The sequence below is a fragment of the Zootoca vivipara genome, chromosome Z2 (assembly GCF_965207765.1).
Source record: "Zootoca vivipara chromosome Z2, rZooViv2.hap1.1, whole genome shotgun sequence".
Lineage (NCBI taxonomy): Eukaryota > Metazoa > Chordata > Lepidosauria > Squamata > Lacertidae > Zootoca > Zootoca vivipara.
Genome location: NC_142585.1, coordinates 35,169,015 through 35,299,128, shown reverse-complemented (window position 1 = coordinate 35,299,128; position 130,114 = coordinate 35,169,015). Strand labels below are relative to the sequence as shown.

Genomic DNA, 130,114 nt, shown 5'->3' with positions numbered 1-130,114 from the left:
TTTTGCTATATCACCAAGTTTATAAACTTCTATCATGTCAATTCTCACTCACCTTTTTCTCTAAACTAAAAAGTTCCAAACGCTGCAAGGCCTTTCTTCAAAGGGGAGATTCTCCATCCCCATGATCATTTTGCTCGCCCTTTTCTGAAGCTTTCCCAACCCTGCGATATTCTTTTTGAGGCCGTTCCCTGCCCTACCTAGAGATTCTGAGGACTTAACCTGGGAGTTTCTGCCCGCAAAGCAGATCCTCTGCAGCTGAGCACCAGCTTTTCTCATAGAGATCAGCAAATTGCCAGCTGTGTCCAACAGATCTGGATAGTGACAGAAGCTATGGACTAGGCCAAGACCCAGCCTGACATTCCTCCTGTCTCAAGTTCAAGACCCACAGAAGACTGAAGTCCCGAGAACACCTGTCTTTTTGCTGCTCTGGAAATGGTTGGCTGAATCACACCTGCTGCTTCTTCAGCCAGGTTGCAAAGGAAGATGACCAGAGGCTGGGTGCAGGGGATGCCTCACAAACCCTGCTTTTAATCTCATCCCACGGGAGAGCTCTGTTTCAGAAAACATCCCCATTGTTTGGTTTGATTGAACACCAAAGCTGCTGGGAGCTTTTAATTGATGTTGCCATGGAGACAGCCCTCTTACTTTATAACCCACCCCGCAACACTCTTTAAGCACTCAGATCCTTAATAAATATCCAGCCTGTCAATTTTCCAACCAGCTGCAATGAAAGAGTTTCCAAACTGCACCGGGCCCAGGGAACGTCATGCTAACTGGTGGGCTCCAGATTTCATCTTCTGGTTATTCTTCTGCGGTGAAGCATTGCTCAGTTGGGGCTCTGCAAGACTTGGGGTGGGGGTGGGGGTTCTGTTCCCTCCTTTAAACCAGAGGGAGGCACAAGCAAATATTTGTTGTTGTTGTTGTTTAGTCGTTTAGTCGTGTCCGACTCTTCGTGACCCCATGGACCATAGCACGCCAGGCACTCCTGTCTTGCACTGCCTCCCGCAGTTTGGTCAAACTCATGTTCATAGCTTCGAGAACACTGTCCAACCATCTCATCCTCTGTCGTCCCCTTCTCCTAGTGCCCCCAATCTTTCCCAACATCAGGTTTTTTCCCCCAAGGATTCTTCTCTTCTCATGTGGCCAAATATTTATTTCAGTCATTTCAGCCTGCAATCTGTAACTGGCACACAGATTTTGATTATGCCATTTCCACACCTTGATTACCAAGTATCTGTGATTCCTGCATCGCAGGGGGTGGGACTAGATGACCCTTTGGGGAACCAAGCTCTATGGTTCTATGATTTCCAAGTCTCCTGAGATTCAAGGAGGAGGTGGAGCCTGATTGAGAAAGGGGCAGAGGCAGCAGTGCTTCTGTATACCAGTTGCTGGAAAGCACAGGAGAGTGCTTTTGTGTTAGGTCTTGCTCGCGGGCTTCCAGATACCCAATATGGGAAGCCCACAAGTAGCACCCAAGCACAATAGCACTCTCCTCCCTCTGTGGCGTCCAGAAACTGGTATTCAGATATTTTACTGTCTTTGTTGCAGCAGAGTGCTACCATTTTGGCCAGTAGCCGTTGATAGCCTTGCCCTCCATAAACATGTCTGATCCCCTTTTAAAACTGTCCTGCATTTAGGGTTGCCAGACTCAATAGAGGACAGGACTTCTGTGCCTTCAATTGCCCTGCTCTCTTTTGAGTCTGGGAACCTTAAAGAGAAACCAGCAGACCCTTTGCTTGGAAATTAAACAAAGGGTCTGCTGGTTTCTCTCTAAGGTTTCCAGACTCAAAAGAGAGCAGGGCAATTAATGGCACAGAAGTCCTGTCCTCTATTGAGTCTGGCATTCCCTATCTGCATTCCCTGCTGCATCACGCTGAGTGAGGCCCATCCAGTCTGTCTGTCCTTCTCTTCTCTCAGTGGCTAACAAGATGCCCATTATGGGAATCTCCCAAGCAGGACCACAAGAGCAACTCTCCCCAGTTGTGGTTCCCAGCCATTGGCATTCATAGGTATATTGCCTCTGACGGTGGAAGGAGGACATAGCTATCATGACTGGTAACTAGGGAATGGGCAAGAAATTCAGCTCAGTTTTCACTTAAAGGCAGACCTACATAATACCGTATGCACTTTCAGAAACAATGCAGGAAATTATCCAAATTTTGTGACGCAGTCCTTGCCAATCATTGCCCTTTTCTGGAGTAACGTGAATAAACATGCACACACCCACAAAAACAGTGTACAAATATGTGTTGTTTTAGGGGAAACTGTTTTGTAAAACAATGCCTGTTAGTGAAAAAATATTTCAAACATGTATCGATTAGGAGAATCTGCATAAAAATGCTAATGGATTTTCATGAGGACTTAAAGGATCTGGACATGGTCTAAACCACAGAGCCTAGGGCTTGCCGATCAGAAGGTTGGCGGTTCGAATCCCCGTGACGGGGTGAGCTCCCGTTGCTCGGTCCCAGCTCCTGCCAACCTAGCAGTTCAAAAGCACGCCAAAGTGCAAGTAAATAAATAGGTACCACTACAGCGGGAAGGTAAATGGCATTTCCGTGTGCTGCTCTGGTTCACCAGAAGCGGCTTCATCATGCTGGCCACATGACCTAGAACCTGTACGCTGGCTCCCTTGGCCAATAACACGAGATGAGCGCTGCAACCCCAGAGTCGGTCACAACTGGACCTAATGGTCAGGGGTCCCTTTACCTTTTACAGGCTGTGGAAATGTGGAGAGCTGGTGGGAGAAATTAAAAATGGAGAAAAACTTCAATTCACAGTTCTACCCATCTCCAGCAAAGGATGATCTCTCTCCCCAAACACAGAAAGCAGGCCCCCTCCACCTCACTCTCCCACAAGGATACTGAGTCAGAAATAAAAGAGTGGTCATGGCCCTTCAGGGCTCCCTGTCTGGCCCTCAGAACCAGGGCCGTCTTCAGCATACCTGGCGCCCTGGTGCGACGGATCCCTCCGGCGCCCCCCCCATTTCCCAGCGTGGCAGGCGCCGCATGCAGCGCGGCTGCCGCCTTGAGATCCGCCGCACTGCACCACCCAGCCTGGCTGTAGGGCCGGCCCTGGGCCAGGGGGCGCTGCCCGCCCCCTGTTGCGACGCCCCTGCGTGCAGTGGAGGCAGCCCCAGGCCCGCGCGCCTCGGGAGAGTGGCCTGAAGCCGCTGAACAGCTGAGAGGCGCGCCTGGGGCCGCCTCCACCGCGCCTCTACGCAGGCGCTGCGGCGCCCCTGGTGGCCTGGCGCCCCGCGCCCCGCGCCACCGGACCCGGGCCTAAAGACGGCCCTGCTCAGAACTCTATGAAGGCCACACCAACTCCACACCTACTGTTACCAGGCCACACCCCTAACTGTGTTCCCCCCCCCTATTTTGCATGACTAGAATATGCATCCTTCCTTGCTCTGGCTGCAATATAAAGGGGTGTGTGTGTGTGTGTGTGTGTGTGTGTGTGTGTGTGTTGTAAACTAAGCTACGGTACATAGGTGAATTTTTCATTTGTTTCTCCACCCACATTTGCTTTGGGCCCCACCCACCATTGGCCCATGACTCCCAGAAGGGAATGTGGCCCTTGAGCTGAAAACCGTTCCCCGCTCTTTCTCTCAAGCATCTGCTCAGTTCTTAAAAGCACCAGGCAGGTCTTCTTGAGTTTCAAAGGTGTCCTCCATGCATGAAGACTGTGAGGCATTGCAGGCATTGCAGGGGGGGAAATTGTAGCTTCTTTTTTTGGGGGGGGGACCATCCTTGCAAGGGAATCTCTTCTGCCCTGTTCTCCCTTCCTGCAAAACACACACAGAAGTGGCCTTGAGACTGAGCTGCCCAATCAGAACAGCCAAAGTCAGTGGAAAGGAGTGTTTTAACTATGATGAAGTTAAGGTTCCAGTCCTCACGGTATAGGAAGCTACATAATACTTAACTGGTTGCTGGAAACCACAGACAAGCAGAGTGCTATTGCACTCAGGTCCTGCTTGTGGGTTTCGCATTGGGCCCCTGTGAGAACTGGATGCTGGAATAGATGAGCTATTGATCCAATCCAGCAGGCTCTGCTTGTGTTCGTATGTACTGCTGAATCAGAGCATTGGTCAAAGCAGGTGCTCTATTGCTGAGTTACGGTGCTGCTACACTGTTGAAATGGATAGGATGATTCAAGAAAGTAACCCTTGGGATAATGGGGTTGATTGCAAAGTCTGTGAGATAAACTTAGTGTGCTGCCAATATTTTGGTTTTCTGTAAAAGCAGATAAGTGTGTTAGGAGTCCGATGACAAAAAAAGCATGAATCAGAATATCAATATATTTAACTTTGGGGCACAGAAACTGGCAAGAGCATCTACCATCACAGAATTGTAGAGTTGTAGGGGACCCCCCAAGGTCATGTAGCCCAACCTTCTGCAATACAGGGAACACTGCTAAAGAATCCTGTTATCCAATAATTCTCAAAGATTATGGACAGCGACTCTGAGCTTACATCTGCAAGCTCCTTTAGTTTCCTTGGACGCAGCTCATCAGGCTCTGTAGATTTGAATTCATTTAAATTAGTTAGGTGTTCCCTGACCACCTCGTTTCTTATATTGGGCTGCAACTTCCTCCTGGCATCCTTTATTCTGTTATCAGCAGGTTGGGCACTGCTTTCCTTTTGGGTGAAGACAAAGGCAAAATAAGTGTTGAACAGTTCTGTCTTCTCTCTGTCACCCAATAGCATTTCTGTCTTCTCCATGCACGAGACCTACTACTTGTTTGTTCTTCCTCTTGGTTTGAACATAGCTGAAGAAACGTTTTCAAAGTTATTTTAGCCTCTCTTGCAAGCCTGACCTTCTTCCTGCAGCTGCTGGCTGCTTGTATATACTCTTTGTGGTTTCCCTTTTCTTCCATTTCTTCTACATGCCCTTAAATCTCAGCTCATCTGTAAGCTCCTTATGCAGCTACACCAGTTTTCTTTAGATGCCCAGAACTGGACAGTACTCCCAAGTGGGGTCTGTCCAAGGCAGAATACACTGTTACTATCATTTCTTTTGATCTTGATGCTATAGTTCTGTTGATGCAGCCTAGACTTTCAGTCTAGTCCTGAATACCCAGAAATGGCAGAAACGGCTTTAGGAAAATATGCTGGGCCACCAAAGATCCAAGGGACAGAGAGTCAAGTTCCCCACCACCACTCGCTGAGACCTGCACCCTTTTAGTCTAGACGTGTAGTCTAGAGGTACAAGCAGAAGTGTAGGGATATGAGGCTGCGTTGGGGAGGGGGCAAAGACCCTTTACTAATTTTTCTGCATCAGGGTCCCTGCCTCAAGCATCCTAGAACTACCCAATCAGCATGAATGGGGAGCTTTTTTAGCCAGTGGTACCCATCAGAATGAAAGGAGAAGAGTCAGCCACAGAGGATGGGCTCCTAGAGTCACTATGGAAAGGAAACTAAAATCACAAAGGGACTCTGCAATTCAGAATTTGCCACTTCACTGCAGACTGTGGGACAATATAAAGATTATGGATGGTGGGGAGAAAGTGGATATAATAATGTCCCCCCCATCCTCTTGGGGAAAGGGCTAAGTTTTCAGTAGGAACAAAGGAAGTGATCTTATGATATAGGCACAGGATTTTCTGTTAAATCTCTATCTTGAGCTTATCCGCATGGATTTTTTTTCCTAACTCCTGTTTTGCTCCTTGATCTCAGCGCGGAGTTGTTTGTTACCAGCTCTGCTAAAAGTGCAAACAATTATCATATATTATGTGTGTTATTATACGCCTCTCCACTTGAGGCTTCCTAAAGGAACCAGCGCATAAAATGTATATACACACAACAATGCAAATAACTTATGTGTTTGTGTTCTTATAAAACTGTGTGGCAGAAATATAGTACTGGATGAGGCTGGACTCTTTTAGATGGATTATAAATATAATAGACATACTTTAGCATCCCATTTGGCAAATAATCAGTCAGGCAATGCGCGAATGGCTTAGACGTAAGCCGACACTCAATGAAAAAGGCAGTCCAATGGGGGCGAAGCCAAAGTCTGTGCCTGGATCCATTTAAAGGACATACATAGTTAAACTAGATGGAACTTGCTCCTGCAGGAGGCATTGACAGCAAACAACTTGGATGGATGGCTTTAAAAGAAGATCTATTGATGGCTACTACAGGTAGCCCCAACGGCTAGGCCAGGCTTCCACAATTCAAGGTGGTAAATGCTTCTGAATTGTGGCTGGGAAACCCTGGAGGGGACTGCACTGTTGTGCTCAGGTCCTGCTTGTGGCCTTCCCTTTGGAACATCTGGTTGGCCACTTTGAGAAGAGGATGCTGGACTAGATGGGCCATTAGCCTGATTCAGCAGCCAGGCTCTCCTTCTGTTTTCCCTCCACCGTGGGAGGCAATATGCCTCTGAATACTAGTTGCTGGGATCCACAAGCGGGGAGAGTGTTGCTGTTGCTCTGAGGTCCCGTTTACAGGCTTTCCACAGGGGCATCTTGTCAGCTACTATGAGAACAGGATGCTTTACCAGATGGGGCACTGGCCTGATAGCAACTGCTTTCTACACGTTGCAACCCTGTCCAAATGACCACAGGTTTCAGCCGCACCTCCAAATATATTAACTGGGGTAGGAGAGCTTCTTCGGCCCGAGGTTCATGTTCCCTTCTAGGCAACCTTCTGAGAGTCGTGTGTCAGGGGTGGATGGGGCCAGCGGCAAAAGTGGGCAGGTTATAAAATGTTTGCTTACACAAACCCTTTTCTATACTCCATCCAGGCAAGCAAGGTGCATGATCAGGGTTAAACGACACAATGCATCCAGGCAAAAACGCTCTAGAAGGGTGCAGAGCAGGATCAATTAGAGGTATGGCTTGGGAAGAACGGACATGGTTGTGGAGTGAGTCCCAAAGGCCTGGCAGAGAGGCCTGGAGGGTCACATTAGTCATTGGACCTCAGATTTCTCCTCACCTGTTTTTTAAAGACAAGGTTGGAAGCTTCAGAGAACCCAGCTTCAGATTCTCTTCACGGAGACAGCCCCACAAATTTAAACAGTCTCCTTGCCACTTTTGGTCTAATATCAGATTATCATAATATGAAGGGGACACCACCCGTCACTTCCAAGGTAGGCCAGCAAAGCAGGAATTAAGTCGGTTCGAATCCCTGTGACGGGGTGAGCTCCCGTTGCTCGGTCCCAGCTCCTGCCAACCTAGCAGTTCGAAAGCACGTCAAAATGCAAGTAGATAAATAGGAACCGCTACAGCGGGAAGGTAAACGGCGTTTCCATGTGCTGCTCTGGTTTGCCAGAAGCGACTTTGTCATGCTGGCCACATGACCTGGAAGCTGTACGCCGGCTCCCTCGGCCAATGATGCGAGATGAGCGCGCAACCCCAGAGTCGGTCACGACTGGACCTAATGGTCAGGGGTCCCTTTACCTTTACTTTAAAGCTGAGCAAAAGGAGGGTGGGGAGCTAAAAAAAAAACAAAAAATCTGCAGAAGTATCATACGGGGGGGGGCTATAGAAAGGACAGTGAAAAATAAAAATAAACCGCCCTTCTTCTTGCATGGATCCAAGAGCCAAACTTAGCTTCAAGGAGAGAGGGTTCTCACGCAGGTGGAAGAAGATCTGCCAAGGGAATAGAAACCAGGGAGGGAAATTCTGCTGGCTCAGTTACTTTTGTCAATTTCAGATGATATTTTCTGGGTAGGAAAAAAGCAACACACCACCAACAACAACCCTTCTCTCTCTGCCATCCCCCCCCCACCTTTGACTCCCCCCCCCCCAGTGATGAAAGAAGTTTGCCAAGAAGAAAAGCGAGGGCACAGGGACTCGGCTGACCCAACAGATGTAAAGCTGTGCTCCCACAAAGAACATACAGCTATGAAAACATTAAAAGCCCTGCTGGATCAGGCCAGTGGCCTGCCTAATACAGCAGCCAGCTCTCCCAGTGGCCAATCAGATGCCCCAATGGGAAACCTGCAAGCAAGATCTAAGCACTCTCCAGTACTTGTACCCCACCATCTGGTATTCAGAGGTAGTTTCCCTGGGTGTGGAGGTTCTATTGCAGTAAAACTCCATATGGAGAGTCCTGCTGGACCCATCTAGTCAAGCATCCAGTTTTCATGGTGGCCAACCAGATGCCTGAGGAAAACTCTCAAGCAGGAGCTGAACACAAGACCACTCTCCCCTCCTGCAGTTTCCAGTATCTGGTATTCAGCAGTGTTTCTGCCTCCAACCATGGAGGCAGAGCATAACTGTCATGGCTAGTAGATATTGATCCTTGCCTCCACCTGCATGAATTCCAGTCCTCTTTTAAAGCATTCAATGCCTCCTGTAGGTGAGTTTAACTATGCACTGTGTCAACTTCTGAAAATGTCAGCTGGCTGACACTGGTTGGTGTAGGCAGTGGGGAAATACAGAATGTTGTGATGTCACAACATGGTCAAACTCCAATTAGGTGATACAAGGGAATGGGGATCTGCCTGTTCAAGCATCCCATTAAATATGGGCCCTTTAGGTCTGATCCTATGACTTTTGTAAGTACCAACACACACAAGTTCATTTGTAAGGATCTATGAATCCCTATAACTAACTAGAGCTTGGTTGGAAATAGCTTAGTGGTAGAGCATCTGCTTTGCATGCAGAAGGTCCCAGGTTGTCCCCAGGGCATCCTCAGGCAGCACTGGAAAATATCCCTTGCCTGGAACCCTAGAGAACTGCTACCGGTACCAGTCAGTATAGACAACATTGAACTAGATGGACCAGTGGCCCAACTCAGAGTAAGAAAGCTTCATGCATTACAACTTGATTCAGCTCTCAATTCAGGACCGTGAGGAACAGAACTTTTATTTTTAGGGGAAGGCCACAGCTCAGTGGCAGAGCACCTGGACTTTGCATGCAGAAGGTCCCAGGTTCAATCTCTGGCATCTCCAGATAGGGGTAGTAAAGACCCCACAATGAAACCCTATAGCGAGCCACTGCCAGTCAGTGCAGATAATACTGGGCTAAATGGGCCAATTGTCTGACTCAGTAGAAGTAAGTTTTCTATGTTTCTGTTTAAATGAACCCTTTATCCGGATCCATGAGGACTAGAATCTTACTTTTTTACGGGGAAGTGCTGAAACAGTGTTTGAGCCCTTGCTTTGCATGCAGAAGCTCCAACATTCAATCCTGGCATCTCCAGGTGGATCTGGGAATGTCCCGTCTGAAACTCTAGAGAGCTGCTGCCAGTCAATGCAGACAGTACTGAGTTAGATAGGCTGGCTCAGTTTAAAGCAGAGTCCTGGCTTCCTTTCCACATCTCGGTGATATGCTGAAGAAGGCTACTACACACTGTGCAACCTTTTACCATCTATGTAACAACAGCAATAAAAATCCTGCCCTCCCCCCCAATAAACCCAGAGTGTTTCCGCCCCCCTCTCTCGTTGTTAAGTTTTCCAGCTAGTTGTTATTTTCCCTGCCAAGCTGCCTCTGAAAATGGGAGGCCAAGCATTCAAGGCTGGCCCTGACAGCAAACATTACCATTTCAACTACGTACTACACAAAGCAAGCAAGCTAGCTGCTATCCTCTGCACTCCCACCCCCCCAGCCAGGGCGCTCTCTCGCTCTTGCTCAGGCTCAATAACCCTGAAAATTGGAGCTATCAAACTGTTAAATGCATCGATCTGTTAAATCAACTCCCACCGTATTAGGCTAAGTTTAGGCTTCAACCCAATTGCCACCACTTTCGTCCAACCCACCACTCCCAGCTTAATGTGCTTAGCTCCTTCGGGGAACCCTCCCCCCTCCCAGATGCAGCAGGATAAAACACATGGCAGAAGCTCAAATGCCTTCCCTGAAATGCCAAAGATCACCTGAAAAGGTCACACTAGGAAGCAGCTGAACCCCCTTCTCCCTGCTGGCCTTATATGCCAGAGATGCAAAAATGAAAATCATGCTCAGCTTCCCATCTCTTGAAGGGACACAGGCATAAGAACCTATGGAGAGCCCAATAGCCCATCTTAGACCAGCAAGCACCCTGTTCTCTCAGTGGCCAAACAAGACGCCCCAAGGGGAAGTCTACAAGCAGGATTCAAGCACAAGAACACTCACCCCTCTTGCAGTTTTCCAGCAGCCAATATTCAGAAACAACGCTGCCTCTGACTATGGAGGTGGAGCATACCCATCATGGCTAACAGCCATGGATAGCCTTCTCCTCCTCCATGAATTATATTTTAAAGCCATCCAAGTTGGAGGCCATCACTGCCTCTTGTGGGAGTGAGTTCTATAGTAACTATGCATTGAGCTGTGTGAAAAAGTCCTGCATCTTCCAACACCCAGTTTCACTGGATGCCCCCGTTCTAGTGTTAGGTCAGTTTTCAAATGGTTTTCCAAATCATAACCAGTTTACGATCAGCTGCAGGGTGGGCCCTGAAAACACACACCCCGGATGTCAAAGGCCAGGGTAAAGAGGTGCATTTTCAGCATTTGCCAAAAGCTGTATAGCGAAGGTGGCAGACATACCATCGTGGGGAGCAGGTTGCACAGCTTAGGGGCTGCCACAAAGAAGACCCTCTCCCTGGATGCCACCACCCCAAATCTATGAAGGTGGTGAAACTACCAAGAGGGCCCCACTCTGAAGATTTTCAAGCCAGGGAAGGGACTGTAGAGAAGGAGGCAGTCTTTCAAATATTTAGGACCTAAGCTATTTAGGGCTTTAAACAATAGTGTGTATCTGGAATTGGGCCTGGCTGGCAACCAATACAGCTGAGATCTGAAGGAACCCCAGACAGCAATGTGGGTGCTGCATTTTGGAATAGTTGGCATTTCTTTCTTCAAGGGTGGCCCCACAGAGAACGCACCGCAACCATCCAGTCCGGAAGTTACCAGAGCATGGAGTACCATGGCCAAGTTATCCCTGTCCAATATAGCCTATTGTTCAAAGGCAGAGTTGCATTTGTTGCCATCCCTTCACACACTTTCACCTCTGGCCCTCCTCATCCCTGGAATGCTGCTCATGAGGGAATGTGGTCCATGGCCTGAGGGGGGTTCCCAACTCCTGAGAGATGCTTATGCTTGCCCCAGAATTAGATATAAGGTTACCAAAGCTCTAGCATTGCCCTTCTTGCTTATGCATTAGTTTTCTATGTGTGAGAATTTCTTTCTGGGGAGGAGCTTCACCACATATTGAGACCTGTTTTGTCTATCCAAAAAAGATCAATTTTGTGTGTGTGTGTGTGGACTTTTGAGCAGGTAGAAGGCTCCCTTCCCCAGAAATCCAGAGAGATAAAAGTGCTGCTTCCATGCTGAATCTCGCAATGAGGCTGTGCAGCGTACCGTCAGGTGTTAAAGGGTGTCAACCTTCCTATCCATCTGAAACTGGACAGAGTTTGACTCCATTTGACAGGGAAGAAAATGCTCCTCCTTTCTTTGACATCAATTTATTTAAAAAAAATGCTAAGGAAGAAAAATCTGGAATTATTTTAAAAAAACAAACATAAAGCCAAAGATAGAGAGAGAAAGCCATTTACAGGGGGGAGGGAAGGTATCCTCCAGCCCCCAGCCCCGCATTCTGAACTGGACAATCATCAGCTGAGGGAGGAAAACTACAAAGTCCTGCAAGTATTATTGCGTGGGTGGGTGGGGGTGCAAAGAGAGACACAGCTATTCACATGTTGTAAAACAAAACAGACAGAAAAACCTACGAAACTGTGTGTAATACTGAGTTACAAACATATATCTATAGTGGCAACAAGAGATTATCCACAAAAACGAAACTGGTACCCTCTGGAAACAGTAGAGTCCAACAGGAAAAGAGAGATATCTTTTTCTGGGTGTGTATGTGAGTGTTTAGGGGTGCAAGTCTTTTTTTGGTCTACTGTTTGCTTTTTGTCATGCACGTCTGGGTCCACAAAGGCAGCCGGCAGTGGTGCATTTACATCCCCATATTTTTTGTCATGTACAAAAAAAAATATGTTATGACTATTTTGCAAAGCGGTGTGCAAGTGGGTTTTGTGGGTGGAGTGGAGAGGAAAGAGTCTCAGAAATGTCACAGCGACATAAACAGCGTATAAAAAAGGAAATCGTAGCATCATAGAATTGGTAGGGTCATCTAGTCCAACCCCCTGCAATGCAGGAATCACAGCTAAAGAAACCCTCAAAGAGGAAGGCAGCAATGTAATTTAAAAGTGGTTAGTGCTGAAGACACATAGAGAAGATAAGGACAGTGCGAGGCCAAAGAAGAGAAGGAAGAGGTGAATGATAATCGGTTTTGGTTTCCTTGAGCCTCACTTTTTAAAAAACCAAGTGGCGGTAAATTGCAGTTAATAGGGTGAAGTAGCATTGAGCTGATCCAAAAAACAAATTGCCAAGGGGACAGTAGGTGGGATTGAAACCTCCTGGGCAGTGAATGTGACAGTAGACCGAGCAGGTGATGGGACAAGGTTTTGGGAAGCCAGCAAGACAGGGGAGCTGATTGCTTTGCAAAAGGGCAGGGGACTAGTTATGATCTTGGAATAGGAGATTCTGTCAACAAATGTCTCATTGGATAAAACTGCTCCTGGCTCTTGGAACCCTCTGGGCAGATGGGATCAAATGCTCCCCTGTGCGTGTCTGTTTATCTAAGAACATAAGAGCCTGCTGGATCAGGCCAATGGCCCATCTCGCTCAAAATCCTGTTCTCACAGTGGCCAACCAGATGCCTGCAGGAAACAGGCAAACAGAACATGATTTCAATAGCACTCTCCCCTCTCAAGAGTTCCAGCAACTGGAAATCAGAAGCATTACTGCCTCAGACTATGGAAGCAGAGCATAGCCACGGTGGCAAGTAGCCATCAATAGCCTTCTCCTCCCTGAATTTGTCCACTCCTCTTTTAAAGCCATCCAAGTCTATCTTATCTATATATCTATCTATCTATTTAATTGAGGATGAGGGATCCTACAGAGACAAAGACAGCATGTGACATGCCTTCTTCCTGCACACTTCTTCCTGACATGCCTAGTTTGGCATCTGCAGGGAATTACCTTTTGCATTTAATCATCTAATCCCCTCTTGGCACTTGTTAGGAGTGGTGCTACTGTAAGATGAGCCTTTGTCAAGAGGGGTTTATGAACACAAAGGATTGCAGTTCGTTTTCATTAAATCAAGAGACAGGGGTTGTGTGCCCTTAGAGATGTTATTGGACTACAACTTCCATAATCCCTGACAAGGGGCTAGGCATCCAACAAGAACTAGTTGCCTGCCCCCTCATTGTTGGGCTCACAGCTCCCATCCCCACGGGACTGTTGGCCATGCTGGCTGCTGGGGATTGGGAGTTTCAACAGCATCCAGAAGGCCACAGGTTTCCTATCCATGCTCTGAACAAAGTGCTTTGTAGTCCAAATATGAAAGCACAAAGTCAATCTACAGTGGAATGACTGCAGCTTGTTTCAGGAAGGAAATTAGTGTGGGAGGATAGTGTGTGCCTCTGGTTAAATACTGATAAGTAAGCCCCACCTCTATGAAAATCAACAAATTTTTTGAAAACCCACCAAAAGTGTTTCTTTGCAGGACAGTGCTACATAATTTTTTTTGGGGGGGGGGGAGTTTTACAGCTCCCATTTTAATTTATAGTCAAATGCTAGCAATTCACCCCTGGTTGAATCATGCCATTTTTGAAATAATTTGGCTTGGCTGTTTACTGGAGAGGTGGGAATGCAGTGGTGGTGGTGGTTTTTCACCACTAGAACAGGTCTAAGGTAAGGTAAGGTAAGGTAAGGACCCCTGGACGGTAGATACAGGTAGTGGTGGGAACATAATAAAGGGACATAATAATTGCTCAGGTCCTACTGGCAAGACAGAGCTTTTGCATCATTGCCAGTATCTCCTCCTCCCTCTGTCCCCTTCGCTAGCCAGTTCTAAACTGGAAAAAACAGAGATGTGGTGCAGAAGACAGGGAAGTGGAGAAGGGCAGGTGTGGAATAAAACACCATACCGGGGAGAAGAGGAGGGAGGAACTTGAAGAGACCTCCTCCATACACCTTTTGGCCAGGAAAGCTGGTCCAGGCAGCAGGGTCCATCAAGCACAGCCTCCAACATACAGGTTAGCCCAAAAGGAATGAAACATTAAACAGGAATAAAAGAAAATGATGCCAGCCTCAACACTGTTCAGTCATTTTCCCTCAAGGCAAGAACTCCACAGATAAGAGGATTTCGAGGCAGCAGGGAATCTGGGTTAGAAAAGGGAGAGGGAGAGAGAGGTGCGGATGGGTGGACCATCTCTCAATGAGTCTGGTTCAGGGGCTAGACTTGCAATGAACAGGCAGCTTTGTGCCCACACCTGATAGGATGGCGTGGTTCAAGGTGAAGCAGAGGGTTTTGAGAGCCCTTAAGGGTAACACAGAGGGAGGGAGGTAGAAACCCTCAGAGGATCCTGTGTAACCCCTGGTTAAAATTGAGGAGAGCTGTTCTTGCATACTTTCTGTGTCTGTTTGTGTATTGACTTCTTTCCATCACAGGACCCCAGGTGGTGCACCTTTGTATCTCCTGGGAAGCCTCCTGTTCCAGCAGTGACCAGATCCAGACTTGCTTCACTTCAGTGAGCTTCACAGTCTCACACACCCCTTGAATTGTATTTCCTGGGACCCACTGGTTTCAGCTGGGTCAAGCGCAGAAGACATCACCCTGTGTTAGTTAATATGTGTGATGATTTTGGGGCTGTTTTTTTCTGCCTCAGGCCACAAAATGTCTTGGGCCAGTCCCAACTGATGCCCTCCACCCCCACCCGTGCCACCCCACCCCCAAGTCCTGCATCTGCACTCAATTGTGCAGCAACCCATCATCTTCCCCAGTTACAGGCATCCAGTGGCTTCTGCTACCTCTGGACAATGTCACTAATTTCTTTCACAGAACTGAGCAGCTTGCTAAAGTCCTGGGTGGCAGAGGGGCCCCCGGTGACTGCGGTAGGGCAGATCTGGAGTTCCCGGAGGCTGTTCTCCAGCTTGTTGATGGCTTCCCGGAATGTGAACTTCCGCATCTGCTGGATGGAGTCCACGTAGCTGACGCAGAAAGTGTAGAGATTCTTGCCTGCCTCCAGGACGGCACTGTGGCTCACCATCTGCTCAGAGTTCTTGCTGATGGCCGTCCGCAGAGCCTCAGAGCTCTCCAAGACCATTCCCTTGGTGACGGCACCACTGGCAATCTTCTCAGGGGGCTGGCGGGTCTTTCGCAGGGAGACACGAGTGGAGATGAGGGGGATGAAGGCCGTAGAGGGAGGCTGGTCAACACTTGGGGCAGATGAGGGAGAAGTAGTGGAGGGGGAGGCTGCCATCAGCACCAGTTTTGTGGAGGATGAGGGCTTTGGTACAGAGGAGATCACAGGCTTTTTCATCCCCTCCGCTAACAGACTGGACTTGGGGGCCTCGACGCTCGAAGAGTCTGTGGCCTGAGCTGGCTGCTTGCCCTTTGGCATGGGTGTCTCCTCGTGTCCTGGGCTAAGACCCCCCTTGCTGCTTTTCCCTATGGAAAAAGAGGAGGAGGAGAGTGGAGGGGGCGGGGCTGGTTTCAACTTGGAGAGCTTCCCCTTGTCTTTCTCTGAAGGCTGTTTTGCCTTCCTGAGCCGGGGCTCTTCAGCAGGGGCTTTGCTGAGGAAGATGCCAGCTTTGGCTGAGGGGCTCTGCTCTGCTCCCAAACCACCTCCTAAGGCACTGGATTTCATGCCATCCTCTTTGTGAGGAAGGCTGGCAGAAGGAGGCACAAGCTGCTGCCTCCGGATAAGTTTCGGTGTCAGTGTGGGCGGGCTGGAACCCGGGCTGGACTCGGCATCTCTGAAGACGTCTTCAGGCGCCTCATCACTCTTCTTGAGCAGCCGAGGAGGTGGGGTCACTGTCCCCCGGGTGACGACGTCTGCCTTTGCCTCATTGGCCCTCTTCCGAGGCAGGGCAGGCTTCTCACTCTTGTGCCCCCCAAAGGTGGACGAGTTGAACTGACGCCCTGTGGATTGCAGGTTCCGGGGCAGGGTGACCGACTTCCACTCTGTGTCCTTGGTCCCATGGGGCACGCAGGAGGCCGAGCACGATCGCAGGAAGCGCTTGCTGGCAGCATTCAAGCTGTTCTCTTCCTCACTGGCCCCTGGCCGGCTATTAGTGGCAGGGCCAGATTTTTTCCAGGGGTTAGGCGACAGCAACCCTGAGCTCCCAGACACAGTCCCATTGGTGACTCCAGCCTCACTGATGGCACCTTGGAACCTGGAGCGGTCCTCGGCGTCTGCCAGTGCAGCCCCGTTGCTGCCCTCCTTGCCCTCTTCTTCACCCCCTCCTTTGCGGTCCAAGTGGGTGTCCGCCTCCCGGAAGGAGCTGCTCCGCTTGGGTGGGGTGGGGGCCATCTTCTTCTTCTTCTTGATGAGGGCGCTGAAGAGGTTGGTCTTCTTGTCCTTCGGGAGCAAGCGGTCATCCTCATTCAAGCCCCCGTCTGCAGGGCCCCTCTCCTTCCGCAGCAGCAAGGGGGACACGGCTGGTTCGTGGTCCGTGGGATCTGCAGAGCAGGAAAAAGAGAGAGTCAAGAATTAGACAGCACTTGCTTAACCGGCAAACCAATCTCCTCGCCTTATGGGCCTGTCTGGAGGTTGATTTGAAATGTGGCAGGCATAAGTTACACTGCTATTATAATAAGACCTGGTATTTATTCTAAGCTCTCAAAGTGCTTCACATGAATTATGTCAGTAACTCTTATAAGGTACAGCAGCATGATTATCCCGCGCCATGCTGCAGATTTGTTTGGTGGGGGGCGGGCAGAGAGCAGCTTATCTAAGGACACCAAATGACTTCCCAGCTCGTTCCGTTAAGCAGCTACTTTTAAAGATTTACTACTGTGAGATGCAGTGACGACCACTGAGTTTAAGAGCGGATCAGGAATGGGAAGGTTTATTTATCAGCAGCTGTTAGCCATGTTAGGTGCAGCCTCTCTGTTCGGAGGCAGTTTATCTGAGAGCTGCTGGGAAGCATCATGCCAGTGCCCTTGGTAGCACATGGTCTGGTTATCTGATGCTGGAATAGAGGATGGTGGACAAGTTTGGAGTTTGAAGAACCAGCATGGCCCTTCTTAAGTTCTCACTCCAGTAACTTGCAACAGAAATCTCTGGGCTGTAGGCCAATTTGAATAGCCTTTCTGGAGCTGGGTGGCCATTTGTGTGTTGCTGCCTCTTAATCTCAAGTGTCAAACTGCAAACTTAGCTCAGCAATACAGCACCTGCTATGTATGTGGAGAGTCTGAGGTTCAATCCCTGGCAGTGTCTCCAGGTAGGGCTAGGAAAGACCCGCTGCCTGAAACCCTGGAGAGCCACTGCCAGTCACTGTGGCATGATGGAATAATGCTCTTCCTATGCCTCTATTTAATTCAGAGCCATGAGGGATGGAATCTTTCTTTAACATTAAGACATGGAACCACAGATCAGTGGCAGGGCACCTGCTTCGCATGCAGGAGGTCCCAGGTTCAATTCCCAGTTAGGACTGGGAAATACAATTGTGATCAACCAGATGCCCTATGGGAAGCCCACAAGCAAGATCTCAGCATACCCGCATCACCAGGGACACTTGGAATTCTAAGCAACTGGCACTAGGGGGCATAGTGTCCCCAAGAGCGGAGGCAGACCATCCTTGCTGGATCAGACCAGCAGCCCATCCAAACCCAGAAGCAGGGCTGGAAGGCCCATGCCATTGCCTCACCAGCAAGTGGCACTTCCAGGTAGATTTCTCTTAGACATGGAGGATCTTTCCCAAATACCACAGCTAGTAAGAACACAAAGAGCCTGGCTGGTGGATCAGGGTAAAGGGGGCCCAATTTAGTGCAGCAGCCGGAGACCGTAAGTGACCCTCCTCCACAGCAGCCGGATTTCACTGGCAGAGGGAGGCCTGGCCAGACTGCTTGAGAGCACACCTGGGCTCAATCTACCAGGGTGGTAGGAGCTACATCAAGGCCTGGTTCAATGGGGGCAGGGGCGCCCCCAGCAGCAGCAGCTGCTGCTTCAGAGAGAAGCAAGGGCAAGGGCTACCCCCTTAACACCACCTCTCTGGAGATGGCTTGCCCTCATTGTTTAACATGTTTTAAATTAACTGATTTTGAACTTGGGTGTGTTTTTAATTTGAGTGTCACCCACCCTTTGGAATAATTTTTTTTTAACTCCTGTTTTTAACTTTGCCTGTTGTCAATAATTTTAATGTTTGCTTAATGTTATTTGTCCAAAGTGCTTAGGAGTTCCATGTACAATTAAGTGGCATATAAATTTTGTTAATTTGTTTAACTTTTTTTTTTAAAAAAAGTTAAAATCCAGACTGTGCCCTGGTATGAGCATACTTCTCAAAAAATCCTTTTAATGCTATATAAAACAACCACATTAATCTTATATCTCTTTCTCATAAACACACACACATCAAATCTAGGAAGGAGCAACCCCAATGGTGCATTGGAGTCCTGACCCTGCTGCTTTGTGCGCTGCAGGCTGCCTCAAGCCTCTTCAAGGTGCCTCAAGTCTCCTGGAGCCACCTTGAGTCACCTTGCTACCAGAGCTAGGACATACCGCATTCCCCTGGCCCTTTGGTGGGTCCTGCCTCCAAGCTCTCATTGGCTTCTTTGCATTCAGCTCCTCTTCTGGATGTCCTTGTCTTTGTTGGCAGTTCTGGAGCTTGTAGTAAGGTGCTCACTACGCTTCTCATTCCTTTCTTTCCCAACTCTTTCTCCACCTCTGGAAAATACGAGGGGGGGGGGCGAGAGAGAGCAAAGAGTCAAGAGGCACTAAACAGAGTTAGAAAATGACATAAATTAAGCCTTTACTGCACTGCAGGCCATTCTATTAGGACAAGTGAGGCACCACCCCACCAATCCCAGCCTTCCTTGCAACCAGCTCAGGTGGCGGCCCTGCCCATCAGCTTCCTTATCAAGTCTTGCTGCTGCCCCTTGTAAAACTCAGTAGGGAGAAGGAGGATGGGGACAAAAATATAAGTTGGGACTCAGCTAGACTGGTAAAGGAAAAGCGATTTATATGCGTTGTATATGCGATATAACATTGTGCCACCAGGTGGCGATGTGGAGTCCTGTTTTTCTCTGCCTGTTTTCCTTGTTTAAATTTACAACACTTTAAACTGAAACGCTTCTTTGGTGTGTCTCGATCCAGCCTTGGTTGGCTCTGCTTACTAGGTGCATGGGGTGGGGAGGGGAAGCTCTAGGGGGTTAATGGGGGGAATGGCAAGGGGTTGGATTGCAGAGAGGGTTGGGGACACAGTCCCTAGCATCTCTGTGTGCGTGTTTGTGTAGGCTACTACTGTAGTCCATTTTGGGTGCTAGTCTTGAGTTTCTTTTTAAATTGTTTTTTATTAAAGATTTTCTTGGGTTACAAAAGCATCTACATTGTCTCTATTTTCAGTTGGGGGGGTAAAGTTAGATTCTTTTACTCAGTGTATATGTGAGGTTTTTATGTCAGCATCACTTGGGTAGGTTCTTTCTATTCATTTATTAGTTTTCATTGGTGCTGAGGGCATGGTTGGTTGCCTTCGGTTGACTGCAGTGAGTTTTGTTTGCCTGAGTTTCTGGACCCAGAAATGTTGGTGGCCCCCTACCCTGACTTATCAAAAGAAGATTTCCACTACATCTCCAAAAATAAAATAAGATGCGTGGGGTTATGCAGATGAAGCAATGAAGCAGAAAACAAAGCACTTATCTCGCCTCCCACAGAGCGAGAATTATCTGTGATGGCACCTACCATCAGAAATGCTGGATTCCTGGAACATAGTTTCAAACGCTTGGTGGATTTCTGCAAAGGAAGGCCTATCGGATGGGCTCCACTGCCAGCCTGAAAAGTAGGAAAGGAAGGGGGGAATGTTAGCATTTTTGTGAAATACCTTCAACACACATGTGCAAACCCCATGCAGTTTCTACCATGCAGTTTCTTCCCATTCTCAAAAGTTAAGAGTTCTTTGGGAGGAGTAGCCAAACTCTCTGGCAGAACTGATAGGTGAGAAGGTGCACTTCATTGAGTTCTCCCTCCTAGCCATGAGGGTGAAGCGATAGGAGCTATCAGTCTAACCTACCTCACAGGGTCAGTGTGAGAATTAAATGAGGACCTGGGAGACTGGGGTTCAAATCCCACACTTGGCCATAGAGCTCAATGGGTGACCTTGGGCCAGGCATCGTCTCTCAGCCTAACCTACGCCAGATTACATTCTGCAGATTAAATGAGGAGTGGGGGGCAGACCATGTACACCACCTCGAGCTCCTTGGGGGAAAAAGGTGGGATGTAAATGCTATAAATAAAATAAACAAGAACATAATGAGTGTAACTAAAGCCAGGTGAAACAATGCAATGCTTTCATCTTCAGTTGGAATAACAATTAACTCACATTTCTCAAGGGGACATCTGGGCCTGTCATCTATCAAGGGTCAGTAAGGGCAGAAGACCAGGTGAAGAACAGCTCCCTGCTTCTCCGTAACTGGAGCCGACCCCAGCAACCCACTGAGATGTAGAAGTAAGTAAAACCTTACATGCTCTCATGAGCTCATAGACTTTCTCCGGACAGCCCTCAGGTCGTTCCATTCGGTAGTCCTTCTCCAGGAGCTCATAGACCTGAGAGAGGTCGATCCCAGGGTAGGGAGACATCCCATACGTTGCGATTTCCCAAAGCAAGACACCAAAGGCTACAGGGGAAGAGGAAGTCAGTAAGACATTTTCAATGAACTGGTGCTCTAAATAGGAGCTTATGGCAAAGGTGGGGGAACATGTATAAACAACAACAACAACAGATTGTATCTACCTTCTGTTCAGAGTAGCCCCACTGAAATTAATGGACACATACAGGTGTAGCCAACTAAATTCTACTTCAAGCAGACCCACTGAAATGCCCAACAATTTCAATGGGTCTACTCTGAGTTAGGGCTAACATGGCGTACTGCACATAATTTTAACATGCAATTATATTGTGTTGAACTATTGTTTTTATTCATTCATTCATTAAATTTCTTTGCCAAGGGAAAAAAAAAGCATTGCCTCAATAAATACAGGGACTGGAGCTATTGTGTGTGTGCTTCACACTTAGCTTGTCTGTTAATCATGCAGTGCACATACCCAAACCAGGTTCGTGCACGGCAAGCAAAAGTCTAGGAGAAGTAACCACCAGGGCTAGTTAAACCAAAACAAATCTCTCCAAAATGACTGCTGAGGTAATGAGGCCATCTAAACTATCCCTGATTTGGAGTTAATAAGCAAAAGTAAGGGGCAACCAAAGCATATTCAAACGTGTAAAATTGCTGGTTTTGTCTATATTTTGATGCGTTTTAAGTCAATATGATTTACGATGTTTGATTTTATTGATGCTTTTAATGAATAGTTCACATATAACTGTATGTAGATTGCTCAGAGGGTTGCTGTCGTTGTCAATAGATTGATATATAAACCTCAATTGAGATACTTTGCTCGCAGAGCATCCCTGCCCAAATCTTTGGCACCCTCCAGGTAAAGGGTCCTCTGGGGAAAGGTGAAGATTATCAGCTGGTGGTAACACAAAGGCAGGCTGCTTCACTGGCAGCCACAGTCTCATGGCATGCCACAGAGGCCCCATCTGTGTTGACGTTCTGCTGTCTCCTGAAGACACACCATTTTAGGTGAACCGAACTTATAATTTTATTGTTTTAACTTATTTTTAAAAAAACCCGAAAAACCTGTCATGCTTTGTAATTCCATGTTTTGCTGAATACTTTAATTAAGGGTATTTTAATGCCACTGTGGATCTCTTAAAGGTAAAGGGAGCCCTGACTGTTAGGTCCAGTCGCGGATGACTCTGGGGTTGCGTGCTCATCTCGCTCTATAGGCCAAGGGAGCAGGCGTTTGTCCACAGACAGCTTCTGGGTCATGTGGCCAGCATGACTAAGCCGCTTCTGGCAAACCAGAGCAGCACACGGAAACGCTGTTTACCCTCCCGCTGGAGCGGTACCTATTTATCTACTTACACTTATTTATCTACTTACACTTTGGATCTCTTAGTGTATATTTTAACTATGTACTGATTTTATAGTTGTAAACTGCTTTAGAAGTCATTTCGCCATACAAGTGAGATATAAATTAATTTAATGAATAATAATAATAATAATAATAATAATAATAATAATAATAATTCTTTTGAGGAGGGGCAATCACTTAGCAGCAACCCCTTTGCATGCAGACTCTCACCATCTCCGATCAAAGAGAGGATAGGTCACCTGGGGGGGGGAGTCTTTTCTCTTATTACAACCCTGGAGCACCACTGACATCACAGGAGTCATAGGGACAGATTAGTATGAGCTGGTATTTATTTTTATTTATTTTCTCAATTTTTGTCCCATCCCCCCTCCCTGTTTCCTTCCTGTGAGTAAAAGAAATAGACCACTGAAATAATGAAAGCCTATGGAAGCTGCCTCTGAAACAGAGGAGGTTGCCTGGTGCATCTCTGTGTGATTTGCTGCCCTGACACAGTCTCTGCAATTGGTGGGTCCCTCTGTCACACCTCTGCCCCTGCTGTGATTGGAGTGTTCTCCATATCCTGGGGCAAAAATGCTGCATAACTATTCACACTTGGGTGAAGCTGCCCAATGCTACTATGCAGGAGTCCCCACTCCAGGCTTGCCTACTCCCAACTGATTTTAATGCAACTTGTAAAGTTGTTCCCCAGAGGTGGGAGAGCCACGAGCAAAACATGCTCTGGCAGTTCCCCGCTCTGGGCTGCTCACGTTCCATGCCAAACGGCTGCGGAGACGTTAAGGAAGAGTAACAAGCCTCTTCATCAATCCAGACAAGTCTCATGAGATAAGACAGGGCAGAATTAGCCTAATTTTCAATTTACTAGCTTGTCTCCAGTGCGAACGCTTCAAGTTCCTTCAAGTCCTGTTAAAGGCACAATTAAGAGACGTCGGGGCGGATTAATTGAAACCTCCTTTCCTATTGAGATGCTTCTTCTTCTCTGGGAATCAAATAGCTCTCCTTCACCTTCTCTAACTCACTCCAAAAAAGCCCTCTGACCTCCTTTCTCGCCTCTATCATAAGAACATAAGAAGAGCCTGGCTGCTGGATCAGGCCAAAAGGGGCCCATCTAGTCCTGTGTTCTGTTCTCACAGCAGCCAAACAGATGCCCCCAAGGGAAGTCTGCAAGCAGCGCAACAGTGCTCTTCCCACCTGTGATTCCCAGTATTCAGAGGCATACTTCCTCCAAGAATACACAAGTAAAGTGAATCAGACCACTGGTCCACCTAGTGCAATCTTGTCTACACTGACAGGTAGCTACTATCCAGGGGTATCGGAGAGTGTACATTTCCAGCCCTATCCAGAGATGCTGAGAATTGAAGCTGGGAGCTTCTGCATGCAAAGCAAATGTTCACTGAGCTACAGCCCTTCTCCTAGAAACAAAGCAAGATTCCAGTCCTCATAGTTCTAAATAAAAGGCCAATTTAAGTAGGAACATAGGATGCTTCATTCTACTGATCGTTGGTTCATCTAGCTGTTCTATCTACAATGTCAGGCGGTGGCTCTCCAGGGTTTCAGGCAGGGGGTATTCCCAGCTTCACTTGGAGATACCATTGGGGATTGAACCTGTGAACTTCTGCATGCAAGACAGATGCTCTGTCACTGAGCTATGGCTTTTCCCCAAAGGAAGGATAATGTGATACATGTATCAGTAATCAGGTTGGTTTGCTTAAAGATGGGAGAACGAAATCCTCAAGCATTGCAAGAACCAGGAGAAAGAGGAGACTTCTTAGAACTCACCTAGGAAATGAAAGCTGTGTACACACCATAGTTTTGAAGCACATTTTCCTCCTCAAAGAATTATGGGAACTGAAGTTTACCCAGCATCCTCAACAAACTACACTTCCCAGGATTCTTTGGTGCCTATGGGGATTCTTTGGGGATATGCTCCAAATGTGTTTGAAAGGTACTTGAGATTCCCCTAGGCAAGGCAGAGCCTCTTGTCATCAGCTCAGCGACCTGTATGTAATTACTTCAGCCACCCCTCTCTCTTAACATGAAGGGAAGGCCACTACCATCTTGTGTATTGAGAGGTGTCACATCACATTACATGGGAAACAACCAAGGACTGTTCTAGTCCAGCCATTTCCAGAAATTTATTTTGTTAACAGCTTGAACCTCCAGCACTTGGGGAATTGAGGAGAAAATGAGGTGTTTTTTTTAAAAAAAACACAACCCACAGCCTCCACAGATGCAGGCATATTATCCATCTTGGAAAACTGGATTTTTCTACAGCTATGATAGGAGTCCAGACAGTTTTGAAATCAGTGGCTGATATCACTGCAGTTTTGAAAGGTTCAGCCTGCCATCTTGATTCCAAATGGTTTCTGGTAGTGTCTGAGCACAAACGAAGACCTGTTCCCTTGATCTCAGAAACCATCATGCAAAAATTGGTTACAATCAACGTAGTTACCCCATCCGCATCCAGTCATTCTCTCCATATCCAACTCCCAAGTCCAAGTGCCCTGAACTGTCTGTCAGAACCAGAGTCCTCCACCCTTTGGGGGGGGGTGTCCCACAGATGTTGCTAGACTACATCTCCCATCATCCCTGACCGTTGGCTAAGCCTGCTGAGGATGATGGGCATTGTAGTCCAACATCATTTAGATCCCAAACTGTCTCCCACCAATATTCAAACGCTTATTCATGAGAACAGGATGTTGAGCCAGAGGGGCCATTGGCCTAATCCAGCAGGGCTCTTCTTCTGTTCTTCCTGTTCACTCTCACTATTCCAAGCACACTTTCTCCTGCCTCCCAACCTAATGCTTCCCTCAATTTACCTAATATACTTACCTATGCATGTACCACATATCACTTTATTAATCTAGACTTATTACATATATACAAACACAAAATTATTTACATGTAGAACAGAACACCACAGGCACGCTACAAAGCTCTTACCCCAGACGTCAGATTTGATGGAGAACTTGTTGTAGGCGAGGCTTTCCGGCGCAGTCCACTTGATGGGGAACTTGGCGCCAGCATGAGCTGTGTAGGTGTCACCTGTCATCAGACGGCTCAAACCAAAATCGGCCACCTTCACCAGGTGGTTCTCCCCAACGAGGCAGTTCCGGGCAGCCAGGTCCCTATGGCAGCAGTGATGGAAGATGGGCTATGAAATCTTTCTCCAGCTATGTGGAAGTGGGCACCGCAGATACAACTTCTGTTCCATTACGAGCTCACTGCTTTTCATTAAGAGTCAGTTCACGCAACCAGAGGCTGCTCCATCAAATTTACACAAGCACGTTTCAAATGTTGATGCTGACAGAGTTGGAAGGGACCACAAGGGTCATCTAGTCCAGCAACCAGCAATGCAGGAATTTTTTTTTGCCAAACGTGGGGCTCAAAACCACAACCCTGAGATGAATTGTCTCATGCTCTACCAACTGAATGTGTGAGTGGGATGGCAGTGATAGCTGTGGCTTCTTTGCTGCCATCTACAATTTGGTGGCGGTGGCTGTTTGCTGCAGGGAGTTTCAAATATTCCCACTGTACCCCACTGGCAAAATCAGGGATATGCCTCAGGGATGGAGAAATGGCCTGCCAGGGAGCCCAGTTTGGCCCACGAGGCCATTTCTCCGCAAAAGCACACCCAACTGTCCATCAGCTGATGTCACTGGGTGACACCAAAAATGGGTGGGAGGGGCTCAATCCTGCTGTGTGCATCTTCCCTGGCAAAGCAGACCCCCGCAGCCAGCAGGATTGAACTCTCTGCTCACCACTTGCTGATTTGCCTCCTCCCAACCAACGGCTCTGGTGCTAGCAGAGAACTGAGACTTTTTAAAGCTTCCTTTTGAAGGAACACCAGACTAAGCAACCTCGAGGAAAGTATTTCCCCCAGCAGAGGTCAAGAATGAAAGGAGATGTAGAACAGTCATTTTCAAACAGCATTCTGCAACTCCTGTACTTCCTCTGAAGCTCATTAGGACTCCCTCAGTGAGAGGGAAGGGGGGGGGGAATCAATAATGGCAGACGATTTATTTATTTGGATTTATACTCTGCCCTTACAATGTATCATCTGGGTGACTTATAAACTACAGAGCCTGAGGAAATTTTAAAAGGTCTTTGCAGAATATCTGATTCTGGGCCCAGTTTGAAGTGTTGGTTTTACACTTTACACCCTTTTAGAATGTGGATTGGGGGGGGGCATTATATAAAGACATTCTTCATGCAGCATGTATTTAACTGTGGAACTCAGTGCCACAGGAGGGAATTATATCCACCAACCTAGATGGCTTTAAAGCAGACAAATTCATGGAGGAGGATGCTATCAGCAGTTACTAGCCATAATAACTATGCTCTGTCTTCAAAGTCAGAGGCAGCAATGGTTCTGAATACCAGTTGCTGGAAACCACAGGAGGGGAGAGCTGCTCTTGTGCTTGGGTCCTACTTGAAGGTCTACCACTAGGGAATCTGGGTGGCTACTGTGAAAACAGGATGCTGGATTAGATGGGCCATTGGCCTGGTCCAGCATGGTCCTTCTTATGTTCGATGAGGCTGAATAAATTGTTTCTACCCAACGCCACGCTAAATTGGAAATCAATCCAACTGCGGAACTCCCTTCCTATGTGAAAGATACATGAACCACTTTCCCAGTGACTCATGAACTTTGCAAAGTCACTGGCAGAGCTAGAGAAGAGCTCCTTGTTCAATGAGAGAGCGCCATACTGAAAGGGCACATTAATTTGTCACACACCGTTGCTGACATGTCCTGTTCTCGTCAGCGAGAATGCCGTCAACACAGCACATAAAGGGGAGAAAAGACCTTGTCATTAGCGACCGTCATTTCCTGCCGACTCCAGTCATTCAGTGAGGTCACCAACGTGCATCTGAAATCCATTGAGGAGGACAGTGACAGCACCCCCCCTGAAGGGACTGGGAGTCTACAGGGGTGAGCCGTTTGCAAAGAGAAGATGGAGACAGACAGATGGATGAACGGGAAGCAAGACACTTTCCCCATCTGCTCCTGCGACCTGGGGTCACTAACAGTGCAGAACAGAGTGCAGAAGGAAAGAGACAGAGAGTGATACTTGAATTTTTTTTCTTCCCCTAAAAAAAAAAAAGAAAAGTTCCCTTTGCAGGAGGGGTTGGACTGGAGACGAGGATCCCAGCATGGAGCAAATTGAACCAGTTGAGACAGTAAGCCTTAGGTTGGGAGGGGGAGAGTCTGTGTTTGGAGTGGGAAGCGATTGGATGAGGTTGGTGAGAGACACTTTGATCTCTAAATGTTGTTGGACTACAACTCCCATAATCTTCAGCCAGATTCTTTGTCTGTGATTCCTGCACTGAGGAAGGATTGGACTTTTGAGTCGCTTACAATTCTACAATTCTATGAGACACTGGTGGTGCCATTATCAGAGATGAAGTTGCCTGAATGAGCCTTTAGATGCAGCAGAAGAAAAGCTTGTGTCTTAGGGATAAACCGTCAGCATTTCAGTGTGGGATCATCAGGCTTGCTACAGGGGAAGCAGGTGGGCAACTTTTGGTGGGCATGCTAATTATGTAGGAAAGTTAACCACTCTGTGAAACGCTGGTGACCTCAACATGTGTGTGTGTGTGTGTGAGAGAGAGAGAGAGAGAGAGAGAGAGAGAGAGAGAGCAGAGTGTAGGGTGCACTTCCTCAAGTTCTCTCTCTTAACCAACAGAAAGGTGAGGAAAAAGGGCTCCTGATCCAGGCACAACCTGGAAAGTTGTGCAAAACAGACATAAAGGGCAAGTGAGGTGTAGTGGTTTTTGTGCTGGACTAGGACCTGAGAGACCAAAGTTCAAATCCCCACTCACCCATGAAGCTCACTGGGTGACCTTGGGCCAGCCACTCACTCTCACAGTGTTGTTGTGATTAAATGAGGAGAGGGGGAACCATGTGGGCCCCCTTGAGCTCCTGGAAAAAAGGTGGTATGTAAATGCAATCAATCAATCAATCAATCAATCAATAATGTGTCTGAGATGGTCAGGGGTGGGGAGCAGTAGTGCCATGATGGTAACCATTAAGTCCAGGATCCACTTACTACAATAAACAGCATACATGCACGAACACACCCAAAATAGCAAGGCTGGCTCATCACACATTGAAATAAGTGGAATAATGTGCATTGACATCTAAAAAATTAAAAGGGGAAAGGAACAGAGCATCTGCTTTGCATGCAGAAGGTCCCAGCTTCAACCCAGAGAAACGTGCTAAGAGGAAGGCACGCATGGCAAATCCACACCGTGATCAACTCCCGCCTGGAAACCAATATCCCCACAGTGGAAGGACGTGTGGATCCAGAATTGGCCTCCACAGTCACTTACGGACCCATTGTTAAAACCGTGTTTATGGAAGACAATCTTACTCGGCTATGAGTGATCGCCAAAGAAGAAGAAGGTTTCTCCTAGTAGGGCTGGGAAAGAATCCCTGCCTGAAACTGCCTGGAACTCTGGAGAGTTGCTGCCAGTCAGTATAGGCAATAAAGGAAAGCTGTCTGTGGACAAACGCCTGCTCTCTCGCCCTGAAAAGAAAGATGAGCGCTACACCCCATAGTCTCCTTTGACTAGGCTTAACCATCCAGGGGTCCTTTAACTTTACCTTATAGGTAATATTGAGCTAGCCGGGGGTCTCTCCCACCTGAAGATGTCATTGGGGATTGAACCTGGAGCCTTCTGAATGCACAGCAGATGCACTACCTCTTCCCCAAATGGAAGGGCCTCACATGCATTATTTGCTATAAATACTACCCTTTATGCCTGTTGTCTTTGTCCATGGCGTTTTCTTGGCAGGGATACTGGAGTGGCTTGCCAGTTCCTTCTCCAGGTGGATCACGTTTAGTCAAAACTCTCCACTATGACCTGTCCATCTTGGATGGCCCTGCATGACATAGCTCATAGCTTCTCTGAGTTATTCAAGCCCCTTCGCCACGACAAGGCATTGATCCATGAAGGGGTGCTGGAGGAGACTCTTGAGAGTCCCATGGACTGCAAGAAAATCAAACCTATCCATTCTGAAGGAAATCAGCCCTGAGTGCTCACTGGAAGGACAGATCGTGAAGCTGAGGCTCCAATACTTTGGCCACCTCATGAGAAGAGAAGACTCCTTGGAAAAGACCCTGATGTTGGGAAAGATTGAGGGCACTAGGAGAAGGGGACGACAGAGGACGAGATGGTTGGACAGTGTTCTCGAAGCTACGAACATGAGTTTGACCAAACTACGGGAGGCAGTGCAAGACAGGAGTGCCTGGCGTGCTATGGTCCATGGGATCACGAAGAGTCGGACAGGACTAAACAACAACAACAACAACAACAACAACCCTTTATTGTGAGATGAATTTAATGACTATGCACTGCAAATGATCCAAATTGAAGCTTTCTGAGTGGTTTGGAAGTACCATAATCATTTTCAAATGTACTCTGGTGGGTGTGGGTGTGCGTGTTTCCCTGTGGGGTGGGGAGAGAGATGTATAAATGTCCCATTTGCAGATTGCCCCCTTGCCCAGTGACTGGGGTTGTTTCCAACACTTAATCATTCCTAAGTCACAGAGGAAGCATCCCGGAAAGGAAATAGATATCTCCCACACGGCACCAAGCTCAGCCCAAGTTCCTTTCAAGACAGACACTGACAATGCCCCCCAAAAAGTTGATCAAGTCACCCACCAGCTATTAGATTGCTCAGAGGCCATTTCCCCAGACAAAGAATGTAAAGTGCTAGCAATAATTGCAGCACACTGAAAGGTCAAAATCCTTCAGACAGCAAGAATGGCAAAGATGCTTAATGGAGAGAAGCGGGAGAGGAACACAATCCAGACAATAGCGGGAGGAGAAAGGAATCACTAAAAAGCACAAGATGACAAGGAGAGAGGAGGGTGGAAGGTGTGTTGAAAAGGTGGGGGCGGGGGGGGGGGAGAGAGAGAGAGAAAGAGACTTCCTGAGAACTCCAGTAACTGCAAAGCGGAGAATGATGGTTCGGTGTGGGGAGAGAAAAGGGGTGTCATTATGGGCAATTTGCTGGCTATGGGGAAGGAAGGAAAGAAGGAAGGAAGGAGGGGAAGAGCTCGTTTTGTACAAAGAGCTGTGGTGATTAGGAAGGAATCTTTCATCATGAGGTTTTATTGTAAAATCACAGAGGAGGTAGAAACACTGGTGCACCACATCAGGACTGAGACAGACTGAAAGGCAGGAGTGATGGAAGGGACAAGGGCATCCTGGGGGTTATGACCATACAGGGGCAAGGAGGTGAGCATTTTCATTGGCGCCAGCCACAATGTGTATGCTCTGCCACCACAGTTGGAGGCAGCAATGTTTCTGAATGCCAGCTGCTGGAAACCACAGGGTGCGGGAGAGCATTTGCGCTCAGGTCCTGTTCATGGGTTTCCCATAATGGGCTTGAGGGTTTCCCAAATGGCCACTGTGAGAACAGGAGGCTGGACTAGATGGGCCACTGGCCTGATCCCATGTTTTTGTGACAGCATTGGGTTATTTAGCCCTCTCTCAAGTTTCTTATTAAGATATGGGATAGGAGATGCAACAAAAGCAGCAGAAGTAAGCTTCCCTTTATGCCAAGGGCAGCCCTTGGGGATCAGAAAGAGGTGGCCCAGGCACTGTGTCACCAATTAAAGGCAGGGACTGCATGCAGTTTAAGCCAGGACCCTCACACACCATCTCAGAATCTATTTGGTCCAGTAATGTAATGCCATTATACTAAAAAGATAGGAACCTGTCTCATGCTGAATCAGACCGTGGGTTTATCTAGCAGAGTATTGTCCACAATAACTGCCCGCTGTTCTCCACCGTTTCAGCCAGGGGTCTCTCTCCAAGTCCCATCTGGAGATAACAGAAATTGAACCTGGGACCTTCTGCTTGCAAGGCAAGAAATTCCACCACTGAACTATAGTCCTTCCCCTGAGAATAAAGCAAGATTCCAGGGCTCATGGTTGTGAAGAAAGGGCTGGCTTATATAGGAACACATGAAATTTCCTTATACCGAGTCAAACTGTTGCTCCATCTAGCTCAGTATCATTTACTGTGGCAGTGGCTTCCTAGGGTTTCAGGCAAATGTGGATCTGCAACACTCCTGGGGGTGGGGAGAAGAGCTGTGAGAGGATTTTTTAGGGTGGAGGGAAACAGCTGGTAAGGGAAGGGTTGAAATCTCTCCCTCTTTCCCTGCTGCAAAGTGAACTCTTGCTCAGGTTCACATTATACACAGTTGCAGGGTTGAGTGGGCAGCATCACCACCCCCAAAATAGCTGAACGTCAGAGTTTGCCAGCTGCTAAGCTGTGCAGGGATGCAACATACCCTTGGCAGGAAAAATAATCCAGAAGCAAGACGTGATTCCCCAAGGAGTGCCTGTGTGTTCCAAGACGCAGCACACAACATAAATGGGCTAATGTAAAGCTGCATCGCTCTGTCTGTGAAATATTGTATTAACAGTCTCTGTAGCAGGCTAGTGGTAGAAGGGGAGGTGGTTCCATTTTCTTCTGTAAGAACAGAAGCAGAGTCCTGCTGGATCAGGCCAAAGGCTCACCTAGTACAACCCCTGTCTTCACAGTCGCCAACCCCAGTGGGAAGCTAACAAGCACAGCCTGAGTGCTACCAAACTCTGCCTACTTGTACTTCCCAGCAAACAAGAGCCTTTTACAGTGGAGCTGTTTGATAGCCTTATTTATCCATCATAAATCTGTCAAATCACTCTCTTAAAAGGCATCCAAGTTAGTGGCTGTCACTGCCACCATATTTTAAAGTATGTTTTAACTGCTCTATAATGTTTTTCTTTTTAAATTGTGGATCCATTTGCAGCTCTGGGCTCTTTCAACAGGAAACAAACAAGCAAGCAAATCATAGCATTATTCTGTATAGCAGCACGAAGTTTTCCTACCTGTGGATGAAATTCTTCTTCTCTAGGTACTCCATAGCAGAGGAGATCTGGGTGGCCATGTAGAGGAGCACAACAGCATTCACCTCCTGCCTGTTGCAGTCCCGCAGGTAATCCAAGAGGTTTCCATATGTCATGAACTCAGTGATGATGTAAAACGGAGGCTCCCGTGTGCATACACCTATGAAACATTTAAAAATGAACAAATTAGATTTTAAAAATGAATCCCGCTGAAGAAAGAAATAATTTATGATTTGCAGTATTAATTCTGGGTTGTATCCATTGTTAGGCCACCTTCACACCATGCATTTAAAGCACTATGATACCACTGCAAACCTCTCCCACAAAGAATTATAGCTTGTTAAGGGTGCTGAGACCCCTATTGCCCCCCCAAGCTACAATTCTCAGTGTGGTTTAACGATCATTCCCTTTTTCTAGGGAACCCTTAATTTTCTTAAAGGAGCTCAAGGTGGTGTTTATGATTCTTCCCCCGTCCCCTTTCATTTAATGCCCACAACAAACCTGTGGCGTAGATTATGTTGAGAAGCAGTGACTAGCCCTAGTTACCCAGTGAGCTTCATGGTTGAGTGGCAATATGAATACTGGTCTCCTGGTCCTAGACTAACACTAACTACCACACCACACCGGCTAGGAGAGACCCACTGTCTGAAACCCCGATGAGCTACTGCCAGCCAATGTAGACAATACTTAACTAGATGGACCAAAGGTCTGACTCTGTGTAAGGCAGCTTCCTATGACTAGGATGAATGATTTTTAAGCTAGAGGTGCTGCACTCCTATGAGGAAGGGGTCACAGCTCAGTAGTAAAGCATGCAAAAGGTCCCAGGGTTCAATTCCCAGCATCTCCAGGTAGGACTGGGAGAGCCTCCCTACCTGAAATCCTGGAGAGCTGCTGCCAGTCAGTGTGGACAATACTGAGTTAGATGGTTCAAAGTTCTGACTTGAAATAAAACAACTTTCTATGGTAAGAGAAGACAAACTTTCCTCCAGAAGCTGGTTAAAGATGTCTAAGCTTTCTGGCCTTTTATATATTAAATACAAGTATGAAGATTTAAACACACACAGATGCACAAACCTCTGTTCAACTTTTTTAAAAAATTAATTGCCAACTCCTGCCAGTGAACCGAAATGTCTCTCTGTGAAGCCTTGGTGTGACTTCACAGTGGTTTATCTTCTCCTTAATGTCCTATTTTGCTGTACAAGGCTTTGGTTTGAGTCGCCCTGTTTGGTATTTCTGACACTTACCCAGTAATTGCACCAAGTTTGGATGCTTGATCTCCTTCATTACCGCTGCTTCTTTCAAGAATTCTTCTACCTCCATAGTGTCCTCCTGCAGGAAAAGAGGGAAGGGAGGACAGGGAGAGAGAGAATGATTTCATCACATGATCTAGATAATGGAATCGCTGGAAATTAGTTGCAAGAACAATAATAACCTCTGGTCTCAGGCTGTGGAATATCGATAACCTCTAGCCTCAGGTTGCAGAAAATCGATAAGCTCTGGCCTCAGGCTGTGGAGCATTGATAACCTCTGGCCTTACGTTGCATAATATTGATAACCTCTGGCCTCAGGCTGCAGAACATCAAAAACCTCTGGCCTCAGGCCTGCCCCTCAGTGCACCAATGGGCTGTATCCAATCCTTGTCTATGCATGGATTTACTTTTGCACAACTCTATGACATGGTCTGGTTGGACAGAGAGGAATGGTGGGAGGAACCAGCTGGGGAACACTCAAGGGAAGAAGGCTCAGAGCCGAGGGAATGGTTATGGGAGGACAATGAGTGGCCAGAGGGAGAAGACTGGCAAGAGGAAGTGTCATAATCTGAAGAGGTAACTGGGCTTAGTGAGCTGGGAGTGTTTGTGGCAGAGAGATGTTAAGAATCAGAATTTGAAGCTGGCGAGTGGGAGGTCAATATGCAGAGATGAGGTCAGGCTGGCGAAAAGTCATGGTGTCTCCCCCTCCTGCTGTGACATGCTCGCCCTCCCCCACCCCCGGTCTTCCAGAACAAGGAGAGGTATGAAAAGAGTGGAGGAGAGATTGGCTGTATGCAGGCGCAGTATCTGATTGCTTGGAAAAAGCCATGGAGAGGAGGAGACATAGCTGTGGGGAGGTGGGGACCTTCAGTCTCAGCAACTGATTCCATGGAATAAGACTCACCAGAAATGAGTCACTGCGCTCATTAGGCTTGACACTCCGCAATGTCTGTGGAAATCATGTTTTTGCTAATAAAGAGTTAACTCCAACTTTGGACTGTACAATTACTGACCAGCATGCACTGGGACACTGTACATTCAATCTCTCTCTTCCTCACAACTGCCCCTTCAATCTGGGGGTTCCTCCAATCCTCAGGAGCAGTTTGGGGAGGGTGCAGGTCATGCACGGGGTGGACGGGTTCCATTGCGTGGGTGTAAATCTTTGCTAATGGAACAAGTGCATTGGATACCACCCTATATTTTGCTTGAAGCTCTTTTATTTTATATTTTGCTGGTGTTGGGTTACTGCAGTTCCAGGAGACAATTTTCCTTCCCTATATCCAGATTGAACTCTCCCTTTATTTGTTTCGAAAAGGTCACTCAGGTACCATCCGGAGAATGGCTGAGCAATGTGGAAATCGATGCAACTTCAGAAACCGTCACCTTCCTCTGAAATATCACAGGGGTTCATTTACATGCTGAGCCAGGGGTGGTGGTGGCTGGGTTAACTGGAATTTGGAGTAAGTCAAGAATCAATCTGTGGGCTCCTGGCTGATCCCCTGTGGGAAACCGCAAGTCTAGAGGCCAAATATGGCCCCCAGGCCTTTCTATCGGGCCCTCAGGACTTGCTTCAGGCCACACATGAATCTGTTAACCTATTAAGCTGCCAACAGACCTCCCCAATGAATTTGTTTAGTGAGTGTTCAAGGCCATCAAAACAAGTTTGCATCAGCACATCTTGATGAGTTAATGAAGTATTATATAAAAAGACACTCTTTCGCCTGTCCAGATCTACTGACAAACAACTTCCCCAGGTGACCCCAAGTTTTCATATCTTGGAGGAAAAAGGATCCCCTTCCTTGTTCTCTTTCCATGGAATTATGCATAACACAGATAAATTCCATAAACTGCTGCTATGTCCCCACATTAATAATCTTTTCCCTCCTTGCTTCCTGCATCTTGTGTGAGATATGACACAATCTGACATTCAAGGCTTGATTAGGTAGTCAAGATTCGCAGAGGGGAGATATATTAGTAGCTTAAAAAGTTCAGAGGCATATACCAAGGTGGAGAAATCTCTGGTCCTCTAGATTCCAGCTCCCATCATCCCTCCAGATGTCATTGGACTCCTGTTCCAACCATCCTTCCAGACATCAGTGGCCTTCAACTCCCATCATCCCCAACCATGATGGTTATTGAACCTCATGGGAGTTGAGAGGATGACATGGGGGGGGGGTGTCAACAGGTTCATTGTCCCTGTCACATATAATCTCCAAATACAAAATGAGGAAAACCCAGTGTGGTGTAGGGGTTAGAGTGTCAGACTAGGACTTGGGAAACCAAGGTTTCAATCTCCCAGTTGGCCATGAAGTTCTCTGGATGACCCATTGACAGTCATCATCTCCCAACCACAGGGTTGTTGTGGAGATTAAGTGTGGAGAACTACATACGCTGCCTTCCTGATCTGGAGATGCTTTAAAAAGTATTAAGAAGTATTAAGGGGGGGGGCTCATTGACTTCAACCAAAATTCCATCTAGTCCAGCATCCACTTTGCTCCCCAATTGCTTGTTTCCAGCCACTAAAACTTAGTGGCACATTGCCTCTCTGGAAACTGTGGCTAAACAGCTGTGATTCCTGCATTGAAGGGGTTGGACCAGATGACCCTTGGGGTCCGATTCCAACTATACAAGTCTAGAAGAGCTTCTGCCACAGAATTCCCTCAGAGTTTGCAATGGAACCCAAACCATGGAGAGAAAGTTTTGCATTTAAAAAGCCACTGCCTCTCTCTCCCCCCCCCCCCGCAGTCTCTTCCACCGCCACAGTTAAAATTGCATTATGATGTTATTAGCAGAAAGCCATCTCGGCTTGGCCTCACTCTGGAGTGAGGAAGGTACGGTTCCTGCTCAGCGGGGCGTAGAGTCCAAGATAAACAGAAGCTTGGGTGGCCAGAAGGTCATTTACAAAGCACGGCTGGGAGGAGGCTGTGCATTTACAGACAATGCTGTTTTCTGTCCCTGGGCTTCTTTCTAGGGAGGGAAAACAAAACATTGATGGGGGATAAGGCAGAAAATGGCAGAAGGGGATACTGGGAGGTGGGATGGACCGGAAAACAACACAGAGGCAGCACCACTGTGAAACGGAGAAGAAACCTTGGGGTTTCAGATGCTAGGAAAAGGGGAGATACAGCCCAATGCCACCCACCTGCTGGAAATTTCTCCTGCACGGGGCTAGTAAAATGAATGAGAACTACACTAGATTGTGGCCTCCACTTTTTCCAATGGGACTTGCACGGATTAATTTTTTGGTACATCCCTGCATTTATACCTCGCCTTCTTTCCCAAAAAGCTCAGGGTGGTGTACATAGTCCCTCTTCCCTCCTCATTTAATCCCCACAACTACCTGAGGAAAGTTACACCTAGTGTGCTTCATGGCCAAGTGGGTGATTTGAACCCTGGTCTCCCAAGTCCTAGTCTGGTACTCTAATCACCACACTGTACCGACTCTCCAATTTGGTGTGAGTGTTTTTCTGCTAGAGGTACTTGAATGACAAGTGGGGAGAGTGCTACCGTTGCACTCAGGCCCCAGTTACAGGCTTCTGTTTGAGGTATCTGGTTGACCACTGTGAGGACAGTATGCTGTACTAGATGAGCCTTTGGAACGATTCAGCTGCCAGGCCCATCTTATGTTCTTAAAATCTGGCTCAGTGCTCATTTTGCTGTTCGGCATTTTCACCCCATCCATGTATTTGCTTCCAATTAGTTTGACTGGTAGCTGGCTGGTGACTTCCTTTCCCTAGCCAACAGAAACCGGGCTAATAAAAAATAAGCAAGGATGATGTCTGAACGGTAAGCCAAAGGGTAAAAAAACCAAGGCTGGCTATAAATCACACAGCCGAGAAACCTAGTGGTTAGTGCTGGCTGTGAAGAATCTTAGCTTCTAAACAAGTTTCTTGTCCTCAAGAATCTTCTTCAGAATTCTGGAGACATGTTGGCTAGGCATGCTAAATACAGTGGTACCTCGAGTTAAGAACTTAATTCGTTCTGGAGGTCTATTCTTAACCTGAAATTGTTCTTAACCTGAGGTACCACTTTAGCTAATGGGGCCTCCCGCTGCCGCCATGGCGCAATTTCTGTTCTCATCCTGAAGCAAAGTTCTTAACCCGAGGTACTATTTCTGGGTTAGCAGAGTCTGTAACCTGAAGTGTCTGTAATCTGAAGCGTCTGTAACCCAAGGTACCACTGTAAAGGTTCACAATCCAGGTTGGCCCTTGAGCCTGGGGGTGGTGGTCAAGAGACAGAGTTACCCCATGCTCTGATTTCCTGTCCTTCTACATTCTATTTACTTAATAAGCCAATTATTTTCTTATAGAGAGAGAGTGTGAAAGGATCACGGAGCCTAGGGCTTGCTGATCAGAAGGTTGGCAGCTTGAATCCCAGCGACAGGAAGAGCTCCCGTTGTTCGGTCCTCGCTCCTGCCAACCTAGCAGTTCGAAAGCACGCAAGATAAATCCAGCGGGAAGGTAAATGGTGTTTCCGTGCGCTGCTCTGGTTCACCAGAAGCGGCTTAGTCATGCCGGCCACATGACCCGGAAGCTGTCTGCAGACAAACACCGGCTCCCTCAGCCTATAGAGTGAGATGAGCGCCCCAACCCCAGAGTCGTCCGCGATTGGACCTAACGGTCAGGGGTACCTTTACCTTTATCTCACCAACTGAGAACCCATAGAACAGAGTCCAGCTCTCATGAGCCTTGCAATGCAGCTTCCCTTCTAGAACTGGGCAAATATATCAAATTTGGTTTCTCCTGGATTCACTCGCCTCACCCCTTAGTTTTAAGTTCAGCTCTCCACATTTCCATGGCATCTTAGAGTCAAATATTAGCATTTTGCAAGCATTCCCCCACCCCCCCTATTACCATCCTCGTTGTCATTACCAGCTGGTCTCACAGTGGGTTGCAACAGCTTACAAGGAATGGGGAACTTCAGGAATGTGGCCATCCAGCCTTCTCTATCTGGCCCTTATGACTCTTCCCAGGCCACATCCCTCCCAGTCCTTCCCCAAGTGCTTCTGCTTGTTCATAATATGCTCTTGAATTGCAATGATACCTAGAGACAATGCCCCTGTAACTCTGGACAAATACAAACAACAGAGCATGTGCTTCTCCAGTGTCTTTACTACAGAGACATTTGTACTAGCCTCATCTTACCATTACTACATAGGTACCCAGGGCGCACAGGACAATTCTATACTTCCCTGCTGCTTTCAGATACCAACCCTGCTACGTTGCCAGATTCTGCACAGCAGTGCTCAAAATTTGTCGGATGATGACCTGTGCCACAAACTAGATATAATGAGTACTCGTATTAGAGTGCTCTGTAGACTGATAGCTATAGTCTTATATATATTAACCTTTTATGCTCTTCCACTCGTCTAATGTTCTTAATCCTTCTTTTAGACTCTCTTAGCTTTTTTTAGAACTTTATAGACTATTATATAGGGACCCAAGTGGCGCTGTGGTTAAACCACTGAGCCTAGGGCTTGCTGATCAGAAGGTCGGCGGTTCGAATCCTTGTGACGGGGTGAGCTCCCGTTGCTTGGTCCCAGCTCCTGCCAACCTAGCAGTTCGAAAGCACGTCAAAATGCAAGTAGATAAATAGGAACCGCTACAGCGGGAAGGTAAACAGCGTTTCCATGTGCTGCTCTGGTTTGCCAGAAGCAGCTTTGTCATGCTGGCCACATGACCTGGAAGCTATACGCTGGCTCCCTCAGCCAATAATGCGAGATGAGCGCGCAACCCCAGAGTCGGTCACGACTGGACCTAATGGTCAGCGGTCCCTTTACCTTTACTAGACTTTTATATATACTTTCTGTCTTAACTCCTTTTAGTTTTTTAAACTTTTTTTTAGATTTTAAATGATTGCCGTATTTTTCCATCTATAAGACACCCCCACGTATAAGACGTGCCCTGTTTTGGGGGACTCTGATTTAAGAAAATGGAGGGAGATACTATCTGTGTATAAGACGAACCCAGATTGTGAACATTATTTTAAAATAAAAAACAACATAGTCTTATACACGGAAAAGTACGGTATATCCCTCCCTCCTTATGCTGGTCTACGACTGTAATAAAGATTTGTTGTTGTTGTTGCAATGATGCCTTTTGCTTGCCTTGATGGAAGATGGAGAGACGGGTGGGGTTTTTTTCATGGCTGGATTATTATATTTATGTATTATTATTATTATTATTATTATTATTACCTGTGCCTCACTAGCAGGTCCCAACAATTTATAATTCAGAACACTTAAAACAGATTACAACCACAGGAATGGGATGGGTCCTGAAAACACACATCTCAGGTGTCAAAATGTCAGGGTAAATAGGTGCTTCGGAAAGCTGTATAATGGAGGTGCTAGATGCAGCACTATGGGGAGGAAATTCCACAACTTAGGGGCTATTACAAGGGAATGTCCTCCCCAGGGCTGCCACCCTCCCCCAAATTTCTGAGGGAGATGAAACTACAAAGAGCTCCCCCCCCCCCGGCTGATCTTAACACTCATGAGGATCTGTAAGAAAGGAGGCAATCTCTCGGATATTTGGGACCAGAGTCATATAATAAGTTTAAAATGCTATTTTCACTAATGCATACATTGTTAGGCACACTTCACCCAAATATACACATTTTTGTAAACATTACCTTTCTGGAGAACCACACTGAAAATTTCAGAGAAGTGCAAATTCCGGAAAAACCTTACACTTGGTTTTGTTCATGGTTCCAGAAAGTGCAAATTAGATAGATACATTAAAATGCAAACTGAATTGAGTTTCTCCTTCATCCTTATTCCCTTTCACCCTTTGCTGTGGAATTTTGACTTCCTGGTTGGTTGGTTGGTTGGTTGGTTGGTTTCATTTATGCTGGTGAACATGTTTCTCCCCCTTCTTGCTTAATTCCCGCCAACAACCCTGTGAGGAGGGCTAGGGTGAGAGGAAGTGACTGGCCCAGGGTCACTCAGTGAGTTTCATGGCCAAGTGGGGATTTGAACCCTGGTCTCTCCCAGGTCCTAGTCAAAGATGCTAACCACTGCACCACACTGCCTCTGACTCTGTGATGCAATGAAAAACCTCTTCCAGAATCTCTGTCTTAGCTCCTTGAAGTACACCTCATTTTCCTCCTCTTCCAGGAAGACCACAGCATGCATGAAATATCAGGGGAAGCCTGACAGTAGCAATAATTTGTTTGTAAACCTATTGGGCATGAAAAGATTCCAGGCTGACTGATCTTCAGCCTCCCACAAGGCTGGGGCTGGAAAGAGGCCGTGGCCAACGTCAGTTGCAGTATGGATGTCTCAAACGTGACCCTCAGAGGCACTCAGGTGGGTCAGGCTGCTGGATTCAATCACATCACATCACCAGAGGAAATGGAGCAAGCGTTTGGCCAGATCTGTAGGACCGCAGAAAGCCTGGGTGTGTGTGCTAAAACAATGTAGAGGCCTGGGATGATTTCCTTGTCTTGATGCAGGCAACAAAAGCTCTGCAAAAGGGGAATGGTTGTGGGGCAGAATATTCTGCAACCTGAGGCCAGAGGTTTTTGATGTTCCACCGCCTGAGGCCAGAGGTTTTCAATGTTTTCAGGTTGCAGAATATCAATAACCTCTGGCCTCGGACTGCAGTACATTGTAAACCTTTGGCCTCAAATCCTTGATCATCTTGGCTGCCCTTCTCTGCACATGTTCTAGCTTGTCAATATCCTTCTGAAATTGTGGCGCCCAGAACTGGACACATTACTCCAGGTAGGGTCTGACCAAAGCAGAATGAAATTATTCTATTACTTCCCTTGATCTGGATACTTCTCTTGATGCAGCCTAAAATAACATTAGCTTTTTATGCTGCTGGATCACACCATTGACTCATGTTAAGCTTGTGATCCACTAAGACCCCTAGGTCCTTTTTACATGTACTACTAGTACCTTATTTCTTGCTCCCTAAGGCACACTTTTTCCTCCTAAAAAGTAAGGGGACATGTCTGTGCGTCTTATGGAGCGAGTGCGTGGTGCCTGGAGCCGAATTGCCCAGGGGCAAAAAGCAGATCGTGCTGGGTTTTTTTGTTTTTTTTTTGCTTTTGTTTTTTTGCTTTTTTTTTTAAAGAAAGAGCTAAAGGCTAACAAGCGGGGAAGGGGTGTTGAAAAGAAGCCACTCAGCAGCTGATTTCAAGAGATCGAGGAGGGAGATAAGGGAAGCTAGCTCCCTTCTCGCCCTGTCCCCTTGCCCATGCCTCCATTGTTGAATGTTCTGCAGAGGGAGGCTGTTTGTTTCCGCAGCAGCATGTGACTGGCTGATTGGATTATCTGGCTAATTAGATTATCAGATGCTGCAGAACTGTGAGTTGTACAGGATTTGAACTGATCCTTTTAAAAATGGGGCTTTTCCTCTTTGCAAAAGAAGCTGCACAACTGTGAGCTGACACCCCCCCCAAAAAAAACGGGGCTTTCCCCCTTCCCTCCTCTGAAAACGAAGTGTGTCTTATGGTCAGGTGCATCTTAGTCTTATGGAGTGAAAAATACAGTAAGTCAGGTGCCCTTGTCTTAAATTGGTGGATCTTCCTGCCAGCCCAGAAGCTGACATTTGTCCCTACTGAAATTAATTTCTCTAGTTTGGGGCCACTTCTCCAATCAGTTAAGGTAATCTTGAATCCCAATTCTGTCTTCAGTTGTATTGCCTACCTCTCCCAACTTGGTGTCATCTGCAAATTAGATGAACATCCCCTCAATTCCTTACTCCAAATCATTTATAAAGAGGTTGAACAACAATGGGCCCAGGACAGAACCCTGTGACACCCCACTTGCCACTTGCCACCATGAGTGAGTACTCTTTGGGTTTAGTCAGTCAACCAGCTAAAAATCCACCTAACATTTATCTCATCCAGTCCACATTTTATCAGCTTCTTCACAGGAATATCATGGAGGACTTTGTCAAAAACCTTACTGAAATCAAGATACACTACGACTTGCATGCAGAAGATCCCAGGTTTAATCTCTGGCATCCCCCCCTTAAATTCTTTTTATTAATAACCATGAGAACTGGAATCTTACTTTACTTTGAAGAGAAGAGGCATATCAAAAGCTTAAAGCTCAGGTCCCAGCAACCAGTGTCTGAGCACAAAAGCACTCTCCTCTTCTGAGGTTGACATGACCATGAGGCCACAGAGATGAAGAAGTCTAAAAGCTGCCGTATCAATTTGAAAACAACCCAAGCCAAATCTCTGGGTGTAGGCTGGCGGTTTCAATCCATCGTAGCCAAGTCCTAAAGGCTGAAATACAATCTCAGAAGTTGGGGTCTAAACTTCAGAGAAGTTAGGTTCTAAATTGAGGATTGCCAAAAGGAGGTTCCCTTCCATTATGCTCTGGGCAAATCAGGTTATCAAATATCCTTGATCTCGATCTCTCTCTTTCTCTCTTGCCAAATGCAATGTGCTAATTGAAGTCTTACTTAATGGCCCTATGGAGTTCAACATTACCGAAGCACTGGACGGGGTCCCCCCCAGCCCTCGTTTTCCCTCTCTGTAGGAACTACTTTGCCAAGACGCACTGAGTTGCTTCCAGCCACTTTGCAGCAGGATAATAAATAGGCTGCAGCAGGAATAATTCATCATGAGCGACGTCCGTTGAAACTACCAAGGCAGCCTCCTTCCCGTTATTATTTTAAGGTGTCGATCTTCTTTGCTGCGGGGGCAGGCAAGGCGAGGGACAGAGGGAAGGGATGCCCAAAGTGCTTTGGAAACTCTTTTCTAGAAGACAAATTATACCTCTCAAGAGTTCTCCCTGCAAAGAGACCACAAAGGGCCTGTCTCCCCCTGCTGGTGTCTAAAGACAGATATGAGGTGTTTTTTTAAAACAAAAAATAAAACACCATCCCGCATTCTCCACACCTTTGAAGAAGGAGCCCTAATCCTGCAGTCTAAGACTAGATTGATGGATTTAAGGAAGGTGGATTAGGAGCCCGCCTTTCAAGTGTGTTTTTAGCCATGCATAATTTCAGGCTCCGCACCTTTTTGGGGAGAGTTTCTCTGAGTGCTCTGATAGCTCTCCCTGCACAGAGAGGGAGAGGGAGAGAAAGAAAAAGCCGCTTTATATTATTTTAGTCCCAGCTTCCAGTCATCCTTCATTAAGTATTTATCTGGCGTTTAGGAATTGGCGGCGGAGCATGGCAAAGTACCCGCTTTCGACTCAGAAAAACAGGGAGATTTTACGATAGAATGCATAACTGAAACATCTAAGAGAAATCGGCTTCCCAGAGCGGGGAGAGGTAGTCTGCGGGAGGAGGGAGGTTGCCCGTGGAAATGGAAAGCCTGCCCTCACCATCCAAAAAGCATGACTGGGATAGTGGTGGAGGCATATTTCTCACATGATTAAATTCTACAATCCAGAACTGTGTCAAGGGCTGAAATACAGTGGGCATTTGGCATTGTAGACTAACAGGTCTAAAGGACTTATGGGTGTTCAGATTCCTTTGCTTCATCTGAACTGAAGATGCCAGACCTGGGGAATCTGCTGCAACCTCCTCCTTTGCATAGTTTTTGTGAAGTTGTTAGGAAACCCTCTATTCACTTCACATATGTTAAATGTTCCTAAAAATGTATATATCAGTGAAAATAACATATAAAGTGTGTTATACAGCTCCTGCCCCAAATATCTGAGAGACTACCTTCCTTACAGACTCTCCTCAGTGTTAAGTTCTGCAGTTCCAACTCCCCATAAAAGCTCAGGGTGGTAGTGGTGGTGGCTTCATGACTAAGGGGTCTGATACTGCTTAAGATGTATAGCACAGACTGAGCCAAAGACTAACCATTTTCATTACACCATGAGAAGCACTTTGCAGAACAGATCCCACTCCATCAGACGCAGAGAACATATGAAGAGCTTATGCTGAATCAGGCCAATGGCCCATCTAGTCCAACACCCAATTTTCAGCAGCCAACCAGATATTCAGGCAGAGCTTTGAAAACTAAGGAGCAGACAACACTGACCACTGGGCAAACTAGATTCCAATTGCTGGCTCTCAATACATTCTGGTGTATTATAATTGTTAGTTATTGTTTTATTGTGTTAATATTGTATTATTGTACTGTATTATTACTCGTTATTGTTTTTAACTAATTTTTTTTTGTTTCAGCTTGGCCTTGGAATTCAAAATGAAGCTGGGCAAAGGCTAATAGAGTTCTGTCAAGAGAACAAGATAGGGAAAGATACAGGAAACTGAATGCAGATTTCCAAAAAACAGCAAGGAGAGACAAGAGGGTCTTCTTAAATGAGCAACGCAAAGAAATAGAGGAAAACAATAGAATGGGGAAAACCAGAGATCTGTTCAAGAAAATTGGAGATATGAAAGGAACATTTCGTATAAAGATTACCATAATAAAGGACAAAAGTGGTAAGGACCTATGCCAGCAAGTTTGGAAAACTCAGCAATGGCCAGAGGATTGGAGAAGATCAGTCTACATCCCAATTCTAAAGAAGGGCAGTGCCAAAGAATGCTCCAACTACCACACAATTGCGCTCATTTCACACGCTAGCAAGGTTATGCTTAACATTCTACAATGCAGGCTTAGGCAGTATGTGGACCGAGAACTCCCAGAAGTGCTAGCTGGATTTCGAAGGGGCAGAGGAACCAGAGACCAAATAGCAAACATGCGCTGGATTATGGAGAAAGCTAGAGAGTTCCAGAAAAACGTCTACTTCTGCTTCATTGACTATGCAAAAGCCTTTGACTGTGTCGACCACAGCAAACTATGGCAAGTTCTTAAAGAAATGGGAGTGCCTGATCACCTCATCTGTCTCCTGAGAAATCTCTATGTGGGACAAGAAGCTACAGTTAGAACTGGATATGGAACAACTGATTGGTTCAAAATTGGGAAAGGAGTACGACAAGGTTGTATATTGTCTCCCTGCTTATTTAACTTATATGCAGAATTCATCATGCGAAAGGCTGGACTAGATGAATCCCAAGCCGGAATTAAGATTGCCGGAAGAAATATCAACAACCTCAGATATGCAGATGACACAACCTTGATGGCAGAAAGTGAGGAGGAATTAAAGAACCTTTTAATGAGGGTGAAAGAGGAGAGCGCAAAATATGGTCTGAAGCTCAGCATCAAAAAAAAACCAAGATCATGGCCACTGGTCCCATCACCTCCTGGCAAATAGAAGGGGAAGAAATGGAGGCAGTGAGAGATTTTACTTTCTTGGGCTCCTTGATTACTACAGATGGTGACAGCAGTCACGAAATTAAAAGACGCCTGCTTCTTGGGAGAAAAGCTGGACCATAAAGAAGGCTGATCACCGAAGAATTGATGCTTTTGAATTATGGTGCTGGAGGAGACTCTTGAGAGTCCCATGGACTGCGAGAAGATCAAACCTATCCATTTTGAAGGAAATCAGCCCTGAGTGCTCACTGGAAGGACAGATCATGAAGCTGAGGCTCCAATACTTTGGCCACCTCATGAGAAGAGAAGACTCCTTGGAAAAGACCCTGATGTTGGGAAAGATTTAGGGCACTAGGAGAAGGGGGACGACAGAGGATGAGATGGTTGAACAGTGTTCTCGAAGCTACGAACATGAGTTTGACCAAACTGCGGGAGGCAGTGCAAGACAGGAGTGCCTGGCGTGCTCTGGTCCATGGGGTCACGAAGAGTCGGACACGACTAAATGACTAAACAACAACAAAACTCCTTTGAATCCCAATTTGAGAGAAAGTCAGGATACAAATACATTAAATACTGCTGTTGCCACTGCCACTAGTAGATTGTGGAAGGTGTTCCCCATGAGGTGCACATTGTCATTAACTTTTTTGAGAGGAATTTGAAAACATTCCTGTTTAGCTAGTTGCATTTGATGACTGAAGAATACTGTTCCTGGTAACGCTGAAATTTCTGAATGAAAGTGTGTGTGTGTGTGTGTGTGTGTGTGTGTGTGTGTGTGTGTGTGTAAGTAAGTAAGTAAAACACCTGCCCTTCTGTGCTGAAGCCCAGGGAGCGCACTGTATCTGTTAACGGAGGCCATATCTGCAGCAATGAGACACGGAACATTTCTCTCCCCCCCCCCCGACCCCAAAGTCTTATAATCTGCATGGTTAGAACACTAGGTGTCACTGTCTGCATATGCTTTTAAAAAAGAACCCACAAAGCCGGCTTGAGGAATTTGCTTCTCTAGGGGTACAAATCAGAGGTGGGAAAACAACTCAGCAGTTCAAATGCAAATCCTAAGAGGGCTCAACTAGCCCAGCATCTTCTCACACTGGGTAACCATATGCCTGTGGGAAACTTGCAGGAATGATCTGAACACAAGAGTACCAAAATAAAATCTTAGTTGGTCTTTAAGGTGCTACTGAATGATTTTTTTTCTATTTTACTCTCCCCTCCTGTTATTTCCAGAAACTGGTATCCAGAAACACTGCTGCCTCTGATAGTGGAGGTAGAGTGTAGGAACTATTTTACATCCTCAAAAGCAATTAAAATAAACATGAAGATAAAATTCACAGGTCAACATTCTACATATCAGGGCTTTGCCTAAACAAAAAATGTTTCTTCCATGCGCCAAAGAGAGTCCAGTGAAGGTGCAACATAGTAATCAGGGTGATCAGCCACTGATAGCCCTCTCCTCCACCAATTTGTCTAATCTTCTTTTAAATCCATCCAGGTTGGTGGCCTTCACTGTTTCCTGTGGGAGCGAGTTCCATAGTTTAACTGTGTGAAGAAGTCCTTTCTTTTATTTGTCCTGAATCTTCCAACATTCAGCTGCATTGCATTCCCACAGGTTCTAGTATCACAAGAGAAGGAGAAAAACTACTCCCTAACCATTTTCTCCATGCCGTGCATAGTTTCATAAACTTCGGTCATTTCACCTCTTTCTCACCTTTTCTCTAAACTAATCCTAAGTCCCAAATGCTAAATGCTGCAACCTTTCTTCATTAGGGAAGTCTGTACCTTTTGGGGCTTTCTAAGAGTGGTGAAGTTTTCCTCTTTAAAAGGGCAGTGGCCACCAAACAGAAGAGTGGTAGAAAGAGAGAAGAGAAGAAAAGGTTTCAGTACCTACCTTTAAAGTCTTCACCGCCACTGTGAGGTTATACTTCTTCCAGACGCCTTCGTATACCTCGCCATACTGGCCCCCTCCAAGTTTGTGCTTCATGGTTATGTCTGTCCGTTCAATCTCCCACTTGTCGTAGTTGGGGGACACACCATAGATTGTGGGCTTGTTGCGCTTGGGGGCCGGGTAGTGTAGAGTGGTGATCAGCCCATCTGCCACGGTCGAGTGGTGGTGGACCAGCTCGGCCAAAGTGTTGAAGCGGCTCTCCGAAGATACGTAGAGCTGGGAGCAAAGGCAGAGAGGGAGAGAGAGTCACCACAACTCCATGTTGTTATTATGCTGCTGATTTGCACACAAAAAATGCATGTTTATTCATTTACATGGTATGTATTTATACAGTTACTAGTTTATTATTGCTGTTTCAACCGCCGTGGTCATATCAACCACAGATAAAATATACACACTAATACAATATTAAAAATAACTTAAACCAAAATATATATTTGCATCAAAATATAATAGTAATAGTAATAATAAAACATCATCAAAAGGTTAAAAAAGATTACAATATGAAAGGTAAAAGGAACCAATACATTAAAATCATCAAATTAAAATCTCTAAATTAAATCATCCAATTAAAACTTATCATTATTTATTAATCACCTTCCAAACCACCATATCAAGGCGGTTTACTTTAAGATAAGAAAAAAGTTAACAACTCACAAATGATGAACACTTTTTTAAAAAAAGACTAAAACCCTAAGAAGTGGGCATGCATGGTAAAAGACCCCTTTGTCCAGCTGTCAGAACAAAAATGTTTCCGGGAAGTGCAGATAGTGGGCTCCTGTCGTTCTGTCTGCAGAAATGCAGAACAGGAGCAGCCACACTAAAGGCCATGCTCAGAGTTACTGCAGACACATCTTCCAAGAGCTTTGGAACTTGCAGACCACAATAATATATGAGGTGCATAAGGGATAAGCAGTCTCTCAAGTTATTCCTAAAAGCTTTCCTACATATTTGTATTTTTATCATACAGACAATTAATATACTGACTTAGCAGTATATAAATATATTTATCAGTAAATAAAATAAATAAATATTCTTTTGTAAAAAAAAAATTGCATGCTGCAATTTAATAAAAGCAACAGCAACATCAGGGAGGTTTCTAGCAACTGAAATATAATAAAAATCTAACCACAAATTAAAACAGATTGCCAGCTAACTATTAAAGGAAAATGTTTTCCTGTAATTATCTGCATAAGGAAAGTTTTCAGTGAACGTTTGAAGGTTAATATAGAAGGCGCCTGCTTGAATCTCTCTGTTGGAAGAGCATTCCACAGGAGTGAGCCAATAATACCGAAGGCTCTGTTTCATATTGATGTCAGATGTGCTGCTCTGCAAATTCACTGGAAACTACCTTATGCTGAGTTGGATCATTGGATCAATCCAGCTCAGGTTTGTCTACACTGACTGGCAGCAGCTCTTCTGGCATTTCAGTCAGAGAATATTCCCAGCTCTACCTGGAGATGCTGGGGACTGAACCTGGAGCCTTCTGCATGCAAAGAAGATGCTCGACCAGTGAGCTAAAGTCCTTTCCTCTTAGAAGTATGTAAGGTTCCAGTTATCATAATTTTGAAAAAATAGGAAGCTGCCTTTTTCCAAGTCAGAGCATAGGTTCATCTAGCTCAATACTATCCACACTTGCCAGGGTTTCAGGGAGGGAACAATCCCAACCCTATGTGAAGACACCAGGGATTGAACCTGGGACCTTTCACAGATGCAAACAGATGCTCCACCCCTGAGCTACAGCCCTTCTAAGGCCCAGGTTTGTTGTTGTTGTTTAGTCGTGTCCAACTCTTTGTGACCCCATGAACCAGAGCACGCCAGACACTCCTGTCTTGCACTGCCTCCCGCAGTGTGGTCAAACTCATGTTCGTAGCTTCGAGAACACTGTCCAACCATCTCATCCTCTGTCGTCCCCTTCTCCTTGTGCCCTCCATCTTTCCCAACATCAGGGTCTTTTCCAGGGAGTCTTCTCATCTCATAAGGTAGCCAAAGTATTGGAGCCTCAGCTTCACGATCTGTCCTTCCAGTGAGCACTCAGGGCCGATTACCAGGTTCATTACCATAAGCAATATATGTTGTTTAGTCGTTTAGTCGTGTCCGACTCTTCGTGACCCCATGGACCATAGCACGCCAGGCACTCCTGTCTTGCACTGCCTCCCGCAGTTTGGTCAAACTCATGTTCGTAGCCTCGAGAACACTGTCCAACCATCTTGTCCTCTGAGCAATATATGAGCCTGGCATATATATCAGAGTTTGCAAACTGGGCAGGCCACAAAGGAGACTGCCCCCAAAAAGTTGTGCCAAGATTTTGAGCCAAGCAGACGACACTGGAGTGCATTTTTTCCATGACCTCCCCCCACGCCACGAGGCTTTTGCAAAAAGTAAATGTAAAAGTTTAGCGAAATGAAGTGTCTCTCCCGTCTAGACCCCCATCAGATCTCACTTCTCAACTGATCACACTTTTTGTCTTGACCCCCATGAGACCTAACAGTGCTGCCCCAATCCTGGACAAGCTGCATCAGAAAAAGCTTTTGAATTTGTAAGAAATCAATCTTTCAGCATGGCAGCACCACAACTTCGGAACACCAGGCAGGTGTCTTCGCTATACTCTTTTCAATGCCTCTTACAAAACATTTTGGTTTAGACAATCCTACCTAGATATGTAGAATGCTGACATGTGTTTTAATCTGATTTTTAGCTTGTAGTTGATTTTCACTATTTTTTTAATATCTCTTTTACCAATAATTTTATTCTTTTATTCTTTTGTAAACTGCTTTGTGGTGGGTTTTTGTTGTTTTTCTTTTTACAATACCAAATTTTGCGAAATGAATAAAAAGAAATAAAAGAAAGCTGCCTTTGAACCAGTCTGGATATTTGACCATCTATCTATCTATCTTTCATGCTACAATGCTCTATGATCCTTTAACTGGAGAGTTCAAGGACACAGCCCAGCCAGGCAAAAACACTGGGGTAAAAGGTAAAAGGTAATGGACCCCTGGGCAGTTAAGTCCAGTCGAAGGCAACTATGGGGTGTGGCGCTCATCTCATGTCAGGCTGAGGGAGCTGGTATTTGTCCAGAGACAGCTTTCCAGGTCATGTGGCCAGCATGACTAAACTGCTACTGGCACATGGAAGACCCTGACAAGTGCCAGAACACTTGGAAATGCTATTTACCTTCCTGCTGCAGCGGTACCTATTTATCTACTTGTACTGGTGTGCTTTTGAACTGTTAGGTTGGCAGAAGCTGCGGCAGAGCAACAGGAGCTCATCTCGTTGCGCAGATTCAAACTGCCAACCTTCCAAACGACAAGCCCAAGAGGCTCAGTGGTTCAGACAATAGCACCACCCGCATCATCACTTGGGGTATAAAACAAGACCAGTGTGGCCTGGGGAGAGTTCTGAGCACTGGACAGAAAGGTCTAGGGGGCTAAAAATATACTGATACAGTTGTAAGAACATAAGAAAAGCCTGCTGGATCAGGCCAATGGATCATCTAGTCCAGCACCCGGATCTCCATGAAGCCAACTAGATGCCCCAACAGGAACCTACAAGCAGGACCTGAGTGCAGCAGCAACTCTACCCACTTGTGATTCCCAGAAACTGATATTCAGAAGAAGTACGGTATTCATACTGCCTCCAACCGGGGGGGGGGGGGCTAGAAGAGCCCTACAGCAGGATCAGACCAATGGTCCATCAAGTCCAACATCCTGCTCTCACAGTGGCCAACCAAGATGGCCATAGGAAACTCACAAGCAGAATCCAAGCACAAGAGCACTCTCCCCTCCAGTGGTTTCCAGCAACTGGCAATGAGAAGCATTTGTGCCTCCAACCATGGAGGCAGAGAATAACTACAGTGGCTAATAGTCATGCATTGCCCTCTCCTCCGTGAATTTGTCACATCCTCTTTTAGAGCCATCACAGTTGATGGCCATCACTGCCTCCTGTGGGAGTAAGTGCTGCAGTTATTAACCTTGCACTGTGTGAATAAGTACTTTCATTTATCTTTCCTGAATCCTCCAACATTCAGTTTCACTGGATGTCCACGAGTGCCATAGCTGCCAAGTTTTCCCTTTTCTCGCGAGGAAGCCTATTCAGCATAATGGAAAATCCCTTAAAAAAAGGGATAACTTGGCAGCTATGACAAGTGCTAATGTTATAAGAGATGGATACAGTGGCACAGTGTGGTTCTTTCTACACAGACACATACAGAGACACAACACCAAAGCTGTTGATCTAACTGGAAGAGCTTGTGAGATATTAAATTCTGCCAGCAAGCTGAGTAATGAGACAGCAGTCTTGGGAAGCCACAAAAGCCCAGACAGCAGGCGGGAAGGATTGCACTGTCTGTTCTCCCCACTACAACCTCCAACCACCAGGGGACATATGATATATATTTTTTATCAAATGGCTGAAATTGATTGTTTAAGAACTAGGCCTGCCGAGACTCTTGGTGTCTTCTTCTCTTCCCTTCACAATAAAATTAGGATGAAAATTCATAGATTCCTGGTGGTAAGCCAGTGGGTGCTCGCTTTAATGAAATCATCCTGCTGGTATCCATTCCCAACAATTCCAATTAAAACAGTTCCAGGGAAAGAAAAACTATTAACCTGCTTTGCGCAAATCTAAACTGATTATCATAGCGAGTACTGATCATTCATTGGCACTGACAGTGCTGCCAGACTAAACAGAGTGCCTTGTCGCAATGCTGGGACAGGCTACAAGTGGGAGAACGCCTTGTCACAAATGCTGCACTGCCTTACGTCAGCAGGAAGATCTAAATCTCTCCCCACAGAGATGTACTGGGCACCTTCACTGCTTAGTTTGTGTCCTGTGCTGAAGACATACATCTTTACCCTGGTTCTTGTGACTGTAGTTTGTCTTAAAATGTTTTCAGTACAGTGGTACTTTGGTTTACAACCACAATCTGTTATGGAGGTGCGTTTGTAAACCAAAACAGACTGTAACCCAAGGCGCGCTTTCGCCAATGGGGCCTCCCCCCCAAAAATTGTTTGTAATCCCCAAAAAATGGGTTGTGATCGGGGGAAAAGGTTGCAAACCGGGACATGCACTTCCGGGTTTGGCATGTTTGTAATCCAAAACATATGAAAACCAAGGTACCACTGTATTGTATTTTTAAATTGCTATAACCTGCCCTTGAACCTTATTGTGAAGGGCAGGTAAAAAAATAAATTTTAATTATTACAATTAATAAAAATAATAAAAACAACAATAAAACAACAAGTGCTCGTTTCTTATTCTGACATCCTCAGAGGGTTTCAACTGAATAATAATAGTAATAATAATAATAATAATAGTAATAATAATAATAATAATAATAATAATAATAATAATAAATGCTATATATTATTACAACATATTCAAAAAGTAGTAGTAGTAGTAGTAGTTGTATCCCACTTTTTCCTTTGATGGGACTCAAGGTAGCTTATAGTTAAAAGCAAGAACTGTAAAAACATAGAACAATAATAAAAACCAAACATTGATAAGGAAATGAAAACCCAAAGGTCATCTCGTCCAACCCCCTGCAATGCAGAAATCACAACTAGGCTCCCTGACAGATAGCCAACCTCTGTTTAAAAACCTCAAGCGAAGGAGAATCCACCCCCTTCCAAGGGAATCCACTCCATTGTTTAACACTTTTTACTGTCATAAAGGTCTTCCTAAAGTTTAGTCGGAATCTACTTTCTTGTCATTTGAATCCATTGGTTCGGGTCCTGCTGCCTGGGGCAGCAAAAAACAAGCTTGCTCCATCTTCCATGGGACAGCCTTTCATATTTTTGAATGTGGCTCTCGTATCACCTCTCAGTCTTCTCCTCTACAGGCTAAACATACCCAATGTTTAGTCAGAATCTCCTTTCTTGTCATTTGTTGTTGCTGTTATTCAAATTTTTTGGGGTCATCTTCACAGGTTTTCAATCTTCCACTGATCCATCTGGAAACCAGCAGTACTTGGCTCTGCTACCCTCACCCAACAAAGCCATACCAAACACATGGACACACAATTTTTTGGGGGGGGGGGGTTGGTAAGTGATGGAGAAACAAACCGGTGAATGAATGATGAACGGAAAGTCATGTGAACAAGCTGCAAGCAAACCAGGATGAATGCTTGCTCTCATATAACCCCGTCCCATAGATGAATCAGAACAAATGCTCAAGAAAGACCAGTAGTGGGCTAAACACCATGCATGCTTATAGCTACAAAAAATAAAATAAAAAATTGATGTAAAATAAATAAATAAGATATGCCTGGAAGGCCAACCAGGGTCTGCTCTCACCTTCCCGTCAGATGCAGTGTTGATCCGGTAGTGGTAAACCCTTCCCTCGTATCTCAGTGATATGGACCGCTGGCCTGGACTGCTCTCACTCTCCCGCACCAGGAAGCTACCGTTGATCCCACTGCTCAACAGGTACTCTGCCGCATTCCGCGACACTGGCCCATGGTACCACGAGTGCTTCTCTAAGCTGTTCACAGGGGTGATGTAGTTGCTGGGGACCCAGCCTTGCCCGTTCTTTGTCTGGGCCTCACACCACTCCCCATTGTGGTTATAGCCCAAGACGCGGAGCTTTTCACCTTTCCATTAAAACAATTAAAACAAAAAGAACGAATATTGGTCATTGACCAAGAGATGGATCAATGGATTAAATAAAAACAGCACATACAGTGTTTCTTTTTACATGGACGGGGAACCATCTGAGGCAGCATGTGGTAATAAAACCCAACAGGCAAATATGCAACATATAAAGCATCAGAGGGGGAAATAATCTGAAGCTGCTTAATTTTTGATCTGGAAACAATTTTTACGAAGCCAGAAGTCACAATTGCAGAAAGCTTTATCACATGGTTGCTAACATAGGTCATCAGGTAGATCAGGGGTAGGGAACCTCTAGTCCACATCTTGCAGGAGGCCTTTGAATTTGGTCTACAAGGGCATTTGGGGCAAAACATGCCCACTTGTCAGTCACCCTACATCATACAATACCAGCTGTAGAGATCTGTTATCTCCGATCTAAGTACCAAGATCCAAGAGGCAGATTGCTCTTTGATGGTAAAAAGCAGCAGCAAAGATTTAGCACTGTGATCCCAAAATGCTAAGATTGGAGATAAGCCTCTGCCTGTTGACTCTTAAAGAGCAAGCAAAAGTTCATCTCTGATTTTAGCGCTGTGTGACTACAGCACTGAGATCAGAGGCAAGCCTCTGTCTGCTCCTGCAACTTGAACTTTGAACCACCTGGAGTCATCTTAAACCAGGCGATTACCGGATAGGTGTCCTCATCCACCTGCCAAAAATGGCCCGTGGAGGGTGGGCCAGTCTTCAGGCTGAAAAATCTTTCCTAACCCTGGTGCGGAACCAGCATGGACATGGTCAACTTCACTGTTCCAGGTGTGCCCACTGGAAGAATCCCAATGAAAAAAAGGCACTCACAATTTGCAGAGAGGGTTCCCACATTGCCAACTGTGTGAAACTGATCTGATATGGGGAATGGGGCCTGGAAATTGGTTTTAAAACTTTTGCATGAAGAAAAGTGATGAGGAGGCACTATGGTGCCATTCCCAAGGCAGCTTCAAACACCACACATCTTCATCACAGAGCAAGGAGACCAAACTTGATCTCAAGGCCCATACTGAGAGAAGATGTTCCTTCAAAGACACCAGATACGCTTTGTCGAGTTTAGCACTAGCACCAAGAACCTGGACTTCAGCTCAGCATCAAATTGGAAGTTCATATAGATGGAATGAACAAAGGAGGGAGTTAGAGTTGCCAGACTCAATAGAGGACAGGACTTCTGTGCCTTTAATTGCCCTGCTCTCTTTTGAGTCTGGAAACCTTAATTTCCAAGCAAAGGGTCTGCTGGTTTCTCTTTAAGGATTCCAGACTCAAGAGAGAGCAGGGCAATTAAAGGCACAGAAGTCCCGTCCTCTATTGAGTCTGGCAATCCTAGAGGGAGTCCTTCAGCCGGCTGCTGCAGAGATAGAAGGCAGGCTGAAATACCAATCTCATTGAGCTCCTCTTTTCTTTGAACTATCTGTATTTTGCATGATTATGTATTATAAAAGCTACTGTTTAACTTTGGGATTTGGTGCCTGAGTTTGCTTGTTCCCTATGCCCTCCCCATAGTTTGTCCCTTCAGGCCATGCACTGTTTTCGGACGAGCACTGTTCTGAATGAAAATAATGACACTCTGGACGCAAGTTTGGTCTCATACAAACTTTGTAGTCTGATCCTGACATACATCTCTTACCTTTAGTTATGCTGAGAGTGTTGTCCCCACTTGCTACAAAATCATACAGGGCCACGAAAAGGTTGGGGTCATTTTCTCCGGGACCTGAAAGCAGATTCTCCTTGGAGTTCCAGCGGACAGCTTCACTTAGGCCCTGGGGCTCAAATTCAGAGGCTACTGGCCTCTGAAGCGCTTCTGGAAAAGTGAATGAAAAGGGGAGGGGAAGAAAAAGGTCAATTTTCAGATCAGAATCTGGTCGTCCCCCCCTTTTTTTTCTTAATCACAGTTTTGCTGTGAATGTGCTTAGTGCAGGTGTGGAGCGCCTGGTGTGTCAGAAGGAGAGGTATAGTGTGAAGGTTGCTGGGGGTGCCGATGCACCGGCATGGTTTCGGACGGGGGGGGGGGAGGATTCTTGACGCCCTGCCTATGGTTAGCTGTTGTGTCCTTCTCAGGAACCCTCGAGCAGAAGGGCGCCTGAGGAGGAGGCAACACCTCAGGTGTCCTGCAAGCCCAGCGCCGCTGCAAAAGCAGCGTGGGGATAATGCTTGCCTGTTGCCTCCTCCTCAGTTGCCCTCCTGTTGCAGCCTGGAGGGCGTCTGAGAAGGCTCCAGGAGCTCATGCATCCTGCAAGACCAGCATCATTTTTGCAATTCTCGCAAAGTGATGCTGGGCTTACCAGGGCGCTGGGAGGGGCAGCCAGGCAGGCTGTGCAGTGCAGTCCCAAAGCATTGGAGAGGCAGCGCTGCCCCTCTCTGAGGTTGGAACCCAAGGCTGCAAGGGTGCCCTTGCAGGTTCCACACTGCCTTAAAAGCAGCGCAGGGCCGGCGCACAGAGCTGCTGCGTCCCTCCAGCTAAGAAGGTTGCAGATGCTCCGCCCCCTGGCAACCCCCGCCCTATTGCCCAGAGTATACCCACCCTGGGCGCTGGTGGGGCACGCTCCACCACTGGTCAGGAGAGTATGGCAAGTGTGGTGGGAATATTCAAGGACAATCAAATAAACATTTTAACATTCCAGTGTAGAATAGTATAGTATAATGTCAAAAAAATATTCTTTATTAGTAGAATATGGATATCTTTTCAAAATGAGAGTAAGAGCATCAAGTGATACTCAGGACAATCCTAGTTGTGATCCAGAATCGTCACTTGAACAGAGTGCTGGAGAAGACTTGTTTATAATTATATTGTGAGAATGATTCATGTTCTTATGTAGCTGCATTGATTTATACTTTCTGGATGTCCCATGATCATATTATAAAGTACTTGTGTTCTATGTTATAATAAAACAAGCACTGCCAGGAGTTGTTTCTTTTTGTTTTCCAATGTATTTCTTATCAATATAAAATTTGGTGAGGCATGAGCAAACTTTTATTCTGAAAGTGTGGCCCAGAGAAAAAAGTTAGAGAACCACTGTTAAAGGACATTTGTTTAGTATTTTGGTTGATTTATATTATTAATATAAATATAAATAAATAAATACATAAACAATGTTGTTTTATTATTTTATGTAAATATATTGCAAGCATTATTCATTTTTTATTTTTTGCATTTAATAATAATAACTTTATTGTCAATGTACCACCTGTGTACAATGAAATTAACCAAGCCTCCCTCCCCCCCCCCAACACTCGATCTCATTGCACTCTGTGTGCTATCTCACTTTTTCCTCCAAGGAGCTCAAAGTGGAGTACATGGCTCTCTCTAGCCTCATTAAATCCCCACAACCACCCAGTGAAGTATGTTAGGCCAAGAGACAAGTGACTGGAATGTACATCTGAATATAAATTACAATAAAAACCATGAACAGAATTTAAAATTATGTGTTGTATCCAATGCTTGCCCTATTCAAAGTAGACCCATTAATTTCAATGGGTCTGCTCTGAAGGTAAAGGTAAAGGGACCCCTGACCGTTAAGTCCAGTCGCGGACGACTCTGGGGTTGTGGCGCTCATCTTGCTTTACTGGCCAATGGAGCCAACGTTTGTCCCCAATTTTTCTGGGTCATGTGGCCAGCATGACCAAGGCGCTTCTGGAGAAAACAGAGCAGCACACGGAAATGCCATTTAACTTCCTGCCAGAGCGGTACCTATTTATCTACTTGCATTTTGACGTGCTTTCAAACTGCTAGGTTGGCACGAGCTGGGACCGAGCAACAGGAGCTCACCCCGTCGTGGGGATTCGAACCGCCGACCGTCAGATTGGCAAGCCCTAGGCTCAGTGATTTAGACCACAGCACCACCCGCCACCTGCTCTGAAAGGCATATTCTATATCTATCTGCACACAAACACACCAGCTTTGGTTGCAGAGCTCCCCTCAAAAGCTGCCTTATTCACAAAGGCAAAATACCTAGAAAAGAAGAAAAGTCTGATGGGCTATGAAACAAGATGGGCTGTAAAACAATTAAGTTTTTAAACATGCTACGGGGATTCAGCCTTCCCCCCACCCCACTCAACTGTCCCTTTTTTGTGCACACATTTTACCCATTTTATCATCCCCGCAGCGCTTTAATTACGACAATTATGAGAGAAACCAAAGAGCCACTTGGAGAAAATTAAGCTGATTAATCATTTTACCCCGAAGAATGCTTTGATCTTGTCAAGCCCATTAAAAAGCTCCCTTTAACAAGCAAAGAGGTGCCATACATATTGTGTGTGTGTGTGTGTGTGTGCGTGCGTGTGTGCGTGTGCGTGACATCATCAGTTGGTAAACACCTGAAATAAACAGACAGCAAACAGCTGGAGATGGTGGAAAGATGACATCAGTGAGGAGCAGTGCAGAGAGAAAAGGCTGCCCCCTCACCCCCTGCTGCTGCTCCATCCTCCCTGTGCAAAGGCTTTACTGTAAACTGCACACAGTGGGATGTCATGTAACCTCGGCCAGTGAGAAAAAATGCCTCCCAATGGGGACTGATTCAACAGGAAGGCCGGAAATCCAGCACTGTCTTCCCCTCCAATTACACCATGACCAAGGACAAGTGGTGAAGGGCTCATGCCAGGTCTTGAATCAAGATCCTGGAGAGAGGCCACACTGTGCACAGCATGAGAACTCCCCTCGCTCCCCCCTCCCCTCATGTTTATGTTAAAAATTTGACCCCCCTCCCTTCTCTCTGCACCAAATTACTTGCTCTCTTTTGAGATGAGGAGACACAACAGGCCAGACTTCAGGAGAACAGTGAAAACACAACTTGGAAATCAAGAAAAATGATTTACTTTCAAGTGATCTTCATAAGGACAAAGGAACAGCCTCCTTGCTGGATCAGGCCAAACGGGGCCCATCTGGTCCAGCAGGCTGTTCTCACATTGGTCAACTAGATGCCTAAGGGAAGCTTGCAAGCAACAGCAACCCCCTACCTGGTTGCGGATCCCAGCAGCTGACATTCAGAGGCATACTGCCTCCGATAATGGAGGGGGAATGTAAGAATATCCCTCCTGGATCAGGTCAAAGGCCCATCTAGTCCAGCATCCTATTCTAATAGTGGCCAACTAGATGCCTTGAACAGAAACCTGAAAGCAGGCCATGATGCAAAGTATCACCAGGTAGGCCACACCTCTTGTTCATAGTGCTCGTTGGCCATTGATATTGAAACCTATTAGGCCTGAGTGACCACACAATCACGGCTCACAGGTGGAAAAATGTACAACTTCCAAGAATATCTGAATCCTTAACAACAGGACCTATTGGCAGCCAAATTTAGGGAGGGGTGTAAATTCAGTGACAGGGCACTTGTTTTGCATGCAGAAGGTCTCTCTCTCTCTCTCTCTCTCTCTCTCTCTCTCTCTCTCTCTCACACACACACACACACACACACACACACACACACACACACACAAAAATACATTTTGTTTTGCTTTTCCTGAACATAGAATCCGAAGAACTTCACATGTATTGAAAGCTTGCACTCCCAGCAGTATGAATTTCAGTGGCAGAGAAGATCTATCTCCTGCTTTGTTATTTGAGAACAAAGCCTGCTTTTGGAGAGACCACCTGCTTCAGCAGACATCCCCCTGATATCGTGACTTGAACCTTCTGCTTTGATTGCTATTTAAACTGTCCCATTGTCCCGATGGGCTTGTTTATTATGTTAATGATGCTCTAATGTAGATTTTTTTGCTATGTACTTTTATTACAGGGAGCTGTACTTTTTACAATAATTTGATTCTTGTTATTTTGATGTTATGTCCATTTCTGAACTACCCGAGTATTTCTTATTGAAAAGAAAGGCAGATTATGTTGATGATGTTGATGATATTGTTGATGATCAAATTTTAATCTACCAACTCTAGCATCCTTCCAGCAAGCATAATCTATCCAGGTTTGTTTGTTTTGTCAACTAAATACAGGAAATCCTAAATACAGAAATCCCCCAAAATTCACATACCGGTAGTTCTCCAGCCAAGCGATATGTACAAATAATTACATAGCAAGGGAAGTGTGTAAAAAAATGAATATGTTAATAAAAACAACACACACACACACACACAAATGCATTGCACTAAGGCAGATTGCTTTGCAAATCAGTACATTTTAGGTGAAACTGCATATTAAAAATGTGCATATTAGAATAAATTCACACTAAAATGCAGATAAATTTTCACGAAGACAGAAGAATTCAAAAACTGATGTGGAAATGTGAACTGAACTTTTGGAAAAAATGAAAAATTGACATATTTGTCCATCCTTATGTGTTCATTTTTTTACGTTGATATCCTACTTTTTTGTCCAAGAAGCTTAAGGTGGTTTACGAAGCTTCCCACAACAACCCTGAGAGGTTGGTTAGGCTGAGTGAATGAGTTGCCAAAGGTCACAACCAGTGAGTTTCATGGCCGAGTGGGGGATTTGAATCCTGGTCTCTCCTGAGTCCCTATCTGACACTTTAATCGTTTCTGCCTGGTTTTGAACTGAGGATCTTTTGTGTGTTAGGCAAACATAACACAATGCTACAGAAACTGTCACTAGTTAAGGTGGTACTCATATTTAAATCAATGCAACATTTCCAGATTTGAGCAATGCCTCTCCATAGCTGCCAACTCTCCCGTTTTCCCCGGGAAACCCCCATTTTTAAAGCCGTTTCCCGCTGTCATCCCAAATGGCGAAATATCCCGTATTCCCCACGGATTTCTTCCGGTGCCGCTCTGCCCATGTCTGGGCACCGGAAATTGGGCAGCGGCGGCACCGGAAGTTGCTTCTACGCATGTCTGGACATGCATAGAAGTGACTTCTGGTGCCGGCGCTGCTGAGCCCGTATTTTTCTAACCTGGACTTGGCCTCTCCCACATGTGGCATAGGGGAGCTGTTGAGGAGGAGGCTCTCGAGCTCGAAGCTCACTAGTCACTGGGTCTGATCAGCCTCGGTCTGCTACTGTTGCTCCAGGGTTCCTTTTCACTTGTGCTCTACAACACACCACTTCCCACCTTACTTCCCACCACCGCCTCCACACTAGGAAAAGCACACGTACATTTTAAAACACCACTTTTCACATTTACTTCCTTCTCACAGAAGCATCTGTTCAAACAGGGAGCCAAACTCTTTACAGAGGCACATTCAAATCTCTGTGTGTGCCTGTTTCTCCTTCTCTTTTCCACTAAATCAGATTTGAATGTGCCTCTCTAAAGTGCCATAGGGAAGTTGTGGTCACCTGGCGGTGAATGCCACCAACATGGATGGCTTTTAAAAAGGACTGGAAAATTCACAGGTGCTGCCACCTGACTGAGAAGTTTTTTTTCTTTTTTTCTTTAGGTGAGGCTGCCATAAAGAACGAGTACTTTGACAAAACAAAACAATAAAGTAGGGTGTAAATTTTTATGAAATAAACAAACAGATAAAACACATTACATTACAAGGAAGGCTTTGCAAAAATGTGTACCATTAGTAAAAAAATATCATACAAATGTGTTTGTTGGAAGGAATTAACACAAAAATGCTGATGAATATTCATGAGAATTCAGCTGCTCCCCTCAAATGCAAATAGCTGCAGAAAGGTAGAGAACTTGGAGCTGGGTGGGGGTGGGGCAGGAGGGGGGAGGAAGGGAGGGATGCAGGGGCGTAGCCAGGATGAAAATCAGGGGGCAAGGGGCGGGGAGCAAGGGGCGGGGCCAAGGGGCGGGGGCGGGGCCACATCGGAGCAGCCCGAAATCGGGCTGCTCCGACTCCCTCCTCCCCCTCCACGATCGGAAGGGACGAGGGGGAGCCAGGATCAGCCCGAAATCGGGCTGCTCCGACTCCCTCCTCCCCCTCCACGATCGGAAGGGACGAGGGGGAGCCAGGATCAGCCCGAAATCGGGCTGCTCCGACTCCCTCCTCCCCCTCCGCGATAGGAAGGGACGAGGGGGAGCCAGGATCAGCCCGAAATCGGGCTGCTCCGACTCCCTCCTCCCCCTCCACGATCGGAAGGGGCGAGGGGGAGCCAGGATCAGCCCGAAATCGGGCTGCTCCGACTCCCTCCTCCCCCTCCGCGATAGGAAGGGACGAGGGGGAGCCAGGATCAGCCCGAAATCGGGCTGCTCCGACTCCCTCCTCCCCCTCCGCGATCGGAAGGGACGAGGGGGAGCCAGGATCAGCCCGAAATCGGGCTGCTCCGATCCCCTCCTCCCCCTCTGCAATCGCTGGGGCAGGTGGAGGGAAAGCCCCAGAGCCGCGCAAAGCGGTTGCCTGGCTTTCCCTCCGCCCGCCCCACAGCCAGCTGGCTAGAAGGGACGTCTCCCTTCTCCCTTGCTGGCTGTGGGGCGGAGGGAGGGAAAGCCAGCCAAACGCTTTGCGCGGCTCTGGTGCTTTCCCGCCGCCCGCCCCACAGCCAGCCAGGGAGAAGGGAGACGGCACCGGGCGGGCAGTGGGGCAGGCTGGCCAGTGGCCCTGCTTCTAGGGGGGGCAATTGCCCCCTCCTGCCCCCCCTGCCTACGCCCATGGAGGGATGAGAAACAGACAGAACCAGAACATTAAAAAGATCCTTCAATCCCTATTTGCAGTTGACATATCCACCCACCCACACAAAAGCTCTTGAAGTCAGGAGCTTCCACCCCAGACTAAACTTTGCATTTCCCCTCTCAAACAAACACTAGAAACCTGCAGGGGAAGCCAGCTTCCAAGCTGTCCAACTACAAGGCAGGTCCAACGGAAAGACAACATCCAACATCTATCAACAACAAGTGCCACGTCCAGTGGACTTGCAGACATCACAATCACCTCCCCACAAAAGCATCCTTTAAAGTGAAGCGACAGACTTCCTTCTGCACTGCAGCTACTTCCTTGGCTGCCAATTACAGGCTCACTTCCTCAAACAATGGCACACCATGACAGCTTCCCTCAAGGTTAGGGATGTCGGAACATTCCGACAAAAACAGACACAGGAGGGGAAATTGCCAGCGTTCACTTTATTTCTGCAGCAGAAAGCAACCCAGCGAATACAATTGAGAATTGCTTCTACTTCTACTGCCAATTATACAACAAGCGTAACCGGCTGCTATAATCAATCACTAATTTATAAACATATAATGCAGAATAACTTAAATAACACAACCATAAACGTCATATCACTCGTGATTCATTCCAACGTCAGTTCAATGTATTCAGTTATATGCTATAGTTCATATTGGGTATGAATATTCAGTCGGAATCTTTTTTCTTACAACTTGAATCCATTGGTTCAGGTCCTGCCCTCTGAAGATGCAGAAAACCAGCTTGCTCCATCTTCCATGTGACAGCCCTTTAGGAGTTGGAAGGTGGCTATCATATCACCTCTCAGTCTCCTCTTTTCTAGGCTAAACATACCCAACTCCCTCAACTGTTCCTCATAAGGTTTGATTTGTAGAAATCTGATCATCTTGGTTGCCCTCCTCTGCACAACTTCCAGCTTATAAGTATCCTCATTAAATCATAGTGCCCAGAACTGGACACAGTACTCTAGCTGTGGTCTGACAAAGGCAGAATAAGCGATACTATGACTTCCCTTGATCAGGACACTAGACTAGAATAGCATTAGCTTTTTTCACTGTTGCATCACAATGTTGACTCATGTTCATTTTGTACTTTCAGATTGACTCCCCTCAAATGTCTGCTTTTTCAGTTAACTTTTCCACTACAGCTAATCTTCACTAGACTAGCTTAGCACATTGCAACAAGAACAAATATTGGTGCACTTTTTTGAGGACTTGCACATTTCCTTACGGCGGCAGCATTGGTGGACTGGAGTCTCCACAGTCCCGAAGATGCAGCAAGACTTTTGTAGTAGCTGGGAGGTGAATCCCATGGACAAGAATGTGGCTTTCCTTCCACAGAAATGGGAGGAGGGCAGGGTGGAACTGTCTCCCTGGAGGTGGCCAGGCAGCGAGCAGTATATATTTACTGTGGTTGTAAACAGCTCTGGTATGTATGTATGTGCATGCATGCATGAATAAAATGTGGGCTTCACCAAAGAGCTTTGGCTTCCAGTATCAGGCAGAGGTGGTGCCAAATTTCCTAAATATCACATCACCATCATGCACCTGTGGCATCAGACACAGGTGCGATCTGCTCAACAGAGATAGGCAGAGTCTTAACCTATCAGCAAAGAGAACATACAGCCAGATCATGCACTCTGGTGCCTAACACAAAGTCTTAGCAACTCAGAAAGGATACCTCTCCTGTATTCCAATTTGTTGCTTTAAGATTGCATCCTGTTTCGCATGCTCAATGGAGATCAGAGGGGAAAAGAAATCAATGCACGCTCACTGTGCATATGATGAAGGAAACTCATCAAGTCACAAATAACTTGCTACAGAGCTCTCTCTCTCTCTCTCTCTCTCTCTCTCTCTGTGTGTGTGTGTGTGTAAATAAATATTGTTTATGCATATGACCTTTCACACATGTGAAACACATCTTCCCATGACACTACGAACCCAGTTTCATTACAACTGGGCGTTTCTTTTAAATGGGTGATAGGCAGGAGCCAGGCCTTTTGTGAGGAAGCAAGATACTAGATCCACTGGGGAGACTGGGGAGATGGATGGGTGGAAAACACACAGTCTGGAACCAAACAAAGCAGCAGAAGGCCTGGGAAGAAATGCATAACGAAGGAGAGAAGACAGGGACTTATTTCCCCCTTCATGCAAAACAGTAACACACATGTCCCAGGTTTAACCAAAGCTGTTTAGCTTCATCAAGCAAAATAAGAGACACCTGTATGGACAGCAACAGTTACCATGAAATGCATGTCATTTGCAAGGGAAGTACCGTAGTTTGATGTCTGGCATACTCCAGAGGTTAGGGTGAGGAAACAAGCTAGGAGATGGCTCGAACGCAAAGATCTGGCTGAATGCAACTGAACATTGTCCTGTCCAACAGAGCTTTTCCAGGTAGTATGGGGCCTGTTACAGTCTGGCCTAAAGGAGGTGGTAGAAACCAATGGTAGCTCGCTGTGACTTGTTTGCAAAGCATTTTGAGGATAAAACTGCTTGCATCCACCAGGATCTTGATTCTGCTCACTGGGGTGTACAGAGCACTTCCTAGTCATGCTGTGTTGGATGAGTTTCAGCTTGTAAGGGCTCAAGGATGTGGACAAGGTGTTTGGATTGGTGAGGGTGACCACTTGCGGAATGAACCCTTGCCTCAGTTGGTTGATAAAAACTAGCAGGGAGGGAGCAGTTGGCTGTGCCAGGAAGGTGGCTAGTGCGTCCTTGTGAGTGGGGGTGGTCACTCCTTGTTTGAAGGAGACAGTGGTAAAACAGCTCCTCAAAAAATCCTCCCTGGAGTTGGAAAAACTACTGGCCAGTTACTAATCTCTCTTTCTTGTACAAGGTTCCTGAGTGGGTGGTCACAACCCAGATCTAGGCACTCTTGGAGGACACTGATTTTCTAGATTCATTTCAATCAGGGCTTGGCAGTTTTGGCACAGAAACTGCTTTGGTCACCCTGTATGATGACCTCTGTCAGGACAGAAACAGAAGAGATATGTCCCTGTTAATTCTCCTCAACCTCAGCAACTTTCAATACCATCAACCATGGAATCTTTCTGGGGTGGCTGTCCGAGTTGGAAGTGGGTAGCACTACTTTTGGTGCTGAATAGGGTTCCCCAGTCCCAGTTTATCGTAATACTGTTTTCACACATACCCTTGTTCCTGTATTGCTAGTCTTGAGCTGTGAGCAGTTTGGGATACATCAACACAGAAAGACACTACACAAACTAAAAGCAATGGTAACTATTTACAGCAATTCTCAAACACTCCAATGAAGCTTTCTGAAGTTTCAGATCTGACAATAAAAACTTAAGAAGAGCCCTGCTGGATCAGGCCAATGGCCCACCTAGTCTAGCACCCTTCAGAAGCATGATTCTCTCCAACTGTGGAGGCAGAGCATAGAAATCACAGCTAGTAGCCATCTTCTCAAACATGAATCTGTCTAATCCTATTTTAAAGCCATCCAAGTTGGTGGCTATCACTGCCTCCTGCGGGAACAAGTTCCACAGTCTAACTACGTGCTGCATGGAGAAGTATTTTCTTTTATCTGTCCTGAATTTAAGTTTAATTGGATGCCCCCAAGTTCAAGTGTTACCACAGAGGATGAAAAACTTTTTTTTCTATCCACTTTCTACACACCATGCCTAATTTTATAAACTTCTATCATGTCACCTCTTACTTGGATTTTCTCTAAACTTAGGTCACCTCCATGCCCTGCATTTAAAGTATTCCTAAAGTACTTTAACAGCCATGGAGAATCTAGATAAATCTGTGAGGTCAGCATTCTTCACAAACTACTGTTCCCAGGATTCCTAGAGTGAAACCTCTGTCTGTTAATGTAGAACTAGAATGCTTTTGTTATAAGAATTATAAGGTCTAAGATATAAAATAAATGTTCATAAATGTACCAGGCAAAGACATATACAGGGTAGATAGATAGATAGATAGATAGATAGATAGATAGATAGATAGATAGATACCACATGTCTGAAACAGTATAGGAAAACAGTCCTAAAGCCATTTTGACTCTTTCAGTCATCTCAAATACTCCTCTGCAGTTAGGATGGAAATAGGAAATGCCTCCCCATTGTCTCTGTGCTCACAAAATCCTGCCTTAAGGGCACATTTGGGTATGAATAGGGTAAGCCTATGACCTGGATTCAGGAACTAAAGTATTAACCATCACAAAAGAGTAGCCAAACTGTCCAGGTAATGCAATCAGTGACCATTATCAGGTATCCTAGCCTAAGGATTCTGCTGTAGTCTGCCCCTTCTGTGATATATGTATGATGTATTGAAGGTTGGCCTTAGGGTTCTGCTGTAGACCGCCCCTTCTGTGATGTATGTATGATACACTGGGGGGGGGGGTAGCTTTAAGCTTACAGGGTGGCAATTTCAAAAAGTCTATATAAGGGCTTGCACACCATTGTTCTGGATCCTCCTCCCTCTTACATGTGGCGTGAGGACCCTGTTGCAAAAGTTCAATAAAGATCAGGCTTACTAGCTGCTTTGCTTCTCAATATACTCTGGTTGGCCTCTGTTATTTTCTTCTACCAATAGGGAACCCACTTAAGAACTCTATATGAGCTCCTGGATACTCCATAAGGGAAAAGGAGCAGATTGTGTTTACATCACTTTAAATGTATAGTTTGGGTGTGACTTAAATATTCCAAAACGCTGCAAGCTTTCTGCATTAAGGATTCAAACAGTGCAAACTGTATGCTTTGCTGGTACTGGATTTCATCTGTTGTATTTTGATCAGAACTGAATTTGGGTGGGTGGGTGTAGATAATGCTTCAGTTCTCCCAATTACGGAAATTGGAATCTGGCTCAAACGCATATCCTTGCAAATCACATAGAGAAAGAGCCCAGCATTTTCTAAGAACCACAGCAAACGTCAAATCTGCACTAGGCCACTCTGGGGTTACTGTAACAAGATACTTTCACCATACAGGAATGTCTACAGAATCTAATGGCTGGCAGTGAAAGAAATCACTTCTCCGGTTACAAATGTTTTTTGGGTTTTTTTAACCAGTGTGCACTGAATTAGGGAGGGTTCCCCAACAACCATACCTTCTCTGCTCCATTTGAGCTAAGTTTTTACAAGAACCAGCTTTTGCTTTGATGGAAAAATTCTCTGCTTTAAAAGTTACTTGTGTCTTAAAATAAAAATACAGTGAGAGCAAGTTAATTTTATCCTCTCTTTGAGACATATGGATGCAGTTCATTTGTTGAGACCACATCTGCAGCAAGAACAGACAGCACACACCCCCAATCTGATCTACTCCTTTTCACAATGCAAAAAGGGGGTGCGAAGAAGTATCCAAACTGGGAAGGAAGAAGAGAGCTAGAAAGGGTGGGAGCTGCAGCTGTCAACCATTTGGTCCTTCAGACCTCTTAAGATAATATTTACCAGGTGGAATCAAGCAGGAGGGAGGGGGGCGAAGAGACAACCCTTGTAGAAGCCATAACGGAGGTGTTTTGATTAAGCACCACAAACACAGTAGTTCCTCAACTTTTTTCGGGCCGCTACCCCCATGGTTCCATAAATTCATCCCCAGTGCCCACTACCCTGCCATAGAAAAAGCATTGTTCAGAAAAAGAGTTTGCACAAGCCACCAAGGAAGATACCAACACAATAAAATTAAAAACAGTAACAATTAATTGCACATTTAGTAAAAATTCAATTCAAACTACCCAGTTTGATTAATTCAACAAAACTGATGACTTGATCCAGTGACACTAGCTTTTCAAAGTCTGATACTCATTTACACCTCCAACACCCCCTGCCTCCCCCTTGCCTCTCAGGGGCCCCCAAGGAAATCCCACTTTGGAAACCACTGTGTTAGGCAGTAACATTGCTTGAGCTAGCTACGATGGCTTAAAACACAAACAAAAATCCAGCACAACTCACGAAACTATTTACCCACTAGGGATGTAGGAAGATGCCTTATGCGGAGTCAGACCCTTGGTCCAGCTAGCTCCCCATTGTCTAAACTGACTGGCAGAAGTAACTCTCCAGGGTTTGGGGCTGGGAGTTTTATTCCAGCCCTACTGGGGATGCCAGGGATTGAAATTGAGACCTTGCAAAACAGGAATTTCACCAATCAGCTATGGCTCTCCCCCTAAAAAATAAAAAAGATTCTAGTCCTCATGGTTCTGAATAAAGAGCCGAATCAAATAAGAATACAGGAAGCTGCTTCATATCAAATCAGACTTTTGGTCCATCTGGCTCCTTACTGTCAACACTGACTGGCAGTGGCTGTCCAGAGTTTCAGGGATTGTCTTTTCCCAGCTCTACATAGAGATGCTGCTGTGGATGGAACTCTTAACCTTTGAACCAAGGGCTACATTCTGCCAGTGCAAAAATCAGAGGTTTTCTACCCACACCCTCCCATTAAGGGCAAAGCAACAGGCACACTATGCTGAGATAAATTCCACCTGATCGCTGAACGGCAGCGTCAGATAAGGATATACAATTTGTAGTTTAGCAATCATCACACCTTCCACTTCATTCTGTCTGCTGAACAGTCACACAAGGCTTGGGAGTTTGCAGTGTCTTTCATATCCAGGTATGGAATATAATCATACAATTGTAGAGTTGAAAAGAACCCAAAAAATCATTTAGTCCAACCCCCTGCAATGCAGGAATCACAGCTAAAGATTCCCTGACAGATGGCCATCCAACCTCTGCTTTAAAACTTCCAAGGAAGGAGAGCCCACCACCTTCCGAAGGAGTCCGTTCCACTGTTGAACAACTCTTACTATCAGAAAGTTCTTCCTAAGGATTAATCAGAAACTACTTTCTTGTAATTTGAACAACAATAACAATTGGAGTAATGTTTTCTACTGGTATTTCTGTAATGTTTAATTATCTCCATACAGACAGTGGCTGCATCAAAGGAAGGGCAATAAAGAGCCCTGCCACTGGAGGAAGTTGAAGTCTTGAAACAAGAAACCTTCAAGCCTCAGTTTCAGAACCTCTGCTTAAAACTCTCTTGAGAGACCTGCAACATGGGGGGAGGGGGGACCATGTGCTTTCCTTGACAGAGAGAAGTCCTCAATTTAAATGGCTATCTGGCCATAATGACATAATAAGAGGTTGGCTGCTAGATCAGGCCCAAGGGGACCCATACAGTAAAGCATAGGTCAGCAGCGTCCAGCCCATGGGCCAGATGCAGCTCACGGGCCGCCCGTGAACCAAGCCGCCCGCTCAGCAAGTCCCCCGCATGCTGTGCTAAACAAGCACAGCGTGGTGCGGGAACTCACCGAGCGGCACTGGAAATCGCATCTGCGCAGCCGCAGAAGCTGCGGACATGCGCAGAAGCCATTTCGAGTGTTCCGGACATGGGCAGCGCGGCACCGGAAATCGCTTCTGCGCATGTGCGGCCCATGTCTGGCTCATGGATGATAGTCCATGCGAATTCTCCAGCCCATGGCCGGAAAATGTTGCCAACACCTGCAGTAAAGCATTCTGGTCCCAGTGGCCAACACAAAGTAGGACCTGATTGCAGCTCCACTCTCCCCAGTTGTGATTCCTAGCAACTGGAATACAGAGAGAGACTGCCTCTGAGAATGGAGGTTCTGGTATCACAGTAGGCCTGCACATAGGGGGCTCTGCTGGAATGGACCATCAAGTCCAGCACTCTGTTCTCATGGTGGGCAACCAGATGCCCAAATGGGAAGCCCACAAGCAGGACCTGAGCCTGACAGCAACTCTTGCCACCTGTGACTCCCAGCAACTGTTATTCAGAGGCAGATTGTCTCTGCCAGTGGAGGGAGAACATAGCCATTGATGGCCTTACTACTCCATGAATTTGTCCAATTCTCTTTTAAAGCCATTCTATTGGTGCCCACACCTTACATCTTATAGGAAAGTCTGGAACAGCAGAAGAGACCCTGAAGTTGCTCATCTGCAGTTAGCACCAGGACAGCTGGCTGAGCAGGCACACAGCTATGGTACAATAGAGCAGGATCTATCCAGCTATCTTTTTCTATACACATACATTTACAGATATGGAGTGAGAAAATGTGCTGTATTTCTTTATAAAGCAAAGGGAGCTAACCTTTGGACTTTCAGATGTTGCTCAGCTACAACTCCCATCTTTCCTGACTAATGGCAATGCTGACTGGGGCTTATGGGAGTCCAACAACATCTGGAGCGTTTGGTCACCCCTGCTTCACTCATTATTTCTAAATTTGCACTTTATGTAAATCTGTGTCCCCTTTTTGATTATGCATTTAAACATAGAAAGTTTATGTAGAGTTAGATGATCGGTCCATCTACCTCAGTATTGTCTACATTGACTGGCAGTAGCTCTCCAGGGTATTAGGCAGGTGGCACTCCAAGCCCTACCTGGAGATGCTGCTGGGGGTTGAACCAGGAACATTTTGCATGGAAAGCAGATACAGTACTTCAGCCTGGAAACAAACTGGCAACGAACGTAACTAATGCAAAATGGTTGCAAGTTACAATGTTCAAACTGCTTTGCAAGCTACAGGTAGGTAGCTGTGTTGGTCTGCCGTAGTCGAAACAAAATACTGTAAAATAAAATTCCTTCCAGTAGCACCTTAGAGACCAACTAAGTTTGTCATTGGTATGAGCTTTCGTGTGCATGCACACTTCTTCAGATACAATTTTGCAAGCTAAATTGATCAGCTGATTGTAGGTGCACATAGATTTTCACAAGCTTCCAATCAATGATAACTGCAAGCCCCCCCCCCCGACCAGCCATGTCTCTCTCTGCCCTACACCCCATTTCAGTAGAATAGGTGGCATTTACTTGGCCTAGCCAAAACAGCCAGGTAGCACTCATTAGTCACAGAAACTGGAAGGTCCTCACCACTGGCATGGCTATTATAGCAGCTTCATTTTGCCCCAGCCAAAGTTGCTGGACAGTCTTCAAGAACAGTCCTACACAGAGAGAATTACAGTAGTCTAGTCAAGAAAGTCAATGGTCAAAATATAATGGCAGGCATCTGTTGGGTTCTGACAGCCTGAAGAGCTCTAATAGAAGCTTAAGAGTACGGTACGTGTGTGCCAATTATGGCACAACTGCACTGGCTGCCGATTAGTTTCCAGGAACAATTCAAAGTGCTGATGTTGACATATAAAGCCTTACACACCTCAGCACCTCAATACCTTATGGTCTGCCTCTCCTCATACAAACCAACCTGGACCCTGCACTTACCATCTGAGGCTGTTCTCTATTTCCCCCCTCCCAGAGAGGTTCGGAGGGTGGCAAAGAACAGGCCTTTTCTGTGGTGACTCCCCGACTATGGAATGCTCTCCCCAGAGAGGTTCACCGGGCGCCATCATTACATGTCTTTAGGCACCAGGCAAAAACATTCCTATTTACCCAGGCCTACGACTATTAAATAATCTATGGCATGTAAAAGTGTGAGGGAGAGGACTGTTATGATGATTACCTTATTATTATGCTGTCTGTTAATATGCTTTTTACTTTGTTTCTATCATTGATATTCTTTGTTTTTAATGCTATACTCCACCCTGGGATCTTTTGATAAAGGGTGGTATATAGATTGAAATAATAATAATAATAATAATAATAATAATAATAATAATAATACTCTGTGGAGCTGTTGAAGGGATCTTGACCCAGGACCCTTCATCCCTTTCCCAACCTAGATAGCTGGCTATGGGACGGCATAGTGTTCTCTAGCACAGGGTCCAGATTCTGAGGAGTTAGATCTGCATTCCTAGGTGTCCTGTATTCCTTCCTCCCACCCCCTTCAGCTTAATGTTCCATAGAGCTGGTGCCTGATAATTATTTTTTAATGAATGCTCCTATAAATTTCCCACATTATAAATGTGTTTATTTTTCTCCCAGCCCTGATTCTTTGTGTCCCCGCACCCCACCAATGTTCGCCTTGCTCAGAGTAGACCCGTTGAGATTAATGGGCATGGCTAACTTCGGTTCATTCATTCAAGGCATCTACTCCAAGTAGAACATACGGTAATTGCAGGCAACTGTTACAATAAGATGGCATTTTTTTATATTTTTAAAAAAGCAAAATTGACTAAGAAGATGGAATTTTTGAGGAAAGGGGGGGGGAGACTTTGCTTTTGCTCGGTGTTGAGAATCAAACTCAATAGCTGCTTCAACCCCAAATATAAAGATCTGCTTTTATGATCCACTTTTCAGAACTATTTTTGTGGAGAATTCACAGGCCAACCTTCCAACGCTCAAGAAACAGATAGTGCTGACTGGCTCAAGGAAGTCACGGGGACTCATTTCCGCTTGCTAAACTGATGAACAAGAGGAGGCTCCTGGCATGCATGATGTTTGTATATGAGCCACATCCAAAAGCCTCAGCCAACCCACTGTCCAAAACCCTAGAAGAAAAGAAAAGAAAAGAAAAGAAAAGAAAAGAAAAGAAAAGAAAAGAAAGCCATGGTCTGCCTGAACAGTCCAAACAATGCCAGAAGAGAAAGAATAAAAAATCTGGATGGGGAAAAATGTGCCATTGATCCCTGGGGAACTGGGACAAAAGGTTAAGGAACTTGACCAAGTCCAAATTAACAAGTGGTGACAAAGTTGAAAACTGAATCCTGAGCTCTAATTTCCAAAGGAAGAGTATAGCTATATTACCAATTCCTCACACTATTGGTATGGATTTTTTTAAGGTTGTCTTTTCACTTTGAAATATTGTGCAAGGCTTTTTTTAAGGTCTTGTGCTGATCTTAAGGTCACTGCACATGTCCCAAAGAATATATGTGAAGTTAAAAAATGTAGAAGGCCAACAGAAGTGAAGTTAAAATGATGCAAATAAAATATCTGCATCAAAAAGGAAGAATTAAAAAACTAACTAACAGCACTACCCCTAAGACACACGTACATATAACCTTTCTGGATCAATTGATGCAAATCTCTCTTCTTCAAAGGCCCGTATGGCTTCATCCTCTCCTCTGAAAAGCAACCTCTTGGGCTGCTCCCGGCAAGAAAGAAGCCCAAGGCACAGATACGTGGTTTTGTTAGCAGATTGTCAGTGAGCTCTCATCAGTTTCCAACCATAAATGGAAGAGAATCGGACACACTTTTTGTACATTGTAGTTAATAAAAATCACCTGGTTTGAAAGTTACAAAGAAATTGCTTAAAGAATAAGCTTCTTCTTTGATGCCGTCAACCCCACCCCCAACAGCTCCCCCTACCCCTCATGCAAGGACTAAAACCATCAAGTGGAGGCTAACTCTGGGGAAGGGCCCTCTGAAGTCCTCCAGCCCAGTCCCCTATCAATGCAGCTGGCCCCTCTCTGAAAAAGCACAAGCACAATTGAACAGAGGCTTAGGCAAAGTGAATCTGGAGTTAAGAATACTGCTTTTGTGGAGCCCTCCTGACAGATCAACTACTCCCTCTCCTCCCTCCCCCCAAATGACCCTGCAGCTCTGAACTCACCTTCCAAGTAGCAGCTGGATGATGAAGAGAGACCCTTTTTCGACTTGCAACCCACTAATTTCAGGCAGATCTCCAACATTTTCATTGGTTAGAGCAAGGCCCTTGGTTTTGTAGGCTTGCTGTCTCCTCCCCTCCTCCTCCTCTTCTCCTCTGGAAAACTTCACACAAAAGTTCCCTCCGGTACATACACACATAAAAAGGCTACAAATCCAGCCTTCATTAAAAAACTGTTAACTGAAGAAGTCAAAGCAGTGGATCATCCATTTTTGATGATTCTTTGATTTTTCTATTATGATGAATTACTCCAAATGAGAGCTCCCAAATTTTGCCATCCCACTTTCCAGCTCCGTCCTACATCCAACTCAAGCAGAGGCTGCATACATTGAACTGCCAACAAAGGGCCCCCTTCAGGCTTTGGTTGTCTGACTTTGTGACATCAGAAAAGGAACGCCCATCCCATGTTAACCCTTCATGGCTCTGCTTTCCAAGGAGAGGAGGGGAGGGGTGAAACTAACAATTTCGGTTTCTTTCTGAGTTTCTCACTTTCTAAATCCTAAATCCAGTTCTCCACACTTCTGCAGCGATCTGCAATTGTGAAAGTTCATCAGTGTTTTAGGGTCAGTATCTCCTAACGTACTCATTTTTGTATGCAGTTTTGACCAATACCAGACACATTTTTGCAAAGCTATTCTCCCTAGTTAATGCATTTTTGTATATTATCTTCATTAATGTATACATATTTTTCTAATTTGTGCATTTTTGTTTTTATTACTTATTTATTGCATTTATATCTCACCTTTCCCCCCTCAAGGAGCTCAAGGTTATATATCTCCTCATTCAATCCCCACATCAACCCTATGAGGTAGGTGAGGCTGAGAGGCAGTGACTAGCCCAAGGTTACCAAGTGGGGATTTGAACTCTGGTCTCTCCCAGGTCCTAGTCTGACACTAACCACTATACCACACTGGCTCTTTATTAATACTTATTGCTTGCATGGAGAACATGGTTGCAAAATTCAGAAGAGTGTGCATTCTGAAAGATCTTGCATTGGTGCAACAAGCATGCACTGGTCAGCTTCTTATTGAAAGGCTAACGAAACTGAAATTCTCCCCCCCCTCTTCACTAGAAAAGGGTCAGCCGAGACTCTACAGGTGGTGGCCTCAGCCCTTTAGAAATTCTTAAGGGGCGGGTAGTGGGTAGGCATGTTTAAACAACTTTCTGTTGCTTTCTAGCTTCACAGCAGCATGAGAGAGAAATTCTCAGATTTTTTTCTGGAGATGGTAAAACAGAACTCAAAGACAACAGAAGTGATAATACAGTGAGAATATAGAAGCTAATCCTAATGGAAGCCAGGAGATTCATCTGCTCCCCCCCCCAAAAAAAAAACTATGCTGAAAGAAAGGAGTCCATATTAGGAACATTAAGACCAGTCCTATAGGATCAAGCCAATGGCTCCTCTAGTCCAGCCTCCTGTGCTCACAGTGGCCAACCAGGTGCCCCTATAGGAAGCCCTCAAGCAGGACCTGAGTGCAACAGCACTCTGCCTCTCCTGCACTTTCCAGCAACTGAAATTCAGATTTATTACCACCTCCAACTGCAGAGGCAGAGCATAGCCAGCGTAGCTCATAAGCCATTGATGACCTTATCCTCCTCCACAAATTTGCCCAACCCTCTTCTGAAGCTGTCAAAGTTGGTGGGCATCACTGCCTCCTTTGGGAATGGGTGTGTTGTGTGAAGAAGTCCTTTCTTTTATTAAATAAATGAATCTTTCTCATTAACCTGTCTCTGCTATCCATGAGATTTAACCTTGCTATACATATTTAGTGTGGTACTCATCCACTCGCTACTCTACCGCTGGACAGATTTTATTCTGTAAGAGGTATATAAATTCCTCCTGCCAACCTAGCAGTTCGAAAGCACATCAAAGTGCAAGTAGATAAATAGGTACCGCTCTGACGGGAAGGTAAACAGTGTTTTCATGTGCTGCTGTGGTTTGCCGGAAGCAGCTTAGTCATGCTGGCCACATGACCCGGAAGCTGTCTGTGGACCAACACCGGCTCCCTTGGCCTATAGAGTGAGATGAGTGCCGCAACCCCAGAGTCATCCACGACTGGACCTAACGGTCAGGGGTCCCTTTACCTTTATATAAATTAAATAATAATAATAGTCATGATCCAGCCACAAACTGGTAGACACCACCAGTGCTTCTCATAGAGGCTGACAAATAGCCCCCTGCAAAGGCCCTTACAGTGGTACCTCTACTTACGAATGACTTGACACAAATGTTTCTACTTACGAATGGAGCTCCATCCGCCACCTTGGATGCTGTTTAGATAGGATGTTTTCTACTTATGAATTTTTAGATAGGGTTGCTTTGTCTTACGAATTTTTTCTCCCAATGCATTCCTATGGGATTAGACTTACAAATTTTTTCGACTTACGAATGTGCGTTCAGAACACATTAAATTCGTAAGTAGATGTACCACTGATATATGTCACCTTGTGCCTGGCCTATCTTCAAAATGGCACCCATGGGCACAGTGACATGATTGAGATCTTTCCCCGGGTGCCCTCGGTGTCTCTGAGCCCCACCCTACTCACTGCCTCCCTTGGTCATGAGATGGAGAGAGCAGTTGCCACTTTTCTCCTATGAAAAGCGCATAGAGCTGAAGGAGGAAATTGGAGGAGTGATGCTCCTTTCAACTCCCTCTTTCAACTCTATGTGGTTCTCAGGGCTTCTTTGACTGGTGGCTGACTGATGGATTGATTGATTGATTGATTGAATCTAAAGCCCACCTTTTTCTCCAAGGATCCCAAGGTGGTGTACATAGTTCTCCCCCTCCTCATTTAATCCCCATTCCACCCCTGAGAGGGTGAGAGGCAATAGCTGTGAAAGTGTGTTAATTCATTAATTCATTCATTCATTCAACTTATACATCACCCTATACCCAGAGGTTTCAGGGCGGTTCACAACAAGACCACAACATATAAAATCAAACCAAAAGCGGGAACCCAATATATTGATTAAATAAATTGATTGAATAAATTATTTGAGTGAGGATTCAATCCCTGGTCTCTAGTATGACATACTAACTGTTCATTCTTCTGGATCCAGTTTTCATCCAGATATCTTTGAAAAGCTAAGTATGTGTCTGTTTGTATGTGAAAGAGAGTGAGCACACTTTCTCCCTTTCTGTCTGTCTGAGCAGGTGGGTTAATCTGGGTGGGGAAAGTGACCAGAGAGAGTGGACCCCACAGCACTGGTCCAAAAACCTATAGTGGAAATGTTATGTTATGTTATGGGAAACCATAACATTTTTCAAATAATGCTTTGTCAACAGCAGGGAGAGGTTAAACTAAACTAAACTAAAAACAAAACAAAACTGAATATTATGTAACACAGAGCATGGGGCAATCCTGACCCTCCCAAGTTGGGGGCAGCAGTTCTGGGAAATTGCAGCATAGTCACATTGCAGGGAGTATCACAAGAGCATATCCTGAAACTGAGCAATTCTGACCCCTCCTGCTTTCCATAGCATGAGGTCTGTCTACTGCTGCAGCTGCAGGAATGCAGAATTCCATAAGAATTCCAGTGGAATTACTAAATGGGATTACTAAGACTGCCCCTATTAACACTCAAGAGAGGGACAACAAGGTTAACACACTCCATGCCGAAGAAAGGAGGATGAGCAGGAAATCTGAATTTTGTGCTTCGATGCCAGCTTCTCCTTCTTAAAGAGCCTCACAGCTCCCGCCCCTCAAGCTCAAATTAGAGCGATAAAACCAGGAGGGAAAATTTGGTTTCCACCACTTGCAAAACCAAAAAAATCTAGGATGGGTGGGTCTCTTTGATATTCCAGATTTCCTTTTCGAGAGCACAGATATTTCCATCTGCTACTTGCATGCTGAATCCAGGGTTGCTTCAGATTCTCTGTTTTCACAACAGATTCAGACATACAGAGATGTTGGGCATGTGATCCCACTTCTGCCAACTAGTCTATTCCTAACTTTTGTGTCATAGCCACTAGAGGTAAGCCTCAGCTGAGAAGGGCCATAGGTTAGTGCTGAATCAGGCCAATGGCCCTTCTAGTCCAGCATCCTCTTCTCACAGCAGACAACCAGATGCCCATTAAGGGCAACCTGCAAGCAGGACCTGAGTGCAACATTCTCCCTTTCCTGTGTTTTCCAGCAACTGGTATTCAAAAGCATTGCTGCCTCAACTATGGAGGCAGAGAGTAGACATCATGACTAGTAGCCGTTGATAGTCCTCTACTCCATGGATTTGTCTAATCCTCTTTTAAAGCCATTCAAGTTGGTGGCTATCACTGCCTCTTCTCGGAGAGAGTTCCATAGTTTAACAATATGCTGCATGAAGAAGTCCTTTATTTTATCTGTCCTGAATATTCCAGTGCTCAGCTTCATTGAATGCCCACAAGTGTTAAGAGAGAGGGAGAAAAAATTTTCTCTATCCACTTTCTCCATGCCAGGCATAATTTTATAAACTTCTGTCATGTAATCTCTTAGTCGTCTTTTTTTGTAGACTAAAAAGCCACAAACGCTGCAAATTTTCCTTGCAGAGGAGTCACTCCATCCACTTGATCATTTGGGTTGCCCTTTTCCTTGACATACCCTGTTACAGAGAGCAGCACTCTTCACAAAATAACTCCTCCAAGTGGGGAGGAAACAGTTAATAAAAGCCTTCTTCCAGAGTTAAGAGGACCAAGCCTGAGCGATCAAATTACATCTGAGGAGGGAGAAGAAGTGGAAGAAGAAGAAAAGGAATAGAAAATATATGCCCGAACTTTTGCACAAAGTGTTAGACACAGCAGGGATGCGGCTTAAACAAGGAATAAGCCATTATTTCTCCAGAGTTGTCTTGAGGGCAGTTGAAAGAAGCCCCCCACACAAACACATACACACAAACTTGCCAGCTCAGATCTTTTCAGATGCATTTTGACTGAAGGGTGTACAATGAAACATCCCCTGCTCTCCATGTCCCCCTCTCCCAGCTTCCAAAACAACAGTTGCAAGAATTATTAGGGAATAAAAGCACCCTTCCCAAACCCACATTTAATGAGGAGCCCCTTTTCATCCCAAAAGGTTATCCAAACAAACATTCAGCCGGGGAAACGGATCCAGCAGAGCAGTTTTGCTTGATCCAAGCACATCTTGGAAAACAAAATCTTGGATGACATCAGGATGCAAGCGAAGGCCCCAGGCCTGGAGTGGAGTGGGTGTAAAAACATAAGTGCCTTGCTAGATTAGGCTAAAGGGAGCCAACCACATGCCCCAATGGGAAGCTTAAAAGGTGGACGGACATAAGTGCACAACTGCAACACTCTCCCCACTTTCTATTCCTTCAGCTGGTATTCCAATGCATTGCTGGCCCCTAACAGGGGAGGCAGAACAAAGGAAGAGCTTTGCTGCTAGATCAGGCCAAAGCGGGCAACCTAGCGTAGCATCCTGTTCTCACAGTGGCCAACCAAATACCCCAATGGAAAGCCTGCAAGCAGAATCAGAACACAACACTCTCCCCACTTGTGATTCCCAAAAACTGGTGTTCAGAGGCACACTGCCTCTGACAGTGGAGGTAGAACATAACAGCTCTGTGGCATCAGAGCAAAGGCACATCTAGTCCAGCATCCTCTCCTCACAGTGGTGAACCAGATGCCTCAATGGGAAGCCCACAAGCAGGGCATGAGTGCAAAAGCAACACCCTCCCCATCGGTGATTCCCAGGAACTGGCATTCAGAAGTATCACTGTCTCTAACAGTGCAGATGGAACATGGCCATCGGGCACCATGGATTTGCCAACAGAAATGGTGTCAAGGTCCTCCTGTCTTCCACAGATCCCACTTCCTGCTGAGCTCAGCCTAACCCTGGCAGGTTCCTCCGGTCTCCGCAGGACTCCTCTCTCAGTGCTGGACTTGCCTCTCTTTCTGTCTTGAGTTGCAAACAGCTGAGAAAATATTCACATTCTTACATATCCTAGAAGGTGCTTTGCTTCTCTCTTCTGAAGCCTACTTGAAAATCGGGGGTAGGGTTTGCATTTAATATATATTTTTGTTTTAAGAGCTGCAGCTTTGCTTCTGATGAACTACAGCACATGAAAAGTGCCACAAGATTCATTGTGTTAAAGGGGGGGGGGAGAGAGAGCCATAAGGACTGTGGCATTAAGTCAGGGATGGGGAACCTTGTGTCTGTGGCCCAAATGTGGCCCCTCAACACTCTCTATTTGGCCCTCAGTACTCTCCCCAGGCCACATGCCCTCCCTGCTTTGCACCCAGAGTGTTGTTGGGGCTTTCTGGCTGACTGGATTGCAGTCCTTGCACTCAGTGATCTTGCTTGCCTGGATTTATTTTATTTTATTATTTTATTTTATTAAATACATGGTTTACCCCTCCCCCTGCTACCCTCACAATAACCCTAAGAGGCAGTGACTGGGCACAATGTTACCCAATGAGATTCATGAGTGAATGTGAGGATTTGAACCCTGGTCTCTCCCAGGTCCTAGTTTGACACTCTAACTGCTACACCACCCTGGCTATTGTTGGATAGAGAAGGATGTGAGTGTGTATTATTATTTATTATTTATACCCCGCCCATCTGGCTGGGTTTCCCAGCCACTCTGGGCGGCTTACAACAGAAAAATGAAATAAAACAATTAAACATTAAAAGCCTCCCTAAACAGGGCTGCCTTCAGATGTCTTCTAAAAATCTGGTAGCTGTTTTTCTCTTTGACCTTCGATGGGAGGGTGTTCCACAGGGCGGGCGCCACTACCGAGAAGGCCCTCTGCCTGGTTCCCTGTAACTTGTCTTCTTGCAGCGAGGGAACCGCCAGAAAGCCCTCAGCACTGGACCTCAGTGTCTGGGCAGAATGGTGGGGGTGGAGATGCTCCTTCAGGTATACTGGACCGAGGCCGTTTAGGGCTTTAAAGGTCAGCACCAACACTTTGAACTGTGCTCGGAAACGTACTGGGAGCCAATGTTAGGACCGGTGTTATGTGGTCTCGGCAGCCGCTCCCAGTCACCAGTCTAGCTGCCACATTCTGGATTAATTGCAGTTTCCAGGTCATCTTCAAAGGTGTAGAAATTAGCCTGCCACAGAAAGGTAAAATTTGCATTCACTGCTCTGCTCACTTTTGCCTCTGATCCTCCTGACCCCTGGCATGTGGCCTTCACAAGGTTTCCCAGAAAGAAATGTGGCCCTTAAGTGTATAAAATTTACCTTAAGTGTATAAAAGCTTTCCCTGCCCCTGCGGTGAGCCACCCTGCCAAAATTGTAGCGGGTTTCCAGGGCTCATTGATGCACAGTCAAGTTAAGGTCAGCAGGTGATGGGAACATAAGAGCCCTGCTGGATCATGCCAATGGTTTCGTTTAGTCCAGCATCCAGCACTCACAGTAGACACCTATGGAAGCCCACAAAAAGGACCCAAAAGCAACAGCAACACTCTCCCAACTTGTGATTCTGAGCAATGGTAGAAGTATACTGTCTCTGACAGTGGAAATAGAATGTAAGAAGAGCCTGGCTGCTCCATCAGGGCAAGAGCCAATCTAGTCCAGCATCGTGTTCTTACCTGGCCAACCAGATACTCCAGTAGCAAGCCCACAAGCAGGACCAAATAGCAAGAGCACTCAATTCAGTAGCATTACTGTCTCTGATCGTGGAGGCAGAGTATAACCATCACAGCTACCGTAGTAGTCATAGATACTCTGTTCCTTCAATCCTCTTTTAAAGTCATCCCTGCTGCCTCCTGTGGGAGTGAGTTCCACAGTTTATGTGCTGAATGAAGAAGAACTTCATATTATTTGTCCTGAATCTTCCAACATTCAGCTTCATTGGGTGTCCACAAGTTCTAGTGTTAGGATAGAGGGATAAAAAGTTTTTCTCCACTCTCTCTGCATCAAGCAAAATTTTATACACTTCCATCATATCTCCTCTTACTTGCCTTCTCTCTAAACTAAAAAGTTCCAGGCAATGACAGTGAGAAAAGTTCCACTGAACCGCAAAAGCTCATACAGGATAAACACAACAAATAACTTTGACTTTTGTCAAGAAAATTGCTTCTTTGGAATGCTGAGCCTTTCTCTCCTCTCATCACGTTTCATGGGAGATGAGCCAGAAAATAGCTGTAGAAAACACAGTATCCAATGCACTTGGGGGCTAAGAATATTTCGTCATGTGATACGAGTGCACACAAAGCTGTGTCCCATGGTATTGTTGTTTTTTAATCAAACTTGCCTCCCACCACATCACACCTTCCTAGAGAAATTACAGGGCTCAATTTTACACTTTATTCAGAGGCTACAAAGCCATCCCTTGCTCTGTGGCGATTTTTAGATTCAGGATTTAAGAGCTCGTCTTTACTGCAGATCCTACCTTGCTCATTTTGTGCCTCGTGTTCAGATCAACAACTACCTTCTTTCCATTCTGCCTTGGTCAGACTCCACCTGGAGTCCTGTGTCCAGTTCTGGGCACCCTAGTTTAAGAAAGATATAGGCAAGCTGGAAGTTGTGTAGAGGAGGGTGACCAAGATGATGAAGAGTCTGGAAATAAAGCCTTGTGAGTAATGGTTGAGGGAGTTTGGCATGTTTAGCATGGATAAGAGAAGACTGAGAAGAGTTATGATTGTTGTTTAGTCGTTTAGTCCGACTCTTCATGACCCCATGGACCAGAGCACGCCAGGCACTCCTGTCTTCCACTGCCTCCCGCAGTTTGGTTAGACTCATGTTGCTGGCTTCGAGAACACTGTCCAGCGATCTCGTCCTCTGTCGTCCCCTTCTCCTTGTGCCCTCCATCTTTCCCAACATCAGGGTCTTTTCCAGATAGTCTTCTCTTCTCATGAGGTGGCCAAAGTATTGGAGCCTCAGCTTCACGATCTGTCCTTCCAGTCAGCACTCAGGGCTGATTTCCTTAAGAATGGATAGGTTTGATCTTCTCGCAGTCCATGGGACTCTCAAGAGTCTCCTCCAGCACCATAATTCAAAAGCATCAATTCTTCGGCAATCAGCCTTCTTTATGATCCAGCTCTCACTTCCATACATCACTACTGAGAAAACTATAGCTTTAACTATACAGACCTTTGTTGGCAAGGTGATGTCTCTGCTTTTTAAGATGCTGTCTAGGTTTGTCATTGCTTTTCTCCCAAGAAGCAAGCGTCTTTTAATTTTGTGACTGCTGTCACCATCTGCAGTAATCATGGAACCCAAAAAAGTAAAATCTCTTACTGCCTCCATTTCTTCCCCTTCTACTTGCCAGGAGGTGATGGGACCAGTGGCCATGATCTTAGTATATTTGATGCTGAGCTTCAGACAATATTTTGCGCTCTCCTCTTTCACCCTCATTAAAAGGTTCTCTAATTCCTCCTCACTTTCTGCCATCAAGGTTGTGTCATCAGCATATCTGATATTTCTTCCGGCAATCTTAATTCCATCTTGGGATTCACCAGTCCAGTCTTTCGCATGATGAATTCTGCATATACGTTAAATAAGCAGGGAGATAATACACAGCCTTGTCATACTCCTTTCCCAATTTTGAACCAATCAGTTATTCCATGTCCCATTCTAACTATAGCTTCTTGTCCCACATAGAGATTTCTCAGGAGACAGATGAGATGATCAGGCACTCCCATTTCTTTAAGAACTTGCCATAGTTTGCTGTGGTCGACACAGTCAAATGCTTCTGTGTAGTCAATGAAGCAGAAATAGATGTTTTTCTGGAACTCTCCAGCTTTCTCCATAATCCAGCACATGTTTGCAATTCGGTCTCTGGTTCCTCTGCCCCTTCGAAATCCAGCTTGCACTTCTGGGAGTTCTCGGTCCACATACTGCTTAAGCCTGCCTTGTAGAATTTTGAGCATAACCTTGCGTGTGAAATGAGCGCAATTGTGCGGTAGTTAGAGCATTCTTTGGCACTGCCCTTCTTTGGGATTGGGATGTAGACTGATCTTCTCCAATCCTCTGGCCACTGCTGAGTTTTCCAAACTTGCTGGCATATTGAGTGTAGCACCTTAACAGCATCATCTTTTAAAATTTTAAATAGTTCAGCTGGAATATCATCACTTCCACTGGCCTTGTTATTAGCAGTGCTTTCTAAGGCCCATTTGACTTCACCCCTTCATAGATCACTGCCTTGTCGTGGCAAAGGGGCTTGAATAACTCAGGGAAGCTATGAGCTATGCTATGCAGGGCCACCCAAGATGGGCAGGTCATAGTTGAGAGTTTAGACGAAATGTGTTCCACCTGGAGCAGGAACTGGCAACCCACTCCAGTATCCCTGCCCAAAAAATGCCATGGACAAAGACAACAGAGTTATGATAGCCATCTTCAAATATCTAAATGACTGTCACGTGGAATATGGAGCAAGCTTTTCTTTCCTGCTCCTGAGCATAGGATTCAAATTACAAGAAAGGAAATCCCGAACTTTCTGACAGAAAGACATCTTGGAAGGTGATGCATTCTCCTACGTTGGGGGTTTATAAGCAGAGGTTGGATGGCCATCTGTTAGGGATTCATTAGTTGTGATTCCTGCACTGCAGGGAACTGGGCTATATGACCCTGGGTTCCCTTCCAACTCTATGGGATATGCTGGTCAGGGAAATGACTGAGGAAGGTGGTAGAGTGGCTTCACTCTGGATTTTGGTCCATCAAGCCAATGTAGTTGTCAACTGAAGAAATAAAACTCCAATTTTAATTTATTTATTTATTTATTAAGGATGCAGAGGAGGAAATCCAGAGTTATGAAAGCCTGGCTGCTATTCTGCTAAGCCCCTGTTGCCTCACCTCATATCCTTTATTTAAAAGGCTCTATTACCTGGAAGTTGGCCAATGAGGATATTCCATGTGTGAAACACCCTGCCTCAGGACTTCTTAAAAGGAGATTTATGAAAGGAGCTTGAGTGATTCCATTTTAAACATGCTCCCAGTCCTCTTCCTCCCCACCCCCTGCCCCAAAAAAGCAGGGGGGGGGAGGGAACCCATAAAGGCAAATGGAAGACTCCAAGGCATCAAAGAGGTTGGAAGGGGAGAGAAAAAACAGGGTTTTGCTAAGCGTGAAATGGCCAACACATTTTTAAGATATGAAGTTAAAAAAAAACAACCTCAAGCCATAGATAACATTCCATTCATATACCCAACCCAGTGAAATCAATGAGGGAAGTGATTCATGGATTTAAGCAACAACTCATTTAAAAGACATCAGAGGTGCCCACAGATTCTTAGGCATTTAGAGCCACGTCATAGAGTTCATTGCCATGCAAATTGCTCACAACAGTTTATGATGAGGACAATGATGATGATGATGACAACAACGATCTGGTGGTGGTTGTGGTGGTTTTAAACATTTTTTTTGCCTCAGCTCTTCAGTCAGAAAGCTTCCCAGAATGTTTTACATACATTCAGAAAAAAAGGTGAGGGAGACAGTCCCAGCCCCAGCAGCTTACAATCTAAAATATGCAATACCAAAAAGAAAAAAAGAAAGGGATGAGGAGGGCAGTGGGGAAATGATGCAATGGTGTCTCGACCTGTTGGTCAGCTCAGCAGCAACTGCTACTGCCAGATTCTCTTTGGATTCTGTACAAGAACTGGGGAGATGGGGGATTCCAAGGTGCTTGGATCCTCAAGGAAACCCTTGCACCTCTTGGCTGATGAAAACTAGCAGGGAGATGACAGCTGGCTAGGCCAGGGAAATTATTAGTGCCTCCTAGAGAGAGGGGCCTGTTGCCAATCTCCCCTTCATGGGCAAGGTGCTTTTGGAGGAAACTGATACATTTCAATCGGAGTTTAGGCCCAGTTTGGACACAGAAAATGCTTTGGTCAGTCTACATGATGACCTCTGTCGGAAGAGAGGCAGGGGAAATGTGTCCCTGTTAATTCTCTTCATCATCTCAGTGGCTTTTGATACTATCGACCATGAGATCCTTCTGGGGCAGCTATTCCAAGTTAGGGGTGGGTGGCACCATTTTGCAGTGGTTCCAGTCCTACTTGGATGGTTACTTACAGAGGATGTTGCTTGGGAAGTGCTCTTCGGCCACATGGAGCCCTTAATGTGGGGGTTACTCTAGGTTCAATTTTATCCCCTATGCTGTTTAACATCTACATGAAACCACTGAGTGGAGTCAACCAGAGTTCTGTAGTACATAGTCAGCAATATGCAACACATAGCTTTACTTCTCCTTTACATCTGCAAGTGAGGCAGTGGATGTGCCGGACTGTGGTCCTGGCTCAGTAATAGACTGGATGAGAGCCAACAAGTTGAAGTTCAATCTAGATAAGACTGAGGCTTTTAGTGGCTGGTTCCCTAGACCAGATGGATGAGAGACTGCCAGCTCTTGATTACACTCCCCTTGAAGGAGTGGCTACACAGCTTGGGAGTCCTTCTGGGTCCTTTGCTGTCGCTTGAGGCTCAGTTGACCTCAGTGGCGCAGAGTGCCTTCCATCAGTTTCAACTGGTGGCCCAGCTGCGTCCCATCTGGACTGGGACAGCTTAACTTCTGTTATCTTTGTCCTGGTAACCTCTAGGTTAATTACTGCAATATATTATATGTGGGGCTGTCTCTGAAGACAGTTCGGAAACTTCAGCTTCTGCAGAATTCTATGGCCAGAATTCTGGCTCACCAGGGCAAAACAGTCTGAGCATATAACACTGATCCTGAATCACTGGCTGCCAATTACTTTCCAGGCACAATTCAAAATGCTGGTTTTGACCTATAAAGCCTTAAATGGTTCAGGACTACAATACCTCAAGGACCGCCTCTCCCCATATGAACTGACATGGACCCTGCGATCAACATCTAACTTCTTGGTATACCTCCTCCATGAGAGGTTCGGAGGTTGGCAACAGAAGAATGGGCCTTTCCTGTGGAGGCTCCCCACCAAGGGCGTACCCACCACGGGGCAAGTTAGGGCAGCTGCCCTACTCTAGAAGCCAGCTGCCCCCCCCCACAAGGGCGTACCCACCGCGGGGCAAGTGGGGGCCGCAGGCTGCCCCTCCCTAGAAGCAGGGCTGGTGGGGAGAGGCGGAGCACAGCCCGGCGGAGCGCAAGTTCGCCATTCCCGCTGCGCCGCGCCGCACCCTCCCTCCAGCTCCCCGGCGCGCCCTCAGGCAAGGCCAAGCACGGCGGGGAACCAGGGAGCACGGCGCGGTGGGCGGGAACGCCGAACTCGCGCTCCGCTGGGCTGGGCTCCGCCTCCGCCCACCAGCCCTGCTTCGAGGGAGGGGCACAGCCCGGGAGAGCACAAGTTCGCCGTTCCCGCCCGCCACGCTGCACCCTCCCTCCAGCTCCCCGTCGCGCCCTCAGGCAAGGCCAAGCGCGGCGGGGAACCAGAGAGCGCGGCGGGCGGGAACGCCAAACTCGCGCTCCGCTGGGCTGGGCTGGGCTCTGTCTCCGCCCACCAGCCCTGCTTCTAGGGAGGGGCACAGCCCAGCGGAGCGCGAGTTCGCCGTTCCCGCCCGTCGCGCCGCGCTCTCCCTCCAGCTCCCCGTCACGCCCTCAGGCAAAGCCATGCACGGCGGGGAACCAGGGAGCGCGGCAGGGGGGCCTTCCTGCCCTGGCGAACTCCTGCCTTGCTGCCCCCTTTCCTGGCGCAGCGGCGGCTTTCCTCTCTGTGACAAAGGCGCCCGCCTTTGGCCAGGGTCTTTTCGATTGGGCCATCACGAGGCAGTGGGAGGAGCTTGGCTCCGTCATCTGCCCGCATGCAAAACCGTGCAGGGGTCGGCAGTTGCTGAGAACAGGGTCGCAAGGAGAGAGGGGCGTCTGCGCGGTTCCAGATCTCTCTTTCTCTCTCTCTCTCTCTCTATCTCTCTCTCAATCTCCCAGCTGGAGGGAGGTCGCGCCACGGTGCGCTCTGTCGGGCTGTGCTCCGCCTCTGCCCATCAGCCCGGCGCCTCTGACTGCACTTTCCCCGCCCACTTTGTGGCCCCTCCCCTTCCGTGCCTTGGCCCCTCCCCTTGCCCCCCCCTAGTTTTGATCCTGGGTACGCCCATGCTCCCCACTTATGGGATGCTCTGCCCAAGGAGGCTCTGCCTGGTGCCTTTGTTACATATCTTTTGACACCAGGCAAAAACATTCTTCTTCTCCCAGGCATTTGGCTAATTGAACAATCTATGGCACTGTGGGTTAAACCACAGAGCCTAGGGCTTGCCGATCAGAAGGTCAGCGGTTTGAATCCCCGTGACGGGGTGAGCTCCCGTTGCTCGGTCCCTGCTCCTGCCAACCTAGCAGTTCAAAAGCACATCAAAGTGCAAGTAGATAAATAGGTACCGCTCCAGCGGGAAGGTAAACGGTGTTTCCGTGCGCTGCTCTGGTTCGCCAGAAGCGGCTTAGTCATGCTGGCCACATGACCCGGAAGCTGTATGCCGGCTCCCTCGGCCAATAAAGCGAGATGAGCGCCGCAATCCCAGATTCGTCCGCGATTGGACCTAATGGTCAGGGGTCCCTTTACCTTTACCTTTACCTTTATGGCCTTTTAAACTGCTTTGGTTTCTTACTATGTTACGCGTGTTTTGTTTCTGTATCCATCTTGTGATCCTTGGATGAAGAGCGGAATAGAAAATTTAAAAATAAATAAAGACAGACAGACATATTACAACAGAAGAAGAGCCTGCAAGCAGGACCTGAATGCAACATCCCCTCTCCAACTGCTGCTCCCTTCATCTGGGATTCAAAGGTAGACTGCCCGTGGGCATGGAAGTTCTGCTATCACAATAGATCTCTTTAGATGAGCCAGGCCAAAGGGAGCCTATCTGATTCAGCATCCTGTTCTCACAGTGGCCACCAGATACCCCAACAGGCAGCTCAAAAGCAGGACCTGAACACCACAGCACCATACCCCTCACTTGAAATTCCCAGAAACTGGCATTCAGAAGTATACTACCTTCAACAGTGGAGGCAGAGCATTGCCATGATGGCTAGCAGCCTTTGATAACCTTAAAGGTAAAGGTAAAGGGACCCCTGACCATTAGGTCCAGTCGTGACCGACTTTGGGGTTGCGGCAGTCATCTTGCTCTATTGGCCGAGGGAGCCGGCATTTGTCCGCAGACAGTTTTTCCGTGTGATGTAGCCAGCATGACTAAGCCGCTTCTGGCGAACCAGAGCAGTGCACAGAAACGCCGTTTACCTTCCCGCCAGAGTGGTACCTATTTATCCACTTGCACTTTGACGTGCTTTCGAACTGTAGCTGGGACTTGCACTTTGACGTGCTTTTGAACTGTTAGCTGGGACCAAGCAACGGGAGCTCACCCCGTCACAGGGATTCAAACTGCCAGCCTTCTGATCGGCAAGCCCTAGGCTCTGTGGTTTAACCTACTGCACCACCTGCGTCCCTTGATAACCTTATCCTCCCTCTTTAAAAGCCCTCCAAGCTGGTGGCCATCCTTACATCTTGAGGGAGCAAATTCCACCCTGTAACTCTGCGCTGTGTGAATAAACACTTTCCTTTGTCTTTCCTGAATGCTCAACTTTCAGCTTCCAACTTCCAGCTTCCTCGAATGCCCCTTGAGAGGAACGTGTTATCAAGAGAAAGCCCAACTGGAAATGCTCCATCACAAAAGCTTCCCTAAATGCTTTTCCAATACAGATTCCACGTGAAATTCTTTCAAATCCTTCCCCCCTTCTCCTCTTACTTCTTCGTAAAGCAGCAAAGAACCTGATAAAACTATGGCCTATTTCAAAACTTGCTTCCAGTAACACGGGTTTTGTTTAAAGAGAGTGCATTAAGTGAAACCAGCTGTCCTGAAGGGGCTGGTGCCATCTGGGGCTCGATGTGCGAGGCGAGTTCTTCAGTGATATGAGAGTAATATTTCACCACTTACGGTAATATGAAATAGGGGGTGGAAACGTACCACCCGAGATCAGTGTTCAGACCTGCATGTACCAAGCTCTCCATGTGCCTGAGGAATTTACAGAATATTTTTGATGCTCATTCTGGAATGTAGATATAATGGAGAAAATTGCACATAATTTGATATTTCAATGACTAGATCCTTTGGACACTTTTTAAAATAAGATTTGCCATTCTTTTACTACGTATATAACAGAACAATTGCTTTCAAGACAACCTTCATCACAAGTCTAGCAAATCTGGGATTATGCTTGAAAATCAGATAATGTTAATATTCTTTACTTGGACCCTTGTTATTTTAAATCATGTGCAACTGTACTCATTCTATGTGCCTCTTTTATCATTTTGCTTTTCACCATCTGTTCTTTCAGTTTTATGTCCATTATAAAATAAAATAAGAAATCTGTACCAAAAAAACACACCAGACGAATGTTAAGATCACTGGGTTTTCAATAATTCCTGCTGAAACTGGTTAAAAAGGAACCTCCATCACAGCACAGCTCAAGAAAAGAAAAGAAAAGAAAAGAAAAGAGGGAGGAGGATAGGCAAAGCTTTGCCAAGAGGTAAAGGCGTGTTTTAGTCTCTCTGGTGACTGTTTTGGCTTCTAGAGGATCAGATAATCCGAGTCACATGAGATGCAGCTTTTACAAGACCTGCTGGCAGAATTGAGGACTGCTAAATTGGAAAAAAAAAAATGACAGTCGCAATTACGGAGGAAGGGACAGCTTTGGAACTGTGAAACCCACAAATGGTGTTGTAAGGCAAGAGACAGTTCAACGAGAAGAGATGTTTACAAAGTCAAAGTGCAACAGAGCTTTTTAAGAATCCTCATGTTTTAAGGATGGAAGAGCTTCGCATGTGCACTTTTTAAAAAACACAAGCAAATCTGGATGGTTGCCTCAGTTTGGTTTGTTTGTTCTTCAATAACTGGGGACTAATTTAGAGAGTAGCCAGTTCTTGATGAGGCAGTCTCTAGTCTATTAAAGTTTAAACTGTAACAAAGATAATTGATGGCTACTACCGTACTCACAATGCCTACTCTGAATGTCAGTTACTGGAAACCACAGGACGGAGAAAGTTCATGTGCTTGGGTCCTGCTTGCAGGCTTCCCATTGGAGCATTCAGTTAGCCACTTCAAGAACAGGATGTTGGACTAGGCAGGCCATCGGCTTGATCCAGCAGGGCTCTTCTTATAGGTAAAAGCTTTAAAATATTTTATTCAAAGTTCAAAGAACTTCGATGGCTTTAAAAGAGAACTAGAAAGATCCATGGAAGATTCAGCTATCAAAGGATACTAGCCACAATAGTTATGTTCTGCCTCCACGGTTGGAGGCAGTAATGCTTCTGAATATCAGGTGCCGGAAATCACAGGTAGCGAGTGTCTTGCTTGCAGGTTTCTCATAGTAACACCTGCCCAGCCATTGTGTTAACAGGATGCTGGACTAGAGGGGCCACTGGCCTGTTCCAGTAGCACTCTTTTGATATTCTACCTCCAGTATCAGAGGCAGCCTGCCTCTGAATACCAGTTGCTGGGGATCACAAGTAGGGAGAGTTGCTGTTGTACTCGCACCATGCTTGCGAGCTTTCCATAAAAATCTGGTCAGCCACTGTGAGAACAGGGCCACTGGCCTGATTCAGCAGGCTTTTCTTATGTTCTTAAACCTGTTTGTCATTTAAAAAGCTGCCACCAGCTTTGTTTACTGCAACACAGAAACTGGGTGACTACCTTCTCGAAGCAAGTTATAGAATCATAGAATCAAAGAGTTTGAAGAGACCACAAGGGCCATCCATATTTTCCTTATCCCCATTATTTCACTGGATATGTTTCAAATCTACAACCCAACCAAACGTCTTTAAAGTCAAAATCATACACACTGTGACGCCAACATTTCTTGTTGTTTTTTTAAAAAAAGTACAATCACCAAATTAGGGGAAGGATGTAGAAGTTGTGGTCCTCCATGCTGGACTACAACTCCCATCTTTGACCACTGGCCTTTTTGAGTGGGCCTTATCAAAGCTTGGAGCCCTTTCCTTACTGAATGAGAGAGAGGACATCAACTGGCACAGGGCTAGTTATCAGCAACCATTTCTGATATTCTGAATCACTTTGAGTTTGTGCTGAATTGTAGCCACTACCAATTTGCCCTTTAACAACCTGGGACCAGTTTACCTACTCAATCTCCTTACCCCATATAAGTCCACTGAAGCACTTCAATCAGTGGAACTGGCACTGTTATAGGTGCCACATAATACCCGTTCCACATTTGTAAGAACTTGATCTTTTAGTGTGACAGAAGCTACACCTTGGAACTCCTTACCTATTGATATCAGGCAGCAGCTTTCACTGTACTCTTTTCAGTGCGTGCTAACAATATTATTGTTTAGACAACCCTACCCAGATGCTTAGAAAATCGATATGAGATTTAAACAGTCTATTTTTAGTCTATTTTTTTAAAAAAAACTTTGAATGTCTTAAATTATTATTTCTTACAGATAATTTTATTGCTTTCTCTTTTTTGTAAACTGCTTTGACAGTGTTTTTTAACATTTAAGCCATGTATAGGTTTTATTAAATAAATATTAAAATAAAAATTTAAAAGTAAAAGAAATTTTTATTGTGAACATTGTTGTTTGAAAAGCAGAATACAAATATTAAATCAAGGCTCATGGCAGCAAAATGGACCAAAGCCTAATGTGATTTCCTCCACCCCCAAGTACATGACCTTCTGGTGGTTCAAATCCCAACACTAGGCTTAATTTATATTTAAGCCTAGCCTAGGAGCCAAAATGGAGTAGTGTGGTGAGGACCTGGGAGACCCGGATTCAAATTCCCACTCAGCCATGAGGCTCGCTTGTTGACCTTGGGTCACAGACAATGCTTCTCAGCCTAACCTACCTCACAGGGTTGTTGGGGGGGTGAATGGGAAGGGGGAGAACTATGATGAGGAAAAAGGTGGAGTAGAAATACAATAAATAATAACAATTTCACACACAGCATAGTATCTCTTCCTTCTCTTTATCTGTTTCATGTGTCCCTCCAGATGCTGAAAATAATATTAAGGAATCTAGAAAAGGCTAGGAAAGAAAAACTCTTTTAGAAGGCCAGTCACACATGGATAGAGTTTTCTTGGCACCTTCTGCTGAAGCAACAGGTTTTTGGACTGTCATGGAAATGGACTGTGAGATGGAGAATAGCCAAGGAGCACAAAGATACAGAGTCACATTTCCCAAAAAGGGACTGTTAGCAAGAGGATACAGAATTGTGTTCTTTCCCAAATGTCTGATAACAGAAGCACACTTTATCTCCTGGCACACAGACATAACACCCCAAAAGGCTTCCTTTTGGAACATGAAGGACTATATAAACGTGTAAGAACAGCCTGCTGGATCAGGACAAAGTGGGCCCATCCAGTCCAGCATCCTTTTCTCACAGTGACCAACCAGATGCCTCCATGGGAAGCCTGCAAGCAGAAACCTGAGTACAACAGCAACTTCCCCCACTAACAATCCCTTCCAGCAACTCATTTTTAAGAAGCATTACAGCTTTCAATAGCAGAGGGAGAACATAGCCATTATAGCTAGTAGTCTCCTTGTCCATGAATTTCTACTTTTCATCTTCTTTCAAAGCCAGCCAAGTTAGTGGCCATCACTGCCTCCTGTAGGATGGAGTTCCATAGTTTAACTCTGTGTTGCGTAAATAATTCCTTCCTTCTATCTGTTCTGAATCTTCCAGTGCTCCGCTTCACTGGATATCTACCAGAATGCTTCAAAACACAGTGGTGAATGCAATTTTTTAAAAACACCCTCTCTCTCTATTTAGAATTCTAAAGTCGGCTGCTTTCAGAGGGCAAAAACCTCTTGTACATAAAACATAAATCTAACTTCTGCCCATCAAAATCAAATTGCATGCTGGTGATGTAATGAAACTGGGTTTCTTTTTGGTCACAAGATCTGCTTTAAAGACAGCAATGAGGCAGGGAAGGGACCTTGGAAGAACCAAAACTACACATTTTCCCATACAAATATGCATCATGAGAGCCCAGCCAGGGGGTGGGGAAGCATGCTCTACACTTTCCCCACCTGCATAATTCCCAGGTCCAAATACCCTCTCCCCAGCAGTTTAACACTGGGTATGAACCCTGTTCTAGCAGTTTAACTGTTGTCTACTGCCAACAAACCACAATCTGAAACTATGGTTTGTTGCTGGCTTATGAAGCTTGGTTTGTTTCTAACTTTCACCAGGTTTGCACAGCAAGCCTAGCCAAGCCTTAGATATGACTCTGCAGCCACTCTACTCCTCCCCAAACTAATCTAAGCTTGGAAGCGATATCCGTACAGAAAAAACACACACACACACACACTGTACCAAAACTGACCATTATTAAGCTGTGGGAAGACCTTTGATTCAAGCAATATTGTACATTTTATTTAATACAAAAGGAAATTTCACATTACAGGAAATCTCTATTTGAAAACAGGAAAGGTTTCAAAGCCTCAGGGGACAAGAGAGATCCTACAATATAACTGTCTTCTCATTGTTATTAAAGGCTAGGGCACACAGAGGTACCTTTTGTGTACCTGAGTGACAATAAATCCAGTTCCAAACCCTGCAGGATTTCCTAAAAGCAATACATGGTGTGCAGGGATTTTGAAAACACATCCATCTCTAGAATACCTTTGGCACCAAATGTCTTCACACAGTGAGGTGAACTGTACAATTAGTTGCCTGAAGTGAAAATTCAGGGCTAAATAAACTCTGGAAGTAAAAATAGCCACCTTTTTAAAAAGTCAAACAGAGGTACCCAATGCCTTTGAGATCAGTGTTAGGGGAACTTCCTTTAATTTGAGGGCGACATGCCCTCATGTGGGACCTCCTGAAGGCCATGTGGAAGCAGGGAGGCAAAAAGTGGGAGGCGAAAAGTATTAGGAGCAACAGGTCCAACTCTGACCATTGTAAAGTAAGCTACATTTCAGCTTTGCAAAAGTCAGAGGGTTTTGCACAAAGATGTATCCAAGGTGTTAGTCCTAGCATATAAAGCCCCAAATAGCTTGGAGCCAAAGCATCTAAAACAGCACCTTCCACAATACAAATCTCAAACCCTACAATCACCAGGTGAGTCCTTGTTGGTAGAGCTGCCTCTGGGGGCTGCCTGGCTAGTACTTATTATCTGTGACAGGGGCTTTTCAGTGGTGGCTCCCCTACTGCAAAATGCCCTCCCTAATGCAGTGTGCCTATCTCTCCATCACCATTAACTTTCAAAAGGAAACTGAAAACATTCCTGTTTACCCCATGCCTTTAATGGCTAAAGGATACCCGCTCCTGGCTGGAAATAGCCTTTTAAACTGTAAATGCCTTTTAAAATGTTTTTAGCTGTAACTGCCTTTCTTGATGCATTTAATTCTAAATGTTTTAAGGGTGTTTTGATCTGCTCCAGAATGTTTTTGCTTTGTTTTTGTTTTAAACTGTGTATCTGTTTGCCACCCTGGACTCCTTGTGGCGGAAGAACAGGGTATAAATTCAATCAATCAATCACACACACCTACCTTACATCCAGACAAGCAAGAGGCATTATCAAAGTTCAAAGACACATCCCATTCAGATAAAAACACTCTCAGAGGGCATTAAGCCATTGTGGAGAAACATGGAAATCTGCTTTATACTGTGAGACCCAGGAGTCTATGTAGCTCAGAAACTCTAGCAGCAGCTACTCAGAGTTTCAGGAAGGAGGTCCTCTCCCAACCCTAACTGGAGATGGTGATGATTAAACCTGAGACTTTCTGCATGCAAAGTAGATGCTCTACCCACTGAGCTACAGCCCTTCCCTTCTGATGAGGGGTGTGGTTTGGACAGGTCCCTAGCCTGGGAAGGCTCCTGAGGGCCACACTGACTCTCAGGGCCTGAGGTCCCACAGGCCTGTCATGGACTGTGTAGAGCTTGAGAATGGGAGGAACAGCAGAAAGGGGGAGATGAGAGATATCCCAGAAAAAAAATGTCCAAGCCTTATAAAATCACAGTCATGGCGCTGTTAAAATGAAGTCTCCTTTGCAGCTGCTTTTCCAGTTTCTTTCCCTCTTTGTTATTGCCAGTTGCCATGGCGGCACCTTGAATCATCTGGACAAATTGTGCACACATGGCTCAGGCCACGTTATTTCCACTTGCTCTAGCCCTCGAGATCAGCTCTTTTGTTCACCTGGCAACTGTGGAGGCCAAATGACGTCACCCACACTAGAAAAATAGAGGGGATGGGGAGGTTTTCCAGAAGATATACACATACGCGCACACGCACACACACACTGTCCAAGATAGGGGCACTGAAAATGTTCTGTGGGGGACTAAAAGAATGGAAAGAAAATTGTTAGCTTCAAGAAGTATATGCTGTCTTATCCCAAGTGGGGGACCGCCTGTCTGTCTTGACAACAAGCTTGTGAGGGAAGTCACCAACACGCTCATCATATTACAGATAGAGGGACTTAGGCTGAGAAAAAGACTAACTAGCTGGAGACCATCCAGTGAGTCCATGGCTGAAATGAGATGTAAACCCAGCTCCCCAGGTGTTATCTACAAGGGCATTATAGGTTGCAGGTGGTATCCAGATGAAAAGCTGAATGCTGGGCCCTGTGGCAACAAACACATTAAAATCTGCGTATTTCTGGGAGCGAAGCAGTGATCCCGTTCTCTGCCTTCAGTTCTGAATGCCAGTTGCTGGGAATTCCAAGTGGGAGAAAATTGTTGTTGAGCTCAGGTCCTGCTTGTGGGCTTCCCCCATTGGGGCATCTGGTTAGCCCCTGTGAGAACAGGATGCTGGACTAGATGTGTTCCCTTTGGCCTTAACCAACAGGGCTCTGCTTATGTTCTACACCACTGTCCAAAGCAGTATGCCTCTAAATACCATTTCCAGGGAGCCAGACAGTCCAGAAGTACATAAAGATAACTTCTGAACACACCTAGACTGAGTCTTGCAGCTCAGCAAAGACTGCAAACTTCGGGAGCTCAGAATCTTAGTTGTTCTATTTTCATACTAAGGGGGTTTAAGAGCAAATCTGAGGCTAGCATAGGTAAGCTGAACAATTCCAATTTTGGGAACCTGAAAGGCCTTGCATTTGACAGCAAGCAAATTATCCTCACAGTGGGTTCCATCCAACAGTGCTGCTCAGCTGACAGTTGGGCTTCCGTAAGCAAAATGGGGAAGAAAGCAATTTTCATTTATTCATTCTCCCCTGGTTACATTCTGGAACTGGGTGTGGAGAGTGCAGTTGAATAGGACATAGCTGTGGGCAGCCTGAGGAAGCATCCACATGGGCAGGGGTTCCCAACCTAAGGCCCGGGGGCTGGATGCGGCCCAATCACCTTCTAAATTTGGCTCACGGAAGGTCCAGGAATCAGCATGTTTTCACATGAGTAGAATGTGTCCTTTTATTTAAAATAAATAAATGTGGGGCATAGGAATTCATTCATATATATTTTTCAAAATATAGTCCGGCCCCCCACAAGGTCTGAGGGACAGTAGACCAGCCCCCTGCTGAAAAAGTTTGCTGACCCCTGGGATAGAGGGTGAAGAAAGAGCTATGAGTAGAGGGGGGGGCCTTCCTCCCATTCTTTGGACCCCCAGGAAACTCAACAAACCGGCTGTACCTGGAAATGGGTGTGGAGAATGCAACTGAATGGAACACAGCTGTGGGCAGCCTGAGGAACCACCTTGGGCCTGTCCATAAAAGCACCTCTAGAATGAGAGAATAGGGTGATGTTCGCTGTTTCTATGAATTCTTCTCATTGTGAGACTTTTGTGGGTGAGCTGAGAGTATGTTTGGACTCTGGGTGAGAACCCAGAGGAAAATTTGTGTGTTTGTGTGAAGCTTCTAACACTGGGAATTGCTTCCTGCACCCTACCTCATGCCTAACTATCAGCTGAGGAACACTATTAATAATGTAAGAAAATATCTGCTGTATTCAGAAGCATCATAACCAACCATGGAGGCAGAGCTTAGCCATGATGGCTAGCAGTTGCTGATAGCCTTATCTTCCTCCATGAATTTATCCAATCCTGCAGGAGTAAGATCTATAGTTTAACATTTGCATACATACCAGAATTTTCCAACAACTAGTGAGGTACTATCCTAATTTCAGAGGCTGATGGCAGTTTTATGACGCAACCAATTACAGCACCATAACCAAACATTAGTTCTTTGAACGTTAAATACAATCATTATTGTTATTGATATACTTAAATTCCCAAACATTTAGGTTTGATTTACTTGAATTACTTGCATTATTGCTATTATTATTATTAGCACAATAACAAATATGCAATCAGGTTTCCCACATTTGGGGAAACTTCAGGGGTCAGAAAAAACTAGAGTACAATGGATGAGCTTCAGCCCGAGAAAATAATACACTTAAATGAAAATCCAAGTAAACCAATCCTAAATTATTGGGATTATAAATATCATACCTTTTATTGCTTGCAACTTATTAAGTAACTGCTTTGCACTATTAAAAATTTCACAGCTGTAATTTCACAATGTTTCTCCTCTTAGAAGACAGGATACAGTATCTATTAAAAAGTTTGGAAGAGTGCCACCGAGTGCCCAAAGCAAGAACTGCCATTCTGAAACCAGCACTAGAATATTTGAAAGGCCACATCCATTGGGGACAGCCTATGCCTGAGGAATGTACCCTCTCTCTCTCTCTCTCTCTCTCTCTCTCTCTCTCTCTCTCTCACACACACACACACACACACACACACACACACACACACACATGACCTGGAAAGCTGTCTGCAGACAAACACTGGCTCCCTCGGCCTGAAAAGCGAGATGAGCACCGCAACCCCACAGCCGCCTTTGACTGGACTTAACCGTCCAGGGGTCCTTTACCTTTTTTATATAAAAAAACACCCTGTCTTTCAGACACCTCTTGAAGACTTTTTTATGGCCCTCAAGAGACTAAGGATTATTTCATCCAGGACTTTAAAAAAGTGTTAGCAGAGCAATAAAAATAAATGCAATGCCACAACATTTCTTGACAGTATGTCCTCCTATATATGATACAAGATCGAAGGGTCGGCGGTGGGGAGATTCATGTTGGGGCACAAGAGCTCAAATGCACCTTTGATAGAAATATTGATTCACTGGAGCACCACAGAAACAAAGAAAAGATTTGAAATGCCAATAGAAAATGGAAGAGTATATATATGAAACCACAGCACTTCCAAAATGAAGTGGGTAACCTTTGCCCCTGCCTGCAGCAGCTGGAAAATCCAAGTGGGCATTTATCTTCCGGGTTTATCTTCACAACCTCGATATGAGGTGGATTAGGTGAGAGGGAGACCACCCTGTCTCCTGAGGCCACAGCAACTCCCTGTTTTGCACTCTGTGCTTTTCTGCCTGACTAGATTGGAGTCCCTGATCGTGCTCGTCTGGATTTATTAATTTAATTTAATTTATTTCATTATATTTCTATCCTGCCCTTCCTCCAAAGAGTTCAAGGTGGCATGCATTGTTCTCTCACTGCTCATTTAATTCCCACAACAACCCTGTGAGGTAGGTTAGACTGATAGATTCCTGCATTCCAAGAATGACCCCTGTGGTCCCTTCCAACTCTATGACTCTATGAGAGGCAGTGACTAGCCCTAAGGCACCTAGTGAGTTTCATGACTGAGCAGGGGATGAGACTGCCTTGAATGTTCTTCCCTATTGGTCCCAGACATGACTGTGACTGGTTGCATTTTGTGCATGTCCAAAAGCACCATCCACTGCACATGTTCAGAAATGTTGGAGGAGCTGTTTCTACTGTTTCTGAAGGCAGCATGACATTTCTAAGTTGTTGAATGGATTGCAACAGACATCCCAAAGAGGTTGTGGTAGAGTTGCCCTCCATTATTCTTTAGCATGTTCTGGGGGGTTTTTGGCTTCCAGGAAGAACCCTGCTGCCTGACTTTAAGTCAGTGGTTCTTCCTTGTTAACTTATGCAAGGCCTGAGACACAGATTAAAGCACCAAGCTGATGTGCCTACCCTCCTCCTTCAGAGGCTAAGGCCCATCTCTTCAGGCCAGTAAAGCAAAGCTTCTTCAAAATAAAGCAACTCCCTTCTAAACAGAGGTATACTCTGCTCAAGCCACATTCACACCAAACACTTTAAACGTATATTATGTAAGGCTAATGAATCAAAAGGGGGAAAGGACACAGTAAAAAAAAAAAAATAAGGAAGAAATAAGTAGCAGCAATGAGGTGGAGAGAAGTCATCCTTAAAGACCTTAAGACTTAATGTAACCGTATTATCTGATGTTGAATCATTTTGGTTTTTTATGTGTGCAGCTCATATCTTGAATAACAAATGGAATAACTGTACAAATAATTAAACTCAATAAAGATATACACACACAAAAATAAACACTATAATACAGCTTTACGAAACAGTCAGGGCTTCCTCCCACCAAGAATTCTGGAAGTGATAGCTTGTTAAGGGTGTTGAGAGTTGATAAAAGGTAAAGCTTAAGGGACCCCTGACCATTAGGTCCAGTCATGACCGACTCTGGGGTTGCGGCGCTCATCTCGCGTTATTGGCCGAGGGGCCAGCATACAGCTTCCAGGTCATGTGGCCAGCATGACAAAGCCGCTTCTGGTGAACCAGAGCAGCATGCCGTTTACCTTCCCACCTATTTATCTACTTGCACTTTGACGTGATTTCGAACTGCTAGGTTGGCAGGAGCTGGGACCGAGCAACGGGAGCTCACCCCGTCGCGGCGATTTGAACCGCCGACCTTCTGATCGGCAACCCCTAGGCTCAGTGGTTTAACCCACAGCACCACCCGCGAGAGTTGATAGAAGGCTCCCTATTCCTCCCTCAGAGAGCTTCAGTTCCCAGAGTTCCCTGTTGAGAGGCACTGATTGTTAAATCTCTCTAGGATTATAGCTCTGGTAATTAAAGTATCAGACTAGGAGATGGGAAATATCATGGTTCAAATCCCCCCACTCAGCCATGACACTCACTAGGTGTGACCTTTAGCCAGTCATGGCTTCTCAGCCTTACCTACCCCACAGAGGATTTATTGTGAGTAAGACTATCATCAGATGGAACCTGTGATAACTAAATAGCATACAATTGATATTTGCACTGTGAGAACAGGATGCTAGGCTAGATAGGCCACTGGCCTGATGTAGCACCCAGGTTTTACTTACCGTAGCCATTGTTAGTGACTGACTGGGTTAGGAAGAGCAGTGGAAGCCACCTGCCCAACAGCCCTCCAGGGAGGGTACAGAAGATGATGACTTAGATCCCGGATCCTGGTGGTGGGACAGTGAAGAACAGTCTGCAGAAGGGATAAGATGGGAGGTGCTAGAAGCAGGGGGTTTGAGTGATCAAGTGGGGTCAGGAGGAAGACCTTCCAGGACAGGTTAGAGACTGAGACTCACAGTCTGAGCACCAACTCAAGCAGAGAGGAGTCAGAGGTTGCCTCTGCTAAACAGTAGCAGGACAGTCCAATTCCTGCTGGCTCTCTTCCCCCTCTGACATCCCACTTGAGGAGAGTCCTGCATGTTGTTGGGCCCAGAGAAGGTGCTTACCCCCATGATGCAGCCTTCGTCGGCTTGGGAGGGATTCAGGGTGAGATTAGAGAGATATGGATGGAGCTGGTTTTAGCAACGTCTCAGATTCATTAAGATAAGTCAGAGGACTCTACTGTGTTGTTATTTTCTGTTAATAAAAAGCTAATTCCATTCTGCGCCTACCGTGTGTGTACCTGCCCCATAGTTGACCTGGCTCGTTTGACAGCTCCTTGACAGTCATTATAGCTGGGCATAGAACATTCACACCCAGAGACTGTCTTTTTCTGAATACCAATTGCTAGGAATCACAAATGTTGCCGTGCACTCAGGTCCTGGGGCATTAAGAATAAGATACTGGGCTAGATGTGCCTGTGGCCTGATCCAGTTGCAGGACTGGCAATGAGTCTGCCTCTCTGTCTGTCTCTGTTCCTCTGTGTGTGTCTTTCAATTTCATAAGTGTAATGAGCCCTACTGAGTTGCTCTGAATCTCATGCCAGGGCATGAATGAGCCGGAGGAGGGGAGCAGGGGACAAAGCTATGCCTGGAATCAGCCTGTAGCATGCATTGGGGGTCACATTCCTGAATAGGCATCCTCATCATATGCTCCATGCCCCTTTCTCAGCTTTTTACCTCCTGGACAGCAATTTCTCCCAGGCCCTGGAAAATGCAACGTAGGCAATGACCCATGCCCACTTCGCTGATCACATCTGGCTTAACTGAATTGAGCCCCTCTCCCACACACGCACCTCCAGCCTATTCTCCTTACACAAAACGATTTATAACAAGCAAGATGAGATGTGACCCACAGCAAGTACAACAAGCCCTGCAATGCTGATCTTCCGACCCTAGCCCTGTCCAACCCTTTGACAGTGCCCACCAACTGCACTGAGAGCAGAAGGAATAAATCCCTACCTCCCAAAATGTGTTGCTAAAACACCATCAAACATAGTTCTAGTTACAGGTAGGTAGCCGTGTTGGTTTGAGTCGAAGCAAAATAAAAAAATTCTTTCAGTAGCACCTTAAAGACCAACTAAGTTTTTATTTTTGTATGAGCTTTTGTGTGCATGCACACTTCTTCAGATACACTTGGTACACGAAAGCTCATACAAAAATAAAAACTTAGTTGGTCTTTAAGGTGCTACTGAAAGAATTTTTTATTTTACTATCAAACATGTCACTCAACATGGTGTACATGGTTCATAGACTAAATGACTAAACAACAACCCCAGAATTCAAATCCTGGTCTCTCCCAGATGCTAGTCTGACATTGTAACTATCTCATATACATATATAAACACCCGCTAATATCAGTAACATAACATTAATTTGGCTAATCGCAATTACTGTACTGCACACCAACAAAAGTGTTCAATGAAGAGGATTAAAATGGAAATATATTTTTGTCTTGCTTTACAGAATCTATCTCTATCTCTATCTCTTTCTCTGTTGCATGGTCTGGCCTGGATTACAGGCCAAATAAATTAGGGTAGGCTGACAGAACATATAGACATGTCTTATTATGCAGTGAGGAGTTGAGTTGATACTGAAATGCTATTGTGGCTCAGGGAACTTGCTATGATTTATTTGATTTGTTTGAGAAGACTCCCTGGAAAAGACCCTGATGTTGGGAAAGATTGATGGCACAAGGAGAAGGGGACGACAGAGGACGAGATGGTTGGACAGTGTTCTCGAAGCTACGAACATGAGTCTGAGCAAACTGTGGGAGGCAGTGGAAGACAGGAGTGCCTGGCATTCTCTGGTTCATGGGGTCACCAAGAGTCGGACATGACTAAACGACTAAACAACAACAACAACAATAGATTAAGTACCTATATTATCATAGTTTCTACAAAGGATGGAAGAGGGAAGAGGGTCACAAAAAGATTTTCTCAATGCTTTGCAGGAAGCCAATGTCCATGTGACATGGGCCCAGGCAGGAATAAAACAGACTGCCCAAAACCTAAGAGGAAGTGACAGGCGGCTTCTGGGAAAATCACAGCACAGCATCTGCCTGAAGGAAAACAGATCCTTTAAAAAAAAAACACCCAGGCAGCAAATGCAAAGTAGCACCAAGCAGATGGGTTTAGTCTTCCCAGCACTAGCTAACCACTAATCAGGCAGAAATCCAGTGAGGGCGGGGTATGGAATCTGACTGTGTATCTTGATGAAGTCCTTTTAAAGATGAAACATTATTGAATCAAGGATGAAAATTTCCATGTAGCAATCATAATCTGCAAATCAAACACTAGCACCAGCATGGCATAGTCCAGGAATAGCAACACTGTGTACTGGGTTGTAATTCTCCCTATAAGAACCAGACTCTGCAGTTGTCATCTGAGGCCCTTTTCCATGCACTCGCTTCACATGAGGACCAGAAGTTGGCATCATGAGAACAGGGCTTTTTCAGTGGTGGCTCCTCAATTGTGGAATTCTCTCCCCAGCAAGACCTGCCTGACACCATCTTTATCTTTTTTTTTCTTTTGCCATACCTTTGGCTTTTAATCATCTGTGGCTTCCTCCAGTGGGTGGTAAAATTTACCCTTAAAATTTATTTTTATTAAAAAATATTATTATTATATTTAAAAATATTTAACTCTTTGTCCAACTAGAGTTTAATTTCTGGGGCTGGCTGGAGGCCACGTGGAGAGGCAGCTACTACTGCTGCACTACAGGAAGCTCAACATCCAAAACAAACCTTGTTGTGCCTCTGGTCTCTTCGGGACTTCCTCCACCTCACTAAAGTCCTCTTTGTACATATCATGTGTGAGTCAATTGCGCATAAGTGGGGGACACCAACAACAACAATACTATTGAGCCATAGCCCAATCCCTGGAGAAAAGGATGCTTCCGATGAAATTTTTTTGAGGATATAAAAAACTGCATTTTAGATTACTTATTTTAAACTAACTGAAACAGCTCTTTTTCTGACTGTGAGAGTAAAATGCACTGCTATCAACAAGAGCTGATGTCTGCCTCCTAAACTACAGTTTGCGATCAGGAACATCATCTACCTAAAATCATGCTATTTATTTTAACCAAAATGAACCCCACTGTCTTAAGCTGCGTCACTACTGAAGTGGTTTAAGGTTTTCAGAGCAACTCAAAAAGATTCATATCAAAGAAAGTTATTCATGCAATGCACAGTGGAAAAGTGGAACAGGAGGCAGTGATAGCCGCCAACCTGGATGGCTTTAGACTGGACAAATTCAGGGAAGAGAAGGCTAGCAATGGTTACCAGTGATTAAGGCTGTGTTCTCCCTCTCTCAGAACACTAGGTGGATGTCTTATGAAGCTGAACATTGGATGATTTGGGCCAGATAAAAGAAAGGACTTCCTTGCCCAACATATAGTTAATGTATGGAACTCACTCCCACAAGAGGCAGTAATGGCAGCCAATGTGGATGGTCATTCTGAAACAAACTCAGTGCTTCAGTGAGTCTACTGATTTCAGTGGGTAGGAATGGTATTGGAAATGACCACCCACCGTGCTTTCTTCCTGTCTGCCCAGTTGAGGAGCCTGGAGGCAGCTTGACCCGCCACAAATCCCACTGGAGATGGCAACGCATTTTTAGCAAGTTGCCAGATTGTGTAACCTGCTCCCATGTAAAGAATAAAATTAAATGTGAAAATGGACCAGGAATGTAGACAGAAATCCATTAGCAACTTGCTCTCTGCTTTCGAAGCAGGCTCATTGCCAGACCAAATGTCAACGAGTTCAGCTGAGCTAATGTTACATTTGTTGGAGGAAAGAAACTTCTAACTAGCAAAGCTGGGCTTATTCCCACTGGACCCTGAACTGTCTTAAATGAATTGCAAATTTAACTCCTTTAGCTTTGCACCTGTGCAATCCATGTTGCTTGGATAGTTAAAGTGTAGGGCAGAGGCAAGGGACCCCTTTTCACACCAAGGTCCACATTCTCATCTTGGCAACCTTCTGGGGGTCTTGTGTGAAGGGTGGGCAGACCCAGAGGTGCGAGTGGAGCAATGAATGTAAATTGGATGAGAGCCGATGTAGTGTATCAGCTAAGAGTGCTGGCTTCTGGGGGACCAGGGTTCAAACCCCACTTGGCCATGAAGCGTAATGGGTGATCTCTGCCTCTTAGCCCAACCTACCTCACAGGGTTGTTTTGGGGATTAAATGAGGAGTAGAACCTGGGAGAGATCAGGGTGCAAATACCCATTCAACCATGCCGCTCACTGGGTGAACTTGGGCCAGTTGCTGCCTTTCAGACAAACTTACCTCACAGGGTTGTTGGAAGGTAAAATGGAGAGAAGAACTATGTACCTAAACTTGGGCTCCTTAGAATAAAAGATGGGATAAAAATGTAGTACTTTAAAACTTGTTTTTGTACAGGAATCTAGTTTCTAACCATACACACACTCCTGCATCTTGGTGTGTTTTTTACAAATTAGTTCTTTTATGACATTTTAAATATTTTAAGAAGTCCTGAGTGGTGTATAAGGTAAAGGTAAAAGGACCCTTGGCCATTAGGTCCAGTTGTGACCAACTCTGGGGTTACGGCGCTCATCTCGCGTTAAATTATTTCAGTTAAGACCATTGCATAAAGCAGGATTAGCCAATATGGCTACAAAGTTGTTGGGACTCCCAATTCCCATCAGCCCCAGACCCAGACAGCATGGCTAATAGTCAGGGATGGTAATAACATAAAACATAAGAACATAAGACAAACTTGCTGGATCAGGCTAATGGCCCTAGTCCAATATCCTGTCCTTGCACTGGCCAACTGGATACCCATTAAGGGAAGCCCACAAGCCCACAAGCAGGAAGCAGGATATGAGCACAACAGCACTCTCCTCCCTACATGGAATTCCCAGCAACTGGCAGAAAATGTGAACAGCCCTGCTAGATTAGGCAATAGCCCATCTGGTCCAGTGTCCTCTTCTCACAGTGGCTGACCAGATGCCTGTGGAAAGCCTGCAAGGAAGACCCAAGTACAACAGCAACTCTCTGCATTAATGATCCCTCCCAGAAACTGGTATTCAGAGGCAACAGTGGAGACATCATGGCTAGTATCTGTTGATAGCCTTGTCCTCAATAAATTTGCCTAATCCTCTTTTAAAGCCATCCAACAAGAGCTGGGAGTTGAACACAACTTCTGAAGAAGTGTATCTGAAGAAGTGTGCATGCACACGAAAGCTCATACCAATGACAAACTTAGTTGGTCTCTAAGGTGCTGCTGGAAGGAAATTTTTTATTTTGTTACAACTTCTGGAGGACACCATGCCACCTGTCAGACAGTTACAGATGTGAAAGCATGCAAGGGCCCCTCTGTTTCCCCACAAGCATCCTCGTCTTTTTCAAACAATCAAGCTACCTCAAATAGAATATAAAGCTGGGAGTGTCACGTTTTGGCCTCAGGACTCGGAAGCCCCCCACCCCACCCCACCCCACCCACCCAAATTCCATCTGCAGTTAACATAATAAGGAGGGGTAAATTTCCACAGAAACAGCTCACAGAGATTTAAGCAAGTTCCTTGGGAATATATTAACAGGGCGCTCAAGAGTGAAATGATTTCCCTACATTAAGTACCTTAATGTGCAACACGATGTTAAAGCTCTACATGCAAAAGCTGGAGATGGGGAGAAAGTGGGGGAAATGGGTAAAGAGGATAACATAAAAAGCAAAAAATGAAATGAAATTAAGTATTCCCTAGTGTGGCTGCTTTCAGCCACAAGCTGATTTTCATTATCTTTCATCTGCCAAAAAAACAAATTAAAATATCAATCAAAGAGAGCAACCCAGGTAGAAACTTCAAAACTGCAACTCCTGCTCAATAGCAGCGATTATTGTGTCATTGTTTCTCGGCTGGATGAGCGCCTCAAATGAGGCCCGAAATGGCTGAGATGGAAGTGGGGGAGGGGGCAAAGTCTCAACAACAACAACAAAATAAAATATCATCTTCGGGATCTGAGTTATTTGTGAACCAAGATGCTTCTGCCCCTAACGCAGGAAACAGCAGAAGAAAATTGAGGTTGTCAGTCCTGCCATTTGTGAAAACACTGGTCATAAAAGCTATCATTGGGGAAAGCTTCGGCATTTTGCTCTATGTCTGAGTTTTTTTATCTTTAAAGTAAAGGTTAGTGGAAAAATTGAGCAGGGAAGAAGGTCCTTCAAAGGGAATGAGGCACAGTTTGAACCCTTGCTTGTCAAAACTCCCCATAATCCTCAAAATCCAATTCAGAGTAACAGAATCATAGAACTTTATAGTAGAAAGGGACCCAAAACTTCATCTAGTCCATGGGTTGGCAAACTAAGGCCCACAGGCCGGATCAGGCCCAATACCCTTCTGTATCTGGCCCGCAGACAGTCCGGGAATCACCGCGTGGATCGCCAGCACGCACGCTCTTTCCCTCTCCCTCCCTCTCCCTCACACGGTGGCGGTGCCTCCTCCCTCCTCCTCCTCCTGGCTTCTCCCCGCCCTGCCTAGAGGAGGAAGGGGGCTGGGCTTTGTTGGTGCCAACAGCAGCAGTGCTTGAGTGGCTGCCATTTTAAGCAGCCCCTCTCCAGAGCCCTTTTGCCCAACGCTCATCATCCCACCGCCGCTGCCAGCCCCTGCTGCTCGCAAGACACAGGTAAGCAGCCACCAGGCTCATGGTGCTCTTGCATCCTTCTCCCCCCCCCCAAAAAAAATAGTCCAATCCCCCACAAGGTCTGAGGGACAGTGGACCAGCCCCCTGCTGAAAAAGTTTGCTGACCCCTGATCTAGTCCAACCCTCCGCAATGTAGGAATGAGAGGCAACAAATCCAATAATAATCCTAGGGCAGTTTGTGTGGAATTTCCTCTAAGGCTAAAATTATAAGCCAGTGGTTATACAGAGTCAGACTAGGACCTGGGAAATATCATGGTTCAAATCCCCCCACTCATCCATGACGCTCACTGGGTGTGACCTTGGACCAGTCACTGCCTCTCAGCATAACCTACCTCACAGAGTTGTTGTGGGGATTAAGTGAGGAGGGAGATAACCAGATACACCACCTTGAACTCCTTTGAGAAAAAGGTGGGCTATAATGCAATAAATAAATCAACATGCAAATAAATGCAAAACTATGCTTAGGCATTATTTATCATCAGAAAGCTTGTAACTATTTTAAGACGTGGAGTGGTATCCAACTAAATTGTTCTCAGGCATCTTACTCAAATTAATGAACCTGAGTTTGTCATGGCCATCCATTTCAATGGATTTATTGTGAGTAGGACTATCATCAGATGGAACCTGTGAAAACTAAATTAATATTTATTTATTTATTTATTTATTTATACCCCGCCCATCTGGCCAGGTTCCCCCAGCCACTCTGGGCGGCTTCCAACAAAACATTAAAATACAGAAAACCATCAAACATTAAAAGCTTCCCTAAACAGGGCTGCCTTGAGATGCCTTCTAAAGGTCTGGTAATTGTTGTTCTCTTTGACCTCTGGTGGGAGGGCATTCCACAGGGTGGGTGCCACTACCGAGAAGGCCCTCTGCCTGGTTCCCTGTAACTTGGCTTCTCGTAGCGAGGGAACCGCCAGCAGACCCTCGGCGCTGGACCTCAGTGTCCGGGCAGAACAATGGGGGTGGAGACGCTCCTTCAGGTATACTGGACCGAGGCCGTTTAGGGCTTTAAAGGTCAACACCAACACTTTAAATTGTGCTCAGAAACGTACTGGGAGCCAATGTAGGTCTTTCAGGACCGGTGTTATGTGGTCTCGGCAGCCACTCCCAGTCACCAGTCTAGCTGCCGCATTCTGGGTTAGTTGTAGTTTCCAGGTCACCTTCAAAGGTAGCCCCACGTAGAGCGCATTGCAGTAGTCCAAGCGAGAGATAACTACAGCATGCACCACTCTGGCGAGACAGTCCGCGGGCAGGTAGGGACTCAGCCTGCATACCAGATGGAGCTGATAAACAGCTGCCCTGGACACAGACTTGACCTGTGCCTCCATGGACAACTGTGAGTCCAAAATGACTCCCAGGCTGCGCACCTGGTCCTTCAGGGGCACAGTTACCCCATTCAGGACCAGGGAGTCCTCCACACCCGCCCACCTCCTGTCCCCCACAAACAGTACTTCTGTCTTGTCAATCTGTTAGCCGCCATCCATCCTCCAACCGCCTCCAGACACTCACACAGGACCTTCACCGCCTTCACTGGTTCTGATTTGAAAGAGAGGTAGAGCTGGGTATCATCTGCATACTGATGAACACCCAGCCCAACCCCCCTGATGATCTCTCCCAGCAGCTGCATATAGATGTTAAAAAGCATGGGGGAGAGGACAGAACCCTGAGGCACCCCACAAGTGAGAGCCCAGGGGTCTGAACACTCATCCCCCACCACCACTTTCTGAACACGGCCCAGGAGGAAGGAGCAGAACCACTGTATGACAGTGCCCCTAGCTCCCAAGCCCTCTAGACCAGGGGTGGCCAACTCTGAAGAGACTGTGAACTACTCACAGAGTTAAAAACTGGCAGTGATCTACCACCTTTTGGGGGGTTCAGGTCAAAGTTGTTAAGCTTTTTTTAGGGAGGAGGAAAGCCCCGTTTTTTAGGGGTTCAGGTCAAGAGTTGTTGAGCTTTTCTGAGGTGGGAGGAAAGCCCTATTTTGGGGGGCTGAAGGGCTAAAGTTTTGAGGATTTTTAAAGGGAGCCAAAGTTGTTGAGCTTCACAACAAAGTTGTTGGGGGGAGCCAGTGATCTACCACAGACATCCAGTGATCTACCGGTAGATCACGACCTACCTGTTGGACACACCTGCTCTGGACGGTCCAGAAGGATGTTATGGTCGATGGTGTCAAAAGCCGCTGAGAGATCCAGCAGAACTAGGAAACAGCTCTCACCTTTGTCCCTAGCCTGCCGGGGCCATTGATTTCTGCATTGCAAGCGTTAGACTAGATGAGCCTTTAGGTCTCTTCTACAGTGCTACGGTATGTGCAACTTAGATTTCGGCAACACGAGTCTATGCAATTTTCTACCCCTGAGCCCAATGGGGTTTACATCCTTGTTCAGGGTTGCACCCTAAGAGTGTGTGCATGCTGTCAGCATGCTAATTTTAGCACGCCTGAAGAGCAGTGAGCCTAGATTTACAGTATATGTACTATGCAGAGATTACTCACCTGGAAAAAAATTAAGGTTAATTATAAATTTGATTTTTTTAGATTGGCCTAGGATTACATCCATTCCAGGTTACATGCTTTAAACTTGCATTGTGCCCAATTAATTTTAGTAAATAATAATTTAAAAAGTGGTGGTGGAAGACTGCACAGAGAAAGAGTGCAGCAGGAGAATTCACATATCAGAACCTTTTCCACCGCACATTCCTGATGCAACACAACACACACAGTTGTAATAGGCCAAAAAAAGTTTGTTGGAGCCCACATTATGGATTGTTTTTCCAAGGTAGACCCCAATCCCCAGTTTTTTAAGAATTGTGGCCCTACAGTTTGGGCACCTATTTACAATCCTCTTGTACAGGATACACCCCAATTTCAGAAGGCAACGCATAACATCGGACCATTCAGAACAAACAATTTAAGGAAGGACTTCCTTGCGCAGCATATAGTTACATTTGCTACTCGCAAGTGCACTGTGTGATGACCACAAGCTTGGATGGCTTTGAAAGAGGCTTCAACTAATCGACTATGGTTATGTTTATATCCCAATTTCTTTCCTCCAAGGGCTTCAAGGTGATGTACATGGTTCTTCCCCTCTCCATGTTTCATCCTCAAAACTATAATGGCTTCATGGCTGAGTGGACTGCCAGGTCCTAGTTTGACACTCTAACCATTACACAACACACATGCAGGATGAGATAATCAGTGGCTTTTGCCAGGATGACTATATTCTTCCTCTTCACAGGTGGGGAGAGTGCTAATGTGCTGAACGCCTATTTTTGGGTTTCCCACAAGCATCTAGCTGGCCACTGTGAGAACAAGATGATGGGCTAGATGGAATATCAGGGTGAAGGAAGTCAAAATTTTATGTTACAGTATTTATATTTAAGTGGTGTAAATGTTTAAATTTTGTTGGTTGTAACTTTTATTGTCATTATCTAATTTCTAATTTTTGTATATTATTTTTGGTTGGTTTCCCCCCCCCTCTGTTTTGTTGTTGTTGTCCTGTAGTATCAATAAAATCAATTTTAAAAGGGGGGGATGATGAGCTAGATGGGCCATCGGCCTGATCTAGCATGGCTCTTTTTAAATTATCCCTCCTCTGTTGAAGGCAGTATGCTTCTGAATACCAGTGTTCAAACTCGTCCCAGGACACTAATTCTATGAGCCCAACCACATACATAAATGAAATTGGTATCTATGCTCTATTTCCTAGACAATCAATGGGTCTCATTACTGCCGTCTCCCTGAGTCCCACCAAACAGAGGCCTCATTGGTGACAGCCTCAGCTGTAAGACAAACTGAGCAGGCACCAGATGAGGTGACAAAAACTGTGCCCCCCCCCATGGTAGAAACATGTCGCTTTGCAAGGGTATTGGCAAGTCCTGGTCTGTTCTCTGGTCTGTGCATCTGTTTTGACAGCCGCTGACAGCAGTCCTTCAAGGCCTGTCAATCCAGCTCTTTTCATGAGTGCTAAATCCATGTAAATCAGACATTTTTTTGTGAAAAAAAGAAGCAGCAAATTAGTCACGCATAAATCCATGAAGTTATTTCATTTGTTTCTGCTCCTGTTCATTTATTCCAAGCTGCTGCGCTTTCCTGGGGTGAGGTTATTAGCTCTCTACTAATGGCTGCCAGCCCTTGTTTAATTCTTCTTAATGAATGTATGAGTGAGCAGTGGAAGCTATTATGTGGAGCTTAATCAAGGGCAGGAATGAATTTCCAAAAAAAAGTAAAAAGTGCAATGGGCTGCAACTTTGAGATAAAACAAATAGTAATTGCTTGGAAGGGGAAGGAAGATTATGTAAGACATCTAGAAATTATTATTGTTATATTGTTATAATGTTATATTGGTATTTATTTATTTATTTATTTATTTCATTTATATACCACCTTTATCTTCCAGTGAGCTCAAGGTGGTGCACATGCTTCTCCTCTTCCCCATTTATCCTCACAACAACCCTGTGAGGTAGATTAGGCTAGATACAGGCATGTCAAACCTGCAGCCCTCCAGATGTTTTGGACTACAATTCCCATCTTCCCCAACCACTGGTCCTGCTAGCTAGGGATCATGGGAGTTGTAGGCCAAAACATCTGGAGGGCCGCAGGTTTGACATGCCTGGGCTAGAAGATGGTGACTGGCCCAAAGTCACCCAGTGAGCTTCATGGCTGAATGGAGATTCTAACCCAGGTCTCCCAGGTCATAGTCCAACACTTTAACCATGACATCATACTGGCTCTACTGGAATTAAATGTGGTCACCCAAGTCATAAGAACCTAAGAAGAGCCCTGCTAGATCATGCCAGTAGCCAATCTAGTCCAGCATCTTGTTCTCACAGTGGCTAACATGATGCCTCTGGGCATGGGCGTACCCAGGATCAAAACTAGGGGGGGCAAGGGGAGGGGCCAAGGCACGGAAGGGGAGGGGCCACAAAGTGGGCGGGAACGGCGAACTCGCGCTCCGCCGGGCTGTGCCCCTCCCTAGCAGCAGGGCTGGTAGGCGGAGGCGGAGCCCAGCCCAGCGGAGCGCGAGTTCAGCGTTCCCGCCCGCCGCGCCATGCTCTCTGGTTCCCCGCCGCACTTGGCCTTGCCAGAGGGCGCGACGGGGAGCTGGAGGGAGGGCGCAGCGCGGCGGGCGGGAACGCCGAACTCGCGCTCCGCCGGGCTGTGCCCCTCCCTAGCAGCAGGGCTGGTAGGCGGAGGCGGAGCCCAGCCCAGCGGAGCACGAGTTCAGCGTTCCCGCCCACCGCGCTGCGCTCCCTGGTTCCCCGCCGCGCTTGGCCTTGCCTGAGGGCACGCCGGGGAGCTGGAGGGAGGGTGCGGCGCGGTGCGGCGGGAATGGCGAACTCGCGCTCCGCCGGGCTGTGCTCTGCCTCTGCCCACCAGCCCTGCTTCTAGAGTAGGGCAGCTGCCCTAACTTGCCGCATGGTGGGTACGCCCTTGCCTCTGGGAAACCCACAAGCAGGACTGAGGCACAAGAGTATTCTCCTATCCTGCGGTTTTGGAAAACTGGTATTCAAAAGTTTTTACTGCCTCCAACAATGGAGCTAGAACATATCCCATATTCCTCCATCAATTTGTCTAATCTTCTTTTAAAGCCATCCAAGCTGGTGGCTGTTGCCGCCTCCTGCAGGGGGAGTTCCACAGTTTAACTATGTGCTGCATGAATAAAGACTTTCTCTTGATTGTCTCCTGCCTAGCTTTGCAGAAACGCCCACTCAGTGCCACAATAGTAGCACATAGTTATAATTCCTGAATTGTGGCAGGTTAGTCTAGATGAGCCTTGGGATCCCTTCCAACCAACATTCCTTTGATTCTATGATAGGTAGTAAGAAATAGATAGCAACACACATTTCATATTGGCAGGTGTCCTCTTTTTTAAAAAAGGAAAGGAAAATCAATCAAGAGAAGAGAGAGAGTTTTGTCGCAGAGCTTTTGAGCACCTGCCCTATATTAAGATGCCACCATCACACTGTCATCCTTACAGTGAACTGCAGGTCACATCTCAACAAACAGGCAGAGGAAAAAAACACAAAGTGGAAATCAAAGACTCATCTAGTATAATAGAAATCTGGTGGAAAAACACAGGCTTTTAAGAGGCTTTTTTTTTTAAAAAAAAAAAGCACAACTCTCCCACACACACACACACTCCGCAGGCTAAGTCTATCTTTGAACTTTACCCAAGAAAAGACAATCCAACCATACAGATGAGTCAGGTAAAACAACTTTGGTCAATACCCTCAAGCCAAAAAGGGTAACTTCATCACAGATCCTGTATGCTTTACAATTTCCTTCATTTAAATAAAGCAGTGGGGAGGGGAGGTGTCACAGTTATCCAGGTCAGTGCTAATACATTTTCCTAAACTAGTTGTTCTACAGGTGGAGAAGGAACACAGACAGAATAAGAAGTGTGTGTTCCAAGAATAAGGAGCTTGTGTGCTTGTGTGTGTGTGTGTGTGTGTGTGTGTGTGAGAGAGAGAGAGAGAGAGAGAGAGAGAGAGAGAGAGAGAGAGAGAGAGAGTGTTCCTTAGGAATATGGGAAGCTGCATGAGACAAATACATTGATTCATCTAGCTCAGTACTGTTTACTCTGACTGGCAGCAGTTTTCATTGAAATCAACTCCACCTCTACTGGATATTCCATTAAGAACTGAACCTGGGAACTTCTGCATTACTGGCAGTGGCTCTCCATCATTTCAGACAGGTGTCTTTCCTAAACCTACCTGGAAATGCTAAGGACTGACCCCATTTCAAGGACCCCATTTCTCTCTACCATCTTTTTCTCCTCCTCCTCCACCTCCCCCCAGCTCTTTCAGTCACGTTTTCTTTTAGAACACAGCATTCAGCAACAGTTGAGTGGTGGTCATTAACAGGCGCAGTGAACTAATCCCATAATGCACTTTAAATGAAAAGACAATTAAATGTGACTTAAGAAGCTGCAGCTGGGATAGCTCAGTTGGTAGAGCATGAGACTCTTAGTCTCAGGGTTGTGAGTTCACACCCCATGTTGGGCAAAAGATTCCTGCACTACAGGGGGTTGGACTAGATGACCCTCGGGTCCCCTTCCAACTCTACCATTCTATGGTTCTATGATAGTGTAAGTATTGATAGACGTGAAGGGTTTGGATTAAGGGTTATCATCATTTTCTCTTTGTATAAGAACAAGCACGAAGGAGGTTTCCCAGCCCACTCACAGGTCCTTATAATATCAGTAGAAACAGTTGGTCCTGGCGAGTATTAACCTCTTTCAATTTTAACCTGAGGATTGTCATTTGTCCAGTTTTAACTTTAATTTTAATTTATTTTAATTAATTTTGGGATGCATTTTAAGCGACTGATTGCTTGTTTTTATGCATATTGTATTATTTATATGATGTTAGCCATTCTGAGCCCAGCTCCGGCTGGGGAGGGCAGGGTACAAATAAAAATTGTTGTTGTTGTTGTTGCACTTATCAGCAACTGGACAGTCTCTGTCTCAGAGGCACCACAATGAGGATTGGACAGAAGCTGTCTTGTACTGAATCAGACCATTAGTCCACCTAGGTCAGTATTGCCAACATTGACTGACAGAGACTCTCAAGGGTTTCAGAAATGTACTGTATCCTAGGTCTACCTGGATATGCCATTGGGAATTGAACCTGGCACTTTCTGCATGCAAAGCTGATCCTCTACCACTGAGCCATGACCCTTCCCCCTGCCAAAAATAAAAAGTTGTCTTAGTTTTGACTAAAGAGCTGAATTAAATGGACACATAGGAAGGTGCCTTGTAAGGGGTCATTGGTCGATGTAGCCCAGTATTGTCCACACTAAGAGACAGTGACTGTAACCAAAGGTCATCCAGTGAACTGCGTGGCTGAGTGGGGACTAGTCCAACACTCTAACCACAACACCACCCTGGCAGAACTGCACAGATCCCTTGCCAATTAATGTAAAATCGCTCCCAATTGCCTATAAATGCAAAGCACGCTGCAGGAATTTAAAGAAAAAAATCAAGTCTGATGCCTGCCGAGATGAGGAGCAAAAAATCAGGAAGTCAAGCTTGAGCCCAGATTAAAGGAGAAAGAGGGAGATGTCACTGCAATATACTCTGAGCAGCATTTCCACATGTTAGGTTCTGGACAAGGAAAGGCTAGTGAAGAGGAGAGTATGAGAATACTGGAATCAGGGACCTCTCCACTGCCTTATTACTGAGTGAGACAGTGCAGGAGAAACAGTTGGGAACAGGAGGGCTCTTCCACGCCAGCACCAAATACACACACAGCAGCAGGGAATGAGTGTGTGCCACTCTGCTAAACATACTCTCCCAGCCTCACTCACTTCCACCTCTTGTTTGCCAAGCATGCATGTTTTCTTACAAAAGCCAACACACCAGGGAAGAGCAGAAAATCCCAGATTCCCTGTTGTCTATTTGGATGATGAGTTCCTGCTATGGTCTTGTACAGTTAATGCTTGTTTCAATGAGGCTTAAGAAAAGCTTATTTCAATGAGGCTTGAGTACCAGTGTTAGAGTGTTGGACTAAAGAGACCAGGATTCAAGTCCCCACTCGGCCATGAAGCTCACTGGGTGTGACTATGGGCCAGTCACTGCCTCTATCAGCCTAACCTACCTCACAGGGTTGCTGTAGGGATTAGACGAGGAGGGTTAGAACCATATACACCATGTTCAGCTCTATGCAGGAAAAAAGGGATATAAATGCAATAAATAAATTATAAATAATAAAAAAGAATATCCTAGCTTGAAGGCAGGAAGGGGGAACCTTAGGCCTAGGGGCCAAATGTGGCTTCTATGCTTCTCTGCCTGGCCCTCTAAACTCTCCCCAGGCCACACACTCTATTTTAAGGGCATCCCCTTCATTGTACTCAGTTCATATGGAGAAAAAGTTTCTGCTAGCGACCTCACATGAAACTCACACGTGCCTCAGAAATCGCACAGACTCTCTTTCTTATCAAGCCAATCAATGTAGCTCTTCCCAAAGGGCAGAAAACACTAAATCCATTAACCTGTTAGATACAGTTGCTGTGCAGATCCTCAGCTCAGCTGCACATAACTGGTATTAACTGGTGTTAAACCAAGCCCAACCAAAAACGCCATTGTGGACACAGTCTTAGGTGCAATAGCAAAATGCTCTTCTGGCTGATCCCCTGGTCTCCCAAAAAGTAAAGTTCCCATCACAAGTCCTTCTACTTTCTTTTTAACCACAAAAGCTGCTTTTACCCAGAATATGCCGTGCCTACAAGTCACTCACAGACTAGCTAGGATAGTGACTCATGGGTACGGGTAAGATGATTCAGAACCAGCAAGAAGGCCTCAAAAGATGCATCATGCCAGCATCTGGATGTCATCAAAGGTCTCTCAACCCAACTAAAAAAGCTCCGGTTCCAATTTTGGAGGTACTGAGCTACTTAGTTGAAGCCCATCAACACTTGTATCTCTTAAGTTGTTATTTGAAATGAAGCAGAAGTGAAGGTATAGCGTTAGAAGAGCACTGCTGGATCAGGCCAATGGCCCATCTAGCCCAGCATCCTGTTCTCACAGTGGCCAGCCAGATGTCCCTTATGGGAAGTCCACAAGAAGGATCTAAGTACAACTGCAGGACTCAAATATCTCTGCCAAGGGGCATAAATTTGGCCCCAATGATGTTACACTGACCACACAGGAACTTTCAAAGTCTGCTCTAACACTTTACAAAGCAGAACTACCGTAGGCTTACTCACTTACTGTCATTATTTGCTGCAATAAGTACTGTAATGGGTGTTGTTGTTGTTGTTGTTGTTGTTGTTGTTGTTGTTGTTGTTGTTGTTGTTTAAGGAAAGGAACAAGTTTAAAGCCTCAAATGTCTCACCCAAGATGAAAGCATGTTTTCTTGCTCTATACAGCTTTCCAGAGGCTGCACACAGGGCAAGCCTTTATCCCCGCCTTCAGGTTCTAAACGCCACTAAACTGTTCCTGCCTGACACCTCATCAGCAGGTTTGCCAGTTGAACCTCTGTATGCCTGGACTTCTACAGCGAGAGGCATTAAAAATGCTGAGAGGCAGCAGCAGCAGCTAGAAATATACTGAGTATTATTCTAATCAGACCTGTGATGCAGCTTGTAATATTATAGGAACACATGGAGAACCCTGACGGATCAGGTCTGTGACCCACCTAGTCCAGCATCCTGTTCTCAGTGGTGAACCAGATGCTTGTGGAAAAAGTGCAGGCAAGAATCAAGCACAGAAGCAGCACTCTCCCCTCCTGTGGCTTCCAGCAGCTGGTAATAAGAACCATTATTTCTGAACCTTTTCCAACTCTACAATACCCTCTCTGACATGATATATAATAACATAATATGTAAGCCACAAAGGAAGCACTGGAGTTGACATAGAAGGAGAGGAGGAACGTAGAAGAGGAGCATGAAAGCCTGGTACACATTCCTGGTTTCATAAACTGCTCTTATAGTTTATGAAGGTTGGGAAGGCTTTCTGAACGAGGTTAATGACTGACTTCCAGGTTTGATCAAACCACTGCTTGCCATTGCCAACAAAACTAGAAACTACGGTTTGTAAATGCTCTCAAATCTGAATTGTGCACCAGCTTCTTCTCCCTCACTCCCTATTCCCTTTAGAGACTGTGTGCTCTCCTCCTCCCAACACAGGAGCCTGATCTCAGGTGTGGGGTACATTTGCCTCTCCAGATATTGCTGAACTACAACTCCCATATTCCACAGACATGTTCAGCAACATCTGTATGGCCGAAGTTTCCCCATACCTAATTCATCTTCTCTAATACACCAGAGCTTTTAAAAGCAATCCAGAGTAAGTTTGATCAAAAGAACCAGTTCTCTTAAGTCAATCGAAGGAAAACTGGGAGCTGTTGTAAAGGGGGGGGGACGACAGGTGGTTATTCTTTTCTTTCAGGCTTTTAAACAGTCCTAATTAAGCAAGTTAAATTAGCTGGTGTCAAGAGATGTAGTCATCATTAAGACCACATTTCAGAAACAGCCAGAGAAGGGGTGAGCTTAAGAGCTTCTAACACAGAGCTTTAGGTTTCAACAATTTAAATCACACCCATAAGCTGTGATTCTCAGAAAACTAGATTTTCAACTGAGACAGGATATTGCAGAACCTTCTACATTTTTAAAACACACACACTCACAAATACACAACATTTCTAGCCTTTTAAACACAGACCAAGATCATTTCTGACAAGCGTAAAAAGGATGACTAAGCTTTATTTATAGGGCAGCCTAAATAACATGGATCTTCTAGGGAGTGGGGGAGAGAAACATTAGGTAAAAGTGTTTAGGCTGAAATCTAGTTTTTCATATTGTTTTGAGGTTTGTTTTTTTCTAAATGGAGAAATATGTACAGTACTATAATAGATGAACCAGGAGAAAATTGACTGCCAGCAAATGGTTAGCTGGAGAAGTTCAAGTACCGGTAGGTAGTGTCAAGAGAGATATCTGTCATTGGGAAGGCATTTCAAAAAATGAGAGAGAGCTTAAAACCCCGTCATGAATGTCAGAGGTAATCTTTATTCTCTTTCTGATGTCAAATGAAAACTGTCTTTCATTTTAATTTGCCCAGGGCATTTCCAGACATGCATTTATCATGGGATGGATGTTCCTCATACATGAAAATGCTTTGCAGTGCCCACCTGACTTCACTGGCATCAAAATACCAGCCTATACATTTTTCTCATTGACTTCATACAGTGCAAAAACTTTAACTTGGAACTGTGTCAGAAATATAGTGCATGGATAATGTAATGTTTCTGAAAGCCAATTGCTAGAAACCGCAGGGAGAGTGCTCTTGTATTCAGGTCCTGCTCTATGGTTTTCCACTGAGGAATCTGGTCAGCCCCTGTGAGAAAAGAATGCTGGACTAGACGGACGACTTGCCTGATCCAGCAATGTTCTTCTAAGGTCCAGAGTGGTATGGTATCATCATTATTTTCAATTGTTTTATTTCCTTATTTCCTTTACATTTATTATTCCTTGTAACTGTGGTTGAAGATGAATAAATGTTGATTAGATGTTGTTATTTCTTAACTTTACTTCATTTCCATCACTAAGAATTTGGATTGGGAACCAATGGCAACTTTATAAGCTCACCATGAGTTCAAAAGTTTGGAAAACCATAAGAACATACATAGACAAGACTGCTAGATCAGACCAGTGGCTCATCTAGTCCAGAATCCTGTTCTCACAGTGGGCAACCAACTGCCTCCTACAGAGGTAAGCAGAACATGATGGCAAAGCAACTTTTGCCTTCTGTGGTTCCCAGCAACTGGGGAAATGAGTTCCACAGTAGCTCCGGGCTGCACAATTATGGTAATACCTTTCTTTGATCTGTCCTGAATCTTCCAGCATTCAGCTTCATTGGATGCCAATGAGTTCTAGCGTTACGAGAGAGGAATAAAAACTTTTCTCCATGCCATGTCTAATTTTATAAACATTATCTACCATGTTGCCTCTTACTCATTTTTTCTGTAAACTAAAATGCTCCAAATGCTGCAAACATTCCTCATAGCAGTCACTCCAGTCCTGAAGTAAAGGATCCAGGGTTTTTAAACGAACAACAGGCAAGTATAGCCTTAAGACAAAACAAAACAAAGGGGGGGGGGGACAACTGCATACGCCTGTCCTGTGTCAACTCTTTAATGAGGAGCAAATGAAATCAGGAACGCAACATGCTGCCCATTGCTGGCTCATTAAACACATCACACTGTCAACACAGATGGTTTCGGGGGACCCGTGCAGTTTATCGTAAAGGGAAATTCTCCCAGCAGAAACTTGAACCACTTCCAAACTGAAGCTATCCTCCTACCTTCCTGGCACATGAATTCCAAATCCTTCAAAGAGGGAAGGAAGAACAATGATTATTCCAGATGATGAAGGCTGGGACTCACACATGAGCATCAGCAACTTCACTGCTGTTCCCACTTGTTCCCTTGACCAGATTGAACCATTGTTTTTTAAAAAAAAACCTCAAAAGGAAACCCACAACCAAATTAATGAGTAGAAGTTAAGCAATAAGTGTTCACTGTTAACTCTTAAGGGTATAAGAATAGCCTTCCTGCTGGATCAAGCCAATGGCCCATCTAGTCTAGCATCCTGTTGTCACAGTGGCCAATTAGATGGGGAATCTTCAATTAGATGGGCAATGTCCCCTCTTGAAGTTTCCAGCAACCAATATTCAGAAGCATTACTACCTCCAACCATGGAGTCTGATCGCTGCCATTATGGCCGGTAGCCATCAACAGCCCTTTCCTCAATGAATCTGTCTAATCCTATTTTAAAGCCATCCAAGTTGGTGGCTATCACTGCCTCCTGTGGGAGTGAGTTCTATGGTTTAACTACTGTGTGGAGTACTTTATTTTCTCTGTCCTGAAACTTCAAACATTCAGCTTTATTCGATGCTCACAAGTTCTAGTGTTTTGAGAGAAGAAGAAAAGCTTTTCTCTGTCCACAATCTTCATGCCAGGCATAATTTTATAAACGTAGATCAGGTTGCCTCTTAGTCACATTTTCTCTAAACTAAAAAGCCCCAAACACTGCAACCTTTCCTCATAGGAGAGTCGCTCCCACTGCCGGTGGAAGAGGAGAGCAGGGGAGGGCACTGCCCCCAGCAGCACTATCCCAGTGGGGTGCCATTGCAGCTGGCCCCCTGCCCGCGCTGGGCACCACACCCCCAGGACACGCACCACGCCCCTGCGGGCGACACGCCATGCCCCCAGGACACACGCCAGCCCCACCCCCACCTGCTCTCCGCCCCCCCTGGTCCCCTGGTGCTGGAGCATGAAGCTCCGCCACTGGTTGCTCCTTCCCTTGTTCATTTGGACCATTCATGCAGGGCACTTGCTAGGCTTATGGGGCCTTTACTGTTGCTTATTTGAAGACAGAGTCTGACCTACATCATGCCCAACACTCCCCTATGCATGTGTGGGGTGTAAGTTTGTTGTTTAGTCGTTTAGTCGTGTCCGACTCTTCGTGACCCCATGGACCATAGCACGCCAGGCACTCCTGTCTTGCACTGCCTCCCGCAGTTTGGTCAAACTCATGTTCATAGCTTCGAGAACACTGTCCAACCACCTCGTCCTCCTTCCCCAAATGAGAGAGGAAAAGTGCATATGCTTCCAAACCATTCTGCTTTTGGTTTGAAAATGTGTTCCAGAAACTGAGGGGTTCCTAGAAGGTTTTCAGGGATGGTAACTACGAGCTTACATTTATTTATTTATTGGATGCTATTAAACTTGTTCCAATACTTTGGCCACCTCATGAGAAGAGAAGAATCCTTGGAAAAGACCCTGATGGTGGGAAAGGGCACTAGGAGAGGGAAAACTAAGGGGCCTTAGTTCATTGGTACAGCACCTGTCTTGCATGCAGAAGGCCCCAGGTCGAAGCCTTAGCAGTACATCCAGGTAGGGTTGGTGGAGATTCCCTACCTGAGATCCTGGAGTCATTGTAGACAGTATTGGACTGGATGGAACAGTGGTTTGACACAGCATGAAGCAGTTTTCTATATTCCTTTATAAAAATCGAGAAAGCTCTTTCTAGCAGCAGCCACGACAATCTTCCACAGGAGGTTAAGGCACACAGTCCAAGACACATTGCAGCCAAGTAAAGACAATCAAGGAATGGTGAAATGGGCATGAATCGTTGAATCATAGAATTGTAGAGTAGGTCCTGGAGAGATATCCCATGGCTAGATAGAGAGGTCTGGAGAGATGGATTCAGGCCAGGGGCCCAAGCTTCCCTCACCTATTTTGACAATTTCTTCAAGCAATGCTTCCCACATGCATCTAGCACAGCCTCCTCCTGCCACCCTGTGGACATCTTACAACAGATTCCTGTAAAAAAGATGTGTGTCTTTCTTTGTGTGCCTTATCACCACCAGCAGAACATCTTGGTTCAAACATCTTAGTGCATACTAGCTGGCCCGGCCATGCATTGCTGTGGGTTTTTGTGTTAAGTGGAGCTTTTTCTGTTAAATGGACCTTCAGAGTCTCCCTATAGCATCCCCTCACCTGCCTTGTCCCAACCCAGACTCCCCTACTGTAAGTTTCAAAAATAAGACTCCCCCACCCACGCGTGTTCCTGAAAATGTCCCCACCCCCCACTGCTTTGGCTGACCTAGGATCCTACCTCTCCCCCCCCCATGGCTATGTGTCCCACCTCCCTTTGTTGTGCCTCATCCCTGTGAGCCCCCACCACCATTGTTGTGCCTCATCCCTGTGATTCCCCCACCCTGTGAAAGGCCCATATTCTGTTTGTTTGCCTGTGGCCTACTGGGCAATGCTGCGGCCTACTCAGTTTTCCCTGTCCCAACCCACCCCCTACTGCTTTGGCTGATTCAGGGTCTTCCCTCCCTCCCATGGCTATGTGTCCCCCCTCCCTTTGTTGTGCCTCATCCCTATGAACCCCCCCCCCATTGTGAAAGCCCCATATTCTGTTTGTTTTTGCCTGTGGCCTACTGGGCAATGCTGCGGCCTACTCAGTTTTCCCTGTCCCAACCCACCCCCTACTGCTTTGGCTGATTCAGGGTCTTCCCTCCCTCCCATGGCTATGTGTCCCCCCCTCCCTTTGTTGTGCCTCATCCCTGTAACCCACCCACCCCATTGTGAAAGCCCCATATTCTGTTTGTTTTTGCCTGTGGCCTACTGGGCAATGCTGCAGCCTATTGAAAAAGCTGGGCCTTATTGCTGCAAAAGGACTGTTTTCAGTTGGTTGCTGTGGAATTTTGTGATGTCATCTGGCACTGCAACTTTGGAGGCGGCAGCGTGCGATCTGCCTTTTTATTGGATGCTGCTAGAGTCTTCAGAGCTTCTGGTGGTGATGTCTAATTTGAGCGCCACTTTTTTGTGTGTTTAATAATTATTTTAGGTGTGAAATGTGTGGGGGTTTTGGGGGGGGGAGGAATTATGCCAGATCCCTCCCTGATGGGCATGGAACGTTGTGACCAAATTTGTTACATTACGGTTCAGCAGTTACGGAGAAAGGCTGTGACCTCCGCGTGCGCAATGCCTACATTTATATATATATAGAATAGATCATGCCCATTCTTCAACACACTGCTTGGTCAAAGGTGTCTCCAGATTTTTTGCTACTCAATCAAAATCTGTGGTCACGACCAACTCATTCACCCTCAATTCAGCTGGAGAAGCCAGAGGAATGTAAGAGCCCTGTTGGATCACGTCAGTGGACCATCTAGTCCAGCATCCTGTTCTCACAATGGCCACCAAGATGCCCCAATGGGAAATCCTCAAGCAGGATCTGAACACAAGATAAACACTCCCCATGCATGTGATTGTTGTTGGAAAAGTGGGATACAAATATAAAATCAAAATCTATCAAATTCCCAGCAACTGGCACTCAGAGGCATACTGCTTCTGACAGTGGGGCTGGAACATAAGAAGAGCCTAGCTGACAGATCTGATCAATGACCTAGGATCCTGTTCTCATAGTGGCTAACTGGCTAACCATATGCTCCAATGGGAAGCTCACAAGCAAGACCTGAGCACAGCAGCACTCCCTGCCCCATGGCTTTCAGCAACTGATACTCAGAAGAATGCCTACTGGCCATAAAAGTATTCAGAGCACTCTTAAGTCTCCTAGTAATGATTAAGAGACCAGCCCACTTTGTGTCTACATTGGAAGTTTACACGGTATTCCTGGGCTCTTTACCAACAAAATCCACAACCAAACTGTATCATCAGATTCATGTGTCCTTTCTGCATATAATACAGAGGCCGGGAGTATCCCTTGCCTGAAACCCTGCAGAGCCACTGCTAGTCAGTGTAGACAATACTGAGCTAGATGGAACCATGATCTGACTCTAAACAAGACAGCTTCCTATGTTTTTATATCCCTAGTGCATCTCTTAATACTGTCATGGTCCAGATATGACCACATCTAAGCAATTCAAAGGTCAGCAGATTCTGGAAAGGAGTTCCAGGCAACATCTCCCATGGGTATAAAGTATGATTCTGCAGATTCTGCAGATCTCCATTTTTATTCTTAACATTATGATCTTGTATTCTGTTTTAATATTTTTTATACAAGAGATACAGAGACATGGATAGTGGCAGCTTTATTCACACCAGTTCTCTCCCTCTCTGTGTGTGCATGTTACTGATGAACTCTGGATTCCTCCACTTTGTAACACATATTACAAGTCTCTTAGGACCATGAGTTCATTCCTTTCAGCCCAGATATCCATGGATTCCACAAGCAATGGAGCCGGAACCTTGAACTCCACCTTCAGTTACAACAAACAGATGAGCTCAGCTTCCTGAAAAGCAGCATATACAAAAAAGGAGATTTGTTCCTCTCCCCATATTGTGCTGACCAGAAACTTTCACCTGGGCTCAGCTTACTTAAGGTCTGGTCAGATAAATGACTTTTTTTTATTTAAACAATTGCGGGTGCATAACTTTGTAGGCTCCCTCTAGTGGAGGGGACCCAGCATTTGGATTTCAGATTTATTTTTATTTTTTATTGTGTTTATACCCTCCTTTTTTCTCCAAGGTGATATACATGGCTCTCTGTCCTGCTCATTTCATCTGCATGCAAAAACCCTGTGAGGTAGGTTATAGGCTGAGAGAGAGAAAGGGGCACTGACTGGCCCAAGGTCATACCCAGTGAGCTTCATGGCCGAGTGGGAAGGTCCCCCAGGTCGAAGTCCAAAACTCTAACTGATACACCACAGTGGATCTCTTAATTTGATTTGCCTCTCCATCATTTTGTATGTGCAACTGTCAGGACTATCTACTGGTCAGTATGCAAGAAGTCACTGAAGAAATGCACAAGCCACCCTACCTGCTACCTCCACATCATGCCCAAGTAACAGCACTTCATCACCATAACCACCTGTATAAAGTATCAGTATTGTAAAATGAGCCCTACTGGATCAAACCGGGGGGGGGGGGGTGTGTGTCTAGTCTAGAATCCTGTTCTCACAATCGCCAACTGAGAATGCCCCAACTGAGAACCCTGCAAGTAAGACCTCTCTAGCTGTTTCCCATCAACTGGTATTCAGCAGTAGACTTGCCCCCTGGGCATGTAGGTTCTGCTACCACAACAGATCTTCTTAAGGGGAGACTGGCTGCTGGAACAGGCCAAGAGGGGCCCATCCTATTCTCACGGGGGGGGGGGGCAACCAGATGCTCCAATGGAAAACCCTCAAGCCAGAAAAGAGCAGAACACCAGCTCTCTCCACTTCAATTCCCAACAACTGGCATTCAGAGGCATACTGCCTCCAACAGAGGAGGCAGAACATACCCATCACCACTAGTTGTCATTGATCCTTCCTGGAATACAACCAGACCTCCATTGCCAATCTTCTTTTGCAATGTGAAGCCACAGGGGAGAACAAGGTAAGCTTTAGTGTGTAGTTTGTGTGTTATTTAATATTTACAAAAATAATTACCGGTACATACCAACCCTTCACAAAACATCAGGGCGCTGTACAGCAACACAAAAACTTATAAATGCAATGTAAAACTATCATTAAAATGACTGGCTACTCAAGAAGTTTTTTGTTAACTGCACTGGCCGATAAGCATCAACAAGAGTCTTCAAAAGACACCTGAAAGTCAAAAGCGAGGGTTACTGTTGAATCTCTGCCAAAAGAGTGTTCCACAGCATGGGGGGTTTGATATTCAATGCCCATTAGCACTTCTCTGGTTGACTTGTGAGCGGGATAGGTTATAAGGCAGTGATGGCGAACCTATGACACGCGTGTCAGACGTGACACACAGAGCCCTCACTGCTGGCACACACATCGCGCTGTTGTTGTGTCCCCCCCCCCAATTTGTTCTCCCACTCCTTCTCTGATCCTTTTTTGTTGTTGTTGTTCCTGGTAGCCAGAGATTGTGTTCAGCGATTGGTCTGTTTTTCAATTTGCTGAGTCAGTGGATGTTTCTGATTGGGTGCAACAGGTTCATTTTAACCCTTTCTGTGCTGTTTTTTGGCGCTTTGGCAGACTATGTCAGTGCTGCGTGTTACTTCCAGCGAAGGTATTATTCGTCATTTATTTCTGTTCTTCCCCCCCCCCACACACACACACAAAAGTGCAGCAGCTTTGGGGCATCCCCCCCAAAGCAAAGCAACTTTTGGGACCCCCCAAAGCTTCAAAACTTTGGTCAGCAGCTCCCCCCAAAAAGCTCAACAACTCTGGGCACTTTGTGATAAATAAGGGGTTTTTGGTTTCGTTTGGTTTGGTTAAATAATTAGTTTTCGGTTTATTAAATACAGTTATATATTAAAATTATACATTTTTGTTATTTAAACTATAAATATTGTGAAATTATGGGGGTTTTTTCTTGACGTGACACACTACCCGAGTTATGCTCAGTTTTTTGGCGAATTTTGACACACCAAGCTCAAAAGGTTGCCCATCACTGTTATAAGGCCTCAGGTGGTCCTTAAAGTATCCTAGATGCAAGTTGTTCATGCGAGGTCAGCACAAGGGCTCAGTCATTGCCCCAAATGAACTGAGAGTGCATCCTTAAACATCACTCAGAATCCCCAGCTGCAATCCGAGATTCCACAAGAGATACCAGTATACAGAAAATCATCAGCTCAACATGGAAAGGGTCCCCTGGTGAGAAGTCTGAAAACCACTAGGTATTTTCTTTCTTTCTTTTTCTTTCTTTCTTTCTTTCTTTCTTTCTTTCTTTCTTTTATTTGGTAGTCATCAACATGGTGCCTGCAGACTCCACTGTGCCTACTGGTCCCTCCTATGGTGCTCAGAAAAGATATTGGGAAATAACCCCATTTTGTGTTATGCCAAATGCTCCATGGGCCACTATTTGGTGACTGACGCCCACAGCATTCTCTCTAAATTCCAACCTCTCCCAAAAAAGTGACCTCTTATTTTACATATTGTTTTATTATTTTACGTATTGTTAGCTACCATTATTATATGAAAATGAATCCCACAACCTAGTGGATGCGAGTACAGCTACAATTTAGAAGGTGTCACATGAAACAGAGGCCTTCAACCTGAAAACAAAGGACTTGGTTTCATCAGAACCTCCACCAGAATCAGAACCCCCAAATGCCTCAATTGCTCAAATGTCGAATGTGGTATGTAGTATTAATAAAGCAGACCCGTTTGTACAAACCTCCAGTTCTCTTAATTCCATGTGTCATACACTTCCACAAATTAATATTTTTGCTACATTGGCAAACACAGATTTAAAACACTGAATGCAAATTAAGCAATTATTTTTTGCATGGAAAAAGGAGTTAAAATTAAGACACAGAATGAGGCCCTTACCGTGAACCAGAAAGACGTTGCAGGGGGCAGACCCATGCCTGGATGCTTCCTTCTTCCCTGGGCCTTTGATAAAGTGAAGTGTGGGCAGACTCGGCCTCCGCTGGTCCCCAAGAACTTTTCCAGGCTGCTGACCCATAAAGTATTGAAAGGTGGGTGGTCCCGTCCAGAGAAGACACCAACCTTCCAGATTGGCAGAGAGACCTTCACAAAGAAGTGTGTTCCTTGGGGATAGCGTAGGATGGGGACCAGATCACTCAAGGCATGCGGTTCAAGTCAAGAGGCAGAGCACATTTTACCAGACACTGCTTGTTTCTCGGAACACTATATTAGAAGTTCCACTTAGCAGCCGCAAAAGCCACAAATTTTTCTTTTTTTAAGTTTTCTAAGTTAAGAGGAGAAGAAGTAGTCTTGTCCCTGATCTTCCACTGGGTGAGCCAATACTAGATCTCACCCAGGGCAGGGAGAGGTCATTTTGCTGCGGATTGGTATACAAATTCTTTTCTTTTCTTTTCTTTTGCATAGCAATCACTTCTCGCTGGCCAAAAAAACAGGCAGCATTTGGCTTTCAAGTATTATTCAAGTCTGAAAGGTGTTTGTGTGACAGGGTCTTTATTCTTCCCCAGATCACAAAAAAGGCATAAAGCAGTTAAAACTTTCTGAGGCTCTGTGGTTGGGTTCCACAGAAAGTGGAATATTTCAGGGGACTTCATGGTCTGTGCCAAACTCTACCTGTCCCATAGCAAAAGTCAAAAGTCACAAGTCACCCAGTGGCACTTCTCTGATGTCCCAGTGAAAGTGAAATGCGTAATTGTACAGCAGGGGGTCATTTTGAAGAAGCAAATATTAAAGTCATAAGCAAAAAGGGAGATTAAGATGCTCCTGACCTGATCACATAAATATACGGGTGTCACCTGACACAGGAGTCACAATTCCAGGATGGAGGGAGGTTGTTAGTCCAAATCTGCACCGCAGGAGGAAGGTTTTCACATACAAGCCTGACCAAGCCACCTTCATCCCAGTTCGGCTGCTTCGCAAAGGTTTCTCGGGATATTCCTTGGGAAGGCAGATGCTTCGGATCAACTCCAGCAAAAAAACAACTAACCGAAGACTGAAAGGACACCCAGAATGCCCCAAAAGAGCTCAAATTGAGGATTAGTGGGGTTTGCACAGTCGACTCTGAAGCAGTAGAGCACCCCACATCCCCACCCAGCATCCAAAATCTACCGAAAAGTTGAGACCACCTGAAGCTGAATGCCAGGAGAAAGTCAGGGAGTTAGTGTTTGTTTGCAATCATAGACTACATAGGAAGGGAAAGGGACTGAGGGGAAGAGGAAACACAGATGGAATTAAAAATGCATGGAATGGAGAATTAGGGCTTGTCAACAAAGAGAGAATCTACCCCCACCCCCACCCCCCAAGTGGAAGAGGAGAGGCAGGAAAACAAAACCTTGAGGAATACAGAGTCTGTATGAAGAAGGAAGGAGGAGAATGAAAATTCCTATTACTTTTTTTCGGGGGAGGGGGGGCGTGTTAAAGCTTCTTTCAGTTAAAAGGAAATCAAAGTCCTGAAAGGGAATGAGGGGTAAAAGGATGAAGTTAAAATGAATAACAATGGGGAAGTGGGGGAAAGTCACAGATTCTAATTTTTTTAAAAAAAATTATGGGAGGGAGGAAATTATCCAAAAGGTGTGTAAGAGAGATTGAGGGGAACACATAGTGCAACTCCCTGAAGAAAATGTGAGGAAGAGGGGGAAATGGGGAAAGAGAGAGAGAGAGAGCAGCACACAAGACTCCAAATATTCAAATAATAATAATGATGAAAACAGCGGAGAAGGGTGGAAATGTATCCCAAAGCCTTAAAGGTAGAAAAGAGATAGTGACGGGACGGGGCGCGCACACACAATCGCTATAGAAAATGGGGAGCGGGGGGAACGAAGGGGGTCACAAATGAGGGAGAGAGGGAAAGGTCTCAATTTGGGGAAGGAGAAGAGGGTCTCAAATGAGGGGACAAGAATGGGGGAGGCTCACATTCGACCGAGAAAAAAGGGGTCTCCAATGGGGAGGGGAGAGAAGGGAAGGTATCGAAGTGAGGGGGAGAAAGGGGGTCTCACAGACTGGGTTAAGTGAACG

General features: G+C 45.7%; 1 protein-coding gene across 2 annotated transcripts; it reads right to left on the bottom strand.

The window, feature by feature from the left end:
- Window positions 1-11,365: 11,365 nt before the first annotated feature.
- On the bottom strand, window positions 11,366-129,078 carry ABL1 (ABL proto-oncogene 1, non-receptor tyrosine kinase). Of its 2 annotated transcripts, none has more exons than XM_060270197.2 (11): window positions 127,985-129,078; window positions 55,412-55,585; window positions 53,446-53,741; window positions 47,096-47,368; window positions 33,067-33,151; window positions 31,805-31,982; window positions 24,861-25,045; window positions 20,450-20,602; window positions 19,671-19,760; window positions 18,492-18,656; window positions 11,366-16,450 (listed from the first exon to the last, which is right to left on the bottom strand). In XM_060270197.2, exons 1-11 carry the CDS (start codon window positions 128,118-128,120, stop codon window positions 14,793-14,795), a joined length of 3,393 nt encoding a protein of 1,130 aa, XP_060126180.2. In that variant the 5' UTR covers window positions 128,121-129,078; the 3' UTR covers window positions 11,366-14,792. The 2 variants fall into 2 exon arrangements, with proteins under 2 accessions (XP_060126180.2, XP_034968863.3); XM_035112972.3 differs by lacking the exon at window positions 127,985-129,078 and adding an exon at window positions 73,732-74,120.
- Window positions 129,079-130,114: the final 1,036 nt, after the last annotated feature.

Coding starts and splice junctions, on each gene's coding strand:
- ABL1 (XM_060270197.2), bottom strand. CDS start 128,120: ATGGGTCAGCAGCCTGGAAAAGTTCTTGGGGACCAGCGGAGGCCGAGT. Junction 31,983..33,066: donor AAACTTGGTGCAATTACTGG/GTAAGTGTCAGA, acceptor AATGTTTCATAG/GTGTATGCACACGGGAGCCT. Junction 25,046..31,804: donor AAGAAGAATTTCATCCACAG/GTAGGAAAACTT, acceptor CTGCTGCCATAG/GGACCTGGCTGCCCGGAACT.